The 140,019-nt window shown below is 37.7% G+C and overlaps 14 protein-coding genes, 1 long non-coding RNA gene and 3 pseudogenes across 24 annotated transcripts; 11 read left to right on the top strand and 7 right to left on the bottom strand.

The window, feature by feature from the left end:
* The first annotated feature begins 9,057 nt into the window (after positions 1-9,057).
* LOC137720767 (histone-lysine N-methyltransferase ATX3) lies at positions 9,058-17,472 on the top strand. The gene is made up of 23 exons (XM_068459883.1): positions 9,058-10,443; positions 10,811-10,866; positions 10,946-11,141; positions 11,576-11,683; positions 11,763-11,831; positions 11,937-12,005; positions 12,103-12,194; positions 12,320-12,484; positions 12,702-12,837; positions 13,060-13,132; positions 13,306-13,405; positions 13,544-13,668; positions 14,063-14,208; positions 14,448-14,552; positions 14,865-14,929; positions 15,078-15,297; positions 15,411-15,497; positions 15,684-15,740; positions 15,845-15,934; positions 16,196-16,282; positions 16,657-16,731; positions 16,891-16,991; positions 17,106-17,472. Exons 1-23 carry the CDS (start codon positions 9,526-9,528, stop codon positions 17,194-17,196), a joined length of 3,231 nt encoding a protein of 1,076 aa, XP_068315984.1. The 5' UTR covers positions 9,058-9,525; the 3' UTR covers positions 17,197-17,472.
* A 1,943-nt stretch (positions 17,473-19,415) lies between these two features.
* Positions 19,416-21,130, top strand: LOC137720769 (probable F-box protein At3g61730). The gene is made up of 6 exons (XM_068459884.1): positions 19,416-19,518; positions 19,887-20,051; positions 20,171-20,218; positions 20,374-20,544; positions 20,677-20,784; positions 20,897-21,130. Exons 1-6 carry the CDS (start codon positions 19,491-19,493, stop codon positions 20,977-20,979), a joined length of 603 nt encoding a protein of 200 aa, XP_068315985.1. The 5' UTR covers positions 19,416-19,490; the 3' UTR covers positions 20,980-21,130.
* A 199-nt stretch (positions 21,131-21,329) lies between these two features.
* LOC137719782 (putative RING-H2 finger protein ATL21A) lies at positions 21,330-22,326 on the top strand (annotated as a pseudogene).
* Positions 22,327-22,606: 280 nt separating this feature from the next.
* Positions 22,607-25,284, bottom strand: LOC137720346 (uncharacterized). The gene is made up of 3 exons (XM_068459406.1): positions 24,537-25,284; positions 23,329-23,953; positions 22,607-22,915 (listed from the first exon to the last, which is right to left on the bottom strand). Exons 1-3 carry the CDS (start codon positions 25,181-25,183, stop codon positions 22,769-22,771), a joined length of 1,419 nt encoding a protein of 472 aa, XP_068315507.1. The 5' UTR covers positions 25,184-25,284; the 3' UTR covers positions 22,607-22,768.
* Positions 25,285-26,901: 1,617 nt separating this feature from the next.
* On the top strand, positions 26,902-31,420 carry LOC137721196 (beclin-1-like protein; annotated as a pseudogene).
* Positions 31,421-32,052: 632 nt separating this feature from the next.
* LOC137719783 (non-specific lipid-transfer protein A-like) lies at positions 32,053-32,394 on the top strand. Its single transcript, XM_068458805.1, has one exon. It carries the CDS (start codon positions 32,053-32,055, stop codon positions 32,392-32,394), a length of 342 nt encoding a protein of 113 aa, XP_068314906.1.
* A 4,634-nt stretch (positions 32,395-37,028) lies between these two features.
* Positions 37,029-43,164, top strand: LOC137720211 (uncharacterized). Its single transcript, XR_011066470.1, has 3 exons — positions 37,029-37,162; positions 42,307-42,533; positions 42,644-43,164. It is a non-coding gene; the product is annotated as an uncharacterized lncRNA (long non-coding RNA).
* Positions 43,165-43,280: 116 nt separating this feature from the next.
* On the bottom strand, positions 43,281-47,861 carry LOC137720210 (cyclic nucleotide-gated ion channel 1-like). The gene is made up of 9 exons (XM_068459248.1): positions 47,562-47,861; positions 47,008-47,127; positions 46,067-46,640; positions 45,727-45,939; positions 45,326-45,627; positions 45,130-45,241; positions 44,807-45,043; positions 44,330-44,724; positions 43,281-44,166 (listed from the first exon to the last, which is right to left on the bottom strand). Exons 2-9 carry the CDS (start codon positions 47,034-47,036, stop codon positions 43,863-43,865), a joined length of 2,166 nt encoding a protein of 721 aa, XP_068315349.1. The 5' UTR covers positions 47,037-47,127; positions 47,562-47,861; the 3' UTR covers positions 43,281-43,862.
* A 3,700-nt stretch (positions 47,862-51,561) lies between these two features.
* Positions 51,562-56,242, bottom strand: LOC137720529 (uncharacterized). Of its 7 annotated transcripts, none has more exons than XM_068459616.1 (9): positions 55,793-56,242; positions 54,729-54,784; positions 54,473-54,628; positions 54,206-54,311; positions 53,734-53,919; positions 53,227-53,392; positions 52,632-52,960; positions 52,010-52,099; positions 51,562-51,898 (listed from the first exon to the last, which is right to left on the bottom strand). In XM_068459616.1, the coding sequence occupies exons 2-9, from the start codon at positions 54,741-54,743 to the stop codon at positions 51,831-51,833; spliced, it is 1,116 nt and encodes a 371-aa protein (XP_068315717.1). In that variant the 5' UTR covers positions 54,744-54,784; positions 55,793-56,242; the 3' UTR covers positions 51,562-51,830. The 7 variants fall into 7 exon arrangements, with proteins under 7 accessions (XP_068315717.1, XP_068315716.1, XP_068315713.1 ...); XM_068459615.1 differs by having other exon boundaries at positions 54,729-54,809; XM_068459612.1 differs by having other exon boundaries at positions 54,729-54,814.
* Positions 56,243-67,902: 11,660 nt separating this feature from the next.
* LOC137719992 (DEAD-box ATP-dependent RNA helicase 31-like) lies at positions 67,903-72,299 on the top strand. The gene is made up of 10 exons (XM_068458980.1): positions 67,903-69,075; positions 69,151-69,257; positions 69,511-69,566; positions 69,743-69,967; positions 70,346-70,552; positions 70,666-70,752; positions 70,858-70,953; positions 71,165-71,380; positions 71,615-71,797; positions 71,928-72,299. The coding sequence occupies exons 1-10, from the start codon at positions 68,018-68,020 to the stop codon at positions 72,153-72,155; spliced, it is 2,463 nt and encodes an 820-aa protein (XP_068315081.1). The 5' UTR covers positions 67,903-68,017; the 3' UTR covers positions 72,156-72,299.
* Positions 72,300-72,894: 595 nt separating this feature from the next.
* LOC137720396 (uncharacterized) lies at positions 72,895-80,404 on the bottom strand. Of its 3 annotated transcripts, none has more exons than XM_068459464.1 (9): positions 79,466-80,404; positions 78,700-78,888; positions 78,446-78,538; positions 78,168-78,350; positions 77,988-78,090; positions 77,700-77,885; positions 74,457-76,912; positions 73,653-74,239; positions 72,895-73,470 (listed from the first exon to the last, which is right to left on the bottom strand). In XM_068459464.1, exons 1-9 carry the CDS (start codon positions 79,697-79,699, stop codon positions 73,461-73,463), a joined length of 4,041 nt encoding a protein of 1,346 aa, XP_068315565.1. In that variant the 5' UTR covers positions 79,700-80,404; the 3' UTR covers positions 72,895-73,460. The 3 variants fall into 3 exon arrangements, with proteins under 3 accessions (XP_068315565.1, XP_068315564.1, XP_068315566.1); XM_068459463.1 differs by having other exon boundaries at positions 73,653-74,242; XM_068459465.1 differs by lacking the exon at positions 72,895-73,470 and having other exon boundaries at positions 74,052-74,239; positions 74,477-76,912.
* A 1,298-nt stretch (positions 80,405-81,702) lies between these two features.
* LOC137720312 (zinc finger CCCH domain-containing protein 1-like) lies at positions 81,703-84,458 on the top strand. 2 transcript variants are annotated; one of them, XM_068459364.1, is made up of 4 exons: positions 81,703-81,809; positions 82,895-83,084; positions 83,170-83,978; positions 84,149-84,458. In XM_068459364.1, exons 2-4 carry the CDS (start codon positions 83,048-83,050, stop codon positions 84,251-84,253), a joined length of 951 nt encoding a protein of 316 aa, XP_068315465.1. In that variant the 5' UTR covers positions 81,703-81,809; positions 82,895-83,047; the 3' UTR covers positions 84,254-84,458. The 2 variants fall into 2 exon arrangements, with proteins under 2 accessions (XP_068315465.1, XP_068315466.1); XM_068459365.1 differs by having other exon boundaries at positions 81,732-81,809; positions 82,892-83,084.
* Positions 84,459-84,740: 282 nt separating this feature from the next.
* On the bottom strand, positions 84,741-87,386 carry LOC137719784 (phospholipase A1 PLIP1, chloroplastic-like). Its single transcript, XM_068458806.1, has 5 exons — positions 86,727-87,386; positions 86,140-86,640; positions 85,893-85,952; positions 85,552-85,806; positions 84,741-85,160 (listed from the first exon to the last, which is right to left on the bottom strand). The coding sequence occupies exons 1-5, from the start codon at positions 87,384-87,386 to the stop codon at positions 84,741-84,743; spliced, it is 1,896 nt and encodes a 631-aa protein (XP_068314907.1).
* A 15,306-nt stretch (positions 87,387-102,692) lies between these two features.
* Positions 102,693-105,871, top strand: LOC137720136 (abscisic acid receptor PYL3-like). The gene is made up of 3 exons (XM_068459146.1): positions 102,693-103,136; positions 103,880-104,095; positions 105,073-105,871. The coding sequence occupies exons 1-3, from the start codon at positions 103,014-103,016 to the stop codon at positions 105,286-105,288; spliced, it is 555 nt and encodes a 184-aa protein (XP_068315247.1). The 5' UTR covers positions 102,693-103,013; the 3' UTR covers positions 105,289-105,871.
* A 141-nt stretch (positions 105,872-106,012) lies between these two features.
* On the bottom strand, positions 106,013-108,912 carry LOC137720135 (pentatricopeptide repeat-containing protein At4g01030, mitochondrial). Its single transcript, XM_068459144.1, has one exon. It carries the CDS (start codon positions 108,799-108,801, stop codon positions 106,066-106,068), a length of 2,736 nt encoding a protein of 911 aa, XP_068315245.1. The 5' UTR covers positions 108,802-108,912; the 3' UTR covers positions 106,013-106,065.
* A 797-nt stretch (positions 108,913-109,709) lies between these two features.
* LOC137719785 (histone H1-like) lies at positions 109,710-110,530 on the bottom strand (annotated as a pseudogene).
* An 11,049-nt stretch (positions 110,531-121,579) lies between these two features.
* LOC137719786 (uncharacterized) lies at positions 121,580-130,090 on the top strand. Its single transcript, XM_068458807.1, has 17 exons — positions 121,580-121,894; positions 122,038-122,111; positions 122,554-122,634; positions 123,057-123,141; positions 123,410-123,507; positions 123,710-123,797; positions 124,301-124,649; positions 125,002-125,251; positions 126,121-126,256; positions 126,651-127,282; positions 127,897-127,999; positions 128,090-128,176; positions 128,590-128,664; positions 128,768-128,842; positions 129,141-129,221; positions 129,316-129,549; positions 129,683-130,090. Exons 1-17 carry the CDS (start codon positions 121,580-121,582, stop codon positions 129,728-129,730), a joined length of 2,811 nt encoding a protein of 936 aa, XP_068314908.1. The 3' UTR covers positions 129,731-130,090.
* A 7,331-nt stretch (positions 130,091-137,421) lies between these two features.
* On the top strand, positions 137,422-139,589 carry LOC137719788 (histone H3-like centromeric protein CENH3). Its single transcript, XM_068458808.1, has 5 exons — positions 137,422-137,430; positions 137,485-137,589; positions 138,045-138,119; positions 138,645-138,720; positions 139,182-139,589. The coding sequence occupies exons 1-5, from the start codon at positions 137,422-137,424 to the stop codon at positions 139,235-139,237; spliced, it is 321 nt and encodes a 106-aa protein (XP_068314909.1). The 3' UTR covers positions 139,238-139,589.
* The last annotated feature ends 430 nt before the right edge of the window (positions 139,590-140,019 follow it).

A 140,019-nucleotide genomic window follows, 5' to 3' on the forward strand; every position in this document is an offset into this window, starting at 1 on the left:
CTGGATTTCTCCCCCTCGATGACCTTCCTTTCAACTAAAGATGACCCAAGCTTTGGAAACTCATATACGACGTTAGATTTCTCCCCTCCGACGACCCATTAGACAAGTCGTTGTTCTTTCCAACTGAAGACGACGAGCTGCTGCAAGATTCCTCTTGTTGAAGACAATGATCTTGACCAAATCCTTTATTCTTCGACGAGTCATAGATGGGGATGCAAGGCGTCCTGTGGATAAATTGGGTGATTAAGTTTTCTATGGGATGGGAAGTAGAGGTGAGGGAGAAAAGGATGGGAGAAGAAGATGAGGAGATAGAAAGGGAGAGAGAGAGTGGGCACAAGAGTTCTCTAGAGTGATGATGACTTTTAAGAAAATAAGATATTTATGATAATAATAAAATAATATTTTTTATTAATTTTTAGTTAAAAACGATTTTCAATACTAATTGACCAGGTGATTTATTTTTAGGGTTGGAGATGCCCTGAGGCGATTACTATTCAATAAGGCAATAATTGCAAATTGTCCAAAAATCCAGGCAATTATCGTCCAAAGGAGTGGAATTGCTCTTATTGTGGGCCTTAAAATAATTTTAGATTTTAGGCACATTGGGCTTGAACCCATTAAGTTTGTGACTTAAGCTATATGAAAACTTCAATCTAAAAACAGCGTAGTAGGCCCACTAATACTAAATGATCATATATGGGAAGGATTTTGTGGAAATTTCACACATGTGACTATAAAAGTAACTTTATCTCTCTCTCTCTCTCTCTCTCATTAGGGTTTTCTAATGAGCGAACAAACAAAGAGATAGACAATCGAGGTTGGTCGGCTAAATGAGATTTTGGTGGTACTAAATCCTCTATCAGATTTTCTCATCTTCATTCCATTATAAACAAGGAGTTTGCCAGTGAAGGCCTTTTCATCAAAGGTAACACTTTGATTATTGAATCAAAAATAGTCATCGAGGGTAATCTCTATCTCAATTCCTCATAATCTAAAGTTGATTTTTTTTTTTTTTATATATGCACATCGATTTTTTTATTTTTTATTTTTACAAACGATAGCGTTAGTCGGTGAAATTTAAATGTTTTGGGTGAGGAGGGGGGATTAGTGAGGGCACGAAGTCATACTAAGGTACATAGGCATTATTGATTTTCACCACTATGGTAAAGCATCATAGCTTGTTGTCTAAAATAAATCAAGACAAGATTTTTATACTTATTTTCCTTCACTTTGTAAGTGTTGGTGCGTCTTTTTGTTTGCATTAATTTTGTGTATTGGGCTTGTAAATTTGTTTCCTTTTGGCTTAATATTTTGGTATTTTAGTTGTTTGTTGAACTATTTTCTTATAAACATTATCTTTTAAGTGAAAAAAAAAAATACATTGTATATGTTATTTTGTTTGATTTGAAACACATCGTATGTGTATTGATGTTTTTATGTGCATTGCTTTTATTTGGCCTAGATTCATTTTTCTTTAATCTTTTATTTACCATTTTATGGAAAGCGTTTCCCATTGGATTTTATTCATTCAATATAACTTAGCTCAGAGAATTTAATTGGTCTCACAACTTATCACATTTGTGATTTTGGATTTTGGTGTACATTATAAAATTTTAAATGCCAACTAGTATTATGGTTTAGTGGTACTACTCTTTACTTTTATGTCAATGGTTTCAGGTTCGACTCACATAGAGGACGATAACATATTATATTTGTATTGAGTTTGATACCTAATTAGTGGTTGATCCCTTTGGAGCTAACCTAATCTCCTCCTCGTAGGATATAATACCATTTATCCCATTGAAGTAGAATATCGTTGAGTAAAAGAAAAATAATAATAAACTTGGTGGGAAATGAAAAATTATCAAGACGAAGCCATGATTTGAAATTCGTCTACGCTAAACATACCAAACTTACAATAAAAAAATATTTAGAAATCCATTGCCTAATTGCCGAAACACCTAAGGAGGTGAATATGTGTGATTATATCTAGAAGCCAAAAGATCTAGCAACAGCTAAGTGCCTCAGCATGACCGTTTCTGAAATTTCGGAGGACCGGTTCGAAATTCATAAAAGGGTATATTTTTAAGATATTTTTAAAAATGTAGGACAATGTATTGATGCTAGAAAACAATCACTTAAATCAAAATAAACTTTAGTACTCACTAATTGCAAATTTACAAATGTCAGTAATTATTAGTAAAAAGAGATACAAATATAACATTCACTAAATAATCAAAAACAGTACAATCTTGACAACCAAACTTGAAAAATAAACTTCCAGACTCTAATTTTAAAGTTTCACTTGAATATAACACATTATTATATAATAAAATCGAAAAAACGTTATTTTTTCAAGGTGTTATTATTGACCCTCAAAATTATCTCATTGTACTCTAAATTTTTATATTTAGAAAGGAAAATATTTTTTTGAGGGCCCCTTAAATTTTGGGGCCATGTGCGACTGCACATTTCGCTCCCCCTCCCTCCTAATGCCCCCACCGTGCCTTAGCATCATATTAAACCATGTTTCATTGTGGCATTTCATCAAACAATTGGTGCACACACAAGTGTGGTAACAAAACATGAATAAATGATTAAGTTTGTCAACCAATACGGACTAACAAAAGATGACACAGCTGTATCGTATGTGAATATCACATACACAATGAACAACCTAGGAACCCAAACTGATGCGTCAATGTAGGGCCCTGTGGTTTTAGCAACAACTATGTGTCAAGCAAGGCAACATGTCAACAAAGATTCATAATAGCTTTAATAAGTAATTCACGTGTCAACAAGTGAGAAACAACAAACAAGCACAATGTTTGTGCTGTAATCATCTTAAACAAAGACTGACTTGAGTATTAGACTGTTTTCTTATAGATACTGACTTATCCCTTATAGGTGACAAGAGGAGACGATGATTGGCTTCTCGATACTATTACAAGATTTACTTGTTGGAGGATTGGAGGACTCAAAATTTTCCACTCCAGTCTACTTTGGTTCCAACAAAACTCTAGATAAAGTTATCATATGAGTGAGCTATAGAACTCGATGCTTACCATCTAGATGAACACAACAAAATAGAGATAGAGCAATCTCTATTTTGATCTCTTGGTAGCTGCACTAAAGCTCCATATTTTTCAATGGCTTCCAAGTCACCAACTTTAAAAAATATCTAAAAGATGTGTTTGTAGGTGTAGAGATCTTAGGAGGAAAGAAGATTAGGTTAAGGGAGAGTGGGAGGTGAAACAAGTGGTATATGGAGATGTTTTGAAGACCCAAGTCATGATTCCAAGTGATGGAACACAAAAAGAATAAAAAGTGGGTGAAAAGTAAGTGAGAGAAGGGATCAAAACAAGTGGGCATAACCTATCTTCATGAACTAGTGACTGATTTTCAACTACATTACTCTCTGTTCAAGGATTCAGATATTGTCGACCAATCGCTAATAATGGCTAACCGATTGCTAATAATAATCGACCGGTTGCCTATAAAGGTTGACCGATTGCTAATAATGGCTGATTGGTCGGCACAATTGGAAGTTGGATATTTAGATCTAATCCTAAGTCTATAGTCTAATGCCACTAAAGGCACAACCGAAGGAGTATATTTCTAGGTAGTTTGTCATAAACTAAGAACGAATTACCTTTGTGGATGCGACTTTTTGCCATCTTCTCTTTTAATGAAAAATGCACCTGCAAAATAATCACACCTAAGATTAAGGCCAAAAGCCTCACACGCCCACGATGAATGGGTGCTTTGGCCAAAGAATATTTGATGCCAAATTTAGAATTCTAAAAAGAATATGCTTAGGAGTTTTGTGGGTAGCAAATGACTTAGCTTTCTTATGAGATAATATGGCTATTTATAGGGGAGTGGCAACCCTATTTGGAGAATAATGGCCAGCCATATATGGTGAAATTGTGTGAGTAATTGCAAGCAATTAATCCTAAATTAAATAGGAAATTTGGGAGTTACCTTTTGAATAAGGATTTGATGAGGAGTGATGAGAAGGATTTGAATAAATACCATTTTGATCACCTTTGACTTCCTTGATGGAGCCGTTATTGTCCGTTGCATGCGCTTGGGAATCCCGATGTGCCTCGAGGTAGTTTTGTCATTTTTATCCAAAAATCCACGTGTCACCTCCATAATTTTCTTGATTATTTTTTGCTCCACAAATGCCCTGACACATGTTGGGCTACTTGCAGGAAAGGGCAACAAGTATATAGTTTTCCTTTACTTTAGGAAAGATAAGATTGTTTCCTATTTTGATGTAGATTCCCACTTTGACTTGGAATTAGATTCTTATAGGAAAGGGAAGTAAATCACCGTCAAAGCATATTTAAGCCTACTTTAAGTAGGGGATTAAATCAACTTTGGAGGGCAATTATTTATCCTTACAAGAAAGATAGAAAGCTAAATGATATTTGTTCCCCCTCCCATAGCATTCTTCTTCGCTTGCCCGTGCAAAGAACCATCTTTCATTGATTTTTTTTGTCTTCTCCGCACCGCATCGTACCGAGGTAAGAAAAAATTAATTTTCCTTGTCTTCTTCTTGGATGGTGTTACCGCAGGACAACCATCGGGGTGGTACGGCACGTTGGCTAGCAGGGGCCACGAGTCGGCTCGACATGGGCTAATGAGGTAATGTGTAAGGACCACAGCTTAGCTAAAGCCAAGGGCAGCTATGCGACTAGGGCGGCAGTTTAAGGCATTTAGGGCGCAGTGCTGGGAAAGCCGCATGGCTCAAGCTTTATGGGCTATTAGACCTGATGCGGGCCAGGCTAGCGATTGAGAGAAATAAGGAGGTCCCGGGTTTTCTAGGTTGTTGGTATGAAGGAGAAGAATGAGGAAAAAGCTAGCATGGGTTGAGCTCCTCTACTATCTAGTTAAGCCAAGAAAGATAAATCGTAGGTCCTGGCTCGTGTGCAATCAAGGTTAATTTTTAGGCTGCCCTATGATTGTTGAGCTGCCCTATGATTGTTGAGCTGCCCTATAATTTGTTGATTGTCATTCTCTGTCTATGTAAATTTGAAATTTGGCTCAACTCCCAAGACTTCTCCAAATATGAAGAAGGTGCACATTACTTTAGGTATCCCTGTTGAGTACCGTGAATGACATTGTCTGCTTAGTCCTCTTCACCAGGAGAAAAGTGGGCTACCCCCGAGAAAAGAGATAAAGTGGATCAAGGCGAATACATTGGCTCGTTCGATCGTTGTCGTGAAGCCTGCTGAGAATGAAGGTAGAAGTAAGAGATCTTCCCTGCTTGTTAAAGAGATGTCAATTAAGAAAAAGCTGGAGGCTTTCTCCACTGCTTATGAGGGTTAGAAGCTAAGTTTGGTTCGCCTTTAGAGAAGCTTGCTACTATAAAGAGCAATAAGGTGGACTATATTGCTAAAGTGGCGCCAAGGCCTACTCCTCTTACTGCTGTGACTGATTCACCTGTTGAGGAATAGGAGACTGCTCGCATGCGCAGTTGCGAGAAATCCATCAAGTCTGTTTTTAGAGAGTTTGCTAAGATTTGTGTGCTTTTGAAGCCCGATATGCTTGAAGACATGGATGCATGTGTCAAACTTATTGATGGCGTCATAGGGGTTGTTTGCCTAAGTTCCTTTACGAAGCATACGACCCAGTATAAGAAGATTGCTCTACTTACCATGATGCAGAACGATGATTTTGGCAGCCCAGTCTATGCTCATTGGCCAAAAGGATATCAAGGCTGCCAAGGAGAGCAACGACTATGGCAGCTGAGGCTTACTCTTCTGCCGAGAAGATCAAAAGGTTGGAGTATGAGCTCGTCGTTTTGAAGAGGTCCAACATCTCTGCCCCCACTTCTCTGCAACTTGAGACCACCAGCTAAGAGATCGTTGACTTGAAGACTAGTCTTAATGTGATCTAAGCTAAGTATGAAAGTGTAGATAAAGAGATTGGCTTTTAATATCTTGAGTGTGCCGTTTCTGAGCTTCGTTCTGCTACTTATGTAAAGGATGAAGAGTTGATTGCTATTTATAATCAAGTGATCTACTTCAAAAAGATCGTCGATAGGCTTGAACCCCCAGTGTTGGAACTCTAAGGTGCGCTGAAAATCAACGAAAGTCTAAAGAAGGAAGTGGATGAGCTTCTGCGCATCCGTGTTAGTCTGCTCTAGGAGAACGAGCAGTTGAAGGGTAAGAAGGTTGGACTTGAGGCTTCGCTTGTTCAGAGTCAGGCTGATTTCTACAAGCTGGGTTATATAGATCTTCTCTTTGGTAGGTCATCTAACTTTGAGTTTGCCAGGAAAAACTTCGAAACCTTTTCTATTTCTCCAGAAGACTTGTTTGCCTTTACTTTTAAGGCTTCTATTAGTGATGTAGTTAGAAAAGTTGGTGCCTAAGCTAGGGTAGCAGAGGGTGAAGTGTTGGATAATGCTGCTGCTGAGAGTGTAGCGGCTACTAAAGGTGTGCTGATCGAGTAGTTGTGGGATATCCAAGCTGCTGAAGAGTAATCTTCTAGGTAGCCTTTAGAATTTTCTTTGTTTTCCCTGTTGCTTTTTTTCTTTGCTTGAACTCTATCGCCATTGCTATTTGTTTATCAATTTTGTTTGAGAATTTAATAAACTTGTTTCCTTCGTCTTTCTTCATCTTCGGTTCTTTTGTTTATACCCAACCTTTGACCTTTAGACCAGCGGCATGCGTGCTACTTTTTATAAGCAGACAAGCCCACGTAGTCTATGCAGCCGCAAGTTTTGGTGTAGAATATTTGCAAAGTTATTAGCCATAGGGTCGGCAGCCGGACACCTTACTTATAGAAGCAGACGAATCCACGTGACTACTTGGTTGTTAACTTTGGTTTTCTTCAACCTTTAAGCTGTGTGGCCTGCATCACAACATACTAAATATTTTTGGGACATGAAATCCACGAACCTTTCATATCAAAAGTACGCAGTTGTATGGAATTTCGTAGGCAAAGGTCCAAGATAACTCTTTGCTCTTTATGTAACCAATTACGTGGGTTGTATAACAAGTATCACAACACTTTAGGAATTAGTGTAGATCCGAACGATCATTATGTGCTTGACGAAGAAGCTTATCGACTACATAACATATCAGCAATGGATAAAGCTTCGTATATGCACGCTAACTGTTTAACCTTTCATAAAAATGTGTGGTTGTATGAGTTTAGCGTGGCTTATTGTTTGAAAGGCAAGCTGTATGTAGTCTTCTAGAAACTGTAGGTTACCTTAGTGCACTCGGTAGTAGCTTTAAGGTTCTAGGGATTTGAATAAATATCATTTTGGTCACCTTTGACTCTTCTTTGATTGAGTCGTTATTGTCTGTTGCATGTGTGTAGGAATCCTCATGTGTCTTGAGGGTAATTTTGCATTTTCACCTAAAATTCACGTGTCACCTCCATAATTTTCTTGATTATTTTTGGCTCCTCAAACTTCTAATCCTAAGAATAATAAACAAACAACTTAGGAGCTGGGAGGACAAAAATGTCCTTCAAGTGCTACATGCGTGGCCTCGATGGTATTGCCCGGCAAATGAGGCACCTTTGTCGAGCTCGCGTGTTGGACATGCATGATCCAACTAACGAGCCATTTATCTTATCAAAGTTACTGAGCCGATGTGGCTTAGCGAAGCCCAAACCCCTCCTAACCTAACAAGGCATGATGGAAAAATTAGATCAACATGGTCGGATAAGGACTGATCTTGCCAAAGATCACAGAGGGATAATAATCCCTACAATCGTGGTCCATTTGCTAACAACAAAATTCAATGTGGTTTCTTGCACAAAAAATATTCAACGTGGTTAAGAGATCTATTTAAATGAGATTCTTAATTCAGGCTGTTTGTCACATCTCTCAAAATCAAACAGTTAATGTCTTAATGGACAAAATGGCGATTTTGAATAAGCCAATCACAGGACGTTACACATGTCCTAATGTCTAACTTAAGCATAAAGAGTTAATTGTCCATATACCAAGAAACCAAAGCTTTTGTATCCTTTCAATTCACTAAAGTCTAATATAAGCATAAAAAAGACATTATCACACTATCATTTGTGGAGACCTCAAGTTTGCAAGCAAGTTAAATAACTTTGCTACTCCGAGCAATCACACTATCATTGCTTGTAATTTAAATGAAAATCTCAAAACATACACTATCACAACAACAATTTTAATATAATCTCAATCCATCTCTTAACCTATGCTCTTCAAATCTCAATCTCAGACAAAAAGAGTAAAGAAAAGTAGAAACTGCCTAATAAACAAGAAAATGATGGAATTGAAGGATGGAGAAGTTGAAAACGTCAAATGAGGTTGAGAAAGTGCCTTTAAGAGAATGGGAGGTGACTATATAATTCTTCACACACATGCACACTAAATAGTTTGGTTTAGTATGGATTGGTTTCATATTAACCAAATTACTGTGTGTCCGCTTTCTTACACTTGAGTTCGAGTCTCATTACTCATAAATTAGAGTATTTTAAAATATTGTATTGTAAACAAACAAAAATATCGGCCAAGCTAAATGAAACAAATTAACTATTTTTTAGTTCGAAATGGTCCAAGGAATTAATCTAGTGGAAAGCGAGAAAATATATGAATTCGACCACCTTATCTAATACTTAGGCTACATGAAGAGAAAAATTAGTCTGCCAACTACATCTTGTATTAAAAAAATAAATAGTCTGATCACTCGAATTGGTTGATTTAGCTCATATTTTATTAATTTGAGCGTCCAATGCTTTTGCGAGCGATGCAAACATTTACCAAAAAATCTAATAAAATTTCCATCGTTTGAATAAAAAGAAAAAGAAACAGACCCAGCACAGGTAGCACAGAAATTCCATGCTACTTCCCCAATACATTTCGGTTCGCGCTTTCACGCATCAAAAGTTTCCAACAACTGCCACTTTTCCCAATTTTGGAGCCAAATGGCCAAAACGACACGTCGCCCAATATCTAATACTAATTAGAATTTTAATTTTAAGATTAATTTTAATTCTAATTATCCTCTAAATAATAATAAATTATATAAGCAATTCGTCGTTGTGTGCGAAACTGAAAATTGTGGTTTAAGGCAAACGGAACCTCTGTGTGTGTATGTGTGACGAACACAGCTCGAAGTTTTCTCTCTGCTAATTTTCCGGGGAAGTTTTTGCTTGATTTTCCTGAGAAAATTGTTCTGATTCCGTCATTACGACTGCAAGGTCAAAATTCCGAGCTCTGTTCTGCATATTACTATATTGTTGTCTGTGTTTGGGCGAAGAGAAAGTTTCAAAATCGTTTCAAATTTCTTCCGATTCTACTTTTTTTTGCTTGAATTAGGGTTTTCTCTTCCGAATTGGGGGGTTTTCATCGATTCCAGAAGGAGTATACTGTTTCCGAGAACGGTCGCAGATTTTAAAGCCTTTTACAATTCGATTTATTGAGGTTTTTTGTTGAAGGTTTAAGATTGGGGGTTCAATGTGAAATTAGGGTGTGGTTTATTGAAATCGAAGGCTGAGCTCGTCGAATTGGATGATTAGAATATGATAATCAAACGTCCGGAGAAATTGGAAATGCCGAATCTGAAACGCTGCACGCTCGAAGATCCCGAACCTCAAGCCTTTGAGTTTTCCGATAATCCGAAGAAGCGGAAAACAACTGGCTACGATGGAGCGGGCAATGGCGAGGCGGAGGATTTCAGCAGCGGTTCGGGTTCTTCGCACAACGACGAGCCGTTTTGGCCCGCGAGGGAGGGACCGTCGAATTTAGAGCGGTTGATTAATCAACGAGCAGTTATGGCGAAAGAGAAGATGAATCAACGACAATCTTTGGCTAAAGAGAAAACGGAGAAACCGGCATTGAACCGGAGCTTCGGGACGGTACGGAGGTCGAAGCGGGGGCGCATTCAAATGCCTCCTTCGAGGTTTAGTGATTCAGTTTTTGGTGTAAATAACAGTAGCAAAACTAATTTTGACGAAAGGGCAACGACATTTGATGACGAAGGTTTTCATGAAGTTTTAGTAGAAGAAGAAGATACAGAGGGAATTGAGAAATTGGGTTTTGTGAAAAAGAGCAAGGAGGATATTAACCGGCAAAAGAATTCAAAATTTTCGAAGAAAAAGTCAAAGAAGTATGAATATGTTGGGAAGGAAGAACCAGAAGAAAATGAAGTGGATTGTATAGGGTTTAAGGATTTTGATTGTAGAGGTGATTTTAGTTCAGGGGGCATGGACAGACAGAAAAATGCCAATTGTGCAAAGAAGAAAGAAGTATATAAGCCGCAGGACTTTGCTTTGGGTGACGTTGTTTGGGCTAAGTCTGGGAAGAGCTACCCGGCATGGCCGGCTGTGGTTATCGATCCCATTTTGCAGGCTCCCAAATCAGTTCTGAGCTGCTGCGTTCCAGGTGCCATATGCGTGATGTTCTATGGGTTCTCAATGACGACAAATGGATCACAGAGGGTAAATTTTTGCTCTCAAACTTTATGTTTTAGCAAATGTCGGTTGGACTAGTTCTCCAAGGCAGTTTACCTCCCCCTGCACTCATTTTTGAATGGGCTGTGATATTCACACACTCCATTTTACTTCTCACACATCATTCTAATTTTCAACCGTCGGATCGGATGAATTAAAAAAAGATCAACAGACAAAAATTAATAAGGGATGTGTGAGAAGTAATTTGGAGTGTGTGGGTAGCACACCCTTTTTGAATCCCCCTCTCTGTAGGTTGGGTAGTTTATAATATCGGTGAAAAATCTCCATGCTTTATTTTTTGTGTGGTTCGTGTACATTTGTTCAGTGTGGAATTTAAATGAACGTTAATGTGCAGGATTATGGGTGGGTGAAGCAGGGAATGATATTCCCCTTTACGCAGTTCTTGGACAGGTCTGTAGATAGTCTTCTGAAGTTTGCTTATTTGTTTAGGGAAAATCTTTGGGCATTTTTATAATTTTTGTTTGTTCAGATTTCAGGGTCAGACCCAGTTGTACAAGAGCAAGCCTAGTGATTTTCAGATGGCTATAGAGGAGGCGTTGTTAGCAGAAAATGGATTTCTGGACACAAGCTTCGGGAGTTATACAACTGATCCAGAGGCAAATCCTGCCCAATTTCGAGAGGCTAATGGTTTTTATGAAGATCAGGAATATTACACTCAGAACCAGGCACCTTTTTCATCTCTTTGACTTTCATTTATTTCTTTTTCTGGGAATCCTTCTCACCATGATTTCTGTTCAGGGTACATGACTTGAATAATATAATTCGGACCTTTTATATTTTGTGAAGAATGCTACATGACGTTCCTGAAAGAAAATGGTTTGGCATTTTTATAAGAACTGAAAAGGATTACTCTTTATAACTGAATTACACAGATGAATTTTATAGCAAGGATCCAAAAAACTCTCCTTGCTTTGTTTTCAGTTTTCATTTTGGTTGGGATATTTGTCATGCAGAGATTTTGATTTTTAGCGTAGCTTTAGGTAATTTTATGTTTCTTCTCGCAAAGTTTTGTTTCCAGGTTATGACTTGTATTTTTTGTTAACTAGCAAGGTGTAATTGTCTCTGTAATAAAATTTCATCCATTGAATTTATTTTGCAGGAGGCATATCCTAAAGATGCAAAAGCTTGTGACTGTTGTGGTTTGGTTACTCCCTCTAAAGCTATGAGAAGAATGAAGGGCTCAAGTTTGTGCACACATTGTTTCAAGGTTCGAATTGCCTCATCTTGGAATTTTCATTTTTACATATTTCTTGGTTCCTAATGGTGCTTACATTCATCTTATGTAGTTAAAAAAATCAAAGCAATATTGTGGCATATGCCTGAAGATATGGCACCACTCTGATGGTGGGAGTTGGGTGAGTTATCTGCAATATTTTTATCATGATCACTATTCTCGTATCATTTGTTTCTTTACCTATGTGGTTGAGTGGTTTGAGAGATTGTTGGTATCTCTGTTTTAGGTATGCTGTGATGGTTGTGATGTATGGGTGCATGCCGAGTGTGACAAAATTTCCAGTAAAGTTTTAGAGGTGTAACTTTCATGCTTAATTTGAAATTTATTTTTTTCTCTCCTATGCTGTTTTTTCCCACTTTTGTTAACGAATGGAGGGTTATTAAATGGTTCAGGACCCAGAGCACACTGATTACTATTGCCCTGCTTGCAAAGCGAAGTCCAAGTGTTGTTCGTCAGGTTTGGTAAAACATCAGCAAAAATCCAGGTATATTAGAAATGCTTTTTTGTATCTCCATTTCATTTGGAGGCAATTGAATTTGTGTGTTTATAGATTGTTTTTTTATATTGTTCCCATTGAGTTAACTGAATGTATGAACATTTTTGAAACAGTTCTATGCCCAACTTTCAGAAATCTTCTAAGTCAAATGTCCAGAAATCTTCTACACCAAATGTTCAGAAATCTTTTGCGCCAAATGTCCAGAAATCTTTGATTCCTGAGGAGGTATCTGTGGTTTGTAATGGAATGGAAGGAACGTATAATCCAAAACTGCATATGTAAGCCCTTGTCTTTTGTAAAAGGAGAACTTATATTGCAATGAAAGTACTTCATGAATTTTTGTGCCTTTTCATTCACCATATTGTTTTTGCTGGGAATCTGCCAGTTTTAGTTCACCAATTTAAGGCTCTCAGTTTCAACTTTCAACTATATGATGAAGTAAATTTGTTTTTGGGAAGGATTTTTTGAGCTTCTTCTAATTATTTTATGTTGCAGCATTGTTTGTAAGTGTGGTTCATGTGGGTCAAGGATGCAGACACCTAGTGAATGGGAAAAGCACACAGGCTGCAGAGCCAAAAAATGGAAGCATAGTGTGAAAGTGAAGGCCACAATGCAACCACTGGAAAAATGGGTTTGTGCAATATCTATCATCTTGAAAAATTGATTAGATTTTCCATAGTTGATCTTATTACATTTATTGGCATAGTTATGTTCAGTGTAATTCTGATAAGACATCAACAGTCTCATTTTCATGACCGTAAAAGTTTAACACTTTTAACTCTTTTCTGTTTTGATCAGAATTATGCATTATATTGAGTCTATATAGTATATACTAATGTTGGATGTGTTCCAGATTGAAGACTATAATAAACATGGCTGGAATCCTGTCAAGTTAGTTAAGCAGCGACTAATTGCTTTATTGCAAGGTGAAATTTGTGCCACATGCTTCACATGTTGATGCTGATTTTCTGTATGTATGTTTGTGTCCGTGCGTGTTGGGAAGGAGAAGGGGGTTTCTCTTGTGCTTATGTCACAATTGAGGCGTTTGTGTGATGAATTTGTATGGTTAGGAGACTCATGCGTATCTTTGCTTCAACAGAAAAGTACGAGCCAGTTAATACAAAGTGGACAACGGAAAGATGTGCTGTTTGTAGATGGGTTGAAGATTGGGAGGATAATAAAATTATTATATGCAACAGGTGTCTGTCTCTATTTTTTGTGTTCCAAATTTTTGTATTTTAGATAAGTGACTTAGTCTTGTTTTTGGAACAAGTCGGGCCTTTTATGTAGCTCTAAGTCTACAAGAAGTTTTAAAAATAATTTTTGTTGATGTCCAGGTGTCAAATAGCTGTGCACCAAGAATGCTATGGAGCAAATGATGTGCAGGATTTTACATCATGGGTTTGTAGAGCATGTGAAACGCCCGATGTCATTAGACAGTGTTGCCTTTGTCCTGTAAGAGGTATGTTACCTATATCTAGTCTCTTGAGTAGATATTACTTATGGAGTTTCTAATGACACTACTATAAATTGATTTTTCATTGCTTATTTAATATTTGTCCATCACATTTATTATTTCCTACTTCAGGTGTTTACTTTTGTTCTCATTTGACTATTATTTTTCATGCTATATCTATATTTTTTTCAACCGTATTTTGGAAGCTTGGGTGGATAGTCATGAATAGTCATGCATATTTTTGAATAAGTTTAATGGTGTACACTAAGTTTTTGTTTTTAATTAATTAAACTTTTGATGCATGTTGAGTGTGAAATTTACAGGACTGCCTCTTTATATATGAAGTTGACTGTATTCCCATGTTTATTTTCTGCTACTGACTTTAAAATTGTTTTTTCAGGAGGTGCTTTGAAGCCTACTGATGTTGACACCTTGTGGGTTCATGTCACTTGTGCTTGGTTTTGTCCTGGAGTTGGTTTCTTGGAGCATGACAAAATGGAACCTGCAGTAGGAATCCTTAGAATCCTACCATCTACATTTTTGAAGGTAAGGTTATGTTCTGAGTGATATTGCAATTGGGTTTTTTTTATTTTTTTTTACTGAAAAGCGGTAAATTTTCTTTATTTTTTTTTTGGGGGTGGTGGGGGGGGGTGGTGTTTCTATCCTCCATGTTTACTCTTTAAGTTCTGAATAAACTTATAGCCTGTAATTGTTGTTGTGTGATAACATGATGATTCAAATTTACAATCTGTATATTTCAATTTACCTTATCTTCTGGAATGCAGCGCTGTACAATCTGTAAGCAGATTCATGGTTCCTGCACCAAGTGTCGCAAATGTGAAACTGGTTTTCATATAATGTGTGCATCAAGAGCAGGCTACAGCATGGAAGTAAGTTTAATTTCGTTGAATTACATTGTGTACACAGCCTCAGTCAGAATCTACAATTTATGTATTATTCATTTTGGCTAAAAAGGTCATCTCACTAGGGGTGATGATGATTGTCCATTGAATCATCGTAAAAAGGTCATCTCAATTGACCTAAAAAAGAGATCATCTCAATTTATGTAGACATTCCCTTGTCTTATCCTAATGTGGCGATAATTTTTCTTTAGTAGTTTGTATAATTGCACCTATCTTTTATGGTTAGAATAAAGTGAAAAAGGTTGGTAGTTGTGATTAAATCGTATCTTGAACTTTCAGGTGCACAGTCTAGAGAAGAATGGCATACCAATAACAAGAAAGTTGATATATTGCCCATTTCATAGGTTAGAAGTGTGCCATATTTTTCTTATGTTTAATGAAACTAGTTTTTTCTATTGCTCCACCAATGAGAGGTGGTGGTTGGCTTTAATTGTAAGTCATTGTGCGCCGGATCTATTGATTTCTATCTTGTTTACATTTGTCTTAATGCAGCCCCCCAAATCCAGATGCTGTTGTAGTTGTTCATACTAATTCAGGGGTTTTCGCTGCCAGAGGCTCGCTTCAAAATCAGAAGGGGTGCTTCAGAGTTGCAAGGGCAGTGCCATCAGAGAGCACTGAACTTCCAGAATCAGAACCTTCGACCTCAGAGACTAACGAGTTTGAACCGCTCTCTGCTGCAAGAGGCAGTGCTTTTAAAAGATCAAATTTTAAGGTAATTTTCTGCTATATGATTTTGCATCTCTTTGATCTCATCATTTTTCATAGAATTATTTATTGTTTCGGAGTTGAATTATGGATTATTTTCTGTTTGTTATTCTTAACCAGGGAGGCGAACGGCTGCCAGTATTCCACCGACCAATGGGGCCAACACGTCATTCCTTGGGCACAATAAATAGCTTGAGTACATTTGAAGTAATATTCTTGTCCTTGTTGATTTAAACTTTTCTTTTATGGGGTATGATTTAAACTTTTCATTGATGTCTAAATGTTAAAAGTATTTTTTTTTTTTTTTTTTTTTTTTTTCTGTAGACAATATATATTTTTTTCTTTCTTTAGTTGGTTGGTTGGACAGTAATTATATCTATTGCCTTTTATTAGGAAGCAGAAGATTCTAAAGTTTTTTCCTCCTTCAAGGATCGCCTTTTCTACTTACAGGTAAGTCAACTCTCTCATATGTTGTAGTTGCTTTACTTTATTGAGATGGACATTCTCGTTAACATTTCTTCTGCAGAATTGATTTACTGTTGTTTTTGTTTCAGAAAACTGAGAATCATCGTGTTTGTTTTGGTAAATCTGGAATACATGGATGGGGCCTATTTGCTCGTAGGAATTTTGAAGAAGGAGAAATGGTATTTAATGCCATAGTTCCCTTTGCACTTACGTATATGTATATGCATCTATTTATAGTAATATGGATGCGCATTGTGAGTTCATATAGATTATTTGTAATATTATAGCCACTTAAAGGTTACATTACTGATAGAAGTTGATAAACTTGTGAATTCTTTAATTCCTTATTTTTGAAAATACAGTTTGATGAGTGACTTCTAGGAATTGTATTCGAGTATATGGTTTGAGTTTGATTTAGGCAACCAAATGTTTATTTCCAGGTTGTTGAGTATCGCGGAGAGAAGGTGAGGCCGAGCGTTGCAGATATGAGAGAAGCACGATACAGACGTGAAGGCAAAGACTGCTATGTGAGTCGATTTATCAAGATACTCCTTTGTTTCCATCAGGGTGTCTCATTGTCTGGGCAGTAGAAAATTAACTTGTATGAGTTGTATCATCTGACAACCCTGACGGATGCAAGAATGCTTAATAAGTCAATTTTATGTGGGAAAAAATGCTGGGAACTTGTAATTTCAAAAAGTGATTAGTTTACGTAGTGTTTCAAAAATTGTTTCTCCACTTACAATGAGTAGGAATGGTATAAGCTAGACACAAATACGAAGATAGAAAAAAAGTTATGGTGGTCGGGTTGAAGAGCATTGTACCGCTAGAAGTTCATTCTCTCTCAAATTTAATTTGTCTGTGGGGTGTGATTCTGAAGTCTATGAACTATCTTTTGCAGCTCTTCAAGATCAGTGAGGAAGTAGTAATTGATGCTACAAGCAAGGGAAATATAGCACGCTTAATCAACCATTCGGTAAGTTCTATTTTCCCTAATCTCTCTCCAGTTTTCTAAAGATGTAGCTAATCACTTGGTGGTTTTTTGGTTGGGGTAATAGAGATGGCATTTTGTAGCACTGCATACATGTACATCTTTGCTTACCTTGAATGCTAAATTGAACCGCATTTGCTGCAGTGCATGCCCAACTGCTATGCAAGGATTATGAGTGTCGGTGATGAAGACAGCCGGATTGTTCTCATTGCTAAGACCAGTGTGGCCACCGGTGAAGAACTAACGTAAAATCCTCCACTCTCTAATTGTGCCTTAAATTTCCCTTTCAATTAGTTTAGATTGACCTGTATTCTGTTCAGAAAAGTAACGTTTCCCGCTTACTCGTCATTCCTTAACAGGTACGATTACTTGTTTGATCCGGATGAACTTGATGAGCTGAAAGTTCCGTGCCTCTGTAAAGCACCCAACTGTCGAAAATTTATGAATTAAACAACAGTTCATACATTTCTTGCTCCCAATTCATGTCTGCAGAGCTCGAACCCGTCTCCTAACCATTTAGGATACCATTTTTTTTCACCTGAGCTTGTAATTTTCGGTTTCTTTACTGCGATTCGTGTTGTAACCACAGAGTAACAGAATAAAACTGTAAATTCCCTTCTATGGCACAGATTTTATTCGAGAAATTTGTTGAGCTTTTGGTCCTCCTTCACACCAAAAGAAAAGAAAGGGAAATAAAAAAAAGAACTTTGCAAATTAAAGAATCAATATTGAAAGTGTTTATTGTTAATTGTCCTTACTCTAATTATTTTTATTAATCAAGTGTTGGGCATTTGAAATCAGGATTTCTTCCAACAAAGCGGAGATTAAATTCGGTTTTATGTATCCGATCTCGCCATTCAGGTTGTAAGGAAATTCTTAATGAAGCAAGATTCTACTCATTACCAATGCACAAGAAGATAAGTGAGATGCACGAATAGAGCTAGTTCCAAATTTTCTATCAACAAGGATACTAAGCAGTCAATAAATTGCGTAATCTTCGACTAAAAAAATTGTGTAATCTTTATTGTTTGTTTAGTGTCCCTTAGAAAGTTTATAATCGGTTTAGTCTTGCATATTTCCCGCAAAATAAAACACCTAATTTTCTTTTAAAATCTAGTTAATCTAGAAATTTTAGGGATAGTTTTGATAACTATTATGTTTTTAGTTTTTGGTTTTCAGTTTTTACATTTTTGAAAATTGAAAACCAAAGTTAAAACTCGGGCCAAATTTTAAAAACTCAAGAAAATAATTTTGAATTTGTATTTTTTTTTTTTGAAACTGAAAATAGTTATCAGGTAACATTTCAATTTTAATTTTTAAAAAGTGAGGAAAAACAAAAAGAATGAAAACCAGCCAGCCTAGTCCACGTGGCAAGCCCAACTCAGTTGAAAGAGCATCGATATGCGGCCCATTAAATTTGGCCCATTAAATTCAAATGTGATTCTGTTACCTTTTTGAATTGGAGGATTGGCGCGCCTATAAATAGCGAGGGCTTGAAGCTCAGCTCTGAAAGAGAGTGATCGGTTTACTTATTTGCGCAGAACAACCGATCACTCACGCACTCAGTGATAATGCCTCCGAAGCGGAAGAGAACCACCGTCGCTCTGCCACGGCCTCCGCCGATGCAAAAGCGCATGCGAAGAGCCAAGACGATTTGCTCTTGCAGCTCCCCTCGCTTCACTCGCAGCTCCGCTCGCTCTGCCTTCTGCTGGTCCTCTCTCTCTCTCCCTACATTTCATTTTTTTCTTCGAAATTTCGTCCGCGATTGGATTTGATTGTGTTTGTTTTGTTTGAGCTCATGAATCGTGAATTCGAATGGAAGTGATGACTTGTGATTGAATTATTTTCAATTCTAATTCCGTTTCTTTGTAATTGAGCTTATATCTGTACGATTACATGCACGCAGTTGAGATTCAGTAGCTCGGATTCAAATCGGAGCTGCGATTTTGAAATCGTTCTGTTTTGCTCGAAATTTGACTGCGTTGCATGTGACCTTACTTCTTCGAGCTCGATCTTGACTTCGATCATCGTAATTTATATTATATTTTAAAAAATAAAAGTTTCCGATACGATTGTAAACTACCGCGATTTGAATTTTCGTAAGCAAGTATGCAGTCGTCTGTTTGGCTGCCGAGAAAACAGATGAAACGAGAAAACTACATTTTCTTCTCTTTCCTCTTCGTACATTACGCATTTTTCTGTCTTAAATCTCCAGTTTGTAAATATTTTAGATGATCAAATTTTCCAATTCGGATTTTCACTGCGAAATCTGAGAATATTTCTCTGTTTAATTTGGAAAGTATTTCACCAGTAACCAAACAGAGCGTAACTACTTTTCAAATCGATCCTAACTATTTTTATAATTTTAATTAATTAATTTTATTTATGTGAGTTTATTATGCATCAAAAGCTACGAAGAGGACGTTTGGACAGAGATCGCCAATCATCTAGACGCCAAGTCACTGGTGATGCTCGCGACGACATGTCGTTGGTTCCGCGGTCTGATCATGGAAGAAGGGAGCATATGGAAGCACGTGTGCCTACGTGATCTTCAGGTTCCTGAGCCTCGTCACGTGGCACTCAATTGGAGGAAGCTCTACGTTTCAGCCTTTGGTAAGAATCTGAGAGCCACCAGAAGTCAATTAGCATAATAATATGGATCAGATTAGTTTTAAGACGTATTTATTATCGTAATTGTCTGATTAAGTGGGATTTGCGGTTTTGCAGATGGGAGTCACTCTTACATGTTTCGCCAGCAGGAGAAGCATATCGGTGAGTGTCCCATTTTACCCCCGTTGGATTGTTTTTGTGGTGAGAATTTACAGGTGCATTCATGTAATTATGCTCAAGAAATTTATATAGCCCTGTTTATAATGTTTGTAAGATTTATAGGAAATTTGTACGAGCCTTTTTATGCGTAAGAAAACTCATAAAGTCTCGTTCTCTCGATCACCTGGTGAACTTTTTTATATGTACACATTTCGTTATTTCTGACTTCGGAAAAAGTCAGTGACTTGTGACATTTTTCCATCTGTTTAATTTTCAGCTGGTTTCCTTGCTCTCATTTGTCTGATTGAGAGTGCAGTGAAATATTTGGCTATCATGATGGGATTTTTCACTAAATTTTGGATGAATCACAGACTGGATGCGCATCGGTGCATTTTCCGTTGAATCCTCAGAAGCATTCCTAACAGAAAAGCTGATCAAACCATCAAGGCTCCCAGAAGGAGATACCATACAGAAAATGTTGGAGTCGTGCGGCAGTTGTGTGTTGGATAAAGTTAAAACTGGGATATGGATTGCTGGTAATTACTTGAGCTGCACTCAGTCATCCTGGTGCTTTATTTTTGGACTAATGAAGATGAAATAGTGCTAATGTTCAATTTAGTTAACTTGTGTTTTCAACTGTGATGGTGTTCAACAGATCTCCAGCTTGTCCGATGCCCCGTCTGCGAACTCAATACCTGTGATGGTAAGGCAAAACAAACCCATCACTGCTCAATATGTGTGTTTGTGAAAATGCTACACATTATCAAACTCTTCAAAACGACCTTGCTTTCGCAGTCTGCTTATGTTTCATTGTTATATTCGTTAACAGCAACTGAGAATGTTTGCATATATACGCAGGAACGATGCAGACACTGGATGCAAGGCATATTGAGCTGTTCTTGAGCGAGGGGTACAAGAATGGAAGCTGGGAATACGAACTTATAGGTCGCCATGATGTCAACAAGCATGCCGATGGTGCTTGTGGGGCTATTTTCGATATGAAACACCTCAAGGAATCTTCAACATCTGGTAACTTCAGATACTCTTTTCCCCTTAGTCATCTGTGACACTGGTATTTGCTGTTTCAGCAACCATAATTTTGACTCCTCGCGTTTGTTGAAAGTGTAAAGTGATCTCATTTAATTTTGAATGGAACTGCAGCAGTGTTTAATCTCAAGTCATGGGTGGGAAAACCAACAGACTGGCAACCAAAGGCTGTCATTACTCTACATGCAGTTGCAGTCAACACAAATCTGCAGAAGAATGAAGGTACTAGTTAGTCGATTTGCCATAGACATAACCAAAACTCAGCTTAACTAAGAATCTGAGTGACAAAATCCGTTTCTAACTTCAACGTTTTGTTCGATTTTCTCGATGCCAGGACTTCAAGTGAAGTACCATGCCATGAGAGATGGACCTCAAGGAGAAGTAGTATCCATCAGAATCTCACAGCAGCTCCTGTAAAGTCACACACCTCAAAACTTCCTCACCAAGCTACACGAAACAGATTCCCGGAACTCCACAGATTATTGCTAGTTGCCAATCTCCGAAAGGCAACTCAATAAAACGCCCTTCGAATAATCAGATACATGAAAATATTTCCTGTTAGCTTAGAGATAGATCGGTCTTCCTTGTAGAAATGATAAATACATATGCTACTACAGATACATGTTACCTGCTCACACACATATTTGTGAATCAATGAACGGCTCAGATCAATTGTTCAAAACATCTTTGAAATTAAATTTTTATATAAGTGATATTCTATATTAAATTCATCAAAATTACGTCAAACTTGGGTGCAGAAGGGGATTCGAAGCTGACTTTCGGGTTGTTAACAAAGCTATTATAACACTATTCCACCTTTGTCATTCTGGTTTTTGTCCTGAGATAACATGGACGTCTTACTCCTCGTCTCTCTCCTCTTCCTTCTCTTCCCCCACGTCTCTGCACTCAATGATTGCTCAGCTTCCAACTGTGGTGAAACCAGCTTCCCAATCCGATTCCCTTTCTGGTTAGTACCCAACCAACCCGAAAACTGCGGTTTCCCGGGCTTCAACGTGGACCGCAACAGCCACGGGCTAAAAACGCTAAAACTTCCAAAACCCAGAGACATTTTCGTCCGAGGAATCAGCTATGTCACACAAGAAATCCAACTTTTCAACCCCGAAAACTGCCTCCCTCGAAATTTCCTTACTCTCAATCTCTCAGGATCTCCTTTTGTTGCTCCCATGCACTAAAACTACACCTTCCTCAGCAAGTCAAGGTTCCCTCCCATTGACTGCCTCAGCAACTCCACCACCTCGGTTCTGGCCACCCCTTCCACCAGCTTGACGGATTCGATGTGCACCACTTGCCGGATTGTTGCCATATTGGCTGTTCCGGTTTCTGGGCAGGTTCAGACGGGGATGGATTCTCAACCAACCTTGACTCGGATCTTTGTTTTGACTTGGTATAAGCCTGCTTGCAGTACTTGCGATGTGTAAGGTGGCATTTGTGGATTTCTCAGCAATGCCACCAAGAACTTGGTTCCACTTTCAATTCAACAGCAGGTAAATTTCCTGATTCATATATTTGCCTAATTGCCATTTCCAATGGTGAGAGTTCGTTAAGCGTTTCACACTACCGCTTTCTCCTTCTGCACCATTTCCCGCCCTGTGATTGCCTGTTCTGCTTGCATCGAAGACAGGGCTAATGCTGCACAGCGAAGGTCCACCGCTGTTGACCGCCACCGCAAGCCCCACCGTTGTAAAATTGTTTGGATCAGACAACCATAGAATCCTACCAGATGCTAGTTCTTGGGGAGAGTAGGCGCCTTCCAGGACACAACGATACCACCTGCGCTATATGCTTGTCGGAGTATCTCACCAAAGAGACGGTGAGATGATACCAGAATGCAAAAACTGCTTCCATGGAGATTGTGTTGATGGGTGGCTGAAACTGAACAGTTCCTGCCCAGGTTGCCGGAACATCCCGTCCCCAAGTCAAGCCAACTCAACACCCCCAGCTCATGTAAAATGCCTACAATCGAACATGTAGTTTCGTGGAAAAAAGAAAACTAAATTATGGATGCGTACTACAATAGTGAATTTCACAAAACGAAAATTGCACAATATTATTGCATCAGTCAAAGCATCATGGTATACAAGTACAAAACTAGTCCGACAACCGGGCAGAGATTGAAATATACACACCGAACCCCGAGGGATTTTTCTCTACAAAGTATCAAGGTTAAATGAAGCACATAATGTGCTTATTTCTTTGCAAGGAGCTTCTTTGGAATCTTCTCGATTGGGGTAGTTTTTAGCATGAAAAGCCTCGCAGCTTGCTCCTGTAGAGTACCCCCACATTTTAACCCACGAGTTTGCAGTTCAGACTTTAACCTTTCCCGGCCAAGAACCTACAATAGAGAGGTGGAAAATTACGTTAATGATGCTTCCTAACGATTTATAGTCAGAGCCCTCCCTAACTAAAATGACCATGGTGGGAGAGATGATGGTTAAAGCTGTGATAACAAAAGCAATGAGACGGGGACGTAATAATATGAGCTTTAATTTTGCTTTCAAAGTGGACATGCCTAGTCATGTTCACAAGGCGGACTATACTATACATAATCAACAAACAAGGGAAAGCGAAAAATTCAGCTCCAAAAACTTAGTGTGAGGAAGGTGCCCTTAATAGATTTAATTACAGCGCCGTAAAAAATTTAACTGGAAGAGCAATAGAAGCGCTAAAAACCCTAAATCGCTTTAGCAACAACATAAAATTTCAATAAAAAAGATTATAAATCTGATTAAATACTCAGAAGCTTACCTCCATTTCTGCTGCTGAATTATACTCATCAAAATTCAGTGGCTTTTCCATCACTGCAGTGTTTCCACTCGCAACTGTTTCCTCCCGAACTTCTGGATTGGACTCTGAAGAACCATTGGCTTCAGCAACAAGTGATGCACTTTCAATTTCTTGCCCATGCCCTGAACTAGAAACCTTCTCAGATTGACCAACTACTTTCTCCAAATTTCCCATCTCAGGTCCATTGCAACCTATCTTTCTATCTTGCTCTGCTTCAGCTCCCGAAACCACATCAGGATCTGAACAAGTAACACTTGCACTCCAAACTATCTTCTCTTCTGAAATCACTGGTCCAACCATCTCATTCTTCTCAATATCAAGAGATCCTTGACTAGGGCATCCACCAAAAGCTAGTGGTCCCTGCACAACCATCTCTTTCTCTTCCTCCGAACCACTCTCACTTGAGCCCCCACTTGAGATCTCACCATCTTGTTTCCTACCAGTTACAGAATCCAAACTTCTCCCAGTTTCTTTACTTGAATCTGAGTTATTCCCATTATTCAATACGATGGGTTTCTCCATTGTATCTTCATTATCACTGTCATCATCCTCTGAATCACTTTCACCCACTTTCCTCTTGCCCATCCTGACAAAAACAACAAATCGGATATCAACACCAATGACAATCATATTTTAAAACAATATTAAAGAGAAATGGTAGGAAGATACAGTGTATCTCCAAAAAGTTTCTGAAATAAAGAAAATGTAGCATTTCCGAAACAAGTTTCACCAGAAATCAAAATTATACAATAAAAAAGACATCTAAGCAACCTTCCAGCTTAACCAAGCCCAGTTTTCCTTTCCTAAATGAACTTGATGGGTTCCTTTCCTTCACTCTATAACTTACAATCCCGATCATCCCCCGTAAATCAAAAGCAAACTGTGAAAGCAAAGGACTTGGCTTTGTTAACCAAATTATTTATCATGTGAGTTTTCTACTTCAATAATCATATTAACCTCTATACCTATAACTAACACATGCCCAAATCCTAATATTCATTTCAAAACATAAGAAAAATACCATTTTTCTCAAACCATCATATCAATTCCCCATTGCATTTCTTTATCTATTCTTCTGAAAGGATTCCTTCAAATTCATAATTTCCAATTCCCTAGCACAAAATCAACACAGCTAACATTAAAATTTAAAACCCAACACAAATGCTTACCAAATTTTCAGCCTTTTTGAATCCTCCACGGCCTCCTTGGCCGGCCCCTTACGCTTCCCCTTCACCGCCTCCTTAACTGAATCCAAAACCTCCGAAATGCAGCGCTCCGACTGCTCCCTATACTTGGCCACATACTTCTCAGCCAAATCATCCCCAGTTCCCCTTTTGCCCTTCTTCGCCACACCCTTCAGATAATCCTCAGCCATCTTCTCAAGCATCCTCTCTTCTTCCTCAGCCCTCCACTCCTCCAGCTTCTTCTCCGCATTTACATGCCTCAACCGCCGACCACTCATGTCGCGACAAGCGTCGAAATTGCTCGTCTTCTTCTGCCCGGCCTTCGTCGCCGCCCCGCGGAGCAGCGACCCGAACCCGCCCTTTCCTCCGGCGAGACGGAGCAGAAGATGCACGGTTGGGAAGTCCGGCGCGTGGGAGGAGGAGCACGAGAGGACGGAATCATCCTCGAGCTGGCGAGTCCCGGTGACGAGGCGCTGGTGCTGGAGGGGTATTTTGGTGAATTTGTATAGGAGGTGCTTGAGGGAAGTGGCGGGGATCTCCGGGGTTGTGAATTTTAGGGTTAGGGTTTTGCCCTCCAAGAGGTTCACGAAGAGGTTGTATGTGTTGGATTTGGTGACGGTGGATTCCGCCATTGATGAAAATTGAAGAGGATTATTAGGGTTTCGAAGGACGAAAGATTTGATGGCGATCGAGTCCAGGGAGAGAGATGGAAAAGGCGGTCCGATTTTGGATTGGGTTTCTGTGACAGCTAATCTGGGTCGGGTATTTATTTATTTATTTATTTTTTTTTGTGGAAATTATTTTTCCTTTCCGAAACTAAATTATATAAATAAGATTTGATATTGTTTTATTAAAAAAAAAAAAGGGTAAATACAAAAAACTACCTCAACTATTAGGATCACGACAGTTTCATACCTCATCTTTTAAAATTGACAATGTCATACCACATCTTACGAATGTGTGACAATATCATACTTCCGTTAATTTTTCCATTAAATGCTGACGTGGCTTGATTCGGAACCTATTTTCTATTAAAAAATTATTAAAAACTAAAAAACAATTATTTAATATTTTTTAAATATTAAAATAATAATAAAAAGTAGGAAAAAAAAAAAAAACCCTTATTTCGTCCCTCCCCTCCGCCCTCCTCCCTCCTCTCCCCATCTTCATCTTCTTCCCCCACCTGCAAATCCCAACAAACATAAAAATAAAAAATAAAAAAAATCCAATTTGTCTTCCCCCATACCCACACTCAGTTTCCCCCCACCCACACCTTTCTCCCTCCTACAACCCAGAAAAAAAAAAAAAAAAAAAAAAAAAAAACCCAGATCCCGTTGGCGAGATCTTGGGTGCGCAGAGAAGGTGGAGGATGGGTGCGGAAGAGGATGTAGAGAATGGATGAGAGTGGTGGATTTGGGGTTTGATGGGTTTTCAAATTTTTTTTTTTTTTTTTCCTCTTCTTCTTCTTCCTCCTTCTCCTTCTTCTTCTTCCGCAGGGGAGTTAATGGTTTTTCTTCTTCTTCTTCTTCTTCTTCTTCTTCTCCGCGCCGACTTGGGGAGGGGGGGAATTTTTTTTTTTTCCTCTTCTTCTTCTTCTTCCTCCTCCTCCTCCTCCTTCTCCTTCTTGTTCTTCGGGCGGCGCCCCGGGGGGATTGTTGGGTTTTCAAATTTTTTTTTTTTTTTTTTTTGGGTTTGCAGATGGGGAGAAGAGAGAGGAGGGGGAGGGGAGGGACGAACTGATGGTTTTTTTTATTTTTTATTTTTTACTTTTTATTATTATTTTAATATTTAAATAATATTAAATAATTTTTTTTAGTTTTTAATAATATTTTAATGATTTTTTAATAAAAAGTGGATCCCGAATCAAGCCACGTCAGCATTTAACTGAAAAGTAAACGGCCAAGTAACGGAAGGTATAACATTGGACCAAATTCTAAAGATAAGGTATGACATTGTCAATTTTAAAAGATGAGGTATGAAAATATCGTGACATCAATAATTGAGGTAGTTTTTTGTACTTTACCCAAAAAAAAAGGCAAATGTGTTATAAATGTACACAAGCCAAAGATATAACATTTGATAGAGGCAAGAACAAGACGGCTATAACTATAACATAAAAGAATTATAGGTAAAGAAAGAAAGAAAATGATATTGATATAATTACTTTCACTCTTTTTATCTTTTTTTTTTTTTTTAATGAGTGTTGCAATCATACACTAAATACTCTTTAGTTTTTTTTTTTTTTTGTCAAAACTAAATACTCTTTATATAAAACTACATGCGTGAAAGAATTATAAAAATAAAATAAATGCATTTTAAAAAACATCATGCAACAATAACAATGCTAGTATTCGTCTTCCCCACTTTTCTTCATAAAAAATTTCTTCCCCACGATTGTAATTCTTTATTTAAGAAAAACAAACAAACCGGAAGTCTGATGACTTTTGTGATCTCTCTTCTGCCAAGAAACAGAGAAAAAACCAAGTAAAAAACTGTCTCCGGTAATAATACAAGAGCCTTCCACTTTCACAAGGATTTAATGGGCGAAAGGGGTCGGAGCTTTCAGGTGGATCCGAACGTCCCAAGATATGCATGTCAGAACTGCCGTAACTATCTCTGCGTCGTCGGCGCCGATTCCTACGCCGAACAATTCTTCCACGATTTCTCTCGCTCCGGTTCGTTTTCTCTAATCCCGCTATTAATTTAGCTTAATCCTTATTATGTGCGCATATAATCGCCCAAATTTGTGTTCTGGGAATCGGATATGGAGTCCCAATTAGTCTCTTGGGGGTTTCAATTGAAGTTTCAAACGGGTGCGATTGCAAAATGTTTATCGTTGAGGGGCAGATTTATAATTAAAATGAGCTGGGTTTTGATTTAGTTAAGCTAAAGTGTTGTTCTTTTGAACTTTTAAAGATTTTATCATGGCTCGAAAAACTTAATTATGCTGTTATAGGCGTTAAGTTTTGCCATGGAGTGTTAATTTGTTGAGTTAGAAATGGGACTTGTTGCTGGGTGCTCCTTGTTGTGAAGAGCTAAGTTGACTAATCGATCCAAATAAGCGTATGATTTGACTAGAATCGAATAGCGTGTACTAAATATACGATTTCTTGAGTTGGCTGTTTTTTGTGGACGTTTGAGTTCGTGATTTTACGTGGGGTTAAGGGTTTGTTGACGGCCCGGTGCAGTGATGTGTGCAAGAAATGGTTTATTTGGTTTGTAATCATGAGTGGTTTGGTGATGAACACATGCAGGCATGCAGGATGAGTCCTTTGTGGTTGTTTATAAATCTGAGTCCTCAGCGGATGGTGGTGGGGTCCATTTGCCGTTACCTGATGCAGGACCCAATGGTCCTTTGCAGCCTAACAATTCTGGGTTTCACTCTACTATAACTCTCCTGGATCGTGCATTTGAAATTGCCACCACCCAAACACTGGTATGCATCAAAATGCAAAACAACTGGACATTTTATATATCTTGGTGCCGGTTATTGTTTTTGAAAAGTAGGTTATAATCTGTAGCTTTCTGCTAACATTTCCAGGTTGAGCAACCTTTATGCATTGAATGCATGAGGGTATTGTTTGATAAACTTGACAAGGAGGTTGAAGATGTGAATAGGGACATTAAAGCATGCGAAGCCTGTCTTAAACGCTTGGAGGGTGAGACAAGGGAAGTGCTTGGTGAGACTGATTTTCTCAAGGGAAAACTGAAGGTGCTTATTTCAAATATTTTCTAATGCAATAATCTCTGTGTGATCTGTCTATGGATAGTAAAAAAGGGGTTGTTTTATTGCCATTATGCCTTCATTCTGAGGAACGACGTGAATGACAACTCCAAACGTCACACATCTGTATTAGAGATTGCATGACCAGCTGGATGCATTTGTCTGCATTAATATAAAATACATTTGAGCTCTGATCCTACATTCAAGTGTTATGTTCTTTTTCTTTGTTTACTTGGTCATAACTGAACCTCTTATCCTTATTGATTACCCTTTTTTGTGGGAAGTATTCTATGACATGCATAATAGTTTAAAAATTATTTAGTTTGCTGTTTAGAGCATGCAGTTTGATCCAAAAATGGCACGAATATATGGGAATAATCTTAGGCTTGCAATGGTTTACATTCATTGGAACTTAATATTTGTGAAGGTATTTTTTCTAAATAATTTAAGGCCAGGATATTAGTTTGCCTACAATCCTGCAGCAATTGACCGATACCAAAACTTTTGTTTAATAAACCTTAAAAAATATGTTTGTTTTCATATCAGCTTATTTTGTATCATAATTTTCCAAAGGAAAGTCCAAATGCTCACTGATCATCTTTGGATGCTATTTAAGATTGAGGAAGAGGAGAGAAAACTTGAAGCAGCAATTGAAGAGATGGAGAAACAGAATGCAGAAGTAAATAATGAACTCAAGGGACTTGAGTTAAAATCTAGCAGATTTAAGGAGTTGGAGGAGCGGTAAATTTCTTTTCCTCATGCTGTTTGTTGAATTTGTTGGTATACTTCCTGATAAAATATCAAGTGTGCATCAGTTCGTATCAGATTTCATCGCTTATTGTTGGAGGACCTGGGAACTACTAATTGTTGATTTTGCTTAACGTGTGTCAGGTACTGGCACGAGTTCAATATTTTTCAGTTTCAATTAATTTTGAATCAGGTGTGCCACTTCTTCTCAATTACTTCCTCTGCATCTTTAGCTTTTGCATTACAAGCTGCTAGGAAGTACATTTGCCCTGTATGTCTGACTTTGTGCTGATATGTCTGGCTGTTGGTTGGTGTAGTTTAATGTGGGTTCAAAGTTTCTTTGACATTGAATTATTATACAATGTTTGTCTTCGACTCTTTGTAATGTAGCTTATGTTAATTCTATAGAGATTCGTCGCCATTAGTGTTTGTCATCTTCATAAAAGAAAAGAGTTGCATAGTGCACGTGTGTTCTACTTAATATCTAACTTGTGAATAGATATGTTCATAGGAGTAAAACAATCCTTTATGAGTTGTCTGTTTCCCCACTTTATCTGGATTGATGATACCTCTTTTTATAAAGCTCTTGCAAAAACGTTTAAGCAAGTTAGAAGAAAACATTGTTCCTTTGGTGCCCTGTGGGTATTTTGTCGTTTGTGTCTAAGAAAAATATTTTTGGCTAACAGGAAAAAAGAGATGCAATTTTGGCCAAAATAGAAGTTTCACAAGCACACTTAGAGTTGTTGAAATGAACTAATGTGCTCAATGATGCCTTTCCCATCGGGCATGATGGAGAATTTGGTACCACTAACAATTTTCGACTTGGACGACTTCCAAAAATTCCGGTTAGAAAGCCAAGCATGCATTTCCTTCTCCTTTGAGTTTGTCTTAGGACCAGTTAATTGAATCTTTACTTCTACCTTGAGACAGAGAATAGGCTCTGATATTGATGGTTACCATGTGAAAACAATTAGGTTGAGTGGGATGAGATAAATGCTGCCTGGGGTCAAGCCTGCCTTCTTCTCCATACAATGTGTCAACATTTCCAGCCAAAGTTTCAGTATCGAATAAAAATACTTCCTATGGGCAGCTACCCTCGGATTATGGACAACAACAACAATATTTATGAGCTGTAAGTATAGACTATGCCTATAACTTTAATCACCATTTAACGCCCCTAAAAGTCATCGTGCATTCCAAACTTCTAATAAATTTAAGGGAGAAAAGTGCTTGGGAATTGCCCAATGACTTTTTTGGAGAGCTACCATATTTTGATTTCATCGAATCTCACTATTGTTAAAATACAACTTTAGTAGATAACCCCTGGTTTAGCAGCATATGGTGCATGAGTGGTGATTTCGATTTACTATTTAATTGGAATCACCCAAATGTTGAGTGCCTTGGTTTGATGAAAATAAATGTGTAATCTATGTATCTGTTTCTAATGTACAAATGTAGATGTATAGTGGGGGGAAGAATCTCTAGAATTACCTGTGTACTGAAATTTAGACTCTATCGAGTTTACGTTCATCATTTTGTTGGGTGTTTTAGTTAACTTGAGTGTTGATTAGGTTTGGTCCGGTGAACTTGTTCTGGAGTACTCGCTATGACAAAGCAATGACATTGTTCTTGACATGCCTCAAGGACTTTGCTGAATTTGCAAATTCCAAGGACGAAGAAAACAACATACCACTCAAAGAACGCTTTAAATTGCCCTACAAGTAAGTTATGCAATCTGTACCAATAGTATGTTATATCGTGTCCAAGCATTTTCCATCTCTCCTCCATATTATTTTTTCATAAATGATACAATATTTGCATCTACGAACGACCATAACTTTATCTTGTTTACCCTTTCAACTGATTTAAAGCATATGACGTATGCAACATTGACATAAATTTTAAATCATTTGACAAGTTTTTCTTCTGCATTGTTATCTCATTTCTATTGGGAAAAAGGAGAGTCTTCGGTCACGATACTCTCTCCCAACCGTTAACCGTGTTGGACATTTTCATGTGCAGGATTGAGAATGACAAAGTGGAAACGTGTTCGATCACTCAAAGCTTCGATAAGCAGGAGAATTGGACTAAAGCTCTCAAGTACACCCTCAACAATTTGAAATGGGCTCTGTATTGGTTTGTTGGGAATACAAACTTCCAGCCTCGTTCTCCAGCAGCGTCTTCTTCACATGCTGAAGTCTCAGGTGTAGGCTCTTTGTACTCGAGACGCAGTACCGACTCCAAGTCTGAGTTCCGAAACTAATCAAATCCACGACATAGATATCGAATACATATTATACCGACTTGTATATAGAAACACCGTGGTTTAGTCTTGTGCAGTTAAAAGCATGATTTGTAGTGTATTGTAATTCTGAACTGAAGTGTTCATAATATTAGAGCAAAGGATTGCTGTTTTTTTCTGCATTACTTGTCGAATTCCAGTCTTAAAAAAGAAAAATAAACAAAAAAAATTTTAATAAACGGGTACCCATAGTCGTAATTATCAAATTTATATGGGTGGATAATTTCGGGTTTTTGCCCATCCCTAGAATTAGGACTGGGACGCTGGAGATGGAGAAGGGTGTCATTTTGTCTCACCAAACATATGGAATACATGGCATCAATTTGCTAACACTAAAATGGACATTTCCTAAATTTTTGCTGATTCCTTGCATGGCTGTTTAACATGATAAGTCCTTCGTATCCAAGCTGGCTAGAGCAGCACGCTCTTTCTTTTTGCATCAAAGTTTGAAAGCTCCTCCTTGTAACTTAAATTATATTAGAATATTCCTACAATGAAAACGAAAACATGAAAAGTTCCTATTTTTAGTTGTTATGGAAATAAAACCTTGGATGGCATGAATCTTGCATGATCATAAAAACAGCTGAAGAACTTGAAGGTGCAAAATCTTACACTCAAGCATTCATGTATATATAGAATACCTTGGTGTGTTGCAAAGACACAGCTCTCAGCTACAATTAAGACTTTGAGAACTAGCTAAGTGATCATCTTAAGAGTAAGGAGCAGCCATGTCTCGCCTAATCGGATTCTTCGCTGTTCTCATACTCCTTTCGATAACTGCACACTCGGCGCCTTCATGCCCTACGGTGTCACAGGAGGTGGCTCCGTGCGTCCCTTTCGTGAAAGGTGGAGCCGGCGCCAAACCATCGGAAGCGTGTTGCAAGGGTGTCAAGAACCTGAGTGTGAATGCCAATAACAAGGCAGACAAGGAAGCTGTTTGCCTGTGCCTCAAGCAAGCGTTGTCTACCATTGGAACCTATAGTCCTTCTCAAGTCTCGGCTCTTCCCAAGAAATGTGGCATCTCCCTCGTCCTCCCTCCAATTGACAAAAACACGGATTGCTCAAAGTAATTGATACGCTCCAACCGCTTAAGGTATAACATTTTATGATCACGTTACGTTGATATTTACTTGTTACGTCAGTTATATATATATTAACACATTAACTATCACATCAACTAATGTAATCATTTGAGTCACTGAATTATCTCCATTCTTTTTTCATGCAGGGATTAATGTTTTACGTGCAAAGTGGTCTTATGAAAAATAAATTGTACCATTGTCGAATAATAATACCACTTTTATGTGAAAAACCTATTAAATTATAAATTATCGAATCATATATGTTCTTGTTTTATATTTTTATCATGCAAAGGACAAAAATGAAAATTTTATTAATTTCAGTTGCTGAAACGATCAAAATCAAATAACGACGACATTACCTCATAGATATTGACACAATTTTCCAAAAAGTCATAATTTCAGTAATTAAGATTTTTATTTCATCATTTCAGCTATTTCCTTATCTTTATATTTCTTAAAAAATAAAGGAAATGTCATTAGTACTCCAAAAATCTTATTCTACACTCCTCACAAGTGTATTTTTCTTTCCAAATATAGAAAATTTGGAGTGTATAATGAGATTTTTAGAATGCCAATAACAATTCTAAAAAATAAAACTAAAATAATTGTCTACATACGAAATGACGTTTAAAATACAACATGGTGCGCATAGTACGACGCTTACCGAGGCTTCAATTTTCATGATAAGGCGTTTAACATCATATTTTTCTCTCTTCTAGGATTCTCTTCTCTTTTAATTTTTTTTTCTCTTTTCATTCCCTCCTATTTAAATGATTACGGTTAAGTTACGTCAACGTTATGTATTAATTTTTTAATAGGAAGAAGAAGATAAAAAATAATTTATGAGAGGAGGGGAGGGAAGAGAATAGGAATAGGAGGGAAAATAATCATACTTCCCTTTCAAAATAATCATACTTCCCTTTCAAACCCGCTTTGCTGGAAATTCATGAAAAAAATGAAGCATTTCTGCTGCTGATGGAGTTTCTGTCTCCTCGCATCTAGAAGAGAACTAAGAAGATTCAGAAAGGTAATTGCCTTTCAATAGTTCTCTTTCTGTTTTCTTATTTTCTGTTTGGATTCTGAGAAAATATGGTACAGCAACGGAAAATCTAATACTTTGTTGATTGTAACAACTCCTCCTATGATACAGCCACTGCTTGTATTCTTTTCAGCTTTCGTGTAAATACGATCTGGGTTCTTCGAATTCAAGCCCCAAGAAACTATGGGATGCTTTAATTCATAATTTGAGCAGTCTGTATTGGGTTCTTTTCATTGGGTGCTTAGCTACTGATCACACGTGTGTGCATATATATATATATATATATATATATATGTATATGTATGTATATATATATATATATATGTATATGTATGTATGTATGTATATATGTGTGTATTAATATTTGTATATATGGAGCCTATGACAATGCTTGTTGAGTAGTTATTTAAATTGTTTGAGAAATAAAATGTGAGAAATGAGAAAAAAAGTTAAATATCAGAGTGCGCCACATACAAAACTACAAAATAGAATATTATTAAATAAGAATATCAAAATGGCTACAAAATTTCAAGAGACTACATTATGAATGACTTGTTATTCTATAGAGTTACAAAGTACTATATATATAGAAATGAGAAATTAGGTTCTCATCCTTATTTTTTCTACTTCATTGATTGAAACCTTTTTTTTTCTTCAAATTTTAATTAAGGTCTTTTGGTCTTAATAAGCACCAATTAATTATTAAAAAATAAACTCTAAGATGCTACATTATGAACGACTTGTTATTAATTATGGATGCATTCTAGATTTTTTTAAAAAAAGGATTTTTTTATTTATTTATTTTTTATAAAATGAGTACATTTATATAATAAAATTTGGCTATATTTTATATATAAAAAATTGGTATATTTACCTAAAAACGTGGGTACATTTTATATTTAAAAAACAAAAGCAATGCTACATTTTAGATTAAAAAATAAATAGATTTTACATTAAAAAATGGTACTTAAAAAAAATAGGAATACATTTTATAAAAGAAAAATTTGTCATATCCCAGCCCGGGGCGGATCACTTTCCGGGCCCGCTCCACCACCGTAGCACGATATTGTCCGCTTTGGGCTTACCATTCCCTCACGATTTTGTTTTTGGGAACTCACGAGCAACTTCCCAGTGGGTCATCCATCATGGAATTGCTCTAACCTCCTTCTCGCTTAACTTCAGAGTTCCTACGGAATCCGAAACCAGTGAGCTCCCAAAAGACTTCGTGCTAGGTAGGGATGAAAATATACATTTAAGGATCACTCCCCTGGGCGATGTGGGATGTCACAATCCACCCCCCTTAGGTGCCCGACGTCCTCGTCAGCACATTTCCACCCAGGGATTGGCTCTGATACCAATTTGTCACATCCCAACCCGGGGCGGATCACTTCCCAGGTTCGCTCCACCACCGTAGCACGATATTGTCCGCTTTGGGCTTACCATTCCCTCACGGTTTTGTTTTTGGGAACTCACGAGCAACTTCCCAATGGGTCACCCATCATGGGATTGCTCTAACCCCCTTCTCGCTTAACTTCGAAGTTCCTACGGAACCCGAAGTCAGTGAGCTCTCAAAAAGCCTTGTGCTAGGTACGGATAGGAATATACATTGAAGGATCATTCCCCTGGACGATGTGGGATGTCAATTAGTATCCGGTCCCTAGTTAGGGACTAGAGACTTGAATTAAAAATCTAAAATATATAAGGTTTGAGTCTATAACAATTAGGAACCAGGGACCGTAACTAAAATATCTCTAAATTCTAACTATTTTTAATGATTTAGAGCTTATATATGCCTAATTAATAAAAATATATCATTGTTTAAGTCCAAAATAAAAATATGTCATTGATATATGACTTTATTGTAAATTTTTTATTGACTTTTGGCTAAATTACCTTTAATATTTTAATCCCACAAATTATGGGTTTTTATTTAAAATCTCATTAATATAATTAACTATAATTTTTAATTTTTAATTAAAAAATATAGTAACATACATAGAAATAAAGTATCACATTAATTTCAAGGAGTTCGATTAAAAATTGAAAATTAACAAGGTTTCCGTCAATAATATTGATAAATAGGGACCGCATCCAAAGTCTCCATATCACTTAAATCATCTCCAAATGAGATATCAAATTTTAAACATAAAATTTGGATTTGATAACCTATGTGGCATTTTGACATCTTTCAAAATTTTACTCTCTACCCGGTATGTCAAATTAAATATTATTTTATTACACTATTTTCTTCTTTTTATTTTATTAAACTATTTTTTATGCCCCTTCTTTCTAAACTTCTCCTATCATCTTAGTTCTCTATTTTTTGAATCTTTGTTACCTGCTTCTCTTCTCCATCACCCTCTACCATCACATCAATATACTCAAACTCACCTGAAATCCAAAGGCCACAACCAAAATTTTTTTTAACCTTTTAATTTCAATTTTTTATAAAATCTGTTTGGATGATGAGAAAGTGTGGGATTTTAAATTACCGACAGGGAAAGACAACAACTTCTCCCGTTTCGATTTGCAGGTGGAGGAATTGTAGCCGAGGGATTGCAATCTATCGGCGATGATCTTCCTCGAATTGTAGCCAAGGCATTGCAGTGAGGATTCGAGAGCTCTTGTTTAAGCAACAGTGCGAAATAGAGTCTTACATTTGGGTTTTAGGTTGAGATCATGAGGTTAGTTTCTGGGTTTGGTTATGAGAAAAGGAAAGAAGAAGGACGAGCGACACTTATCAGGTTCGAGTGAGAAAGGAGAGTTGCAGATCTGATAAAAAAAATTAATAAAATAACATTTAAAAATTAATTAAAAAATCTTTGAAGCTACTGTCAAATTTAACAGTAAAGGGGAGAGCTGCTATTCCATGTCATGCCACATCAGATTTGGCTTCTCAGTTGGAAAATATTGCAGCTGTCTTTTTTTTATTGTTATTGCTGATTTGGACATTTTGACATCTCTTTTGGAGATGCTCTTATAGCTAATCACTTAAAACATCTCCAAAAGAGATGCCAAAATGTACACATCAACTATAACAGTAAAAAAAAGACCACACTAATATTCTCCAACCAAAGTGCCAAATCCTATGTGGCGATGACATGGATTGGCAGCAAAAGAGGTTGTTGTCAAATTTGATAACAGTTTCAAATGTTTTTTTTTATATTTTATTAATTTTTAATTAGTTTAATCATTTATTATAATTAATGTTGAGTTGATCGATGCAATTATCCTTCTTTTATCTTCTTTTCAATCAAGAAAGGTGAACAGATTACTGATTAAATTTTAAATGTTGTTTATTAAATTTTAATTAGTTTAATAATTTATTTTATAAAATAATAATTTAATTTGACATATCGGTTAGAGAACAAAACTTTAAAAGATATCAAAGTGCCACATAAGATGTGAAAATTTAAATTTTATGTTCAAAATTTGACATTTTCTTTGAAAATAGTCTTATAGCTAATCACGAATAAGTTAGACTGCCAGCTGGCGTTAGCAGAAGGCTTGAGTTGTATCTGAGGCACACGATGAGGTTGTGAACCAACGGTCATATTCAATAAACAATATTAATACAAAAAAAATACTCTCAGCTACTTCATCTTCTTCCTTGTGATTCCTCCATTAATCCATACAGTAGCAGGTTGAGATAGGGTATTGGATTCTGGCTCCTATCAAGGACGAGTGCGATGACTATCGGCCATTACAGCTTTGCAGGTACGATTTCTCCTTTTTCCTCTGCATTTTAATGTTCCCTCCTCGCAATCCATCGAATCCTTTTCTTCCAAATTTGTTCCACTCGTTCAATTTTTCAATGGTTTCTTTCTAGGGGGATTTTTTTTATATATTTTTTCTTTATTTGGTCTGAGTCTCGGTCTCACCGTCTCAAATCCTCACCTGAATTCGTACGACGAGACGCAGTGTTCATGGGGAGACCTCGTCGCACGCGGCCACCGAGGATTTCTATGGTTTGATTTCTACAACTTGAATTATTTTCCGTGATTGATTTTTAGGGTTTGTGAAAATTGGGTTTCTGCAATTTTGATTGTTCTAAAACTGGATTTGTCAATTTGAATAACTTGAATTTCTGAGCATGCATGTCATTCATGTCAAGTAATCTTGTCGGCGGAGGAAAGAAGCAACCTTATATGTATGAACCTCTCTGTGAAAGGTCTCTCTGAAAGGAGGGAACTCCCCTTGCTTCGAAGTTGATCTATTTCCCGAAGCGTAGCGAAAATTAGAATCCCAAATTCGGGAATACCAAAATTTCGGTTCGATTTCAGTTTTTGAAATCCCGTCTCGAAAGGGATCGGTTCGGGATCCCGACCTGAACCACCCTCACTACCACCATAGCCAATGCCACCCCTATAATTAGCAGCCCCGCCAGAATCATGCACCATCCATATTTCGAATGATCACTCGGGACAATGAGCGATACCACCATAGCCATATAGGCCAATGGATTTTTTCCACATTGTAAGACACATGTCAAGGTAATCTTTGTAGGTGATCTCATGTGGTATAAATACATCACGACTCATGTCAAACGAGATGATTGCTAACCTAATCTTTCCTTCATCATCATAACGAGTGTTATCGCAAGATATGAACTCCTTTTGTTGCTCGCTTCCTAACCAAAGAAAGTGGTATCTGTTTCTAAAGAATAGGTCTTGATCTCTCTCCAACAATCTGTTTCCAAGGTGTACACTTGTACTCAGAGAGGATTAACAATCAGATGTTCTTTCTCGCCGCACAATTTGAACCAGAAAATGCAATGCTAACAACTTTGTAACATTTAGATAAGGGATCATAGACAAATCCTAGAGGAAGTATGAGCCGGCCTGTTGCTGGAAGGTAGGGAGCTTCCACCGTGAGGGATCCAAATGGTGGGCTAGGCCAATTATTCTGAAGAAGTGGGGGAAGAAGCCTGAACTCCTGAATTGCCGGACTCCACAAAAACACCATAATAGAATTAGATAGGTCTAGACAAATGATCCCATTGACCTATAATACCAATTGATTCGTCCCCGACCTCTAGATTCATACAAAGAGGAACATGGATGTCCTCACCTTCAGAAATAAAGCTATAAGTCACCATAGTTGGTGTTGTCTGAGTCATCAACAACATCATTATTGTTGTCAAAATTTAGCATTGAGAATATGGATTGAATTTCATTACCATTACCCTTGGCCTTGGGGTCCTCCGACTCCCTAGTAGGGACTAGCATTTGCTTCAAAAGGACACGAGTGAATTGATTGATTTGCAAGGAATAGGAATTAGAGAGGTGCTTGTCAACGAAGCTGGGGTCATTGATGAAAGCATACCACCATTTAGTGACACACTTGAATTGCATCAGAGATTTCAGGAGTAGGGTTGAAAGAATTTTCACCAACAAATCTTGTCCAATTTTTCTTTTGCAAGACTTGTTTGTCATGATTTGTGCAATGTCAAGTGTCATGTTTCTCACTTAACATGCTCCAAGCAATATTATTTTAGTGCTGACAAAGAGGGCTCAGCCCAACCGTCTTATACTTTGCTCAATCCCATATGATTAAACCACTTGCATTTGCAGATGAGATAATGCAGCTTTCAGTAAAACGTTGAGTCTGGTAAAAGTTTCAGGCTGTCATGCTCAGAGGTTTTATAATTGAAAGCAACATTGCCAACAAAATCTGAGAAAAAGTTAAAATCACTTAACGTTCTAAAAATATGCATTATCACATTTAAGCATTGGATTAAAGTAACAAATCCCTGACTTCAATTCAGAGTACATTCACTAAATATTTACATACAAATTGAAGTTCACAATCTACAGGAAGAACTCATCTAATCCATATGCAAGGGAGAACAGGTTGGAGGGCAGCCAATAACATAAAAGCACCCGAAAAGACATGGGATTGAACAAAGAAAAAAACAAGATCATGCACATACCCTACCCCCAACTTACCAACTAACAAACCGAATTAGACAAAGAAAATGACAAGATCATACACATACCTACACCTAACCTACAAACCATTTAACCACCTTATCCTTGTCTTTAAAAAAACACCTTCTTCTGAATCTCTATGATAACCAAGACAAACAAAATGCATTGCTTCTTTAAGGTTTTTTTGTTTAACAATATAGTTGTTCTTAATGAAGCAACAACTCCTCATGAATTTTTTCCGTACGTACAACAATCATCGTTTGTATTCTGCAAATTTAAGTTCAATCTGGATGTGGAAATCAATTTGAACGTGCAACTTTCATCGCGCATGGTTTTTGGCCGAGTAGCGAATCCTTTCGCAACGCTCTTGTGCTCTCGCATAGCTTTCAACCCTTATGAGGTACATAATAACAAAAAAATAAAAGTTAAAATTAAAAATTAAGTTTTGTCTCTTCTTCCTTCACCCTTGCTCTTTTTATCTTGCTCCTTTTAGTTCCATATACAGTGAGTGCTTCTTTCATCTTCCATGATTCCATTTGGGCCCCACTTTTCTTTCCCAATCACCGAATCCCTGTTTCTCTACAACACCAACGACAAACATGTGTAGGTATACAGTTGGATGAAATCTCTTGGGCGAGTCCTCCCTTGGCATTTCTTTCTTCACATATATACTTATATCTTTGTTTGTCTTTTCTTTTTGTTCTTTTATTGTACCTTTTTCTTTTTTCCTGCGACTTTCTAATGTGATTTCTCGTCTTAGTTCACTCAAAATCATGAGATGTAAACAAACTTGTCAATATATTGGTCAAACCCGAATACAAGTAGCACGAATATGTTTTTTTGGCAAACAAAATATAATAAGCCTGGATTATGCTCTGAGGACACATTTTCCCCAACACAGTACTTTGAATGTGCTCATAGCTTATGGTCTGGTTATGATGTAGATATATTTTTTTTTCGAGCCATGGTTCTACCAGGCTCCCGATATCAGTTTAGCCAATTTGAACAAGCCATTCGTAGATCAACTTGAAGGACACCTACTCTATGTTGCCGAATGGACAACCACCATTTATTTCTACAGGAAGTTATTATTTGTTTTGACCACTATGCAACTGATTACTATCCATTTGGCAACGCAGAGTTGGTGTTTGTTCTTTTATTGATTTGCTAATGACTTGTTCAAGTTAGCTAAACTGATATTAGAAGCCTGGCAGAATTATCTCTTGAAACAACCGTATATCTGCATTATATGTGCTTGTTGAGAATAGTGTGTGTGAGAAAATATGTCATCGGAACATAATGCGTGCTTGTTATATCCTGGTTGCTAGAAATACATATCTGTGCTCCTCACATTCAGGTTTGGCCAAAATATTGACAAATTTCTTTCAGTTCATTATTTTGACTCATCTGAAACGATAATCACATTAAAATGTTGCTGAAAAAAATAAGAACAATAAAATGACAAAAGACAAACAAGACTAAAATCATATATATATATATATATATATATGTATGTATGTATGTATGTATGTATGTATGTATGTATGTATATAGATGTGTGTGTGGAGAGAAATGCCAAGAAGGACTTGCCCCAAAGCAGTTTTATCCGAACTCTGTACCTACGAGTGATGAGAGAAAGAAAAGTGTAGCCCAAATACATGGTAGAGAAACAAACACTCACTATATACGAAACAACAAAAAAGCAAGGGGAGGGAAGAATGGATAAAATTTAATTTTTAATTTCAACTTTTGTTTTATGTTACCTGTAAGGCTATAAGTGCTGAAAACTAGGCTAGTGCATATTAGCGGTGCGAAGGGGTTGGTTGTGTTACTCGGCCAAAGACCATGTGTGGTAGAAGTAGCGGGTTCAAATTGGTTTCCGCAAACCCAAGATTGAATGTGCAAAATACAAATGGTGATTGTTGTACGTATTGAAAGATTTCATGCGGCATTGGAAAAGCGTGATGAAGCAAGGCATTTTGTTTGTCCTAGGAAATTGGTTATCAGAGAGATTTAGAAGAAGTTGTTTTTGTTTTGAGACAAGATGCTTAAATACTGAGCTTTTTAGGTTTATTGGTTTGTAAGCCGGGTGTAGGTATATGCATGCTATTTTCATTTTCTTTGTTTAATTTGGTTGGTTGATTTGTAACTTTGGGGTAGAGTACGTGCATGATCCTGTATTTTTGTTTGTTTAATTCTATGTTTTTTTTGGGGCGCTGTTCCATTATTGACCGAACTCCTACCTATTCTCCCTTGCATATAAAAATATGGATTAGGTGAGTTCTTTCTGCAAATTGTCAACTCCAATTGTATGTAAATATTCTGTGACCACTCTGGAATTTGTATGTAATTTGGGATAGGTATGTCCAACTGCTTCCTAAACCCTCCTTATACTTGGCCACATACTTCCCAGCCCAGTTCCATCTTTGCCCTTCTTCGCCACATCTTTCAAATAATCCTCTGCCACATACTTCTCAATTATCGTCCCCAAATATGTCTGCCAGAAGTGTCGCAACTCTCTGGGGCTTTGAATTGAAGTTTCAAATGGGTGAGATTGCAAAATGTTTTTCCTTGAGGGGAAAATTTATAGTTAAAATGGGTTGGGTTTTGATTTAGTTAAGCCAAAGTGTTGTTCTCTTGAACTTTTAAAGTTTTGATTGTGGCTCGAAAACCTTAATTATGCTGTTATAGGCTTTAAGTTGTGCCATGAAGTGCTAATTTGTTGAGCAAATAGTTTGAGTTAGAAATGGGACTTGTTCCTGTGAAGAGCTAAGTTGACTAATCGATCCAAATAAGCGTATCATTTTACTAGACTCACATTGCGTGTACTAAATATACGATTTCTTGAGTTGGCTATTGTTTGTGGACATTGTTACTTGTTAGTGTTTATAGGATTGATTTACTGTAATTCTAGTTGGTTTCAATTTCTAGAAATCACAGAGAATGTGATGAGCTCATTTCAGAGAGCAGAGATGAAGAAGGAAGAAGAAGCAAAGTGTGAAACTTCAAGGAGAAATCTACGCTGGATTCTCTTGGATTCGGTTATGCCAAACATGCTGGAAGTGTGAGCAAAAATAGCTGTTGCTAGCTCACACCTCAACTAGTAGGTCATGTGAGTTGCATGCGAGCAACTTAAACGCTTATGTCAACTTGGACAGGTACAAAGCTTATACTTCAACAGACATTTGAGTTTGTGATTTTATGCAGGGTTAATGGTTTCTTGATGGCCCGGTGCAATAATGTGTGCGAGGGTTTATTCGGTTTGTAGTGCTGAAGCAGACAATCCAAGCCAGTCTGGAAAGGCAATGGATGAGTCCTTTTACAAGGAGATTGAAGATGTGAATAGGGACACTAAAGCATACGAAGCCTGTCTCAAATGCTTGGAGGGTGAGAGAAGGGAAGTGCTTGGTGAGACTGATTTTCTCAATGAAAAACTAAAGGTGCATATTTCAAATATTGTCTAATGCAATAATCTGTGTGTGATCTGTCTATGGATAGTGATAAAAGGGTTGTTTTATTGCCATTATGCCTTCATTCCGAGGAATGACGCAAATGACAACTCCAAACGTCACACCTCCGTTGCCTACCTACCATTTAGGTAGTACTTTTAGAGATTGTATGACCAGTAGGATGCATTTGTCTGCATTAATACAAAATACATTTGAGCTCTCATCCTACTGTGTCTCGGGTTGCCATATTCGTGTCTCTGTCTGTGCAACATAGATCCTATATTCAAGTGTTAGGTTCGTTTTCTTTGTTTTCTTGCTCATAACTGAACCGCTTATCCTTATTGATTACCATTTTTGTGGGAAGTATTCCATGACATGCAGAAGAGTTTAAAACTTACTTAGTTTTAATCACTCCTATATCCTTGGTTTGGATGAGTGGGAAACCGGGAAGGGTGGTTATATCTTGCTGACGGGATATTTACTTTGGATGAGTGGTCCTGAAGTAAAAAATTTCTAATTGAGGGTACATTTGTTATTTTGGTTCTTATTTAACATAGATTTTTCAAAAAATGACCAAAATAATTGACAGTAAACAAACTCAGGAACCACTTCTATTGATTTCAAATATCAAAGACCGAAGTGAGAAATTAAGCTAATCTTAGGGACTATTTTGGCTAAATCACCTAAATTTTGCACTCAACCAAAAACACTATTCATGAGTGCGTACAAGATGCGATCAAGAGGGTTTGCATATTTTTTTTCCAATTTTCACACTTGTAAATTAATTATTATAATAATAATAATAAAAAATTAATGTGCTTTAGTATTCTTAAATTACTTTGGTATTTTTAATGTGCTTTGGAATTTTTTGAAATGAGGGTTTAATTTATACATAGAAAACCATCCAGTGTGAATCTCATTTCACATATGGAGGTTGTAAATGGCTCGTAAAACAAGTGGAACCCTCAACGCATCAGAAAATCACTAAGAGCAATAAACTATACACAAAAATCTCTCTAAGAGTAAACTTGTATGTCTCTAGTGACGTTCTGCGGTAAAATCGGGCTCAGCGGGCTTCTGAGGCAGCAGAGGCAGCAATGTTGGTGACGGTCTAGTGTCGCGCTTACCCTTTTGTCGCAACCCTCGCAGCGCGTTGGCTGCAAACTTTGATGCATATACAGCGGCAAGGAGGCTAGGTGAGGTTCCTGCATCTCTTGTCAAAGCATCTTGCAATCTGTCCTCTTCTTCGCGTAATGACTTCTCGAGCTTTCTCTTCCAGTGCCGGCGCCATGCTGCTTGTATGAAACAGGCTGACCATGTTCTCCACTGCTGGGAGTAGAACCTGAGAAAGTAAAATTGTAGTTTACAGCATAAGAAAACTACATAACCGAAAACCAAAACTATAAACAAGAATACTAATCGCAATCCATATATCGGTTTAATGCTGCTTTTTCATAACACAAGTTTCCTTCAAGTCATTAGAATCACTGTAATCTGAAGCTTGCCTGAAAGTGTGTTGGAGCTGCTTGCTGTGCATGCGCCGAAACTGGGAGGCGACAAACTTCAAATCATCAGCCTTGAGTGCAAACGCTTCAACCTCGGTTTTAGCTTCCACTGTCCTAGTTGAGGTGGGGAGATTGGTGGAGGAGTTTGGATCCAAGGCCCATGTAAGAAGCTCTTCTCCACAGAAGTCACCAGCCTTAAGATCAGCAGTGTTAAAGAAGCCAGTTCTTCCACCATTTGTAGTCATGGTTGCTAAATTTCCCCGCATAATAAACAGCATCTCATCTACTGGATCACCTTCTCGGGTTATATAGCTCTTGTCCGTGTATAGAACTGGCTTGAGACGATCGCACATGGCGTCCATCAGTTGTTCATCCATTTTTTCGAAAATTGGCACCTACGACAAATTGAGCTGATTAACAAAACTGCTAATATTTGGAGAAAACGAGGATGCAGAAGTTATTAGTGAAAACACTCACTCTCTGGAGAAGACCCAAGCAAAGATGGCGCTTTATGTCCTTTCGTAGGTCCTTAGGAAGGTTACGAACTAGAGTATCTTCATCAACACCTCTTGTTTCTTGCCATTTGTACTGATCATACCGTCTAATCCTTTCCCTCAAGTTCTCCGGGAGCATTCGGTGTGCCATCCACTGTTCTGCATCGCGCCTTTTCACTCTCATTTCTTCAATTCTCACAGTTGTGGACTGCAGATATTTCTACAACATCACAAGAAACAAGGTCAGCATCTTAGACTTTTGCTCATTCAATCTAGGACAAAAGTAATTGCCGAATCAACTTTTACCTGCATATTGCCAATGAGCAACGAAAACAGAACTAATCCCAAAATCGATATGGTAACGGCAAAGATTATCTCCCAAACATATGTACTTGTTTTGAGGTTTTGGCCAAGTGAACTGCAAAACTTCAGAGTTTTAGCTGCTACACTTCACAATGCTGAGTGATTAAGAAAGGAGAGTTAAAGGATCACGATTACAAACCTAAGGTTGCGCAGTCCCCACCAGAAGCAGAACAAGAATTTCTTTGGAAAATCTCTTGTCTCCACCACACCAGACGCCAGAGCATCATAATATATCCCAAAGTTGAACACCGATGAATTTTTAATGTCGCCCGGGTCAATGAAAGGGCAAGAAGCGTTTTTATTTGCCACAAAGCTTGCAACAGTGTAATTGTTAGAATCACAGTACAGGGAACTCTTACAAGCATCGTCTCCATTGCACTGATCGCGCCAGCACCTATACTCCCGTTCCATGGAGAACAAATACCAAAAGGCTCCAACTATCTGGTATAACACATTCGCCACCGCATCAGAAATGCCACATCATTTTCTCAGATATTTCTGAGGACTTGCAAAACTATCAAAACATCAAATCAGACTTACATGACTGGCTAGCATGTAGAGCAGAAGATTGAAAGCAGCTCCGGCCCATGCTGTTTCGGTCAGGAAGCCAGAAGTTCTTGTTACTTCTTTGTAGAGCGGAAAGATCCTCCAAAATCTCGGCACATATTGCGCAACGATTACAAACTTCAGCAAGTCCTTTGTGAGCGGTGAAACCGGACGCGATATTGTAGGAATTACAATAAAAACTACAGCCTGAACAGATGTAGCAGAACCAGGAAAAACGTCAGTATTTGAGTTGCGGACATAAGTTCCAACGAGAGATATGGTTAACAGAAACCAATCCGTTATAATAAAATCCTGTGTAAACTCCTGACCATACCTGTGGCAATGGAAGAATGGCTAGAATGTCAATGATGAAGTACGAGGACAAGTATCTTTTCGCAATGGCCACAGGGTCATCAATTAGCTCACCCCTCCCAAATACGCGAGAAGATGGGGCAATAAACCCCGTGCGGAACTGAAAGATGATGTGAAGCACATGAAAGATGTCGGTAAATGATCGAAGAACACAAGCAATGATCTGCAATCTCTCGTCCATCTCGATGCATTTTTTTTTGCCATCAACCACCGGGGTATAAAGAAACAGCGGGTCCAAGGACACAGCAATGACACAAGAGAGCACAAATATCTTATTCCAATTCTGAAGAAATGACCCCTGAGGGTCAAGAATTTTCCTCCTCGAGCCTGACTCATTTGCTAGCCGGCTGCCTACGGAAGTGGAACTTAATGGTTTTTTCAAGCTTATAAACCTGTCGGAACCTCTATCTAGTCCTCTCCGAATACTCCTCAAAACTGCATTCACAGATGGTTTCGCTCTTCTTGGATTTTGTCCATCATCAGCAGAAGCTTCTCTTTCAGAACTTAGAGAACCCTCCGATTGCCAATCTTCAAACCTGGATAGAACAGCAAACATAGCAAGCAGCACCGAAGAAACTAGTTAGATAAGGCAGACAACGAAATCAAGGATCAACCGCATGGAAATGCTCCTAATTATGAATTCAGTGCTTGATTCAACATTAGTATCACAAGCACCGATCTTCTCTCAATTGAGTCAGTTACTGCATTTAAATGATAATATCTAAGTAAATGTAACTGTGTCGCTGCACCGGGGTTTCTACATATCTCAATCTGACTCCTACTACGTATGCTGATTGCTTTAGTCCCGTGAATTAGTAACATAACATAACGCAGGTGCACAAACAATTGCGTGAAAGTATATTAGATTCCGAAAGTACTAGCAGCAGCATTGAACAAACTAACCTTACAAATTTAAGCCTCTTGGAATTCATGCTTCTGATATTCAGATTCCCGTTGCTCACTGATCCTTGGTATTGAAATTTACTTATCTAGAGACTCGAAGAGGCGCACGATATAGTAGACCTAACAACAACAGCAATAGAGATAAATGTGATCAACCTCTAAAGCAAGAGTGATAAACATGGTCATAAATTTATAACAAAAATTTTCCAATGGAATCGTCAGTCTGAAAAATCGAAGTTTCCACACTCGAAAAAATCAACTATGCAGTGATCATTTTCTTCTAAGCTAATTAATCTAATCATTCCACATTCAAAGTAAAACATAGCATTGACTCAAAGTCCGAACAAAGATAGAATATTACCAAAAAAGGAGAAACAGGATGAAAACATGGCAATCGAGAATAATCCATAAACAAACATGGATTAGAAAAACCGTAACAAAATTCAGAAAAAATAAACTATATAACACCCTTTGTCTCCTCACACAAGTTATAACTTTCTGTTTGGTTGCTAAGAAAAGAAAGTTTCAACACCGCTGGACTTGTATTGTTATACCTTATTTTCCCACATCATGGAAACCCATGTCAGAAAAAGCTAGACTGATGTATCCGACCAAAACCCAACAAGGATGAAGCTTGTTATTGTTTCCTTCCTGATGTTCCCAAAGTTCTGAGTATTTTCTCTTCTTTTCCCACCTTTTTTCTCGGACCCCAAACAAAAAACCAAAGGCCAGAAAACTTTAGGACGAAGAAATCAAGGGAAAAAACAACTTGTAGGGAAATTTCGTTTCTGAATAAAGCAAAACAAGTTTTGCAGAGAGAGTCTACAAATGGCAGTTATATGTGTTCTTGTGTGAGTTAAGAGACAGAAATAATAAAGAGGGAGAGAAAAAAAACGCAAGGCACAGACGGAGTCCACGCTTGAGAAGAGTCCAAGTCAAGCCCAACGAAACTCCAAGGAAATTGAGGACGGCAAGACTAATTTCCTTGATTTTATTATTTTATATGTATTGTTGGGCTACTTGTCTCCAGTCATCAGTTTAGTTTGTATCGATCGTTTAATCGACTAATAATATAAATTTTTGAACACGTGGTAAGTATTTATTAGACGTTAATGATACTGAAGCTAAATTTTAATTGCGAAAAAATCTCTTATCTTTCATAACTTCATATGAATTAAAGCTCAGTTGATTAAAATCATTTGCTTTTGCACTTGAAATCCCATGTCCAAATCTCTCATCTTATGTCATTAGTTAAACATTTGACCTTGATATATTATTGATAGTAGCCCAAATGTGGCCAGGAAATTAAAGATTTGAATTATTTTTTTGTAATATGTGACAGTCTACCTTATTTAGTTATGGTTGCACTTAATATTTATTACTTAACATTTTTGGATTGAACAAATAATAAAAAAAATCCATTTAAATAAGAGTGGTTAAAAGACTTGGTCAAATCAAGCTCCACAAACATTTCAACCAAGTGTGCTTCTCCTCCTCCTTCCCCACGTTGATTAAAGAAATATATGTAGGGTGCGACTTCGACCAGTTTCTGAAATGTCAAAATTATATGAGTAAATTTTGGATGGTTCTATTTCATGCACTTTTGTTAATTTTTTTTACTTTAATCTTCGTCGATCCAACGATAAGAAATTGAGAAAAGTGTGTAAGGAGTAAAAATAGATGTGTGGATAGGCACTACCCTAAATTTTAGTAATCATGGTAGAAAAATTACTAATTGTAAAAAAGACGATTTAATGGTTCATTATTAATTACAAAAAAATTTTACGTAACTCAAAGTGAGATCGCTTAATACAAGTCATATTTGATTTGTAAATTTTTTGACATGTGATTTTTGTATTTTTAACACTAATTTGATCAAATACGGGGCGAAATCGAATTAGGGATCCAACACACGGGAATTTAGCTTGGAGCCACTCTAATGCGTTGAGTTTATTTAAACCTTGCCGTTGCACTCGAGTTGGCCGCCTAACTGGTCTAACTAGCCAATCTTGCACCTTAGGCAAATAGTTAGGAATTTTTATTAGCATTAAAAAATGGTAACATTACACTAGAAATGAATGTCGAATAACTATGTAAGAGTGTCAGTAGCAGTTCTCAGTATGGGCGGATTTATTTAGGACCTGGGTGATCTCAAAACCCTCTGAAGACCAAGGAAAAACGCATGTGAAGGTCCATCTGGAACTGTCCGAATATGATACTAAACTTTTTTCTGCCCATAAAGTGTTTGATAAAGGAACATCTCAGTAGCATACGACATTGAGTCTCCTCATCACTCGGCAGATTACTTTGGCATTTAATGTGATGCATACAAACGACGATTGACCCACTAAGTGCTCGACAAATTTCCTCACCAGCTTTGATGTTTTACCCAAGACCCCCTAAAATTAAAATCTTGAATCTGCCACTGGTTCTAGTAAATTGTCGAATTATGAATTACATTGTGTAGCATAATTATAAAAGAAAACTAACGAAAAGTCCAAACAAAACTTTAGTTTTAATGAAAAATGACAAATAAAGGTGTAATGAATAGTATCAGAGAAAAATAAAAATATAATTTTTTATTAAAAATAAACAGTACCGGAAATGTTTCGTTAAAACTTCCTAATTATAATTCAACAACTCTTAAGTAACATAGACATGACCTAATTGTGCATTATCATGTTTGGTCATTGGCACCATCCCAAGCACGACAAAAACGACTCTTGTCCTTCACACAAAGGGAGGGACCCCCAAATAAATGCCCCTTCAATCACTTCACAAGGAAATTTAATGTAACCTCATCCCCTCGCTTCACGTCTCAATAAATCCACAACCCCATCAATGTCATAGCCCATAGTGCAAAAACTTGTTGCATTTATGAAGTTTTGTTTTTCCATCCATACTAATACTCTCACGACGTGTACTTTTTTTTTTTTTTTAGTATATCGGTATTTTGACATTAAGGGGGAGTTCGGTTAAGTCACACAATAGATAATCTAATTTGGTATCAAATTCGCTATCCACAAGATTCGAACCTAAAACCTTTTATTTTCAAGTGAAAATGAATTTTATCAGACCGTAATACTAAGTGGCCTCACGACATATACTTTAGAGCTAACTATCTCGACTAAGCTATCTTATCTGTTAGGGGAGCTTAATCAAGAAAGTATTGCACCACAAAGTCATTTATATCTTCTCTACTAATTTCTTCGATTCGTCAAGAAATTTCGTTGAATGAGAATACAATGTTTGTGTTTTATTAAACACCGCTCAAATGGTATCTCCGATTGTCGAAAAAAATTAAAATTTAAGGATTGAGAGATCATTGATGACTTGAGAAAATTGAAGGATTAAGAAAAGATTAACGTTTTGATCCCACCAACCATCGTCTCAAAACAAAACCAAAAAACAGAAAAGGAGGCTACTTGTGGATAAGAAAAAGTACGTAGAAAAAGTACGGAGTGTGAATATAAAGACTTTTTATCATACGTGAATACAACATGGTTGTCCACATACGTAGAAAGGTCCATTACTTAATAAGTTGAAATTTGAATAGGTCTTCCTTGTGCACTGATTTAATTTAATAGGAAAATTAATAAAAATGATTTGAAAATTTTGAGTTTTAATGATAAAGGCAAAATAAAGGGTAAAGTGAATAGTATTATGATTGACTTTTTAGTATAAAAATGTGATTCTTCATTCAAACGAACAATACCAGAGCTTTTCCCTTAATTAATATCCAAATACGGTCTTTTTAGAATTAATTAGTCAATTAGCAATTTAGAAGCACTTCTGCAAGTTGGTTCAAGAATAACTACGGTTTCAATTGGAGAACTTAAAGAAAAAGTCAAGGAAATTGAATTAAGCGCGGAAAGGATTAAATGCGGTTGCTAGCATCAAAGAGAGCCGTCATTGACGATAAAGCAGAAGTTCGAACTTGGCAAATGAGCTCTTGCCACGCAAGAGAGGAAAGCAGGTCTGATCGCACCGTAGATCAAGTTGTAACCGAAGTAGACCAAGAAAGGAGTGGAAGCTTCGCACCTCACTCCGAGGTGCGTAGCTTGCTTGTTAAAGGGGGTGTTTGGATAGTTGTTCCCTAGACCACGGAAGTGGGTGGAAAAGTAAGTCAGGATTAAGCTAGTCAAGTTCGAGGACCTCCATTTTAGCGAAAAAAGTTACGAGTTCAAATAAAATCTCCCTCAAGTTCGAAACATCCTTCCGTAAGTTAGACTAGATTAGAATATTACTTGAACAAAAAGAATCTTGGTATAAATCCTGCATCCGGAAAGTCATGCACAAGGGCTCAACTGACCATGAGTTCGGCTTTGCCTTCCCATTAAATTGAAATCTGTAATGGTTACCAAACGGCCCAAAATTATATTCGAAAAGACTGGTTTAACTTCATCAATTTGCGGATAATATAAATAGCTCAAATATGTGGCAATTTATTTGCTGCGATTAACATGACAAGAAATGGAATTAGTCAACTTTCCTTGGGATCCTATTAAGCTCCCATGACAGCAAGATACGCAGAATTGGGGAAGAGGCAGATGATTACGAGTAAAAATGGCGATGATCATGCCGGTTTATCCAAATTACAGTACTGAACGTTCTCGGATAATTAAGTTTTTTGGGGAAAAGAAAATTACAATGCTAGACTAGCGAGTGATGTACCAAGTTTCCTATCCGTCTGCTAATACAGATCAAACTAGCTAACCAGAAATATTCAGTTCTGTTAACGATAAAATCCTGAAATGCCTACTAAATTTATTGTCCTTCCCTAACAATTTAAAGTGAAAAAAGGGGACTTTCCTCACCTTTGTCTAGGGTTTCTCCTCATCTGACTGAGAGCATGGCGGTCCGGGTACAGAATCAACAAAGAACTCCTCCACTGATGCAAGGAAAAGCTAGTAAGTTATATTTGAACCCGCCTGATCAATATTATTTTGTAAAAACTATATATAAAATAAAAAGGTAGAATAACTGATGCAACTCCAATTACCTATATCCTCTTGCTCTGGAGAATCGAGTAAAATTTCAGAATCAGACGGCAGAAAGGGTGAACCGGGGTAGTTTCCTAAGGCTCCTAAATCTGCACAGAAAATCAAGGCAGTGCAATTACGAAACCATGTGATATTATGCAAAAGCAGCTCTATTGCTCTGTTCATACTTGCATCCAACATTTTACCATATGTGCCTACTCATGTGATTCATTCAGAAGACTGTTGCTAACTTAAAAGCTATTAGGAAAAGGAAATGCTCAAAAATTTGTTTCGATGATTTTAGAATGTAACATTCCCGCTATACTTTTGGAGGAAGTAATGAAAAGCTTGTACCAGATATTGGGACTTAGCATGCATGCTTTTCTGCAATATTTTGGAGATAACTCCAGTGTGTCTGGATGGAAATTGTAACAACAGACACAACTCTACTTATGTATAGAAAATCTGACAAAGATTCCTATTACAACGGAAATGCTCTATACTAGTAAAAGGTAGCTCAAATGCTTTATGGCCATAACAGTCAAAAAGAAGAATGACACTTGATGACTGCTATAAGTGATTCAAATCAACTCAAAATTTAGACATATAATTGCGCAGAAATTACTCAAAACTATAAATTACCTCCCAAGTTTGATAAATCTGCTGTAAGATCTGATAAACTGAGATTCCACGGAATTGGAATTTGGTCCAGTGATCTGAGAGAATCCCGAGAATTTCCAGCTCCACCATCAGGTGCAAGTTGCAATCCAACAGAACTTGCCACATCAGATGTAAATGGAGTATCAAGTGCTGTGTCTACTCCCATTCCAGATATTTCTGAAGCAGAGAACGGGAAGTGACCACTCGATGCAACTGATGTAGGACTTACAGGCATCTCCGACATGGATGACATGGCACTGTTTGGTGGAATGACAGGAACCACATCAGCACCACTGCAGTCCATCATAATACTTCAAAAAGAATAGGAAAGCAAAATAAAAACTGCCATTAGAAAACTTTTATCGACCGAAACAGGAAACAGGTGCACAAGACAAGGGAATGTCATCCAATACATTAGTTCCATAGGGAAAAGAAAATGTTCAAACCTATGTAATTCCTAATAGAATGGGAAATGGGGTACAGAAGAACAAAAGCGTCTCTAAGGTTTCGGTAACAAATTAATTGGTATGTTGCATGACTAATCAAAGAGAGAATGAGGGAAAAGACAAATTCTCACTCATTCCCAGAATTCATCCGCATGGGATGAAAGTTGCTAGGTGCAGGTACCCCATTAACTACATGACAGTTGGATATTGCACATCCCATGGAATCGAGATGGGGTTGACCTGCTGCTGGCATCGGAGGTTGCTGAAGGACAGGGTATCCCATAGGTAAGTTGTTAACTGCACTGCAAACAAGTGGCAATGAATACTAACGAAAACTATCACATAAATATGTCATACTACAGATTGCCACAAACTGACGTGCATATAGAGATCCTTTAACGCCTTAGAACTTACAGAAATAATAATTCTTTAATTATCACTGTTGAGAATAACATTTGAACTCTTAAAGTCAAATGAGAGTTCATCCAAAGTTCTAAAGACGGAAGTATATCTCTGTTAGCATTGAGGAACCAAATTGTGATCCCTATGAATCCACCGAGAGAGATGAGGATAAAGTAGAGCTAATAGAATTAATTCATGCGTTTATACCATCATGTTACTGCAAGCTAAAAACTTACCAGGCATAGGATGGATCCCATTTTGTATAGGGGCCAAAGGAACCTTCAGAGGCATGGGATTATACTTCGAGAGATGATAGTGATGTTCCAGCAAATGATTGAAAAGGAGGATTTGTTTTTTCAATTTTAGCCTTATGTAATAGGCCCTGAAAAAGTCGGCATTTTCTTCTTCCAACTTCTGCCATACTGTATCAACAAATAAAAAAAAGAGTAAGCATTTTCTTCCAACTCATGATCAAAATTATAGGATAAACATGTAGCTTTTCGAGATTAGATGTTTTATTCATTAATTCCTCACTATACGAGAAGAGAAGAATTCAGGATTGTACTGTCAACAATAGCTATGGAAAACAACTACATCAGGATTCTCATTTCAGAATTAATCAAATTTATAGTATAAATACTTAAGTAAATGTAATGGCAGTACTGACAATACAAATACTTCAACATAAATAGGTTTCGAGTTGCCTACCCAAAGTTGTGAATCCAGGATCTATCCTTGCACGAGTCAAGAGGGTTTTAACTACCTCATCTCTATTCATATATAATTGTAAACACCGCTCTATAAGATTCTGGACCTAAAACATTTGTTGTACACAATATACCATCACGCAGATGAGAAACAGATTAGTCAAGCTTTTTCACAAACATTATTCAGAAAAGGAAACAAAGTAAGACGTAAAGAACAGAATAGAAAATGTAGAAAAGAAAAGAAAAGATTGCCGAAAAATGTCCTTACAAGTTCAATATCTTGGCGTGATACTTTCTTGTTATCATTGCCTGAATTAGATACTGAAGCTGAATCTGTTGCAGGAGGCTCATTACTTTGGTTTTTCACTTGGTCACCTTGTGAATCATGTAAAACTTGAGTTGATGATTGATTTTCTTGCGTGCTCTGTGAATCCAAAAATAGGAGTTTTCTCTTTAGTCAAAAGCGAAATGTGCAAACAACAAGATATGACATGCTAACAATGTGAAGAATTATGAAGTGGCACCTGTGAGTTCTTCATTTCATCTGAATGCAGGTGGACCGCATGTCTTCGGTATGGCCCTGGTATCCTCCAAGCAAAGGTCGTCTTTGCTGATATCAATACTTTTACACTTACATGGAATGAAAGACGAATGACAAAAAACATAAACCTATCCACTCAAATACTAGACCAAATAAGTCGTGAAAATTTCACGGTGAAAACACATAAACCCATCGCTAAAATAACACAGAAGCAAGATCTGTTTTATCAGTAAACAACACGTATTTCAAATTTTGAAGCATTTAGATTATAAGATTCTACGGGAATATATCGAACGAAGATGTACTTCTCATTTTTCATCTAATGTACCATAATGAGCTCAAAGAAAAGCATTAACAGTATAATTTAATAGTCATTATGTTATGCCCTATCTACTTTGGTCTGGAAAATTTGCCAGTATGAGATTTAAATACACAACAAGCACATGTAACAAATCGCGTTTAGAGCAAGCATACACCTAAAACAATTGCCTCATTACCATAACAAATGATGATTGCTTCCTCTATTCAAAGACGCTAGAACATAAATAACGAATAGATGTAATTCCAGTCCAGACAAGTTCCTTCCGAAATATTTGGAGTTTTCACTTTTGAGCAACAAAAGAGAATCTAAGGGTTACTGTATTTGCCATACTCTTTGGAGTAGCAAAGAATTGCAGCTTTGTTACCACACAATGCCTAATCTTGAATATTATGTAAGAATGTTAACACCCTAATAACTGACAAAATCTAGAAAATTCACAAATTATTGCAAATATGAAAATTAGGGTTCATCCTTCAAGATCTCAGAAATAAAAAGATTTTCAAAACCAATTAAGTTCAGTCAGATCTGAGTAAGTCCAAATATTTCAGCAAAGTTGCTGCCTTTACACTACATACAAGCTTAACCATTACAATCAACTAATTTTATCAAAGAATTCAACTTAATTAACCATTAAAAAATTAAAGACAGAAAGACATAGTTCTAAAAGAATCAATAGAAAAATGGAAAAAGAAGTGAAGATCTAGCAATAAAATAAAATATATTACCTTCAAATCCCAGGAACAAGAATCTCCAAGACAACAGAGCAGACACACTTTATTTCGACAAATTTGAGAAAACACAGTTCCAAAATCTCCCAGAAAACAGAAAGACACACGTTGTTTCGACGAATTAAGAAAACCCAGTTCCCCTTTTCAAGCTCAAGAGTCAGCAAAAATCCAACTGAGATCCCTCTCTCTCTCTCTCTCACTCTCTCTCTAGAAAAAGCTTCAGCATGTACCAAAAGAAACGGACTTGGCAGCTCAAATTATGGACTACGGCTTTTAATTAGCTGGTATTAGTTTAAGATTTACTTCCATTATATCTACATGGAAAAGAAGAAAACAAGAGGAAGGAGGAGTTGGGAGTTGAAAGGTTGCTGCTAGACAGCTATGGCATCAATGGAAGGTGAAGCATGAGAGAGACAATTGTAAAGAAACAAAAATCACGCCGGGTTTGAGATGATGTTTTCTTGAAAAATATGTACTTGACTTGACTTGGGCTTTCTATTTTCAAACTTAATTTTCCCGGAAAATTCAATTACGTGAGAAAGTGAAATTTTCTTGAAAAAGAAAATTTTTAAATGAATAAATATAAATTATCAAGCTATTTATTGGCTTGTTTATAAATGCTTTACAATGATTGAAAGCGTTTTGGTGAAAGTATTTTTGAAATCAATTTTTAGTAAAACGTTTGTGCTTCCTCCAGGAAAAACACTTATAAGAAGCACTTCAAATGCTTTTGAAACCTACAAATATTTTTTTCTAAAAACGATTTCAATCATTTTAAAAATATTTTCAAACGAGTCATATCATCTTGTAATGTTTTTGATGATCGGCATTGTCTAACTTCTTGATCATCTTAAAGATCAATTATGCAGAAAATCAATCAAATAAGAAATTGTGTAACCATTAGATTAGCGTTGTCAAAATTTCAATATTAATGTGAGAAAAATATTTTATCTATTTATTAAATAACTATTAGATTACTCAACAATTTCAAGTTTAGTTAATGTTTTTGCATATGTAATTTTTAAAAGGTTAATCAGAAAATAGACTATTTGAATCATTACAAAATATATCAACGATGAAGAATACCTGAAAATGTAAAACAAGAAAGTGCAAATAAGAAAGCTACTAGCATTTCTTTATTGTATTTAGGAGTTGATGGGCTTGGGCCATGGGCTCTTCGTGATTGCACGAACTTCATTTTGTATTATATTTTTTGGGAATTGCATTTTTACTTTAAAAATTTTATTTTGAATTTCATATTTTTAATAATTAGAGAAAAAAATATATATTTGTAAAGATCGTAGAATGAAATTTTTGAAATACTAAAAATAGTTTTTTTTTTTTTTTAATACAATGATATATGTATAATAAGGAGTAAGGATGATAAATTCCTACCGTAATAGACCTATTGTATATTCTCCCAATGATATTTGGTTGAAATTAAGTATAACATTACTAAATTCAATGTGAGACCTACTTACTTTTCAGTTCTTTGTTAGTAAACAAATGACATGTGAGGAATGAAAATGTTGCATAACTTTGCATACATATTTATGGTAAGTAAACATATCACTGTGCAAGCAGACTCTTAGGGTTTAGGAGATGGTGCACCACTCTAAGTACATCTCCTTAATTATTCACCATATTATGATTAATGAATAATCGTACACATGTCATTTTTGAAACCGTTCATTATTTTAATCACCATTTAAAGATTGAATCTACAAAAACCAATCAAATTATAAATCGTTTGGTCGCCTATTTATATCACGAGCATCTTAATTGTTACTAACCATCAATCTATTTGTACATTATCGATTACTAACTAGTCTCATTTGATTGATTTTTTTGCATAAATACATTTTAAATTGGAATTTAAGAGATGAACTCTTCAGTTACAAAATGTGTAGAGTGAAGATTTGTTAATCACAACTAAGGTGAAGGAATTGCATACTAGGGCACACGTTTATGAGTACCAAAATACATCCACTAACAACCCATTGGTAGAAAATTTAGCAGCCCTCAATCGCCTTTTCCAATGTTGCATCGTGATGATACAAGTCTTTTCAACCTTCACTGGTATGGATTGGAAAATGCGATCGACCAGATGTGATGTTGCGTTTAGAGCAATAAGTTAGTGGCAGGATTTCTTGAAGGCTTCTGGAACCACCAACTTTAATTGCTTATATAATAGGAGCCGTGGAGGTATCAGTGGATCGATCAAGTGGACCAAAACTCCTCCGGGAAAACTCAAAATAAATGTCGACGGGGCTTGAAGAGAGGTGGATAAAGTGGAAGGTGTTGGAGTTGTAGCTGCTGGAGTTCGAAGGTTCAAACATGTCTTCTCTTCCGCTCATATTGAAGCATCGGCAGCTAGGGAAGGAATAGCTTTGCCGGTCGAAAGGGTTTTTCAAAATTTAACAATTGAAGGAGATTCACTCCAAATTGCAACAGCGTAAAGGAGCGCACCAAAAACATGTCTCCTATTGGACACGTTGTGGAGGAGGCCAAAATTTATGTTGGTTGGGATTACTGGAGCATTATTTATCCATTGTGCGCCACCAAGCTAATGAGATTGCCGATCGTCTGGCTAGCCGAGCCTGTTCGGAGTATGTTGTCAAGTCATGGGTCGGAGCCACCGGATCTCATCATTGACCTTCTTCTGGAAGAGTGCTCTAGTGATTAGCCTGTTGTGGTTCTTTGTATGTCCTTGCTGTTTTCTTTGTAAGCTTGTCCTTTTAATCAATGAAACAGCTATGGTTGCTCTAAAAAAAAAAAAAAAATTCTTCTCTAATTTCCAATTTATAGTTACATTTTTCTAATAACAGAAGTGCACATGTAACAATATGATACAGACATGTGGCATGATATCATCACCGAAATCACACACACGTTACAGGTCAGAATTTGTTTTCATATCATTTTTTATGATCCGACCTCTCATTAAATAAGTTATTAGACTACTCACACATGTAACATGTTATACATTTCTTGAAAGTTACTATATGTTAGATTTAAGAGTTTATCATGTCTAGGATAGTTGTGTGTGCCACATAATTTTAGAACGAGGATTTGTAGACTTGAAACTCAAACTTGAATATCGAAGCAGAGACCAGAAACCCCTAGTTCTAAACCAAACAATAGAGAATTCATACTTGGATTCAACTTTCAACCAAACAATAGAGACTTGTTTTAAGGGTGGTGCTACATACATCATATTGTATACTAAATGATATGACACATTCTACAACATATCAATTTTTATTGCAATCATTAATCAAATTACTTGAATTAAAGCACAAATTGGATTGGTGCAACATCATTTAATGCACAAACTTAGTGCGTAAGTTTGATGTACCTAGCATTATTCTTGTTTCTAGTCCGTGGTTCATTGTTGTCGTTCTTCTAGTTCTATTCTAGTAATCAAATAACACATAGAAACTCATATACTCTTTCACGAGGGGTAAAGAAGAACTTCAATAAGCAAACCCGATACAACGTTCTGCATGCACAAGAGGTGGCTATAGAATTATATGGAAAAACTCCAAACAAGGAAAAAGAGCTACACATGCTATACTATATAAGTACATCATATTAATAATCAAATAATTGCACAATTCTTAGCTAATTAATGAACCATCAACCACGGAGAGGACCCGTATCCAACCATGCACATAGAGAAACCCGATCAAGCAAACCGACAGTAGACAGATTAAGAGATATCACAAAACCTACATTTATATATATTTGAACGGAAAAAACAACTTAAAATAAAATACATTCCAAAGAAAAGAACAAAAGTAGTAAGACATCGTGGGAGTGTGGCCATGAAGTGAACAAAAATTATGAGATTTGCGGTGTGGACTTATGGACGATCGATCTCCATAAGAAAAAAAAAGTGACCATCTTAATAATTAAAGAAGATATAAGAAAATGACAAGAGTGCTTGTAATAATGCATGCAAGAAAATCCAAGTTGTTTGTTTTTTGTTTCACTCATTTTTCTGAATACACATGCACTACACAGCATGGTGCATAATAATATCTAATTTGAACATATTTTTAAAGAGATAAATGCTAAGGAGACTCTCTTAAAGTAAGATTCTTTATGAACTCTTCGACACCTTATGTTTTAGCACAATGTTTTATAATGTTATTATGAAAATTATACAAAAAACATGAGGCGACAAAGAGTCTAAAAAGAGTTCCCCTTTTGAGAGAATAACATTTCTCTTTTAAATAAGCTCATATGGCAGTAGACGCTTTTGTGAACTTAGGACATAAGTATAATCATCCTTGTATTTCGTTATATATATATATATATATATATATATATATTAAAGAAACTATACATAGAATAAATTGTTTCTTTTTTTCAATATACCTAGAATAAGTTTTGATATGTACAGTTTATAAATTTGACGAGAATTTTCTTTGTAATTTTTTTAAGAAGGGGCCAATTATATCAGTGTGGTCCAACCATGGAAAAAATCTCATATCCCATCAGGCTGATTTTCCATTGTAATATGTAAAAATGTTTCAAGATATTATTCTTCAAAGAGACGATCGATCGACACAGGACCACCTTTGTAGTTTGTATACAATCATAGTGAAGTAGATCATGGTAGAAGACGACTTTGCCAGTTTGGTCGTATGTAGATTTCTGGATCCCAACTCGAGAAAGGCTACTCCAACACCTACTAATAATACTAATAAACATCATCAACAACAATTTATATATGAAAAAGTAAAACTCATGAGTTACTGCAAAACCCCGTTGGCTTGTTTTCTTTTTCTCACAATTATAGTTAATTTTCTCGTTAAGTCTTCAATTAGATTAGATGAAGCAAAATTATTTGCTTGGTATTTCCCAATATCAATATAACTAGGTTTTATCATGTGAATTTATTTACCCTTATGGATCCTGACATAATAATTGATGCTAGGGTTAGCTCAAGCTCAGAGAACTTCGATCATGCAAGCTTAACCTTAACACCAAAAAGAGAGAAGAAAGATGAGGAATTTTGATTCACAAAATTACACTAGAAAGAGAGAAAAATCATGAAGAGTTATTTTTAAAGTAGTTGTTATTAGAACTCTAAAAAACTCATATTGCACTCCAAATTTTCTATACTTAAAAAGAAAAATACACATGTAAACTAAGTTTTTAGAGTTCCAATAATATATATAGCATCCCTTTTTAATATGGATAAGTTATTTTTATGTATACCATCGCATAGTATCACTGTAAAAGCATCATATAGTGTTATTAATCCATACATATTATTAGACATGTTTTATTTGGAAGTGTTTTTAGAACATAGCAAAAACCGTTTTAAGGTAATCAAAAGCATATCTAGCTAATAACGGTTACTATAAAGTGTTAAAGGTGCTTATATGTAAAAAAAGTACCGGAAAGAGCATTATAGAAGAAACATCAAAATTTTGTATGTTCTTATTAATTAGATGTACATCGAAATATTTGATAAATTTTAAAATATTTGATAAATTTTCAATGTGCATCTATTAATAAGAACGTTTATACAAAAAGTGCTTATATGGGCATATATAAACGTTTTTTTTTTAAATATTTTCAAACTAGCCCTTAAAAATACAAAACTCTAAACTATATAAACTCCTCGTTTACTCAGAGATAAATCACACCACATGCACCCAAACTCATCAAAAAAATGAGATTCGAGTTAGAGTGAACACAATTGAATAAGTGTTCTACAACTAAACACGTATGTGAGTTAAGAGCTAGGGTTGTCGGCTTAGTCTCAAACTTTTAAATGAAAAGCATCCTAAGATACGTACGTAAGGCAGTTTGGTCTAAAACCATGTGAGTTTGAATGATGGTTACCTGGAAATCAGCTTTCTCAGGTAAATTCTGATCTTTATTTTCGCTCAAGTACTCATAAGCATACCGGGGCCATGCACCTCTCATCAACTTACAAATTGCCAACATTTCTATATGGCCGACCAACAAATATATGAACTCGATCCATCTACCTACCAAATCTAAACCGCATAAATCTAACAACGGCTCTAATTTGGTCGGGCAAGATAAAATTTCGCTACCCAACTGTATGGCGCCTGATAAAATTTCATCGGGCAAAATTCGTCGCATAAAGCTCATTGCACAAAGTTTTACCCAATGAAAAAAAAGAAATTGTCGGGCAAATATTCCAACAAAACATTCGTCTAGTAAAAATGAGTTGACCAACTTTGCTCGACCAACCTAACATGTCCGATCAAATAATTTTATAAAGCAAAGTGGTATTTTATGAAAATAAATAATAAAATTTATATAGGCCGACGAAATTTTCGTTGGCTAAGCTTTATAAAAAAATATTAAATACTTGTTCGACAACTTCTTTCGTCAGCCAAACTGTTTTAATTGTTTTAAGATAATATATAATATAGTGTAAATTAATTAATTTTTCTTATATTAATCTCAAAAGATATTACAATATAAAAAAAATTATAAGTTCTGAAAATAACGGCAGAGCCAGTGCCACTCGTCCATCCTATGCTCAAATTCTTGAGGTGGATGGGTCAAAGCTTCAAAAGTTCTGTAATGCCTACACAGGACGTGCACCCACTCCTTGAATTGCTAAGTCCACAACTAGGTTATGTAGTCGGACATGCCTGACTCTTCCAGGTCGATCTCGAAGAGTTCCGAATAATAAAAAATAAAAAAATAAAAAAAAAGAGCAAGTGTTGGTTTAAAAATACATTAAATAAGTAAAATTATTAAAAATAATAAAACTGAAAAAAAACACACTTAGTCATCGTTGCCCCCTTCACCTCAAGTGATATATTTTTCCATTTGGAGGCTTTCATCGGGCACCTCATGCGAATGACGACTCCCATCTCGCCAGCAACCGCATGTTGACTTCTGGTGTCCGCACACATATTTCGGGGGTTGTAAACAATTCTCATCGGACAGGGTATTTCGGGTATTGTAAACAATTCTCATCGGACAGGGAGCGATGACGACATCTATGGAAAAAAATTGTAAACAATTTCTAAAAATTTCAATATTTTGTAGAAGTTTTTAATATTTCCTACAAATTTATGATATATAATTTTTTTTATATTTCCTAAAACGTTATAATATATAAAAAAAATTCTAATATTTCCTATAAATTTATAATCTATCAAACATTCTAATTTTTCCTAAAATTTTCTTAAATTTATAACAAATTTCTAATATGTTTAAAAAAATTAGAATTATTTCCTAATAAGACTCGGATTAAATTAGGAAGACTCAAACTAAAATAGGAATGTAGAACTCACTGTGACATAAAATTCCGTTACAAAGCGGAATTTTTTTTTCACATAAATTAAAATATATACGTACATGTACAATACATAAATTATAAGCGAATTGATGAACTAGCTTGGGCATGGAAATAAGTTTAGATGTGTAGAAAATATGAAAGAGAATGCTTTGTGGAAAATATGGAAGAGAAGAGAATGCTTTGTGGAAAATATGGAAGAGAATGCTTTTTCTCATTAATTTTTCTCTACAAGATTACAAGGATATATATACATGATACAAATGTGTAGGTAGGACAAGGTAGACGTCCTAGTGTGTAGGTAGGACAACGTAGGACGGCTGTAGAGGACAAGGTAGCCGTCCTAGTGTGTAGGTAGGACAAGGTAGGACGGCTTGACGGCTGTAGGACGGCTAGTGTGTAGGTAGGATAAGGTAGGACGGCTGTAGGACGGCTTATTCTTCCAATAATAATATTATATACAATTACACAAGGACTCCAACCATATTCCTTATTTGTCTAACACTCCCTCTCAAGTTGGAGAGTGGATGTCAAGAACTCCCAACTTGCGTAACATACCCGAAAACTTTTCTTTCCCAAGAGGTTTGGTAAACAAGTCTACCAACTGTTGTGCCGTACCCACATGCTTGGTCTCTATTGTGCCATCTACAATCTTATCTCGTATAAAGTGACAATCCATCTTAATGTGACGAGTTCGTTCATGAAAAATAGGATTGGCAGCTATATGTAACGCTGCTTGATTATCACAAAATAAAATGGAAGGACCATCCAAAGGAATGTTCAAATCTTTCAACAAAAAACGAAGCCAAACTATCTCGCAACAAGCACATGCCATGGCCCTATATTCCGCCTCTGCTGAAGAGAGCGAAACGGTTTTCTGTCGTTTCGTCCGCTAAGAAATCAAAGAACCGCCCAAGAATACATAATACCCAGTAGTCGAACGGCGAGTGATAGGGCAACCTGCCCAATCAGAATCACAACACGCAGTTAACTTGGTCTGGTTGTCAGAACGAAATAATAAACCTTGACCTGGAATAGCCTTCAAATAACGAACAATACGAAGCGCAGCATCCATATGAGATATCCTTGGCTCGTGCATAAAACGGCTTAGAACATGCACAGAATAGGTGATATCCGGCCGAGTGATAGTGAGATATATTAACCGACCTACTAATCGTCGATACTTTTCAGGATCCTTGAGAAGTTCTCCTTTATCAGATAATTTTGTGTCATCCATAGGAAAAGCAATGGGTCGTGCTCCCAAAAAACCATAGTCCTTGAGAATCTCTAATGCATACTTGCGTTCAGAAATATAAATCCCTTGTTTGGAACGAGAAACCTCAATACCCAAAAAATATTTTAAATCACCAAGGTCTTTTATCCGAAAATGATCATGGAGAAAAGACTTCAGAGAATTAATGGCACTAGCATCATTGCCTGTAATCACAATATCATCCACATAAATGAGCAAAGTTGTGAAAGAAATACCAGACTTTTTAGTGAACAATGAATAGTCAGCTTTGGATTGTTGAAAACCGGCAGAAATGATGGCACTAGTGAATTTGGCAAACCATTGGCGAGAAGCCTGCTTAAGACCATAAAGTGACTTGTGAAGGCGACACACAAGATTCTCCCATGTCGCCGAAGACCAGGAGGAGGAGACATATAGATTTCTTCATGTAAGTCACCATGTAAGAAAGCATTATTAACATCAAGCTGATGAAGAGACCAAGACTGACTAGCAGCAAGAGCAAGAAGACAACGCACCGTAATCATCTTAGCAGTAGGAGAAAAAGTGTCATGATAATCAATACCTTCAGCCTGAGTGAAGCCTTTAGCAACCAAACGAGCTTTGTAGCGATCAATAGAGCCGTCGGAATTATGCTTGAGTTTGTACACCCACTTACAACCAATGGGAATTTTGTCAGGGGGTAAGGAAGTTAAAGTCCAAGTACCATTAGCATGTAAAGCTTGAAGCTCCTCAGTCATAGCACGTTGCCAATTAGGGTCAGTGGCAGCCTCGGCAAAGGAGGAAGGTTTCACAGTCCGACTGACAGAGTTAATGTAAGAAAAATGCCTGGGAGAGTAACGGTGATAAGAGAGAAAATTACAAAGTGGATATCGCGTACCTTGTGTAGAACCGGGTTGCGAAGTCGAAGATGGGTGGGATGGCAGAATCACCTGCGAGCAAACGTAGTCTTTTAAATAGGATGGAGGTTTATGGGCACGGGAAGAGGTAGGGAGACGATTGATGAGATAAGTAGCGGTAAGACGGGTAGGGAGACGATTGATGAGATAAGTAGCGGTAAGAACACATTCCCCCCAAAACTTGATAGGAAGATGAGATTGAAAACGAAGGGCGCGAGCGGTTTCAAGAAGATGACGATGTTTTCTTTCAACAACGCCATTTTGTTGGGGGGTATAAACACAAGAAGTTTGTAAAAGCACCCCATGATCAGAGAAAAAACTACGAAGAGATAAAAATTCACCACCATTGTCAGTACGAATGCATTGGATGGTAGTACGGAATTGGGTAGTGACATAAGCAAAAAAATCCTTAATTAATTGTTAAGTGTCGGATTTATGTTTCATGAGGAAGACCCACGTAAAGCGAGAAAAATCATCCACAATGGTTAGGAAATAATGAGCACCAGAAAGAGAAGATTGACGATTTGGGCCCCAAATATCACAATGAATTAAAGCAAAAGGGAAAGTTGATGAAATTGAACTCAAAAGAAAAGGTTGACGAGTTTGTTTTGCCAACGGACAAACATCACAAATATGACTAGAATCAAAAGTACAATTAAGAGAGCTAGATGCTAAAGCTTGCAAACGAGTGGAGGAGGGGTGACCAAGAAGCCTCTGCCAGAGGGAGGAGGGGATGGTAATGATGTTGCAGAGAGGTTGACGGGTGGGGAGAGAAGAGGTAAGGGCCACAAGGTAATACAGATCGCCACGTCGCTTACCCACACCAATCATCGCCTTCGAAACCAAGTCCTGCAAAACACACCAAGAAGGAAAGAAGGTTATGGAACACGATAATCCATTTGTAAGTTTACCAACCGATAAAAGGTCCACTCGGAAATTAGGGACACATAAAACATCCTTCAAAGTAACTGATGAATTTAAAGGAAGAGTGCCGGTAAAAGTAATGGGAGCGGAAGCACCACTAGGCAAAGAAACAGGCGGAAAATGTGAAGGAGAACGATTAACCAAACATGAAGCGGAAGAAGTAATATGATCCGTAGCACCACTGTCAAGAATCCATTGACCATGACGAGAGGTGACAGGTAACAAACCTTGGGCAAAATCAGTAGTGAGAACGGCATTGGCCTGAGGAGGGGTGGTGGTGTCACGTAGAGCAGCTAGAACACGGGAGTGCTGCTCGGCAGAGAGGTCAGGCATGGCAAGCTGTAAGTCATGCAAAGTGGGCTGGGCCCCGTGCACTTGGTGGGTCGCTGGAGTAGAAGAGGAGGCGGGGGCCTGGGTGAAATTATGGGGCCGGGAAGCAGAAAACCGTGGCTGCCGGGGAGGATTGGAAGGTGCATGGCTGCGGGAAGAACTGGAAGCAGTGGCATGGCACGGTGGTCGCCACAGTTGGCCATGGAGGGGATGGCCAACGGGATAGCCATGAAGTTTATGGCAGGTGTATCGGGTATGATAATCAAAATTGCAGTAGGTGCAGTGGAGGGGAGGACGATCAGAGGAGGGACGGGACGGGCCACGAACAGCCATGGGAACGGCAAAGAAAGCTGCAGAAAAAAAAATAGGGCTAGGGTTATAAACCTGCTCTGTATACCATGTAGAAAATATGGAAGAGAATGCTTTGTGAAAAATATGGAAGAGAAGAGAATGCTTTGTGGAAAATATGAAAGAGAATGCTTTTTCTCATTAATTTTTCTCTACAAGATTACAATGATATATATACATGATACAAATGTGTAGGTAGGACAAGGTAGTCGTCCTAGTGTGTAGGTAGGACAAGGTAGGACGGCTGTAGAGGACAAGGTAGCCGTCCTAGTGTGTAGGTAGGACAAGGTAGGACGGCTTATTCTTCCAATAATAATATTATATACAATTACACAAGGACTCCAACCATATTCCTTATTTGTCTAACAAGATGAGTCTTCAATCCAAAAATAAAAGTAAATTAAAAAAAAAAAAAAACAACTCGTACACATCGTGGATGAACTGTTTTGGTGTGTTTTACCCAAATATTCGGGGTCCCAAGGTTGTTCAAACCCATCAAGAGATTATTGGAGGGAAGGAAGTACCACTTCGATATTTCATCTTTCTTCACACTTTTGTGACGTTTGTCTATTCTTGGTAATTTTTTTAACCACTCAACGTTTTTTTAGCACAAGAAAAGGGAGCAAACCATAGTAATTTTGAAACAAGCTGAGTTAATCGTTATGAGACACACATTAATCAACGATTTTATAATTTCTTCTAATATTTCTCTATACAAGTTGTCATTTTTAGTAGGGGAATGATTGTCCCCGCCATATATCTCCGCTCCTAATTATGTTTTGTCCCTAATTGGTACCTTTTTGAATAATGATAAACTCTATAAAAAATACATCCCTTAAATATTATTAGATTTAGAGCTAGTTCGTATATGTTATTTTTTGTGAGCAAATAGTTTAATTTTTAATTTATGATAATATGAAATGCTTTGTCTCAAAAAGGGCAGCTGGCCCATGACCCAATTAGGCCCAAAAGAGAAAAGATCACCGGATGCTCTGCTGTGGGTTCATACACACTGCAAATCAGCTGAAACGGTGTCGTAGGCTTTGGAGCCCACACCACATCCTCTCTGAGAACTATAAAAACGAACGCTCACATTTCGTAAAACCCTAAACCCTAAATCCCCATTTCTGGGGACTCCTCGCACCTCTCCACCACACAAACCCACTTTCATGCCCGTCAGACTTGTACCCCAACTCCGACTCCTCAGCGCCTCTCTTCCGGCGGCCCGTTTCTCGCCCATGAAATTCGCGCCTTCCAGTTCCTCCTCTCGGGCTGTACCCATTTTGTCGCGGGTCTTCCCCGTAAGGCTCAGGTACCTAGGGTTTCGCCGTTCGCTGCAGACTGAGCGGGCATTCTCCACTCGGGCGTTCCGGGGATCCAGGACAGGGTCCGGGTCCGAGGTGCCACGTGGATACGAGAGAAGGGCGGGTGGAGCTTCGAAGAGTCTGCTTGAGGACGAGGCTGAGCTCAGTGACTGGGTCAGCGAGTTAAAGAGTGACTCGCGCGGCGAATCGGAGGGCTGTAGGGGGACGGTTAGAGAGAGGGGGACCGATGGGGAGTCTTATCCGATAAAGAGGAGCAGGAGAGATAGTGACTCTGGAGATTTTGGTGACTCGAGAAGGCGAGAGGTTCGGTCCCCGAATCAGTCCTCGTTTTCGAGAAATCCGGGGATGAGTAAGAGGTTCGATAATGATTCCGAGGGTGATTGGAAAGAGAGATCATTTCCACCCAGAAACAATCGTGGGAATTCGAATTCGAATGGCGATTTTGGAGATTCGAGTAGGCGAAGATTTCCGGCCCAAAATGACTTCTCGAGAAATGCAGGGGCAAGCAAGCGGTTTGATAACCAATTTCAGATTGATGACGACCAGGAAGGCAGATTTCCCCGTAGAAACAATCGTGGGGATTCGAAATCATTTTCAAAAGGGATTTCGAGTTCAACGGTGAAAGCAGAATCATTTACCAGGAATAGAGGTGGAAGAGATTCGGGTAAAGAATTGCGTGTAATGGATGATACTGAAGAGGAGGAGGTAAAACAGTTCAGTGTTATTGGGGATTTTCTTAGTGAGGGAGAGAGTGATACTGCTGCTTCTGATGATGATGGTTTTGGAGTATTAAGAGAAAAAAATGCAGCTTCTTTGTTTCGTGGTTCGGATGATGAGGCAAGCAAAAGGGTTCTGCCGAAAAGTTCAGCTGGAAGCTCCGACTCTTATTTGAGTGAATCACGGTATGTTTAACATCAACATTTTTCATAATGGATTGTTGACAAGTTTCTTGTTTAACTTATTTTGAATGTTTGCAGGTTTGATCAATGTTCCGTCTCTCCGCTGTCCTTGAAAGGAATCAAGGATGCAGGATATGAAAAGATGACTGTAGTACAAGAAGCTACTCTTCCAGTAATACTGAAAGGTTTATTTCTTTACGAATCATGCACTGACTTTAGGATACGGGGTGCCATCTTGTTGTAACCAATTCCTCATCACGAGGACACTGAAAGAAACAGAAACTTTGTTTAATCAGGATTGCCATAATATAAATAAGATCAAGTAACTACTATGTCCTCTTAAGGATGTCTGTTTTTGTTTTTCCTTCTAAAATTTGATCGATCTCCATTCGTGTCCATGAAATGGAAGTGCTTATTCTACTTAGTTTTGTTTTGTAGGCAAGGATGTCCTGGCCAAGGCTAAAACGGGCACTGGAAAAACTGTGGCGTTCTTGGTAAGATATTTCATTTGTTTCTCTATGCGTAATGTTCTCGTATTAAAAAAAGATGCAACATTTATGATAAATTCCATGCTGCTTTTGGTTTAATTGAGGCATTCCATCTGTATTCTCCATTTATGCAGTTACAGGAGATTTTTCATCTTACTTGACGTTGAGTTTCTTTGTTTCAGCTTCCATCAATTGAAGCTGTTGTAAATTCACCTCCTATCACCCATGATAATAAGCGACCCCCAATTTTTGTACTTGTTATATGCCCAACCCGGGAGTTGGCCAGTCAAGCTGCTACAGAAGCCAATAAGTTGTTGAAATATCATCCTTCTATTGGTGTCCAAGTTGTGATAGGTGGTACACGACTTGCTCTAGAACAAAAACGCATCCATGCCAACCCTTGCCAGGTAAGGTTTTCATCATTGCTGGAGAGCTTTGTCATTTACTGCATCGTCCTGTTTCATTAGCTTCACCAGCTAAATATAAACTGAGCTAATGATTTATCATGCATTGACATAGCACTAGAATTTCATGAGCTAGTCTAATGGGTGAACGGCTGAATCAAGCTAGTTGATAGGCTTTTATAAAGTTGACTTAAGGTTTAATGGGGAGTGAAGGTTCACATGTAGACCATTAGATTCCATCTACTTGAAACTGGCTCTTACTTTGTGTATGCTTTAGTACCGGTGCCAACTAAGGACAAAGAAGAAAATGCCTATCAACATAATTTGAGACATGTTTAAGAGGCCTGTTTATATGCGATGTAACACACTAAAAACATCCAGATTCTTGTCGCTACACCTGGAAGGCTCAAAGATCACATTGAGAATACCGCAGGTTTTGCAACTAAGCTGATGGGTGTCAAAGTCCTTATACTTGATGAAGCTGATCATTTACTGGATATGGGATTCCGTAAAGATATTGAAAGGATTATATCAGCTGTTCCCAAACAACGGCAGACACTTTTGTTTTCCGCCACTGTTCCTGAAGAGGTTTCTTTCACTACTTATTTTTGTGGTAATGTGTTTTTTTTTTTTTTTTGGAAAATGTGAAAAACCACACATTTAAATATTGTACATGAACAGCGGTTTCTTCCTGATTGTAGGTCCGTCAAATCTGTCATATTGCTTTGAAAAGAGATCACGAATATATCAATACGGTTGAAGAAGGCAGTGAAGAGACACATGCACAGGTTGGTTCTTTTATGACGTGTGTGTGTAGACGTATTGATATGACATATAATTTTGACAATTTGATGATTAATATCTATGTTTGAATTTTGTATGTATGATTTCAGGTTGCACAGGCGCATTTGGTCGCTCCATTGGACAGCCATTTTTCCATAGTATATAGTCTTCTTAAAAAGCATATTGCAGATGACGTTGACTATAAGGTAGGCATTGTATTACCCCAAAACCTTGGCTTGTTCAATTCATGCACCATGCTTTCAGGTGTTTTGTTAATATCTATTTAATACCATAGATATATTTCTTAGGAAGCATGGTTTATGTTGCCCACAATTATTGCGATTTTATATAACATATGTGAGCTGCATCACCTTTATTGCTATCTTATGTAGCACGTGATTCTTGTATTATGCACAGGTCCTTGTATTCTGCACTACCGCCATGGTCACACGACTGGTTGCGGACCTTCTTGGCGAGCTGAACTTGAATGTCAGAGAGATCCATTCTAGAAAGCCACAGAGTTATAGAACCAGGGTTTCTGATGAATTCCGGAAATCAAAGGGTCTTATCCTTGTGACTTCTGATGTATCTGCACGCGGCGTTGATTATCCAGATGTTTCCCTAGTCATACAGGCAATATGCAGGACTTAACTAGAAGTTCCTTTGCCATATATTCAGCATGCAATATTTAAATTGTGGCTTTCAGTTTCCCGAGTTCCATGGCTTTCAAAATCTTTTACCAAAGTTGCTTTACCTTGTTTAAGCATCATAAACAGCTTCAGTACATTCTTTCGCAACTTCAGCTGCTGTAGATTTGAACCTATAGTCCTCTTATTGTTGACACTCTCCCCTTTGTTGCAAACATAGGTGGGCGTGCCAGCTGATAGACAACAGTATATACATCGACTTGGAAGAACTGGTCGTAAAGGCAAAGTGGGGCAAGGAATATTGTTACTGGCTCCTTGGGAGGACTTCTTCGTGTCCAGTATTAAGGATTTGCCAATAACCAAGGCTTCTGTACCTTCAGTTGATCCAGATACTACGAAGAAGGTGGGTTTCCTCTCCCCCTTTATCTCCGTCACTTGTTTCTTCCCGGTTTTCCTTGAAGCATTTTGTTGGGTAATCCCTTGAAGCATATGCATATAGTTTGATGTTTTAATATTGGAAGTGTGTCTAACAGGTGGAACGAGCACTGTCCAAGGTGGAGATGAAGAACAAAGAAGCAGCATACCAAGCGTGGCTTGGGTATTACAATTCGAACAAGAAAGTGGGGCGCGATAAGCATAGGCTCGTGGAGCTTGCTAACGAATTTAGCCGAAGCATGGGGCTGGACAACCCTCCCGCCATTCCCAAGCTTGTTCTCGGGAAGATGGGGCTTAAGAATGTCCCTGGATTGCGTTCCAAGTAGCTCATGTAGCAGCTTAGTTGATTTGATTGTTTCGATTACTAGTTAACATCGGAAAAAACTAACCTCAAATCGAAGAGATTTCTGATATTTTACGTGTTGATTTAATACAAGTTATTCTGACACTGGCAACACTATTAAACACAAATTATTGTGGATGGGTTTAATATTCATGAAAAGCCGGGTTTGAAATGATCCATGTTACAGGAACCAAAACAACCTACTGAAAAAATGGGATTAAGGGCCTAAACAAATCCTAATCCATAGACATTTCATCTATATACACATTCCCTCGTTGTAAACACAATTATATCGTCGATTTCACCTGTCTGTTTTTGTCACAACCTTTCGTTAATTGGTCATTAATAATTTAATTATAAGTCGAGTGAGAAATAAAACATATGAATGAGCAGTAACCTAGAATTAAATGTCTCATTTTGGAAGCGCTATATTGAGGTTCAAAATTCAGAGCCCAATAAGCTTTGGACCGAAGCCCTACCCATTTCACGGTTTAGGGTTTGGGTCTATAACTTGCAATGCTTCGATGTCTAAGCATGGAGAATGTTTTCTAGGTTCTCGGAACACCAGCTCGTGTTGCCCGCCTGATTGTGTTCTGAGAAGCTGAACAAATTTCTCAAGCATGACATAAATCATCTACTTTGAACATGAAATGAATCTAAATGCACATCTGCTGTACCAGAAAAATGAAAAGGAACGAAAGAACTGTCAGCGAAACCGAAAATGTTTCAATTTCATCTATGGTGGTGTTATTGCTACACTGTAGAAAATCTTAGAGAGTACATCAAAGAGAAATGGTACACATATTCTTATCCAAAAACCCTAATACATTGTGTGCATGAGATTCCTGGTAGAACAGTTTCCTAACAGTAAAATCCTAAACTCTGAACCTAAACCCAAGTTTTCTACTTCAGTAGAGTTACAACGTGCCTAACCCTAAAACGGACATTAAAGCCGCAGAATCCCGCGGCCTCACCATCACATCACCATCATGTTACCACCGATCTTGTTCTTGACGAAAACAGAGTACGTAAATTACTATCTAGTGTACATAAGAACTCAAAGCAGGCATGATGTGATCAAGAAGATACCAAGAATCATGGAATGAAATAGTCTAATTCCTTCCCCTCCTAAGAATGGGGCAAGAGCAGGGAACGCTTGGTGCTGGGAGGGACTATCATTGTAGTTTCCACCGTCATCATTCCCCTCACTGTTCGGTTAATGCTAAAGGCGGAAACTCCTCATCTTTCATCTCATAATTCCCCCTGGGCCACTAATCTGGTAAAATGATCAAACTCCCCTGTAAAGATAATGGAAAGCATCACAATACAATCCCAGTGAAGTGATAGGTCGAGAATAACAAAATGAAAAGGAAATCGCTCCGAATAAAATCTTCAGAAAAGTTGGCCACGAGACACTGCCATGGTACCCTGAACAACCTCCTTCCCCAAACAGAAAAAGGGATAATCTTGAACCAACTACCTTTGGAGGTGGGGTGAAGAAGGCTGATCAGGTGAAGATCGTTGAGTAGAGCCACCATGAAACCTTTGCTCCTCAAATACCCCACTCATCCGGCTCCCTTCATTTAGCTGTGCTTCATTCAAACCGGAGAATCCCACTGGTCCAAGAGAACCAAACTCAAGTTGTTCTGCAGGTTGCCCGTAGCCAGCATTATGATCATAAGGATAAAGCATGACAACAGGTGGCATGGAAGGTCCATTTGAAGATCCCCCACCGGGGTTCATGGTTGGTACCGGATACATGCCATGTGCAACACTGGTCGAACCACTCTGTGTAGTGTTTGTGCGGATAGGACCATTTTGAGATTGATATGATGGGAATGAGTCCTGCCTATGTGAACTCCATGACCTTTCAGCTCGGCTCTCACTGGCTGCCAAACGGTCTACTCTGGAATTTGGCTTTTCAGCTTGACTGCGACTGTGGTTGCGCCCAGAAGCTCGTGACTTTGAATTGGCATTCCAGTTCCCTTCTCTGTCACCATGGTGGTCATTTCTATCATAATTGTAATTCCCCCTTCTTGTATTTGAAGGCCGGTCCCGTACAGCAACCTTCTAAAGTAATTAAAGGAGGTAAGAGAAATAATCTGACGGCAGGTTCTCAGTTATAATAAATCTAGGGAAAACAGATTCTATATCATGTTTAACCAAAGACTTAACTTTCTAGAAACCACATGGCCCAACAAACAAGATTGGTAGATGCAACATGCTTAACTAAAAAGAAATCTAAAATAATCATTAATAAAGGAACAAGTTTATATTATCTTACGGGATTTGGCAGGTATGTACCAGTCCCAGCACGATATCTTGGAATCTCCTCCGCAAAGCGTTGGTAAACACCGGCAGGCCTGTTAGGAACAGACTGAAGAGGAGCAACAGGAACCATTCTAGGTCCATAACCCATAAGCTGAGTGTAGAGATTCATGTTGGCTGAAAGAGGTCTCCCAGGACCATCCCAAGGAAATCTTCCTTGTAAGTAACCAGGGGGCACCATAACTGGTGAAGGATAAACCACAGGTGAAGGGTGCTGAGAAGTTTGGTAAAACCGTCCGCATTTCAAATTCTGCCAATGTCTAGGGAAGTCACTGTGAAGAATGTCAGACTTATGCTCTGATGGCTCAATAGGAGCAGCCCTTCCCATAGAGCTAGAAGTACTTAACACCTCAGGCTGATCAGCTCCCTCAGACGAATCAAAATTTTGACCAGAATCACTATTATCTGGTCCCTCTTCTCTGCTAAATTGGCTTGTTGATACATCTGAAGTTCCTGTTTCTGACGAGAAATAATTAAAAGGAAGCATTGTAACAAATGGAACTGGAGGCCCCGTAGGATAAAATGTAAACATTCCAGAATCATTTGTAGCTCTCTGTCGTGAGCCAGGACCTAAGAGCAATGGAGCAAAAGGTACCATTGAATCTGATCCACTCGTCTGAGTTTGTTCAAAACCGGCCATTTGATGCCCTGGAAAATGGAAGGGCGCAACAGGTTGAGGTCCTGTGCTTCTTTCTACCATTTCGGCACCTAAAGCTGTAGGTGAGGAATTCCAATCTCTGTTGTCATCATCTGCCTGAGTAGATGAATGTTCGGACACACTCTTACCTCTCCCATATGCAGCAGATGGCACTGCTGAAAGAGCATTTCGCCTACCATGTTTTTCCCTTGTTGACTTTGAGACCTTGGATGACCCTTCCCAAGAACTTTCAGAGGAGGTTTTACTTCTCACTGAACTTGCATGCGTGGCAGACCTAGAACTCACACTTCGATCTTCAAAGTAAACCTCATTACCTCTTTTATCTTGGTACTGAAAATTATCCACATGCTCTTCCCCTCTTGTTGACTCTTGATTTTCTTTGGTAGACTTCGGTTGAGCTCGCACAGAATTTCCTGAGGTGCCTACGCGAGATGATGGATGAAAGTTATAACCAGCTGAGGTTGACTGTTGCTTATCATCTTCCTGAAGCATTTCATAACTTCCATTATCAAGATCAAACCCACCAGTAGATCCCCTCTCTTGCTGATGCCAGAAATCATGCTCCGTTTCCTCTGAGTTCATTTCCACAGATCCAAAATTTTCATTACCAGGTTCCACTGAATCTTCGGGATTTGAGGTCAACCCCATGCCAGGGAAATAAGGGGCCAGTGACGGCGGAACAACACCTTGGGGAAATTGCATATTTGTGCCCCAAGGAGTCTCCATCAAGGGGAAATTCGTAGGAACCATTCCACCCATATTTCTCTGAGCATATCCCATAGAAGCAAGAATGGAATGTGGGACTGGAAGCGGTAGGTGACCAGAAGCCAAATTGAGTGGAAGATGAACCTGCCCATTAAAACCATGAGCTGCAGAAGATGCCATCATGTTAACAAGATCTTGCTCCTCCTGGTGCATCCCTTGTGTCCCCGAAACAGAAGCATAATCGTCAGCAACGACACTCATGCCTGACTCATCAAGGTAGTTATTTGAATCAACAGCAGCATCAAGGCTTTGGCGGGATGAGATGGATCTAGTAGATGAAGGATCATCAGTTGATCTATTTCTGTGGCTTGTCATACTATCAGAATCCAAGTTTTTCCTCCTGCTATTATCTAACCTTGCTGAAGTTTGGCCTTTCCCACTCTCTGGGGCTTTGCGCCTACTTTGAGTGGAAACTTCACCATATGTATCAGTAAGCTCAGGACTAGAGTGTGTCCTTGCAAATAGAAACCTCCCTCGTAAGTCATTCACCAAGTTATCAGGTTTAGCACTTCTCTGACCTTTATCAATGTGTGCACCCAAGTCGGAATTCGTTTCCTTTCTAATCATATCAGAGGATCTAGTGAGGTTTATGTTCCCATGAATCCTTTGAGTTTGAGGATGAGTTACTGTAGACACGCTACTGTTACTGGATGTGCTTTCTGAAGGATAACTAGCATGCTGGGAAGGAACATTAATGGAGCCATGCATTCTCTCACCTTGAGTATCCTGACCAGAGGAACTTTCCTTTTTTCGGTTGCTTGAAATATTCCTAAGATTCCCAGATCCATGTAATTGGTCTGGATTTGAAGGTCTCAAGTGCCTCAAATCATTTCGCGGTGCATCAGGTCGATGACCACTCCCATGTCTGTCCCAAGTGTTTAGAAAAAACTGATTTACTTCGGAAAATAGATCCTCTTTGGCACAATCCAGCAATCTGGCCAGCCTTTTAGCCCCAAACGCAAATGCACTGCGTATCCTAAAGAAATTACCTGGAAATATACGTAGACATATATGATTCCAGCAACCAACAATTTGAACGGATAGACAATCAAGCCACAAAGTTACACCTTACAGGCAGGAAAGACAAATGAAGTACATATGTATAGTTGTGTGCAAACAAAAAAAAGGATTCTTTCGGTCTCCCATGCAATAACCCCACTCTCTTAAATATAAGACATGTTTCTTCTATTTGAATGAGGCTATTTCCAAGTAAAAATTGCATATTGTTGTCTTCCACATATTATCATCCAAGTTCCACACAGCTGTTTTCAGCTATATGTTTTCATTTGCCAAAGGTTGCACTGGAGTTGAATGATTTACACCTCCAAATCTTTTGCAAATGTAAATGGACAGTTATCATTTATCAGATATAAAAGAGGCATAAACACAAAAGCGACAAGGCACATTGTACATTTTCAGTGACAAAAAGTGGAACCTATTGGGAGGTTAGCGGCACATACAAAAAGCCAACAGAAAAATCATGGTTTCATCATCTTCTGTTCTACTTCCAGTAAAGAGGAATCTAAATCAGGTTCTTAATTATTTGAAGTCCAACGTTTTTCAATTTGTAATACACATAGTTATCTCCCAAATAGGAAACACCTTGAAAATAAACTATTTGACACACTTGTAATGAGCGTGACCAATGAGTAAACAATTTATTTCTCATACCACAGCCCAATAAGATGTTGGCTAATTACAAAATAATAACTTTAGAAACATAAGTAAATCCATTAGAAAGAGCTATCCAAAAACATATATTTTGGAACAACATACCTTTACTAACACTACGTCCCAGGTTGTTGTTGATTCGCAAAGGGTCAATAACGTTAAAATGTTTGGAAACAAAAGGTTGGCCCTGATTTTCTTGACCATCAGGGAAGACGGCATACACTGAGCTACAGGCATCAAGAAACAATTTGCTCAGTAGTAACTCTCCACCATCTTTTCGAGGAGGTTCCGCTGCGACATGAACAATCACAAATTAACCCAGAAACGAAAAAAATGAGAAAATTGGGTTGAAGGTCAAAAGTTTACTACGAATTTTAAGCAAAAAATCAGTACCAGATACATCTGGAAGTGAACCAATGGGTACAGGACCCCATAGGCTAACACAAAAATTATCCCAGTCAAATTTACTGAAAAACTCCAGAAAACGATACAGGACCTGCACAAGCAAGGAAAACCATTCAGTGGATCCACAAAGAATAATGCCAACATAATAAACCAAGGTAACAAGATTACCTCAAGTGGTCCAGAAAAAGAGTTGTTGAAAACATGAAATATGTATAAAACCAAAGTTTCCAATGCGTAAGTTGAGATAAGTCCATGATGAGCGCCCAGTATTCGGCTCTCATAATAACACCAGGCCTTTATCAGTATGATACTGCGCTTGAACAAATGATTCTGATTTATCAAATGATCAACCTGCAGAAGTAGAGAATACAATTAGTCAAAGCATACAAATGCTATTGACTGAAAAGTATACACATGTTAACAAGGTTATCAAATGAACCATTTACCTCCTCAAGGAAACAAAGGGTGCACAAGCCCCCGAGCTGATCGAATGATATGTCTACAACAATGTTTTCCACAAGGCACTTGATTATCTTAACCTGTAGTACAAAAATAAGTACTAAGGTTAAATCTAGTATCAAAAAAGCAAATACAAGATATAAAAGGAGTCAAACATAATAACAATAAAGAAAAAAAATTAACGAACATTGCAAAGATAATTAAAAAGGTAAAAGTATTAGTGATGCTAGGAGGAACTTACTTCTGCCTGAATGTACTGAACCTCTTTCACGCGGAATTCAGCGTTCTCGTTCTTCTCCTCATTCTGAAGCATATCACGAACTTGATGGGCCCATGTGTCCTTCATATTTGGACTCTTACTGAAGGCTGTCAGGTCAATATCTCCATCAGGCAAATAAGTCTTGAGGGGTACAGACCCAAAAGTGAACACCTGCGCATATTTATAAACAAAAATAAATGCATCAATCATATGAAACAGAAATACTTATGCACCAGTAGAACAAGTTAACAAAAACTTTTCATAAACATAACCACGACCATTGGCCCAACTTTGTCACAACGAATGACATGCTGAAAAAAATCACTGGCATTATATATCATTTCCAAAGTCTCCAAAGTTTACACGGTGTGAGCTTCTACACACCACTCTGGCCATACATAATTCATCTACCTCTTGGTTCTCATAAGCTCAAGCTAAAAACTTGTGCTTTCTCCCTTCTCCTTTTAGAACCTTAAACTTCCAAAAAAATCCTCATCCCAAAGAATTTATTGGTCTTCGCACATTATGTCTTTCGAAACTCAAAATTATCTGAGATATACAATATACAAACAATACTAACTTAAAGTACTTAACTTACGCATACTCTTCAAACACAATATCATGACTATTTCTACCCTATAGAACTAAATGAGAATACTGCAGCAAAATTGTTACAGCACAAATTGAAACTAAAATTTAGTTACAGTTTTTGAAACAAACAAATATTATGTATACACGCAAGTCCCACCTGGCAGGGGAAGCACTTCATGATGAGCCGCTGCACATAATCGGCAACAGCATTTCGGCGCTCTTCGGATGGTGAATTGGGCTGAATGCAGGCAATAAGCTCTGCAGTTCTCTCCTCCGCCTTCAACCATCGCTCTGAGTCGAGCACTCGCATCACCGAGGCAGCTTCATCGGGCAATAGGCCATTCGGCAACAGCCCACTTGGTGGCTCTGCCCACCCCTCAAGTTCGCCCATGCAAGCCTAAGCTTTCCCTTCACTTCCACACCAAACAATAACCCTTCCTTGTACCCAAAAATCCCAAAACCACCAGAGAAAAAAGAGAGCTAACTTCTTTCCCAATCCCAAAAATCAATGGCAACAACTAAATTACAAAAACACAAAAAATGAAAATCTTTGCTCAAAGGTAAACCCTTTCTCCAAAAAATACAAACGAATACAACCCAGATAGGAATTTTTTATGTGCTGCAGAAACACTAAACAATTTGGTATTCAGGGAAGGAAGATCATAAATTAGAATCCTACCCAGTATAAAAACAAAAACCAAAACATAAAATATCAAATCCCAATCTGATGAACAAGGATGAAACCCTAGAAAAACTACGGGAGAATTGGGGGATTGGTATGAAAAAGATGGGATTTTGGTGACCTAGAGGAACTGAGGAAACCAACTATTGGCAGTGTCGGCCAATCAGAAAATGGGGGAGAAGTAGAAGCTCGGCGAAGCAGGAAAAGAAAAGCAACCCCAGAAAAAATGTGGGTAGAAAGGCAGGGATTAGATTGAATAGGGCTTTCAGGGTTTGATCAAAATTAGGTCTTTTTAATTTTTTCGGTTTTCAAAGACGGAGAAAATTTGGATTGGAGGTTGAGGTGCATTTGTGAGGGGTTTTTCAAATGAAATTTTATTGGAGAAGGAAGGGAGAGAGAAATTGAGGAGGAGAGAGACAGCATATAAAAAAAAATCAGAAAAAAAAAAGTTTTTATTATAAGTGAAATTAAAATAAAATAAAATAAGATTTGATAGGTTATATTTCAGGAGTTTTAACGAAAAGTTATCGATATTATTTATTTTAACGAAAAATTACATTTTTATATTAAAAAGTCAATCTTGTTACTATTTATTTTATCTTTTATTTTGTTCTTATCATTAAAACTCAAAATTTTCAAATCATTTTCATTAATTTTCCTTATAATGATTTAGAATTAGTGTGCTTCAATCCAGATGTGGTTTTAATTGGACTATGGCCTCCAAAGTGAGGGTGTTTTGCTATATACATCCAAAAAGCTCATCACCACTAACTCCATCTTTCATCTCAAAACAATAATAATTTTCTAATACTACCCTTTCTCTAGTAAAGATAAAAAATTAAAAAAAATAAAAATCCCGGCTTTGCAGATGCCAACCTACCTTCGTTTCAAATAAAGAGATAAAAAAACAACTCAACATGCATATCAAATATGGCTTAGTGTTTATTTCACATGAAGGCTAGCGTAGCCTCCATTTTTCCATGGGGGTCGGCGATATATCTTAACCAAACCCAGTCAGCCTCTGCCAAAAGACGGAAGCTATACCGATGGGGTTACTAAATTACTAGAGGTGATGATTGGCCTCCATAGACCATAAGTTTTAAATAAATTTTTGGATTACATAATAAAGATGAAAGCTATACCGATTGCGTTACTGAATTAGTATTGGTTTGGTACTGACATGCTTTTATAAAAATTGGATATAAAAAACAGCTAAGCTCAAAAGGATGTTTGATAAATACTTAAAAACAACTTATTTTCACAGCTTTGGATGAAAAAAACTGAAACGTGAAGCAATAAAAATCAGCTTATTCTCATAGCACAATAGAAACAGTTTTTTTTCAAAGCACATCAATACTAAACCAACCCTTACTCGAGGGGCCCCCACAAGTTTTAAATAAATTATGGGAATTACATAATTAACTGGTACTCTGCACATCAAACCCTTCCTGGGGCAAGTTTTAAATAAATTATGGGAATTACATAATTAACTGGTAATCTGCACATCAAGCCCTTCCTTTAATACAAATAGGCAAAGTGTAAAATTAGGAAGTTGGGGAAAAGTTTTCAGAGTTTTGGGGTGTAAATACCAATTTCTAAGCCGTATCCAAAAATACAGGACAAAAAACTAGGAGTCCAGCAAGCCCATGGTGACCAAAATAGTCCATCCCCAAAAAGCCCAGCCCAGTTACAAGGTCAGCAGAGCGGTACCCATTCTTCTCTTCTTCTTCTTCTTCTTCAAACCCCTTCTTGTCTGTGGGGGACTCCAAAAGCAAATTCTGGGTGCTTCAGGCAGAGACTGCAGCGTCACGCCCAAAAGGTTTGAACTTTATTATGCGATTCAGAAGCAAATTCTTAGTGTTTAATCAAGTTTTAAATTTTGATTAGGGTCCCTCTAATTAATTTCAAATTGCATATTTATACTCCAAATAAATTCTGGGTTTATTGTCTTAAACATAAATCTCATACCCCACAAACTCAAATCTCCATCTATGTACTGAAATATTTTTACTTCTGTTGTTATTAATTCAACATTTGCTACCACCGGCAAAATGGTTATGGTAATTACTTTGGGAGGATTAAGGATGATTTCTGGGAGGATTAAGAGTAAATCATTCATGTTCCTTATGGTAGAGCAAGTGGTTGTGAAACTTTGGAAACTTTTAGATGTTTGTCAGCTTAATAATTGGGATTATTCGAACCTCGAAAAAGTGCGAAGAATATTTAGGAGCTAGGGATGCATAAGCAAGAAGAAGGCAAAACCAAAATGTTAACTTGGGAGACTTTTAGATTCTTGTCAGCTGGATTCGCAGCATTAGGGTATATAGACTAAGACCGTTTATAAAGCGCATGAACCCAGTTATATGAACTCCTTTCGGTTTTAGCAGGAAAGAAAAGGATCAATTAGTTAAAAGAGAAGCCAAGCTTGATGTGTATTCAACAGTTAGCTTTAGTATCCTATGTTCAACAGGTCTGTATTGGGAAATGCCAAAAACAAAATCGGCACATATTTGCCACTCAATACACGGATCTTCAATATACATATATATTTGGTTTGGAATGGGCTCAAGGATTCATGCGTCTTCCCTTCTATTTCATATGTTTCCCAGGAAAAAAAACAGTAATTTTGCAGGACTTTTTCACCAAAATGGTTAGGGTTTACTGATTTAGTATTGAGAAACCACATGATGCAATGAATTGTGAAACCTTCAAATTTCTTTCTTGTTTTCTTCGATAAAGTTTAAATTTTCACTTTGTATTGGTTGATCCACTTTCTTTTGAGTTGAACTTTGTTTTCCACTTTTTATTATTGTTGGTTGATTTCCATGCATGAACTTATGACTTTTCTCTATTTTCTGGAGTTTTTTTTGGTTAATTTATAAAGTGAACTTTGTTTTCCAGCAGCAGCCATAAAACGAGGAATTCAGAGCTAACTCTCAAATCCTTAGTTTGGCCACTCAGCTCCAATAGGCTCAAGTAGCGGCAATTGACCTAGGCCTTGGAACTGTACTTTGTTCTAAGTCCTTTGGTTGCCTGCATTTCTTTTCTTGCGTCTACATGGCGGATTCGGGTGAAAATAAAGAGCCTGGAGAAGGTAGTTTTTGTTCTTGATGAGTTTTATTTATATGCTTACGTTGCATATGCTATATACACTGTTCATAGCTTTTTTGCATTTACAGTTTGCAACTTCTTCCGGAAGCCATCAAGGAGGCAGAACATTAGAAAGCGAAGGACTGATGAAGATGACGAGGAGGACGATTCAAAGTCTGGGACATCCTTATCAAACCAAAGAAAAGCCCAAAAGTCTGATGGCAAGCTGTTTTTTTCTACCGGACCCTCCAAGACCTTTGTATCTGATGACAGAGCAGTCTTTGAGTTTGAGTCTTCAAAAGAAATCCAAGTTGAAAATGATAGCAGAGCAACAGCGACTATGGAGACTGAGACTGAGTTCTCTAGAGATGCACGAGCAGTTCGCGAGAGAGTTCTCAAGCAGGCAGAGGAGGCTTTGAAGGGAAAGGGCAAAAGTACTGGCAATGAAAAGTTGTATAAAGGGATCCATGGATATACTGATTACAAGGCTGGGTTCCGAAGAGAGCTAACAGTGGCCAGTGAGAAAGCAGGAGGTGCACATGGGCCTCTCAGGGCTTCTGCTCACATCAGGACTTCCACGAGATTTGATTATCAGCCAGACATCTGTAAGGATTACAAAGAGACTGGTTACTGTGGGTATGGAGATTCCTGCAAGTTTATGCACGATCGTGGGGACTACAAGTCGGGCTGGCAGATGGAAAAAGAGTGGGATGAAGCAGAGAAAGCAAGGAAGAGAAAATTAGCTATGGGTGAGGATGATGTCGACGAGACTGAGGAAGATGACGACGACGAAGATGATGGTGGGTTGCCCTTTGCATGTTTCATCTGCAGGCAACCTTTTGTTGATCCTGTAGTAACTAAGTGCAATCATTACTTCTGTGAGCATTGTGCACTAAAGGTGACCTCTCTTTCTTAACGTGTCCATCTGCATTCTCGTTGTTGCAGTAACTTTACGACATTCAGTTATGGTTTTTGATTTATGAATCAAGTGTATCAAGTATAACAGGCTCTTTCTGTTTCCATGTGTTTCTTTCAAGTATTTTCTAACCATATGCTTTTCATTCACAGCATCATTCGAAGAACAAGAAATGCTTTGTCTGCGACAAGCCTACACTTGGCATATTCAACACAGCTCATGAGATACGGAAAAGAATGGCTGCAGAGGGTAAATAGCTGCTACTACTTATTGCTTTCTTTGCTTTGAAGTCATGTGGCAGCATTAATTCTTCGCCTCTACCTCCTTTGTTTAAGCGTTGAAGTGAGAGTTCACTTTTCATTGTATGATAAAATTTAGAAATGCATAACAATTGTGGCAAAGCTAGTGGAAAACTTTATTACTCGCCTTTGCTAATTGGAATTAATAGTCAGCTTTATTTGATTTGGTGGTGGTGTTGTAATTCATGCTTGTGCTTATTTACTCCTCCTTGTTTAGTATTAAAGAAAATTACAATTCTGTACTCCCAGTTGTAGTACCCTTTTAACTGACCCTTTACAGGGACTGGAAAATTTACATTTTATTCAGGGCGAGTCAAGGATGAGTTCATAGATACAGAGACGGTTAGGATGTAAGAGATGTACACGAAACAGAGAGAATGAACTAAGTCCTCTACTTATTTTCTTATGAACATCCTCTATATGCACCACACACAAAACAATGGTTTTAAACTCCTGTGAGTATCTCCTTAGTTGCCAACCCGCTGCTCTCCAGATTACTTTCATGGTTCCAGGAGTGTGGAGATGGTGAAGTAAGTAGCGGCCACAATAGATTCTTTTCTTTTCTCACTTTCCGAACAGCTGTCCTTGTGTGTTTCCTTAGGACTTCATTCACAGCCTTTAGATAGTTGCTTGAGTCATGGTCTCTTAGAATTGTACCGTCTGAACCATAAGCTGTAGGATCACTTAGGGTTTCTAGTGGATGTGGAGAGTTCAAGAAAGTCGTAAGGACACTTGAAGAGAATCCACGTTGGGTCTTGTCCAAAGCATAGAGGGCACTCCCCGGAGGAAGTAGAGGGTGTGGAGGAGATTCATTCTCATCAGGTTGGAGAATAAATAGTTTGCCCATCGGAGAATATAATATTTTCTGCATTGAAACACACACAATAAGAAGTGAATTAGAAAACTTGCCCTAAGTAAAAGTTCAGTAGATAAGTTATCGATATCAAGTTATAGGTTTTCATATAACATTTTACTGCATAGTTAAAGCCTTCTGCGCACGAATAATATTCTCCGAGGTTAAAGTGGTAAGTTGCAGATGAGTTTAAAGCCGTAACCCATAATTTGTGATGGTATGATTTAATGATGGTGATACTTACATTTTTTATTAGACAAGGGTGTGACCGAAATGAATTTAAACGCTTGAGAAGTGTGGCCACATAGTTAGGGTAGTTGCAGGAGAAGGCTCTAGGGACGATATCTCTATGCATCATCACGGAATGGATTTGACCCTCATCCACTCCTAGTCTGTCGAGTACTTTCTGGCCTCCACAGAACACAAATGGTGAGCCAAATGTGACAACTGGCCGAAGAGTAGAGGGTTTTACACACTTCCTACTCAGCAGCATCAAGTGGACTAAGAGAGAAAGGCTTCCTCCAAGAGAGTGGCCTGTAAACTGAAGCTTCGCTCGCTCACCATGTCTATTCAAGTGTTCAGTTATTTCTGGAATAAATCGCTCGTACATTCCCTTCGCTGCTTCATAGATTCCTCTGTGAACAAGCACATCTGTCCCCTGTACAAGAATATGAAGATGTTATGACTAATCATTTTCCTTCCTTCTGAGACAGTAGCAAGGGTGGTATCTGTATCTATGCTTACCTCGAATTTGGTAGGTTCGAAGAACAGGTTTGCCTGCCAGGATGCGAGGGAGTCGGAACCCTGCAGGGAAGAACAATTTGCATGTCAAAGCATTTACAAATATGTTATTCGGTATCTCTTTCTTTCAGAAATCAGAATGATTTTGCCACATGAAATCTGTCTATTTAATCCCACATTTGGATTTGAAAGGCTGTTGGAGAGCTATTATCAAACACAGATCCAGAGGGATGAAGGGGTAAAAGTTTACCTGAATCACGAAACAACGAGTATACGTACTGGAATCATCACAGACAAACCATTCACAAGGTGAGGACTGGAGTGACCGAAGGTCCTTTGCTGTTTCTTGTTTCTCCTTTTCCCCTGCTGCAACCACTGCTGTCATTGTTGACGCTGCCATGGAAACTGCCACCTCTGGCTTATAGCTTCGAGGTGAGTACCCTCCTTCCTCTCGTGAATTTTCGCCATCGCCCTCCTGCTGCGATTTGGGCCCGAGTGAGAAGCTGTCCTGATTGCGTGACCGCACATAAGATGCAGCTGAGGCAGCAATATTGTAAGCAACAGCAGGACGGCATTGACGCTTGTGCCCAGCTTCTACAGCTTTCTCCGAACTGGATTCACTAGCTACTTCGGCAGCTTCAGGTACACGATTCGAGTCGTTATCTAGTTTTGCTTTGATTTCATCTTCGGCCTTCTTCTTTAGTGAAGTTGTTACTAATCGTAGGCCATAATATCTCTTTATATAATTTTCCTGCACATGAATTAGAAGTATGAATTTATTTATCGTGCTTGAAATATCGAAACTCAGTTCGTGCGTTATGCTGAACAAACACATACCTTCATTTGTGGCATCGCATAGGCCAAGTTGCACAAGAAGGATAGCTTCGAAAACAGCTTGGTATCAGACCATGGAACTCGAACCAAAAACCTCCGGAAAAATTCAGGACTGGTTTCTCCCCCATCGTCTTCTTCCGTATAATCCACCGCACAACCACCCTCATCTCTGCCACATTCACAATCACTATTTTCACCCGCTTCACAGACGCTGTCTTCATCCGCATCGTCCTTTTTCTGCATATCCCTCCATTTACTTCTGATTTCCACAAGTCGCTCCACCCAATTGGCTCTTTTGCTCTCCTCCTCACTGACGCTCTCCCCAGAGGTCTCCTTACTCATGTCCTTCGCCTTTATGCTTGTATGATTACTCGTGTCTGGATCAAACGAGAATGATCTCACCGAGTTTGGGAGAATGGAACTCGAAAACTGAAACGAGAAAATCCCCGAACGGCTGTTCTTTAGTTTTGGTTCTGTTGCTGCTGCGTGGATACGACTGATGCGGTAACAAAGATGGTTGTCCGAATAAGACCTCCGCATAGTAGCACGACGGTGAAGGTCTTGGTTGGAGTTGGACCGGCGGAGACCGTTGTGCTCTTGGAAAACGTCTACCGTCGTGGCGGAAGCCGGAGAGGTAGGAATAACTAGTGAACTGCATGGCATGATTGCACCAAAAACGCAAGTAATGAAGAATTTTCCTGAAAAATATTCAAACTTCCTGTTAACCAACGATGTGCAACTCTATCGCATAAGAAGCTTTGAGGGTTCAGAACTCAGAATTTTTTTTTATTTTTTGGCTGAGTTCTTGAAAGCAAATCTGCTTATGGTAATGGACTTTTATAATCACACACTAATCAGCTCCAACTCCTCGTTAACAACGGATACACTGCGGAATTACGTTTTTGTGCACAAGGATAATTCCCAGTCTTTGAATAATGCATTTTATGGTAAGGGTTTTGAAGTCATTTGACTTGCTACTTAGACAAAATGTAGCTTTAATCTTGACAAAAAAGACTGAAATTCGAGGAACATAATAAATCCATAAATTGTATATGTTTAGCATTTTAAGTATGATGTTATTGTAAACATCGAACGCAGCATATGTATTATAAGTTGGACCAAATAAGCATATAATTAAGGTAAAAACCACATGCCTAGGGACAATAATATCGGGAAAAACCATGCAACTTTTTTATGCCTAAAATGAGATTGCATTGGAGCAAATAACGGCCCGGTAACGTCTTGTAAAACAATTTTTGAAGAACTGTTTTATAAAAACGAAAACGACAATTTTTTTCTTTCTTTCTATGATTTGAGAATACACATAGTTTAATTCGAGAATGATTGCTGAAAAAAAAAACATAGAAAACGTGTATGGCACTAATATCTAAAATTTCAAAATAAATATAAATTCGTGTATGGTAGCAGTGGTGCGGTGGTGGCAGCAATGATGGTTGGAGTGGCGGTAGTAGTGAGGGCAATAGGGTGGAGATGGGGGAGGTGGTGATGGCCATGGTAAGGGTAATGAGGTGAAGATGTGGTGATGGTGGTGGAGGGTGGTGCTGGTGGCTGCAACGATAAGATGATGGAGGTGGTCATGGCCATGGTGGCGAGAATGATGGCGGTGGATCATCTGGTGGTGGTGGTGGCAGCAGAGGTGCATGTGGTGGTGGTCATTGTGAGACAGCGACGGTAGTGTTGGTTGTGGAAATAGTGTGACAGTGAAGGCGGTGGTGCCCATGGTGGCAAGGGTGATGGCGGTGTAGGATATGGTGGTGGCTGTGATGGTGGTGGGAGGTGGTAATGACAAAGATGGTGGTGGCGGTGGTGATGATGGTGAGACGGTGTACAATGTTGTGGTCATGGTGGCTACAGTGATGGTGACATACATGATTTTATCTTTTATGAAATAATTTTTTTTTTTTTATAAATGTATAAATATTTTCTTTTCTATTATTTTGAAAATTGTCCTTGAAAAATAGAGAAACATCAATTTGATGTTCTACAAAATTTAAGCTAAATATTGTTTTCTGCATTTTTCTTTTTCTGAATTTATTTTTAGAAAACAGTTTGTCAAACACATTTTTTACCCATTTTTGTATCTAAAAACAAAAAATTATTTCGGAAAACGTTAACGAACGAGCATCTTGAGGATCATAAATTCTAAGTTCCGTGAGTATATTACAAACCATCTTGAGGATGAACTCCTCCCCATCCATTGAGGAGCCAATTCCTTTTAAAATTCAGTCTCTAACATGCCCAAAAATTTAGATTCTGATTATCCCTATAAAACACTAATTTCGAGATTACTATTATTTTCAAAATTTGCTATAAAACGCTAACGTCAAGATTCAAAATAGTCAACTAGGTTTTATTACTATTACTTTTATTGTTCTTGCCACCACATACACGGTTTGTTTTGTTCAAATCCAAAAAATTTAAAGTTTGTTTGGCAACCATTGCGTTTTTTTAATTTTTTAATTTTTATGCTTGAACTACAATGGAATATATGAGACAAAAAAAAAGGATGAAGAGAGTAGAGAGAGAGGAATAAAAGTAACAAAGAAAAAAGTAAAAACAAAATCTCAAAAGTAAAAAAAAAAAAAACACCGCTTTTTGGTTTTCATTGTCTTTTATTGAACATGCATTCTTCTATAACTCTCTTACCATTCTTCATGTGTTCTTCTTCATTCTTAATTTATCCTAATTCCTCATTTATCCTATATATATTTTTTTTATCAGACTCTTGCTAACACAAAATATAACAAAAAGACGAAATGATTATCAAACGAACTTTTACTTTCTCATTTCTTAAACCCCTCAAGACCAAACGAACCATTGTTGAACATCTAGTAAGTTCTGCAAATCTCACGTGTCCTCACTTTATGGAGATGAAACCAAAACACAACAACCATGATGTCTGTCTTTGTAGTTTGTACTTGGAACCAAAAACGGTTTTTGGTACTTCAATCGGATGTTGATTTCAATGGTTTTACCTTGGCTCACCCGATTGACAGATTATCACCAAACCCTAGCTTTAACCCATCCGCCATGCTCTGATCTGTTTAGGAATCGCACCTAAATTATTTTTCTAATCACTTTTCCCCTTAACATCTTCAGCCAAAACAAACTTGTAAATCTTTGTTTTGCGTTTGGAATTCTAGGACATATCTTCTAACTACTTTTCCTCTCTATATTATCGTAATTAATTAGTTAATTAACAGAAGCTTAGAGCCGACAGTGTTATTAAAAACAAGCTCATAGACTCAAAACTCTAATTAGTTAATAAATCACAAATTACTAGAACTAGCTAGAGTCATCATAATTTTTCTCAGATTAATCAACGATCGATGTGAGACAAATGACTTGACCCTAATTAAAATGATGTCTTTACAAAACAACAGTTCTCGGTCATAACAAACATCCGATCATGTCAAATATAACGATTTTTGAAAGACATGTTTCTGGTTAATGTAATAAAATCGAACAAAAGTAGCCAATTTAACAAGAAGTCAAGAAAAATGAAAAAGGTCATTCTTCGAAAAGAGATTACAGAATCGAAAATAGAGTGGTCTCGTTAAAACCTTGCCGGAAAAAACCCTAGCGGAGGAAAATCCAAACAAAGAAAACGAAGGTCCCGAACACTCTTTATGTAATAAAAAGAAAAGGGTTCCCAAAATTCTTTATGTACTAAAAGAAAAAGGGTTTCCCCCCCCCCCCCCCCCCCCCTCCCTTTTTTTTTTTTGTTCTTCTCCTTGAAAAATGTGGGGAGGAATGAAGCCAATGCACTTATAATTAACAAAATGTAGAAGAACCCAGAAAAGATTAGAGATTAATTACCTCAAACAATTAACCCTAGCCTTCAAATGTCCTCCATAGCATCCACATTGTGAGGGAGATAGAGGACTGAAAGAAGCTCTAACAATGGAGGAGGATCGCCATATGTTTTCAGCCAGCCAACTGGAAATACCTGAAAATTTTCTGCAGTGAAGAAGTGCAGTACTGTATATCAAAACGGAATCTGGACTGGGACAATATTATAAATAATCGGGTTTTTGGGACTAAATTTTTTCATGTTGCCCTTGAATTTGAATGTGGACTTGTTCTTCCTTGTGGGTTCTTAATGTTTCTGCAGAGAGAGAGTAAGATCTGGCTTTTACTATAATTGGAGGTTCCGGTTTTAATGTGTTTAGGGTAGGGCGGTCCGGAGATTTTTTAGGCCCAGGGCAATACCAAAAAATGTGCCCTAACTTCATATAAGAAAAATATTTATTTTCATATGTAAGACATTGATAAAATTATATTTAGAAAAGCAGTTCAAACACAATAATTTAGAAACACATAAAGACTAATTTATTTTATATCCAGAGAAGGAAACAAAAAAACTCCGAGATTACATGTAGATAGACGATGAGTTTTGTTTTCCATCTGAACTGTTAAAGTGTTTTTGTATAAATCGTGATGTGTTTTTTCTTATTTACCAACCTTGTCAATATGAGACTAAAAAAATAATAATGTTTTCGAGTCTTTAATTAATATGTATAAGTAATAAATGTGCACTAAATTAAACCTTTTGATGATACGTCATATGATTTGCAAATTTGCTCTAAGAATTTGGTCTACGTATTACTCTTTGTAGAAAATTAGACTTGAATTTCAAACGAATATTTAAAAATAGTAACCCACATAGCTTGTCACATCCCGCCTGGGCTAGTCACGCCTGGATTTAGGTCGGGGCGTGTCATAGCTACTAGCTAGTAACTAAAAATAAATTAATAACCAAACAGATATTCGTAAAAATTGAAAAGAATAAACAAGCATATAGCATTTCGAACTTAGAAAATCTTGTTAATTTTACAACAAAAACCATTGCTTCTAATTAAACTTTTTGATCATTTAACCAAATTTTATAAATTTATACTCTTATGAAAAGAAATTTGTAAAAATTGAAAAGTAAATAAGCACAATTATTGTTTTGAACCCAAGACCTCTTCATTATTTTCAAATGACAAAACCACCACTTTCAGCTTTCTTTATCATCAAACCAAATTTTATAAGTTTATACTCTTGTGAAAATATGTATAAATATATCATCGTAATAATTTGAGTGCTTCAAATTTTTTTAGACTCTAGACGGTCGCTCTGCCCGCGCGAGATCTGGGCTGGCCCTGTTACAGAAACAGCCATGAAGAATCTGTTCACGTGGAATTGTGGAATTCAGAAGCTGACACCTTCGAACCAACTTTTTTATGGTCCAAAATACCCTTGATTCTTTTTTTTTTTTTTTTTTCATGTTCGTTCATGGTCCCTCTAAGAGTTGGGGTTTCCAGAACTTTTTTCTCAATAAGTTTTACTTCTAAACACAGTGGCGAAGCTATGGGGAATTTTTTTTTTTTTTTTTTTTTTGTCAAACAATAAATTTATTAAATTAAATTTTAGATTAATTAACAGACGAAGTTTGAATCATTGTCATTGTACAAAGATAACATTTATTTTTAATACTGTGGTAGATAACCATTAGCTAAAAATAATAATAATAATAATAAAGTTGGTTCGGGTCACCTCAATGGCTCGGCTTTGACTTTCACCAATCTTGTTCAACGTTCAGTTTTGACCACAGTATTTAATATCTTAAAATATTTGATAGAATGCATTTAAGAGCATCAAAGTTGAAGGAAAAAATTAAAGAACCGTTTGATAATTATTTCGTCTTTTGTTTTCAATTTTTGGTTTTTACATTTTTGAAATTTAAAAATAAAAATCTTGTTTAGTACCTACTTTTAATTTTCATTTCTTTTGTTTTTTGAAAGTTAAAAATTAAAAATAATTACTAAACAAGATTTCTCATTTTAATTTTATTTTTTAAAAGTGAAAATAAAAAACTACAAATAAAAAACGAAATAGCCCCAAAGAAATTAGGCATATTAATTGAAGGTCGTGAGGTTTGAAGCTTATCGTACTTCCATTGTGACAAAGTTATGGCTCCGTCCTATCTAAACAAATGCATTTTTGTGAACACTAACCTATACTAATGCAAGGCCCCTACAAAATGCACATAAGTTATAATCAATTTCATGTCTCTTTTATATGAAAACTCTAAAATGTGATTAGAAAATATGATACAAACCATGACATTGTCTACCATATTTTTCTGCTTTTTTTTTAAAAAAAAATTGTGAAGCCAAGAAAACAAGAACAATGTGTTTAGTAATTAGGGGTATTTTTTGTCAATTTAGACCCATAGATTCCTTTTTCACCTGGGAGTTGGGAGAAGTGAATCTGGATCCTCTTTGTGAAGATCTTGGGTATTCGTAAATTATGTTCATTTATTGTACATTATGCGGTAAGTTTTCATCAGGTACTGTTTGTGTTCAATTTAAAATAATTTCTAATCATATGATGTACGATGAACGAACACGACTCACGGATCCCCGAAATCTTCACAAAGAGGATTCGAATTCGGGAGAAGCATTGTGAGTATAAGAAGATTGTAAGTTACTCATTTTCATAAAAAGAGAAATACTAAGAAGACTTTGAGATTTTTTACGGACTCTCTGTCACCTTAGACCATCTTTAAAGAAGATGTCAAATTTTAAACGTAAAATTTAAATTTGAAGGCTTAGAGCATCTCCAAATGAGCTGTTAAATTCAAAACATCAAATTTAAATTTGATGGCCGACTTGACAATTTAACATATTGTTAATATTTTCCTTCCACCTGGTTGTCAAAATTTATTGCTTCATTTATGTTTTTTGTGAACAAAAATAATAAAAGTTGGGTTGTTATTAGTAAAAAAAAATAAAATAATACTTAAATATGCTAGCATTTAAGATAAGGCAAGTGGAATGCCTTTAGAAACAACAAAAATCAAAATTTGAAGGCAGCTTCAAATTTGACATCTCTTTGTCCATGTCAACTTAGTCTTATTTTCCATGTCATCTTTGACATCTCGGTTGAAGTAAATAGTACGTCATTTGTTACTGTCATACGTCTATGTGGCATTTTCGACATTTCCTTTGGAGATAATCTTATGTGACATATTGATTTTTTTTTTTAAATTCTATTCTCCACCTGATATGTCAAATTAAATTATTATTTATTATATTATTTACTTTTCATAAATGTAATTAATATTTTAAAATCAAGGGATAATAATAAAAAATTATACTCAAAATATGAGATGGTATAAAATACATAGGGTCTCTTCTAAGAGAATCTCTTTAACATTTCTCTTGATAGGTTTTGTCCCAGCTCCCACGTACAAACAAACCGTTGAGGAACAATGTATGTCGCAGGGACAACTGTGCGGCTGCATGCAGCACCCAGTCCCGGCGGCTTACACATTTCGTCCACCGCTAGTATACTGTGCTTCACCCAGTTTTCCCTACAAATTCCAGTGGCGCGACGTGGATACTCCATATATTTTTCCATCCTTGTAAAGCCCACCGAGGTTTAACAAAAAGCCCATCTCACAACCAAAACAAAGTCGGTTTTACCTGTTTTCGGCCTCAATATTTGGACTAGAGCCCATTTTGTTGGGTTCTACTTGGGCTCTAACTTCTTGCCAGACACAAACGATTGTGTTGGATAGGGATCCATTTGGGAAGCCCGATCAAAAAAATTTGTGGACTATATTTGGGTATTGTGGGAAATTCACTCAACCCACTCTCTTGTCATTTTTGTCGTTCAAGCGTTGTTAAACTATAGAAATGAAAATTCGAACTTGGATTCAGAAGAAAAATTACGTAATTTTAGGTCAACTTGATCATGTCCAATTTTTAAACTACGAGTGTTGGATAATTGCTCAGGTGGTGTATTGTGTTGTGATTGGTAGTTGACTCACGGGCAAAGATGTCGATGCAACTCATTGTGCAAGTTATGAATTCAAGGTAGAGGGGTTGCTTGATTCACGGTTCACCGGCTTTCCTCCAAACTACAGTTGAGTATAAAGTTTTAACTTAGTACATACGGATAAATTGAGGTGATTTCAACTATGTGTCCTTCCTCGCTGGTGATGGTCCCTCTCATGACAGAATACCTTATTCTTTAGTTTTTAAATTTTTGAAGGGGGTGTTTCCTCTTCTCCCCTCATTTTTTTGGTATGCCTTTAGGGTATTTTGGTGGTGTTTGCCTCTTCTTTCTAGGTTCTTTGATACTCTTTGTGTGATTAGGTAACACTTTTCTCTCCGTTGTGGGACTGGGAGTCGTAGTGTGACCTCTGCTTGTATTTCTCTTTGCTTCAATATATTGATATCTATCATACAAAAATAATAATAATAAATCTTTTTTTTTTTTTGCCACTTTGTACTACGGTAGTATTACTTTTTATTTAGGTTCAATTCTCGCCAAAGATGAGTTTGAACCATATTATTGTTAGCATATTATGAGGCTAAACCCACATCCTCTCCCCTAGTGTAGTTAATAAGCATGCCAATTCAACGCACATATAATATCCCAAGTTAGCTTGAATATCTCCTCGAATTGTTTTTAATATTTCCTTCTTCTTTTTGTATACGAAGGAGGGTCAAAGAAACAAGGTGGGATGTGGAAACGTCGATACAAACAAGATGATGAGATTGCGAGATGCTTTTGGTTTGATCTTCAGATTCTAAATGCATATTCTTCTACTTTTGGTGGTGTTTTAATTTACGTAATTCAAACCCCCCCAAAACCTTATCCACGACTAGCGAACAAATTAACAACAGCCAAAATTAAGTAGCAAGAAAGAACCAACTCTCTCAAAAATATCCGATCTCCTTGGAAAGCAAAGCTATTAATATGTACCTGAAACTGTGAAAACTACTCTTTGAAGAGAAAAACGGAAAGGAAAAAAAGAAGAAGAAAAGCTTTCTCTTCCAGAAATTAGGGTTTGCTATTTTGTGGTAGTGCGACTGTGTGCGTATATAATAATTGACAGCAACTTTGCATGCGACCCAACCCTAATACGACACGTCGGTCCTCACATGCACGCCTTGACGTTACGTTCAACTTTGGACCTATTTATTAATTTAGTTATATATTCCATTGAAGTTAGGTTAGGTTAAATGGAGTGGTGGTGGTCCAAATACTGTAGGATTATTTGTTGTATTTATTTCAGATTAGCTTCATGAAACTTATCATAATTTTTCACTTGTAGAGAGCACATACTTTGGGTATGTGACCAATTTTCTCTTAATAAGTGCATATTTTTTTTAATATTATATAATTATTGTTTTGTCCTCCTTATATAAATATTGTGTATCAAAAGTGAGGATAAAATTGAAAAAATAAGTATATGATTGTCATTTTCTAAAAAAAAGAGGGTAAAATAAGAAAAAAAATAGGAATATGATTGTTATTTTGTCAAAATGTACAAAATTACTATTTTGCCCTCTTTTTTGTCAATAATGTGTATCAAAAGTGAGAGCAAAATAGGAAAAAAAAAGGGGAAAAACGTTGACAAGGAGGGTTCTCTTGATAGAATAGAATAGATAGATAGATTTTCTACAACAGTCTGTCCTTGTTCAGTTCTCTTCGTAAGCTATTGGCTCTTTTCCTTTTTGTTCATTAACCAATACCCTAAAGCGACGCTGAATATCTGATATTATCAAGAGGTTTATCCAAAACGTAAACTGGATATATATCCGCTAACAAGTCTCTGTTCTCTATACAAGTCAAAGAACGAACAAAAACCATTGGATTTTTCAACATTAATGACCGATATTCGTCATAATTTCTCCTTTGATCATTTGAAACCAAGCTATTAATTAAAGTTCCAATTCAAACTTTCAAAGAAGTTCCGTTGCCGTCTCAATTAATGTCAAGGAAATGAAATACCAGAAAATACCATTTGTATGACGAAGTTTTGCCCAACAAACGACAGGTCGTTGGGCAAATAATCTTTACGCAACAACGTTTTGGTTTCTTCAGAAGTTTTTGCCCGACGAAAGTTACTCGGCGGTACTTTTGTTAGGCAAAGCTTTAGTCGTCCGGTAAAGTTTCCACGTCAAGGGAAAACCTTAGCGCGAATAATGGCTCCGAATCCAGCCCAAAAATCTCCGAGCCCAAACCTAGAAACCGGGCCCAACTCTTTAACCTGGGCCTAACCCATTACCTAGGCCCAACCTTGCAACCCAGAACCCATAACTGAACCGGATCCGAGTTGACCAACCGGATCCTAGTTTCCAGCTAGCGCGTGGAGTACATGCGCCTCCACTAGAGGTATTGTGCTCTGCCACCATTCGCCGTGGTGCCGACGACTTTTTCGGCCAACTATCCAGCCACCCAACTCGACGCCTGCGGCGGCGCATGGGGACACCCGAGGTCCTCTTAAGTTTTTTCGATGTCCTTCCGTTTATGATGTTCATTTTCCCAAATTCAATTGTTATAGTATAGTTTTGTTAATTGGTCCCTTTATGTGCTTAGGTGCGTTTGTTAGTGGTGTTTCCGTCTTCTCTTGTTTGCATTGCTCTTTGACAATGGAGTAAAGTGAGTGGACCCCATCCAAAATGCTTATTTTTATTACTAGAAATGCATACACGACAAACATGATCTTATGACTATGTTTTATGAAACGTTTATGAGTAAATTGGATTTATGCTTTATGAAATATCATGTTTTACTGGACTTATATTTACTGAGACATTTATGAATATGATTGAACATATGATGTTTGAGCTATTGAGCTCCATTGAGGTATATACATATATTTTGGAAATATTATGTTTATGATTTTCTATGCTTATATATATGCCTACAAGCGAATGATATCTATATATGGCTTCGGTCGGGGTAATGTAGGGGCCTACAGGCAAATGATATCTATACATGGCTTCGGTCGGGTGATGTAGGGGCCTACGATGATATCTATATATGGCTTCGGTCGAGTGATGTAGGGGCCTACGGGCGAATGAAGATTTATATATGCTTACGGGCGCGTGGTGATGCCTACTGGCACGTGACGAAGGGCCTTCGGGCGAATGAAGAATTATATATGCCTACAGGCGGGTGATGAAGTGCCTTCAGGCGAATGAAGATTTATATATACATATGCCTTTATGATGCTACTATGCACACTATATATGATATATGTTTTAAGAAAGTTTTATGGCATGCTAGGGTTTTTGGAAAACCTACTACATATTATGCTATTGAGTTTTCATAAACTTTAGGTGTTAGTACGTTGATGAATAACCGTTTTAGTATTACTATATATATAAACTTGGTCCACTCATGTTTTGTTTTGCGCCCCCTCAGGACTTAGAATTGAGGCATACAATCCCGGCGTCAAGGCACTCTCACATCAGCATCTTCGAGTCCTCTCGGTGTAGGACCCACTCCCTTGTCTGTACATCTTTATATTATTCCTTTTACAATATTCTGGATTAGTTGTATGCTCTGAACACATTCCCTAATTGCATATTCATTATAGTTAAATTTACAAGTTTTATTTATGTTTGTTCTTTCTTCATAGTTTTCATGCATGTTAGTATGGCTTCGTCATCTTTGAGTGTCGGCCAGCACGTGCCTATCCTGGTACTTGAAGGATATCGGGGTTAGGCGTGTCACCTTTATAGTTCGATTCCATCAAAATTATTTTTAAAAACTCATGCGTGCCCATATTCAATTCTCTTCCCTCATGATAGTTTGTCATTAATTATCCATCTCTTAAGATAAATATATAGTTGTATCAAAATAAATTATTTATTAAGAACAAGTAATTGGTTAAATACATTTGAAAAAGAAATGAGATTTAAAAAATGATGGCCAAAAACAGTTTACCTCCCCATCTTTTGGTTGGGTCTGGAGTCACTTTACCTACTCTGAGAAAAAATGAAGAAGAAAGAAAAATACATGCCGGGACATTTACCAAGACGTTCACAGTGACCATCCTTAACTATGAATAAAATTGCTTTATCTTGATCACTTTTCTGTTTTAAATTTTGTTCGGAAGTACGAAGTATCTTTATGGCTTTTTAATATAAATTTTGTGAAATTGCTTTCTTGAAGAGAAACAAAGATTAGGTCGAATCTGAGTGACCGAGTCAACTAGTGGTGACAAAGACCTCAAAAGAAAGAAAGGAAAAAACATTATTATTAACGCCTCATAATTATAGGATACGTATTCAGAGGTGCGTTGTATTCAGACCAATCGACTATGCAATCATATTCACACGTACGTGAGATTTTTCTATTTCAATCCTATCTATTAAAACTAGCACAATCTAATTGTCTCTAGTGTCGTATGCAAACTGTCAAATATAAGTAAGATAATCTCCCAAAAATAGACCCGCCTTAAGACTTGTGTTCAAGAAATTGGACTATCATTTTTTTTCTTCTTTAGTTTGCGGTATCATTGAGATTCACCGTATATGCTCAAGCAGCGCAACTGTTCTAGTTCTAAATATACATATGCACACAACACGTGAAGACTTACCAAACCTTCTCTTTTTCTTGCATGTAAAGTAAAGTGATCTGTGCAAGTTGGCGGGTAGTCACTCAAACCCTATCCACGATACATTCAATTTGGATTCCTACCGTTCGAGAAAATTGAAACTTCAAATCTCCTCTTAGAGAAAAATATGTTTTTAAACTTTGAAAGAGTTTTCAAGTTTTAGTTCCTAAATGTAGAAAGAAAAATGTCACTAAACAAAATCTAGCTTGTGAGTCCTCTTACAAGCTTATACCTTTGGATTAATACATTGAGCACACAAAGTGACAAAACAAAACTGTCCAAGAATACAAATGAGTATTGTTTTATATGAAGTTATAATTAAAGGGTTAGAATAGGGGGGACACACAGTTTTTTGACACATATTTTGTTGCGTCCACTTCGTAATGTATTTTAACGATCCGAAATGTCTATATTTCAGTACACAACACTTTGTAGCACCCACTTCATAATGGGTGTCAAAAAACGTGTGCCTCCGATCTTAACTCATAAACAGATAAATGTAAATTACATAATAAGTCTAAAGTCTTTGTTTTCTTTTAAAAAAACACAAGATTAAATATCTAAAGTCTAACATATATAAATTATATATCTTTTTTTTGTGTGTGTGAACAATGTAAATTATACATCCATATAGTCAAATATAACATCAAAAGTTAATTATTTAGATGTCACCAGTATTGTGTCTAGTGACATTTTTCATCACTTACAATAAAGAAACATAAACAAGTGTTTTAACCAGTTCAATACTATACTATTTTAACGGTCCATTATGGTAATTAGCCCAAATTTTCTGCTTTTAGTATAAAAGAAAGTTGTAGAAAAAGGAAAAAGAGATTACATATAGATAGGAGAGAAGTGAGGATTCTGGGGAAGAAGGTCCTAACCTAATGATAGGGGGCATTTTAGTTTGTTAATGTCGACCAAAGTAATATTCACAAAGAAGAACAAAGTTGCAATTGGAGGTAGGGTCCTAAATATATGGCTTTGCATAAATAAGAGAATAATATATTTTTTATTTTTGGTTTAATAATGAGAGAATAAGTCTGAAAGTGAGCAGAGAAAAAAAATATTAGGTTTAAAAAAAAAGTAGAAAATGACAAATGATGGACCAGAAAAGGAAAAAATAAAAAACAGAAACTGGCCACTTGGCTTCTGTTTCTTAGTACCAAACGGTGTCAGCGCTCTTGTCTTGTGTGGATTTCACATGGAAAGTGTGAAGAACTCGAAAGCAAGTGGCAAACATAACACAAACAAAAGCTAAAGCCACTTCAACCGAAAATGCTAAATATGGTCCCGTTTAGAATTATAACCCTGCAATAAAAATATTTTTTAATGAAACAGCGTCAGACCATGCTCAAGTATCATCTTCAACCGAATGGGCCAAACATAACCATCTTAATAATCTATTAGTTTGGTTTATACTTTAAATTTCTTAGTTAATTTAGTTAAACTAATGTCGAATTTTTCAAATATAGCCGTTGAATTTGAATTAATAATTGCAATTGAGGAGTTGGGTCCGAAATAAGAGACTAAGATGGGCTTACATTTGGCATGCCTTTTTGGTCAAATAATAGCATGGTAGGCTCTACAGAATTGTACCCTAACCATCGGTTGAAGATATTTTTTTGATAAATCAGATTATTTTTTTAGCTTTTAGACATTTAGTCCTTTCCATTAAAAATGATGCAACACAACTTGGACCACTAGCTGGGAATATGACCAAGGGAGATGGCTCTGTTGCCATGGAAGGATTTCAAAAGGTTCACGCTTGTATTCATCACATTCCATTTGTAGGTAAACAGTAAAACCCTAGATGATAGTAATTCCATGACTTGAGGGATTGGACTACTACTCTAATCATTATTCCTTATCTTTATTCCAACTCATTGATATTATCCTTTGATGTTGGTGGAACGAAGATTATATTCATTTATTTTCTAATTCAATCTTTGATTCGAATGCTGACGCAGTTATCATAACTCCCCCTTCGGTTGGTCATTTAATTGTGTAAAATGTTTGTCATTATCGATTAATCGACACAAGTTTTTTATTTAGATTTTAAATTTAAATGTTGAAATTTGGGTCCAATTCGAGAGTTGGAATTTCTATGTAAGCTCTTAAGTTTATTCTATTCCTTAAAAACAAGAGTAACTCAGCTAAGGGTCGGCAAACAAACCGATTCATGTTATAAAATCGAACCAAACCGAAAAAATTAGTTTCGTATGCAATTTCTCTCTCCTCCTAGCTAAATTTAGTTAGTCATTGTTTAAAAAGTTATGATAGCCAGGTATTTAGCTAATTTATTAGAGCATCTTCAAATGAAATATCAAAATTTTTAAACATAAAATATAAATTAGATAACCCATGCGACACTTTGTCATTTTAACAACTTTTAAAGTTTTGCGCTCTATCCGATATGTCAAATAGTTGTTTTAAGACATCTCACAAATTATTAACTACACCCCATATACTGAAATCACCCAACATTTACTTTTTAAATGAGAAAATATCTTAATACATCCATTTTAACTTTCCAAAAAACCCTCGCACCCCTCGCTTCCAAAATAAGGCACTCTTCATTGCTTAAAAAAAAAAAAAATCTGGTTCATGGATAACTATTATTTTTTATTAGAACATATTTTGATAGCAATTTTGACAGCAAGAATGAGGGCTGATAATTCATGTTTTGTCTCATCATATTTGAATTTTTTATTAGAAAATATTACGGCTGTTTTTCTTACCACTAGTACTAATTGAGACATTTTGACATTGATTTGGACGGAGATGCCCGAGTTTTTTTTATTGCATTTATTTATTTATTAAAGTAACAAAACAAATCTCATTTGGCTTGCGTTAAAGATGCTCTAACGCAGGCAAGTGGGCATCATCCCCAACCCCACTCCTTCAAATCTTGACTTTAAAAAACATCCACTTGCAAAGTGGCTAATAAAACAAAGCCAGCGGAATCCATACCTACTAAACCCATAAAGCTTACCCAATGAATGGCATCCCCACTTGACCCCCCAACAAACCAACCCACATAGTGGTCTGTCACCGCACAATTCATCACCACTGTGCCATCCTAGACAAAATTTTGTGGGAAAATATTTCCTATTATTTTACTGGTAAAAAAAAAAAAATGCAGATAAACTGTACAAAGGCATAAAGCACTTTTTTAATACAGGACAACAAATGGGGCCGAAGGAAGCTCGTTTTCGGTTAAATGGGCTAAAATTCTCCAACCCGAATTTGAATATCGCTTTTATAGTACACAAAGTAATTGATGTGTCCTAATTACATTGAAAGTGTAGTGTCTAATAATGATATGACAAGACATCTAAGTTTATATTCACATAAAATGTTACGTGACAGTGTACGCATATTATTTTATTTTATTTTATTTTGTCAAGTGTACACATATTTTATAAATGTACATATAATTTAAATAAATTAATTGTAATAATCTTATTATTTGTAAATTAGTATAAATGGACCCAATGGAAAAAGTGAAGGCTTTGGGGATAAATTTTGGAATTAAAAAATTAAATTGTCGGTGGGGAAGAGTGGACTCTCCTCCTCCTCTCATAGGTTTTTTGATAACCCGCCAAGCTAGCTAAGGCTCGCCTCTTTTCACACCGAAAGCCTGTCTCTCGTCCTCCTTCTCTCTCTCTCTCTCTCTCTCTCTCTCTCTCTCTCTCTCTCTCTCTTCAAGAAATAAAGAAAAGCATCTCTCTCTCTCTCTCTCTGTGTGGAAGCGTCCGTCTTGTATTGCCTTCTTCCTCATTTGTTTGTAGAGAAAAAGAAGGAAACGGTGTGAGGGATTGTGAGATTGAAAGGGAACAAAACTTTATCCGAAAATGAGCATCGGCGGCGGCGACTCGGTGGAGGCGGAGTACATAAGGAGGCACCACAGGCACGAGCCCAGAGAGAACCAGTGCACTTCGGCTCTGGTCAGGCACATCAAAGCCCCTGTGCATCTCGTAAGCCTCTCGCTCTTTCCCTCTCTCCTTATCTCTCTCTGAACCCTCTGACCGAGCTCTGAATTGTGGTTCTTTTGATTTGGGTGGTGTTGATTTGTTTGACTCTTTGTTAAAGATTGGATTTTTTTTAGTGGGTTTGACTTTTTTTGGGTTTTGGAGATCTGGGAAATTGGGGACGATGGGAAGTTTTTCTGGGTTCTTTCTTATGTTATTTCTTCGGGGGTTTTTATTACTTTGTTCAATTGGGTCGGATGTGTGTTGAGAAATTGTTATTAGCTTTTTGGTCTTTGTAATATTCGAGTTTGTTTGTTATTTTCACCTACTTTATGGTTGCTAAAAGTAATTTTGGTGTTGAGGATGGTGATTTGTGCAGTAATCAGGTTTATATATATGATGATTTAGTAAAATTGAATTTTGTATGGTTGGGCTTAATTTCAGTTTGTTGTACTTATTTTATTAGGTATAATCCATTTGGTTGTTGAAAAATTGTAAGATAATGTAAAAGAACTATGAAAATTTGAAGGGTGTTTCTTTTTCTTTTGCCATTTTTTTCTTTAATTTAGCTTGCACGCAAAGAAAATGCTTCCTGTTTTTTAGCACTTTCTCGGTAGCCAAACAAATTGTTAGTTTTTTAATGGCAAATATCTAGTGGAAGTTTGACGCTTTCCTTATGGGTTCACTGTTGTTTTGTTTTTGATAAGATGTTGATTTAATAGTGTGATCAAGTTGGTGTCTTTTATCAGGTCTGGTCATTGGTGAGGAGATTTGATCAACCCCAGAAGTACAAGCCGTTTGTTAGTCGGTGCACCATGAAGGGGGACCTTGGCATTGGGAGCCTTAGAGAAGTGAATGTTAAATCTGGTCTTCCTGCAACGACAAGCACTGAGAGGCTGGAGCTTCTTGATGATGATGAGCACATTCTTGGCATCAGGATTGTTGGCGGTGATCATAGGCTAAGGGTAAGAAGCTTTCTTTTTCTTTTTGCCTACTGGCGTGTTCTTGCTTTTCTCCAGCTGATTGTCAAACAGGAAGTACCCTTGTGTCTGGTGCTTTGTAGCCCTTGTGTTTTAATGCCACGCGTATGCGGCACATTCCACAATTCCACACTTTACAAATAACTGGTGCCATCACCATAGATGGCTATGTTAGTTTCAGGTTAACCCAAGTAAAACTTTTCCGGTACACATGGCAGTAAAAGTAAAAAAAGTAAAAAAAACTACCGTATTGATTTCTAGTTTGGGACTGTTGCATCTGCGTGCCTGAGGGTTTCTTATATGTTAATTTGTGACTGCTCTTTAATCACCAGCATATATTTTAGGGTTCCCTGTCTGTGAATACATCACGAGTGACCGTTTAGCTTGGATTTCAATGCTTTTGACAATGTTTTTTTCCTTTTAATATCTTAATTTTCCAAATCGTGTTGCAAATAATTGATTTGTTTTGCTTTCTATTTATAGATAGAGTGGATAGAGTTTGTGTTTGACTGCTAGCAATAGCTGCTTGTTTGTGATAGCCATAGGCACTCGGTCGTGGATTGGGCCATGTGTATGTCTAGGTCCCGTCGAATTATCTCACATGCTACATATGCATGGTATGAGGAATGCATGTAACATGTGCCTGCAGATATTGTTCCTTGGTGATTGCCCTTAGCAATATTCTCGACTTGTCTCAAGACTTAATCTTAGAACATGTAATATTGATAATGGCAATTTTTGTCGGGCTTTTAGTTTGTTGGAATTTTGTTTTAGGCAGATGACGCTGCCAGGATCTGGCCATCACATGCATGAAATATGTATATTTTGTTAATTTATCATGCTCAATTTAGTTTTCTATTTTTTCCGTTAATATTTGGATCATATTGTTTGCACTTCGGTATTATTATGTGGTACGAGAATGCTTTCCCAACCTCATTTCTATATGTTCTTTGGATTTGCAGAACTACGCTTCAATTATTACCGTCCACCGTGAGGTTATTGAAGGAAGACCAGGGACACTCGTTATTGAATCCTTTGTAGTGGATGTGCCTGATGGGAATACCAAGGATGAGACATGCTACTTTGTTGAGGCTCTGATCCGGTGCAACCTCAAGTCTTTGGCTGATGTCTCAGAGAGGATGGCTGTCCAGGACCGAACCGAACCTATCAATCAATAGTGGATTTGGGGGATGGTACAGGAGTACGATGGACTATAGCTATACCAACCATGTGGTTTTTTTGTCTCAGATGCTGTGTAGAGATAGTACGAACTTTCCTCCCATTCACAGAAGCTTTGGGAACATTGCTGCTTTTAGCATTTCCGACTGATGAACGTCCTTCCTACTCTCTTTCCAATTGGTCTCGCATCGTCTCTTCTCACTCTGGTAACGATGATGGGGTTTCTTGTATTTGTTTTTCAAGGACGAGCTTTCTCGGTTTTTATAAGCTCTCCATGAAGGGAAAGGGAAAGCAACTGTGAGTTTTATTGTTCCTGGGTTTCGTGCATGGTGATACCGATGTTAGTACGACTCTGATCTGTATATATTTGTCTTGGAAAGAGATGGTATCTATGGAATTGGGGTTTTCATCTCGTAGTACAGGGAGGATTCAGGGCGTCGAGCCGCTGTTCCGTTGTTGTTTGTGTGTATATACTTTATGTATTTGCATTCTTAATAAGTTATTGTAATCGCGTTACTTCCGTTTTTTCTTGTTGGATGATATGTCGAAACTTCAATAAAAATGGCCTATTCTTTCTTATGATATCTCTGTAAAAACTTAAGAACATGTACATCTCGGGGGCTTTCCTAGTAACCCAAGTTCTATTAATCTTAACCGGCCGGCGCTTGAAAAACCGGCTTCGGTAATCCTCGCAGAGCTCTGTGCATTGTACAGAGCATTCACCAAAAACTTGACCAATTTGGGCGAAGTTCTCACCCCATCTGCCTTGATCTTCCTCACCAGCAGTCATTGCAGGTACACTCTCCTTCCCTAAAACGGTGAAACCGGACACCATCCTTGAGTAAAATCTCGCGTTTACGTGCTAACGACATGTATTTTGCTGCTGTATGGCAATCGGAACAAACTCGTGTGTTCTTAATCACCCTGATAGGTTCTCCAATTTTCGTATTCATCAGTCCGTAAGTAATGGCCAGTTTCTCTGTGTGACTTAGCAGCACCTTCTTCTTCTCCTCCTCGTCAATATTCTGATGTACACTGCTAACGTCAGGCTCATACCCGAATTTCTTCATCTCATGAACCAGATGATACAGTTCAAAATATATTTCTCCTGCATCGGTATGAGGTTTCCCTTCGGCAGAGAACATATGAATTGTCTGATCAATTTGTATCCAGCTCCACACAGGCCCATTTTTCACCCCGGCATTCTTCATCAAATCTTTAAGACGCTCTACATCCTCCCATCTATTTGACATTGAATATAAGTTCATCATCGAGACATAATTGGCTGGATTATGAGGTTCCAACTCAAAGAGATTCTTTGCTGCAATCTCTGCAAACCTCAAGTTTTTGTGGATTCGACAGGATGTGAGGAAAGCACCCCATATAGTTGCATCCGGCTTCAATGGCATCGTTTGTATAAAATCCCAAGCTTCGTCAAGATAACTAGCTCTCCCGAGAAGATCTACCATGCAAGAGAAATGCTCAATTGTCGGAGATAAGTTATAATCGGTTGTCATACTATCAAACAAGTTCCATCCTTCATCAACTAAGATCGAGTTCTTGCAACCAGAGAGCAGAGCTGTAAAGGTTATAGCATCTGGCTGCACACCTACTCCTCGCATTTCTTCAAAAAGAGAAATAGCCTCTTTCCCAAAGCCATAAATGGCAAACCCCATAATCATGCAGTTCCAAGAAGCTAAGGTCTTGTTCTTAGTCTTCCTAAAAACCTCATGGGCACTTCTGAAATCACCTGCCTTACAGTACATGTCGATAAGTCCTGTGGCTACATATACATCCTCAACGAAACCTTTTCGTATACTGAGACAATGTATCTCTTCACCCTTGTGCAACAATGATAGGCCTGCACAAGCTTTAAGTAGGATGGATATGGTGGCAGAGTTTGCCCTGATACCTTCTTTTTGCATTTGGATGAAAAACTTGAGTGAGCCTGCGTAATTCTCATTGTTCGAGCAGCCTGATATAAGAGCAGTCCATGAAACCACATTAGGAGTTAACCCTGAACTTTTAATCCGATGAATCACAGCCAAAGCTTCCTTATGGTGGCCCCTCATTGCATACCCCGAAACCAGACCATTCCATGTAACTAAGTCGGGCTTGATTCCTTCCTGACTCATGTTATGTAATAGTCTTTCAGCATCTTTGAAAATACCCTTGAAGGAATACCCTGAGATCAATGAATTCCAAGCAAAAATGTTCTTGTTCTTCATATTATCAAAAACATTTTGAGCACTGGACAAACAATCATTCTTCACATACATGTCTACCAACGAAGTTCCTACGTAAACATCATACTCATCAAGCCCATTTCTTATCACGAAACCATGAACTTCTTTCCCATGTTTCAAGACACATAACTCAGTAACCGCCTGAAGAACACTAGTGATAGAGCTTGAATTTGGCTTAAAGCCCGCTTTTTGCATTCGCTGCAAAACCACCAGGACAGCTTCATATGAGCCATGGTTAAAATGTCCTGACAAAAGGCAATTCCAAGTCACAATGTCTGGCTTCACATAAGACAATTCCATTTCATGGAAAAGAATCCAAGCATCATTCAAACAACCAAGTGAAGCATAAGAAGAAATAATCGAGTTCCATGTCGATAAGTTACGATCTTTCATTGAATTAAAAACTTTCCTAGCTGATTCTAATCTGTCATTTCTTGAATACATGCTAATAAGTGAATTGCATATTGACAAATCTGAATCCAATGCCCATCTTAAAACATACCCATGAATCTGCTTTCCTGCATTGAGAGCTCTAACTTTTCCACAAGCTTGTAGTTCTTTGACAATTGTAGAACTGTTTGCTTCAGCACGTGAAAACTGCATACTTCTGAACAATTCCAATGCCTTCACCCATCTCCCATTCTTCAAGTTGAGCTTGATCACCTCATTCCACAACATGTCTTCCTTCTCAGGCATTTCATCAAACATTTGGTTGGCACTTTCTATGCCCCAACAACTCCCATAAAAATTGATCAATGCACACTTCAAATACACATCAAATTCAAAACCCCTTTTGATCAAATACCCATGAATTTCCACCCCAAGCCACAACTTCTTCAAACTTGCACAGATTTCCAAAACAACACAAACAACTTTGCTATCCAACATCACTCCACCTCCATGAAACTCACAAAAAAGCTCAAGAATTTGTGGGTCCCCCCCAAATCTTCTTAGTTCATGCAGGCAAGAACTCCATGAGTGATAGTTTTGTGCAGAACTGGCAAACAAAGCCATTGCAGCAGACCTACAATCACCAAATTCCAAGTAATATGTGACCAAATTATTTCCCTTGGCATCCATGTTACTCTTGTTAGACAATTTTATCATCTGGGCATGCATTGCTTTCACTAAATTCAGAGTTTTGACCTGACCCAAGTCATCCAGTAAGGTAAAGCCTGGAGCTTTTTGGGTTCTTGGGGGGTTGAAGATTGTCGGGTTTTGGAGGAAAGGTGTGGAGAGATGGTGAAATGGAGCTAGTTTGTCCATGGAGGTTTGGTAGTTAATGAGGAAAGCCAAGGTAGTTTGGCTGTGAAGAAATGGCAGTCATGAGAATATTGGGGAGCTTTCATATTTGCAATTGGAAATTGGGAAAGTATTTGGATTTTTGGATTCTTTTGGATAAGGTTGATCCTCTTACGTAATGCTTTTTGAACGGGCCGGTTCAGTCAGAATGATTGCTATTGGATCCGGCCGGAGTTCTAAGCTGGTTGAACCCGGTTAAAACACTTTTTGTATGCCATTATAAAAGTGGCAAACAATTTAGTTGGTGGAGTTTTGACACTTTACGTGTGTTAATTACTATATGTGATGTGGGTCAGAATTGGTGTTGTTATTATGTTGGTTAGAATATCTCCACCCGTTTTAAGAAGGCAAGGACAAGAACTGTAAAATTGCTTTCTATTCATTGAATATGAATTGTCTCTGTGCAAGTTCACTTTTGTAAGACGAGGAAGAGTAAGAGCAAATACTATTTACAATTTGTTTTTTTTCTTTTTTTTATATGCCTTGAAAGTGTGTACTATGTAAGTTTGTTTTTTGAAAACAATTTCTTTTTGTTTTAACTCCGATAATTTAATTTTAAATATAAAACAAACATGCCTTACAATTTACAAACAAGCATGATTAATTAAAAAATTAATTAATTTATTTAGGGATTAATCGGGACGGTGATCAATTGCCTAGTGTCTAGATACGACCTAGGCTATTGAGAATAAGTCCCGCATTGATGGAAGGAAGGACCTTGCATGGACTTATAAGAGGTTGGGTAATGTCCCCAAAAAAAAAAAATAGCAATATGAGAAGTAGCCCAACTTACTCAGAAGCCTATGCAAGGTCCTTCCTCTCATCAATGTGAGATTCCTTCTCAACACACTCTCTCGCATGTGGTGAATTTTCTAGCTTAACACATGGATATCACAACGGGTGACGTGGAACACGTGTGACCATTTGACTTCACACGTCCATTTGACTTCACACGTGGGATAATCTACTCTGATACTATGAAGAAGTTGAGGTTCTACCATAAAACCAATTAGCTTTGGCTTCGGAGCAGCCATCTTGGGCTTAGCAGCAACATCATTTGGCTTGGCAGTGTGGGCTTTAGGCTTAGCAGCAGGCTTAGGCTTTGTTGGAGCAGTAGCTTTGGGCGTCAGAGCAGTAGCTTTTGGCTTAGTTGCGGGTTTTGCCTTCGATTTCGCCTTAGGCTTGGCCTGACCTTTGGCAGCTGGCTTTTTCCCTCCCTTAGGCTTCGCACAACAACTTTTGCCTTCAGTTTAGCGGCAACCATCAGCTTCTTCTTCACCGGAGAAGCAAGCTTCGGCCCCGAGGACCTCACATGCAAGAGCTTGAAGGAGTTTTTGACCTTGACGATCTTATTAGAACTCACAAGCTTCTTCAAATGGAAGAGCAAAAGCTTCTTGAAGTTGGGCAGCATCTGCTTGTGTGTCTCCCCGATGAACTTAGTGATCGCGTATAGGCTCGAACCAATCATTTCCTTCAATGTAACAATCGCGTTCTTAACCATCTCTTCGTACGGAGGGTGAACTGGAGCACTTCTAGGCTTCCTCGGAGCGGGTGCCTTTTTCGCCTTAGGCTTCTTGGCCTTGCCGACCTTTGCCGCCGGTTTGTCATCCGCGGTATCGGTGGTAACCGGCTCAGGAGGAGGATTCTCAACCACCTCGGTCACGACGACCACGAAGGCTTCTTTGGTCGCCATAGGATAATTTGAATTTTAGGGTTAGGGTATGGAAATTAAGGGGAAATAGAGGACTGAAATTTGAAAGAGGGGAGAGAGATTTGGATCGACCAGCATGTACGTGTGTGAAGCCTAACTTTTTTCATATGATCAAAGCAGGATGGTTCACGCGTAAAGCCTAATGGCCACACGTGCTTCATGTCATCCAATTTGTGTTGTCCACATGTTTGGCTTGAAAATTCACCACACATGAGGCGGCGTGTGAGAATGTGACAATAAAAGAGTCCCACATTGGTGAAAGGAGAAACCTTGCAAGGGGCTTATAAGAGGTTAGGCTACTTCCCATATTGTCAATTGGTTTTATAGAGGAACCTCAACTGCTTCAACCAATTAGTTTTATGGTGGAACCCCAACTTTTTTCATAGGCGGCGCTAGGCAGTGGATTTTAGAATAGTGCCTCACAGTTATCGTGAATTTCTGTGCGCACATTATAAAACATTGTGCTAAAAATATAAGATGGTAAAGAGTCCATAAAGAATCTCACTTTGAATCTCCTTAACATTTCTCTTGTGCCGCATCTCACCCCTAAGGTTCACTTCAAAGTTCAGACCAGCTTAATATATAGTTAGTTAATTGATTAATAAGAGCAAGAACTATTAGTGGAGGTTTCACAAGAATAAAATTAATGACCAATTGTATCTGTCCACCTCATTCTCTTGTTGAATTCGAATATTCGTACCATCTCTTTAGATTATTGGTAATTTTTTTGGCGTTTCCCTACCTGCTTAAATCGATTACCTCACCAGATCCATCTATTCACTTCAAGACAAGTGGCGAGTATAAAGTATAATCTACTTAAATGACTTATCTTTTTGTTTCATTTGGAAGCCACCCGTCAAGGATGAAACCCTTAACCCATTCCTTTTTCACCTGTGCATTCTACATATTTAGTTGCACCTCGTAGCGGGCACATGCACAGAAATTTACATCTCAATATGACGTAGGACTGGAAGAGCAGTTCAGATAGGCGACTTTCAGCGTGAATAGTGATTTTCGTATGAATATTGTTGTCTGCGGTGAATAGTATTGTTGAAGTTTATACCAGTCTCAAGATACATTCCGAAAACAGAACAACGTGATGAAATGCATCAAACTCGTCCCTATTCCAGATGGATTTAAGGAGTTTAATGACGCCCGTTCACAAACTCTGTGTTGCAGGAATATTATTATGGGCGACGATCAAATGACCCCTTTGCAAAATGTAAATTTCTATAATAACCTAAATCAATTAGTGAAACCAATTAATTTGATTAGTTTCCATTTTAGTTTTATTAGTAAAGTAGTATTATTGTTAATTGGCAATATGAAGAGTAATCCAACTTACTTATAAGCTTATACAATGTCTCTTCTCTCATCAATATGGGTGCCTCGTCACGTGTGAGGAATTTTCAAGCCAAATACATATTTTCAAGCCAGATACGGGGACGACACAATTGGACTGACGTCGAGTACGAGTGACCATTGGACTTCATACATTGGATAACTTGCTTTGATACCATGAAGTTGAGGTTTTACATAAAACTAATTGACAATGTAAAGAATAACTCAACTTACTTATAAGCTCATATAAAATTTCTTGTCATCGTATAAGATTCATCTCAACAATATCATCATCGAGTCACCGACTATGGAGCATCCATTAATTAATTGTTGAGGGTAACAAATGAACATGGACCCCAATATCTTTTTTTTTTTTGGTACAGCATGAACCCCAATACTAATCATGAAGCCTAGTGAGATACAGATCCTGTGTGCGAGGACGGGCATCGGACGATGATGACCTACAGCTTCGATAAGCTATGGCTCAAAATTACAGCTCCGACGAGTAGAAAGAAACCAAATTCGAGAAAGAAGCAAACTCATCTTTCAAGGGTATCCCACGAGTACTAGAGTAGGTTGGCCCACATGTGAAGCTGAACAGTTACACTGCTTTACGTCACCCAATTCGTATTGTCCACGTTTTTTTACTTGAAAATTCGCCATACATGAGGAGTGGGTGAGGATGTGAAGGTAAAAGAGTCTCACATCAGTAACAGTATAAACATTATGTAAAGTCTTATAAAAGATTGAGTTACTTCTCATATTGTCAATTGATTTTATAATGGAACCTTAGCTTCCTTCAACTTCAGCTTTGGCGAGTTTTTTTTTTATTCTTCTACGTCTGTAATTCCTTTACTTATACTCTAAAACTTTGTTGCTCGATATCACATTGTATATATAAAAGGTGTTAACCCTGTCAATGAAATCCATCCAATTATATCAAATCCCTATATGGTATTAATAGTATTGATGGTCCGGATTCTTTTGTCCATTTGCGCTGTACACAGAGATTCAGAGGATCTAAATTCGTAGTTAAGGTTTATTTTTCTTGTGAGCCGCTCACACTCTCCTTTCTAGACCCTAGCTCGCTTTCGGCCACCATCTCTCTCCTTTTGACGTCAAAATTACACATCCTCAAAACACTTGATTTCAAGCCCTTCAAAATAATTAACTTCCTCCAATTGGTGTACAGAAATGTACTGCTAAATAGAGACGAAATAGGTTGGAGAATTACAGTAGAAAAAATCAAAATTGGAATGAAAGTTCAAGGACTAGAAAACAACTAAAACGAAAATTGAGCCACTTTTAAATCAGAGGTTCTCCCTATCATATATATCCTAACGATATTTTGTACCAAATTGTGCGCCATCGTTTGTACTATTGTTCACTAACGTGCTGGTTTCTCTCAAATTGTTCAAAAACAACAATTATATAAATTGGAGCATTTTGTTTGATCAACGACTGTCTTATAGCTTTACAAAATTAAACATGATTTGAATACAATGTTTCTTTGAAAACTGCATTTACTCACCAATAATACAAGAACAAACATAGATTAAAGGGCCTTTTCGTGCCATTTAACTTTCTCCTCTTTACTTTTAATTTCACCAATTTAGTACTATTACCTTCCAAAATTCGCTCAATTAGGTGCAGTCATACGTTGCCTAATTGGTAACTTTTCTAACAGTATTAGTTACTTCAGCATGCATGTCGTCAATGCTGAAAATATAGTGCAGATGTTCTAAAGAGTTTATGCAACAAAGAACGTCTGGTATGAACCATAAGGTCCTATACATCTCAAGTTTTCTTTTATATTTTTTACTATTTTTCCATCGATCTTAAGGAAACATGCTTACAGCTTAAGAAATTTTGGTAAAAGATAAAAGACCAATGGGCAGCGACTGAAGAAGTATAATTATTGGAGAGTGGGAATTGAGAAGCTCTTACATGAAAGCAGGAACTGCTGTTCACTCTCCCTAGAGACTTCGACCGTTTGACAAATTATTGTCAAGTGGATGCAAGATCTCGTGACGGAGTCTGTCCACAGTCGGATCAAGCAACAACGGACCATATGTGGAAGCAAGGCACGTCTTGTTCCATACCCCGACAATGGCCTCCGACTATCTCTCAGTATCATGGTAGAGACGTTGAGATGGCAAAAGCCGGAAGCCCTTGAAAGGGAGGGAACAACCAGTGCCTTGAAGCTTAATGTATAAAGTGCCCTGCAAATACTTCTTGTCTTTATGAATTTTGAGCTACGGCATGCATATTTATAGGTTGTAGTATTGTAGATTTGTAATATTGTATGTGCCGATTATATATAATTTTTCTTGAACAGAACGCGTGGAGGACACATATCCTACATGTTATGGGAAACATATTAAATATAATCGGCACATACAATAATTCTTCATGCGATAGAAAAGAGATGAAGTTGTACATAGACTATGGAGCAATGTGGGATTGGGACATGCGCTGACTTGAAATGTGTGGCAGAACAAGAGATTCTCAGTGATTCCCATGAAGGGTTGGACTTTTGCTGCACTTGATATGAGTGGCATAACAAGAGATCCTCAGGGATTCCCACGAAGGTCTCCGAAAAAGTGGCTCTTAAGAGCCAATGCAAATGATCAATCACCATAAGCTGAGAACTGAAGAATAATAAAGCAGTGGTTTTCTGCATTATTAGGTCGCGATCTCCTACCATAAAAAAAATATATTTATTATTCCTCATCCTCCCCATACATATTCAACACTAAATCAACAAACGAATATAAAAGTTAGATGTTTCTTCATCCAATATTTTGAAGTTGTAAGTTTCTTCATCCAATCACAAAGGTTTGAAAACATGATTCTTAGATCTTCACCCAAAAGACTATTATTAGATTCCCTTATCACATATCATCTCATAGCCAGCTTCCAAATCCTCTTGAATCCTTTGCTGGTCAATGCCAAATGACATGTTTAGAAGCTTGCACTTTGTGCCGCATCTCACCCCTAAGCTTCACTTGAAAGTTCAGACCGGCTAACTATAGTTAATGAATTGACTAACAAGAGCAAGAACTATTAGTGGAGGATTACATAAGAATAAAAGGACCAATTGTATCTCTCCACCTCATTATCTCTTTGTTTCATTCGGATTGTATTATCTGCTTAGATTATTATTATTTTTGCTGGTGTTTCCCTACCTGCTTGGATCGATTACTTCACCATCCATCTATTCACCTCAAAACAAGTGAAGAGGATAAATATAATATCTACTTGGACTAATTATTATTTTGTTATGTTCGGATTGTACTTCACCAGGAAACCCTACCCTTTTTTTGGTCGAGAACATGAAACCCTACCTACAAGGGCGGATCCACATAGAGACTTGGGAGGTCCTAGGATCCGTTAGCGATCCTAAATCCCTGCTATAAATTTTCCGGGGACTCCTCGTACTCGAGCATGAGGTTTGTGCAGGTTGTAGGTTGCAAGTTGCAGTGTCTGTCTTCTTCTCGGAGAAGATGACCGCACACGAAGAAGAAAGAAAATAGGAACCCTTCCTGCTTGTCTCCTCCTTGCTTCTGCCATGGTCTCATCCGTCGGTGCCAGCCACTTCTCCTCCAACCTTTCTCTGTCGTTTGGTGGGGGTAGTACACAAGCCCAAATTTTCCCAAATTATTTCAACCATCTTAGTAATTTTTCTTATGGGTGAAATTTCCTTTATAATGTTAGTAAGATGGATATGATTTGTAATGGGTTGGTGAAATTTGGGGGTGAAGCTGCCATGGCTTCGGGAAAATGGGGAGGGAGGCGGTTGGTGGAGGTATGGCAACTTTGTTCTTAGTAAGAGAGAAGGTGAATGTTTGGAAACTAGTAAAAGAGAAAAATGGTGTGTTTGGTTAGAAAGATAGTGGGAGTTTGGGGAGAGTTTTAATTGACTGGTGTTTTAAATTTAGTGGTTCATATTAGATAATCAATAACTTAGGTACTCCCTAGTAACTTATGAAACCTCGTAATGGACGCTGGAATTATAATTTTATAATTTGTAATAATGCTTTGCATATGATTTTTGAATGAAATGTATTATATTTAAATTTTCAATGTTATTTTTGTCTATAAATTTTTTAACGTTTATAATTGGGAACCACACCCCACCTTCCCCCCCCTGTGCGCCCCCGCGAGTTTAAAATCTTGGATCCGCCATTACCTACCTACTATCCTCCATCTATGCATTTGACGACCTCGTAGTCGTACCGTGCATAAGAATTTACATACCAATTGACCAATAAATGTGTGTTTATTATTTTTTTGATTCATCTGAAAATGTTAAATGATTCATTTGTTTGAACTGAAAATATGACAAAAATTGGGTCTAAATGGTTCATCTGAAAATGTTAAATGATTCATTTGTTCGGATTGCTATGTCCACACATGCATTTTCTCACACACTCCTTTCAAATTTTGACCGTTGGATTGTGTGAATGGAAGAAGATTAATGGACAAAAATTAACAAGGATGTATAGAAAGTAAAATGAAGTGTGTGAATAGCATTACCCTTGTTTTAAGTGGGAGTTGATCATATTTGGGTTGTAGCCTTATGGGTTAAAGTGTGATTATGGGCAAACTGTTTGTGTGGTGAAAATTATGTGATTGTGAGGCATTCTTGGTAGTAGACTTCATATGAATATATTTTGATGAGGAGAAGTGACAGCTAGGGTTTGATGGAGCACTATGCATAGAGCAAGTGGAAAGAAGGGGACACACAAACAATATTTCTCAAATTCAAGCTTTCTAGCAAAATTATCGCCATTTCCATCACACACACACAAACACCGTCTACTATAGCGGCAATTAGTAGTGGCACACTTGAAATTATTAAATTCATGTTCATGTAAATTTTTAGCCTACGTATAAGGCCTGTGGGAAATTTTAGGAGCGAACATTTTGACACGTCTGGTAGAATACTTATAAGCAAAATTAAATCATGAACAATCCTAGTGTTTATCAACATACTGTCCATAATTATATGATGATAAGGGCAAGTGCTACTTTCTTGAGTAACTAATTTATATCTGGATGATTATCCAGTATTTCATTCTTTTTGTCACCAGCGAAGGGAACTGCTTAATTAACTCTGTAAGGTGGGCATAAAGCCGAGGTGGTTTTTTTTTTTTTTTTTTTTTTTTTTTTTAAAGAACAAACGACATTATCTACATTAAGGAAAGAGAGGGGGGGGGGGGCGGGTGGGCTTAGCCTCACAATGGTTTAGCAATAAAGTGGTTTAAATTCGCCTTTGGAGAAAATCGAACTTGTTTGTACCATACCTTTTTTTTTTTTTTTTGGAGTATATTTTTACACTAAGGGGAGGGGGAGTTCGGCAAAGCCACACAATGAGCAGCCTAATTTGGTATTAAATTCGTCATCTACAAGATTCAAACTTAAAACCTCTCACTTCCAAGTAAAGAGGAATATCACCAGACCGTAGTACTGAGTGGTTGTTTGTACCATACTTGACCAATCCTGAAACTACAAAGTACCAGTCAACTTCATACCTTCAAGGACCCATTGAGGGGGCTCATGCTAAGGCACCCTTGCAGAAGTACAAGAGTTTCCCTCCACCCAGGAGACCAATCACAACACGACACGTGTCAACATCAGAAAAAAAACTCCTAGAATCTCACATCGACCACGGATAAAAGATGAAGACTCTCCTCAACTTTAAAAGAAGACCATTCTCCTACAATTAATAACTAATGCCATTATTGTACATAAACTCGTCATCAGAACCCACTAATGATGATTATGCTTGAACCTATATATTGTGTAAACCCTTCATTATTAATGAGGACTGCTCTACCCCGTGGATGTAGCCAAACTTAAGGTGAACCACATACATCTTGTGTTTGCTTCCCTTTCTCTATCTCTTTACATTTCATCCTCAATAGGTGACTGGAGTAACCATGGGAATGTCACAAACTCAACACTTTACATTTGTTCCAAAGTCTCATCGATTTTGTGCATCAACAGAACTTAAGACCTCTCATTTACAAGTGAAGAGGAATACTACTAGACTGTAATACTAAGTGGCGGATCTCAAAGGTTAAAATGGCAAGAGATGCTTGATATGAAGAACAATTTTCTCAACCAACCCTACTTTTGGTATTCGACTTATATTCAGTAGCTTTTATTAGTTGGGAATGCACAGATGATAAATTTTTATTGTGTATTTTACAATTTTCTCATTTGCCAAACAGAAAAGTTTATGATCTTGTAGTGTTTTTATTGATAATGTGTTTTGATAAATTCACGACAATGCTAGGGTTTCAGAAAATTCAAGTGGCAGGCACTTTGCATATCCTGTATTGGCCATTCCTCCATGATATGTGTAATTTTCTCTTAAAAATTAAAAGTTAGGCGTTCAAATTCCATTATCTAACTCACTGTTTAGATAGGTACCACTATACATGAGAATGTCAGTTAACATTTGAGGATTTATTTGGTAACCGGACGCACTCGGAATCACAGTAAAGAATGCAGTAGAGTTTGAACAAGTTCATTGGTGTTTCTTGGTAGAAAGTGTTGGTCTTTTGGTCCAACATAGCTTGGTCGATCTAATATGATTATGCATTCAAGATTTACAAAGCTAAAGTTGAAAAGAAATTGGATTTGAAAATTAAAGTGGTGATGTCTGATAAGGGGAGAATACTATGGCAGATACACTGAAAGTGGTAGGAATTTAGGACCATTTTGCATCGTTTTCTAGACAAGAAGGTATCATTGCCCAATACACCAATCTTGATACACCACAACAAAATGATGTTTCAGAGAGAAGAAATCGAATTTTAATTGAAATGGCACGAAGTATGATGAGTACATGAGAGAACCAATGGTTTCAAGTTTTACTGCCCAAATCACACTACTGGATTCATTGAGATTGGAAACCCAAGGTTCTTAGAAGATGATTTTGAATCAACAGAAGAAAACAACAATTGTGTCATTGTCAACAAGAACCTCACCATAGAAACTGTTACTTGCATTGCAAGGAACAAGGAAGAACGCTATTCTAAAAATCTCCGCCTAAAGTCGCCTAGGTGTTATGCCGGCCTAGCCACCTCACCCTAGGTGTTTGAAAATTAAGAATGGGTGCATAGACTTGCCTAGGCACCCCTAGACTTACCTAGGCACCCGTCTAGGTCGCGACTCTCATTTAGACAAACAATAAATAACTTTCATTTTGCATTTTATTTTTTCTAGAAATTGTAAGAGATTTGTTGAATACTTGGATGAACATTCATTATATGCTTGCTCCTATGTTTTCAATATGTTCTATTATTTTATAACATATATGTCACTATATTTTGGAATTGATATATCCCAATACAATTATGTATTACTTTAAATATAAGTAGATATTTATATGTTATATAAATAAATTTAATTAAAACTAAAAAAAACACCTAGGCCTCTGCCTATACGCCTAGGCGCTAGGCCCTTACCCGCCGCCTAACTAGAGCCTGGCACCTTTTAGAACCTTGATGAGGAATAGACTCAAACACATGATCAAATGGACTCAAATAATGAAGATTGGTTGAAGACAATGAAGTCTGAATTGCAATCTATAAGTGATAATGGAGTGTGGGAGCTAGTTGAATTGCATGCAAGATGTAAACCAATTGGTTGTAAGTGGGTTTGTGAAACTAAAAGAAAGGCAGATCGTGAGATAGAGAGATATAAAGCTCGTTTGGTTGCAAATGGCTTCACTCGAAAGGAAGGAAAAGACTACAACGAGACATTCTCACTTGTCTCAACAAGTGATTCTTTTAGAGTCATTATGGCACTTGTTGCTCACTTTAATTTGCTTTTACATCCAATGGATGTGAATGTTGCGTTTTTAATGGTGATTTGGTTGGAGAATTTACATGAATCAACTTGAGTGTTTTGTGCAAGAAGGATAGGAAAGTTGGTCTATAAATTGAAAAAAATCAATTTATAGTTTGAAACAAGCTTCAAGGCAATGGCATTGAAGTCGATCAAGTGATATAGTCTTATGGTTTTACAAAAAATCTGCTAGATGAGTGTATATATCTTAAATTCAGAGGAAGAAACTTTGTTATCCTCATGCTTTATGTAGATGACATACTTTTGGCTGAGAGTAATTTAGCAATGATATGTGAGAACAACTTGTTTTTGTCAAAATATTTTGTAATGTGTAATAACCCATCCTTAATTTTAAAAGTGTGAATCTACAAAAATGCCCTTAGAGGCGAGGATGTTGATTTTCGTTGACCATCTTATCGTGCGATGTATGACTCATTATGTTAGTATATCCTTGTAGTGCTCGACGTTACGAACGCGTAAGTACAAGTGGAATCAATTTCGAAATTATGACGGACACTTTATGGAACTACGAATCCAAAAGATACCTTTGAAAATTACTATTTTAGATATTGTAATATTATCTTATTATTTTAAATAATTATGTTTTATTATATATTATTATTATAAACTTTGATCCACTCATCTTTTTGTTTTGCGTCCCTTTTAGGATTTAGAATTGAGGCGTAAAATCCCGATGTCAGGGCATTTCAGCATCGGTATCTTCCAGCCCTCTCGGTGTAGGACCCATTTTCTATTTTCTTTGTAATCTCATTTATTTCGTAATATTCCTTTCACACTTTTCTTAATTAGTTGTATACTCTAAACACGTTCCTGCATCCGCACATTTTCCTTATATTTAAATTCACTTATTTTATTTACGTTAGTTCTTTCTTCATAACTTGCACGCATGTTAAAATAGCTTCATCATTTTTGGGTGTTGGCCAGCACGTGTCCATTCTGATCTTTGGAGGATATCGAGATCGGGATATGTCATAATATCTGACATGACAGAAGCTAAGTGTGTGTTTGGTATTACGATCAGTTGTGACAAAGATAGAGGATTGTTAGGTTTGTCACAAAGAGGGTAATAGAGATTAGAGAAGGTTCTCGAATGTTTTAACATGGATAAGGGTGCGGAAAGCATTTTCTTAAATTTATGGGAACTTTAACGAAAAGTACCCGGTACTGTTCAATTTAACGAAAAACCATATTTTTACACTAAAAAGTCAATCCTAGTACTATTCACTTGACCCTTTATTTTGTTGTTTTCGTTAAAACTCAAAGTTTTCAAGCTATTTTCATTAATTTTCCTTAAATTTAATGCCTAAAATTAATTTTCGTACCACTAATATCGCCTAATTTAATAACTTACATAACTATCATCCTCACACATTTTACAAGATCAAATATCAACTTGGGATGAAAAGAAGTTGAGTACCAAACTGAATCCAACTTTTTTTATTTTATTTTTATTTTTATTTTTTATATTTTACATTAAGGGGAATAGTTCGATTAAATCACACAATAGACAACCTAATTTGTATCGAATTTGTCATTTATGAGATTCGAACATAAGACCACTCACTTTTAAATGAAGAAAAATAACATTAGACCGTAGTACTAAATGACTAATCTATTGAAGGGATCAAAATTTCAATTAACTCAAACTTGAAATACAAGCCACTAACGGGGAGGAATTAAAATCCAACGACATGACGTTTTCTTGAACCTACACGACCGCGTGAACAACGACATGTCATTTAACGTCAATCTTTCTCGTTTGTCTGTAAAAGTCCGTTAAACATTCCCCCGCCTTTCGACATAAAAATGGCCAAGAAAAGAGAGCGCCGAGTCGCCCCGAGTGCGAAACGCGGCTACGATCGAGTCGAACCGCCGGACCAGTTCTGCAGCGCAATCCGGAAGCACACAATCACCGCATTTCTCTTCTTCTGCGTCGCTGTAGCGACCGGCGTGCTCGCGTACCGCATCAAATATGCTCCGACGGCGAACCTGGCGGATTCCTACCCCGTCCACGAGCGAGGAATCGTGAAGCGTGATGTGAATTTCCAAGAGATCCTCACTGCAAGTACCCTCCATACTGATTCTTTAACCAGATTATTTATTGTGTTCTGCATTTGGCCTGTTTGGTTGCCGGGAAAATGCGGGGAAATTAAGACAAATTGAAGTTATAGCGAAATGCACGAAATGATAAGAAACTTTAGTGTTTATACCAATTTTATGATCTTACTGTGTTTTTATTGATGATGTGTTTTGAAAAAATTCAGGAAAATGGAAAGGTTTCCGAAAATACGAGTAGGAGGCACTTTGAATATCCTGTATTGGCCTACATTACTCCATGGTATGTCATGTCTTACGATCTTTTTCGATATAAATAAACTATGGGATTGTATTAGTTTCTAATACACTGTCTGGATTTGAACGAAATACAACGAGAATTATAGTTAATGTTTCGAATATGAGAAAAAAATGACTTGGCATCGAAGTACATGTAAAATTTGGGGGATTCATTTCGCAACGGAATTATAGTAAAGAATGTAGTGGAGTCTGAACCGATCCATTAGTCAGTCTTCGGTACAAAGTGCTGGTCTTTTGGTTTAACATAGCTTGGTGGATCTAATATGATTATGTAATGTTTTTCGTTTTAAAGTTTGGTGTTGTATAATAACCAAGTATTTGGTTAGTAATTTATTTAGCTTGGTTGCTCATATAATCATATTTAGACGTATTTGCATTACTTAGCTTGAAATTTTTGTGAACTCCTCATATTTCAAATTATACAGGAATTCCAAGGGCTATGATATGGCAAAAAGGTTCAACTCCAAGTTTACTCATTTATCTCCAATTTGGTATGACTTAAAGAGGTATGCTCCCTGTTTTCGTTGTTTGACAAAGTGATATGAGTAGTTGGGGTTCTGTTTTGCACCATGTTTTTAAAGAGTTATCACTGCCCAAATAAGCAGATGGTAACTGTCAAAACTCTGCTTAGTTATTTGCTTATAGACGTGACCATTGAGGTGTCTTTTTTCAAAACTCTAGATTAGAACTGTCTGCTAAATAAATTTGGAGCCGAATCAAACTTACCGTTATGATTACTTTTTTATTGTGGGGGGTTGGGGGGATGGTAATTGATGCTCTCATTTATGACCTTCAACCTCAAGAAGTAGTAGGAATATCTATTAAGATTAAGTAAGATGTAGATTTATGAAAATTAAGCGATAATTAAGAATTGTGCTGCCATTTTATTTGTGGATAAGTTTTCAGTATTTCACTCATTTGTCAACAGCCAAGGCAATAGCTTAATTCTGGAAGGTAGGCATAATGCTGATACGGGATGGATCTCAGAGATTAGGATGGCAGGCGATGCTAGGGTATGAAGAAGAACTCTTTAATCCCCTTCTCACTACTTTTCGCATTTGATTAATATTGAACAGCTGTGACATCAAATGTTCACAATCGAATCTGGGAAGTCATGGAATAAAATATGAGAGGTCTTTTCAACACTTTGTCAACTTAGAAACAATTTAAATTCTTTTTGATAAGTTGTAGATAAATTTCCTGTGCTTTTATATGCAGTTGAGGCACGCTTTTGATCTGGATTGATAGTAGTCTCACCTGTAGCACACCTCTATAATGTAGGTATTGCCTAGAGTCGTTCTGGAAGCATTTCCAGCAGAGCTGCTTACAAAGAAGAAGCAGAGGAGTAAAGCTATTAATCTTATAGTGAACGAGTGCAAGTAGGCCTCCGATCTTGACTACTTTTTGTTTGTTTGTCTGTTTGTTCTAATAAGATATTATGTATCTACCCATTTGGCTTCTGATCTTGTTGGACTTGTTTACTATTTAATGATTTATGCATTCTGTACCAAAACTTTGGTCATTATAAATCTAATGCAGATAAAGTACTAATTTTGTGGGGGGTGCTTTTTCTTTGATCAGGGAGATGGGATATGATGGTATTGTGCTGGAATCTTGGTCAAGGTGGGCAGCGTTCAGAATTTTGCATGATCCAAGCATGCGGAATATGGTAATGTACTAATTTTGCATGATCCAACTAGGCAAATGATGACAATACTAACTCTCATGCGGAATTTGGGAAAACTTCTGTTTGTTGTCTGTTCAAAATACTTTTCTACCTTTCACAAGTTAAGTATATAATTTTCACCTATTTTGAAGTGTCAGGACTTCGAACAACTGTAACTGCAATATTCCAAATTCGAACGTCATTTGCTATTTTGAGAAGCAACTGTTTATTATATTTGCCTCAATACAAAGAAGAAGGATATACAAAATTGTATTAGCTTGCTTATGAAATCTTTGAATCGGAGTCACTTTGTTACCAAATACAGCAAGCACTTGCCTTCTTCATACCTAAATCCAAGTTTGCTGAAAGTCATTATTGTTCGGAGGTGTAGATGTTTCCTATTGAACTTAGTTTGTGGCCATTCAATGGTGCTGTTTCCTAGAAAGTGATACCATACTTCTCAAATTATATAACATCTCTGGATCTTTGTTGTTCTGCCCGTGCAGGCATTGCAGTTTATTAAAGAGCTTGGAGATGCACTACATGGTGTGAGCTTAGAGAAGAATGATAAGCAACGGTTGCAATTAGTCTATGTTATAGGTCCACCACAATCAGAGAAGCTCCAACCGCATGATTTTGGACCAAAAGATCTTCGGAGCTTGGATGATGCTGTGGATGGGTTCTCACTTATGACGTATGATTTCTCTGGGCCCCATAATCCAGGTCCCAATGCACCTTTGAAGTGGATTCATTCCACCCTGTGGCTGCTCCTTGGTACCGATGAAGATTGTGCTCGAGCTCGCAGAATATTTCTTGGCATCAATTTCTACGGCAATGATTTCCTCCTCAAAGGAGGTATTTTTCTGGTTCTTCCTATTTGTACAATTTTCGCTGTTGATTGCCGTTGGAAAATCTCCACTGATTTATGATTTCTTGTTCGTTATAACCCATGGGGAGTGAACTTAGGTGAGTAAATAAACTTACCAATTCTTGTATGACTACTTTACGCGGTCTGGATTGATCATCTTAACATTGTACATTTGAGTAGTTTATCAAGTATCTGTCCGTTATTGTCTCCGACGTTCCAAATCCTTGTTAATTCATTTAGGAGGACATCTCTTGGAGTTTTTTTATATCTTGAACGTGAATGAATTCTCTAGCAGTTCCTCAACTTACGGAGAGTGCTTTAATGTTATCGAAAATGCAGGTCCGGGTGGTGGTGCTATCACTGGAAGGGATTACCTGTCCTTGTTGGAGAAGCACAAGCCCCAGTTGCAATGGGAAAAGAACAGTGCAGAACATTTGTTCTATTACTCCGACGATGAAAATAACTACCACGCCGTGTTCTATCCGTCACCGATGTCAATTTCCGTGCGGCTAGAGGTAGGTCGCTACTGGGGATGCGGCATCTCGATATGGGAAATTGGGCAAGGTCTGGATTTCTTTTTCGATCTTCTGTAAACCAGTCCTCATTTGATCTTCTACCTGCAACCAATTTTTTTTTTCAATTTGAGCATGTGCTCATTCTAACAAAGTTTTTGTTAGGGGTGACAATAATTTGAAGAATTCGTCTATAACGGGTCCTACATCTCAAGAAATATAACACATTTCAAGAATTCGATCTATCATTTATGTTTCGTTCTTGATATATATGCCGGGACGGGGAGGGAACGCGGTGGCGTTATTTGAAAGAAAAAGAAAAAATGTTCATTCCATGAACCAAACCGAACTGCCCGAATATTTTAGAAGCTACATCTAATAGATCGAGCTTGGTTTTTTCCTTTCTTTTTTGGCGCCATTGGTTGGTTGGATGATTTAAGTTTATAGATCAAAAGGATAGTGATTTTCACTTTTAATTTAAAGTGTCGGCAGTTAAAACCGATTGGCAAACTTGTCATGTGTTTTAATTTTGGTTTATTTGTCGATTTGCTCTCCAAACTTGTATAGAGGTGAACTTTAATTTTAACCATCTTCCACAACTTTTACAATTAGCGGATTTTTCTCTTGAACTTTAATTTTAGCCGATTATCTCTCTAAACTTTTATAAATAGGCAATTCTCCTCCTAATGCTAGATTTTAAAAAATTTCATCTAATTTTCCATCCATTTTGGTCGAACAAGCAACACATAACAAGTGTATGGGGGCAAAAAGAATGGAAAATTAGATGGATTAAATGAATGAAAATTAGATGAAATTTTTTAAAACTTAACGTTGTGGGAGAAATTAGCTATTTATAAAAATTTACGGGATTGTCGGTTAAAGATAAAGTTCAATGAGAGAAATTAGTCAATTATAAAAGGTTATATGTAATCGGCTAAAATCACAGTTCAAGAGAAAAATTGACAGTTGTATACAAATTTGGAGGGCAAATCAATAAATACCTCAATTTTTTCAATGCCACTACAGTTCCGTCTAAGTTGTATGAAAGTTGTTCGGAAATCCTCCAACGGCCACCATGTACTGTAGTCTGTACTGCACCCGCAAAGTTTCTCAGTACTTCTACCGACTCTTTTCTCAGCCACACATTAATTGCAACCCCAAGTCATCATCCCAGCAATCAAACAACATAAAGAGATCAACAACCTTGCAATCCATATTCGCCACGTGTCAATCCCTCAATGGGCAACATCTCATCCTGCATGACACGTCAGCGCCACCCTGCACCCAAAAGGCACCGGCCAAATTGCACCCACTGAAGCTAAGGCTTGTAAAGCCCTGCATCATCCTTAGAAGAAACAAAAAAATCCTGCACAAAAAACTTCAATCCTCTCATTGTGGCTCACGATTTTCCATCAATATTCTGAGAGCCCCAAAAGAGTCTTTTTCTCTGTTTCTCTCACTAGAATCCCCCTCTAGAATTATGCCATGGAGGCCCTCCATGCAGCAAGCTTGACCCCCATAAGATCACTTCTTGGTGACAGAAAAAAAATCCCATCACTGCCCTCCATTTCCGTTCCCAAATTCTCAAATCCCACAAGTTTGAGAGCTTCACAAGAGTCTTCATCTCGGAGTTTCCATTGCGGTTTGCTGCTCTTATCTTCGGTTTTCAATGCCGGGTTTGCCAAGGCTTTGACATATGAGGAAGCATTGGGGCAGTCTGTGAGTGGTGGAGGTGGAGACTTGGAAGTAGGTGGTGGGGTTCTTGACAATGTTATCAGTTTTGTGACCGATAATCCTGCAGTTATAGCTGGTGGTTTTGCGGTTTTGGCGGTTCCATTGGTTCTGTCTCAGGTTCTGAAGCCTCCTAAGCCGTTTGGTGTTGACTCTGCAAGAAGTGCTTATGCAAAATTGGGTGAGGATGCCAATGCTCAGTTGCTTGATATAAGACCTCCCGCGGAGTTTAGGCAGGTTGGTACTCCGGATGTCAAGGGTTTGGGGAAGAAGGCGGTGTCCATTGTTTACAAACGTGAAGATAAGCCGGGGTTCTTGAAGAAGCTTTCTTTGAAGTTCAAGGAGCCAGAAAATACCACATTGTTCATCCTAGATAAGTAAATTGTTAACCCAATTCTTTAGTTTTCATTTCCTCATTGTTTTATGAATAATGAGTCGTCACTTTCTGAGCTTATTTCGAAGCAGTTGTTGATAATCACGAGCTGCTATCAAGTGCGTAGAATTGAGATCACCTTAGAGTGTGTACATTGTGCAATTGGTTTATGTAGGGATCACTATTTCCACGGCGAAAGTAAATTTCAATTCACATTACCATTTAGTTTGGAGAAGAAACAATGGAGTAGATAATCCACACGATAGAACTCAGTTAATACTTCAAAGACGTTGGTTTTCATATAATTTCATACAAATTGTGATATGTTAGTTCAAAAATATAGAAGACAATGCTTGTAATCGGTGCTGTGAAAGGGGCGGAAGCAAGCTTAATTGAGTACCTTCATATAGAAGATAAATGAGACAGGAAAATAAGCTTGTTGCTATTTCCATTTATAGTTTACCGTAAAGTGGATTCCGATTTAATGTCCTTTCCTTGACATTCATTTTTCACAATGCTTGTGATTTTGTGACAAACCTGGTAATATGGGACTGGATTTGTGTTATTCCAAAAGCCAACATGTGAAGCTAATCCTGCAAACTTTCTGATGGAAGCCAGATTTGATGGGAACTCTGAGCTGGTTGCAGAATTAGTCGCTGTAAATGGGTTCAAAGCTGCTTATGCTATTAAAGATGGTGCGGAAGGACCACGAGGATGGGTGGTTAGTCCCATTTCTCCTTCCACGGCTAGTCTTTGTTTCCATAAAAGTCTTGCCGAGCTTTAATACTTGACGTGGATTATCATTTTGCAGAACAGCGGTCTTCCTTGGACACCACCACCGAAAGCACTGAGTCTTGATTTTGGAAATTTAGCAGATGCTCTTAGTGGTGCAGTTGGAGTAATTTTCTTCACTTTCATTTGTTGATTATTATTCACATGTGAAAAATTATTTTCTTGTTGAACGATAGAGTGCTATTTGGTTCGTACATTTCAAGAGGGATGTTATATTGCTGTTTATGTATTGAACACAAATATAAGACGTTGGATAGTCTACAAAGTTTAGTAGAAATGTTAGATGGATGAATGGCAAGGTTAGTGAACATGGGTGGAAGTCATAGACCAAAAGTTTAGTACATCTCGCTACCATAATTCATAATTCTTCAAGATGGGATAAGAAAGCTGTTGGTGTGTACTACGGTGGAAATCTGTTAATTATCAGTTTTCGGTGATTGATTCTCTCGTTTATGATTCTCTTCGAAGATTTTTGATTTTAGGACGGTTCTTAAAGAGCTATGTGGTACTTATGTACAGGAGGGATCGGGTGCCTTGTCTCTTTCCCTTGGGGTTGCTGCAGCAACCGGATTGGGTTTCTTGGCTTATACTGAGGTAAAGTCCGTTGCATTGTGATCTATCTTTTGTTTTCCTTTTGGTGTAACATGTATCCTTCTTGTAGATCTTTCGAACTGACTGTTGCACTCTATATTTTCAGGTAGAAACAATCCTCCAGTTTTTAGGCTCGGTTGCACTAGTTCAGTTTGTGAGCACGAAACTCCTTTTTGCCGAGGTGTGTCTCACATTCTTTTTTATACTTCAAAGTAGTTATTTTGATGGAATGTTTATCAGGGTTAATATCGTTCGTCTCTTAAATAATGCGCAGTGGCCAAAAGTTAATAGCATGCGGTTATATTATGGCATTTTCCCTCTTCGTTATTCCTGTGAAACATGTCTAACTCGTCATAAATATGGAGGTCTACTCATCATAAACATTCTTAATCTTCGCGGCCTTGAAAACTTGCTCCATTCTCAACCCGTGGATTAGCATTTAACTTCATTCACGTAACCTAAGTAACTTTTTATGACAGGATCGAAAAGAAACTGTACAACAAGTTGATAAGTTCTTGACCACGGAGGTTGCCCCAAAGGACCTCGTCGATGACATAAAGGTATAAGACTACAAATGTGTTAAAGCATTTTGAACGGATTCCCACATCGCTACATCAGACTAGTTATTTTAACCTCGACCGCCTTGAATTTCAGCAAATCGGGACAGCTTTTCTGCCAGTAACTGTTAGCAAGGTTCTTCCTGCACCTGCAGAACCAATTCCAGAGCCTACTGCTGCTAGTGATACCGTACAGAAAGCAGAAGCTGTGGTCGAACCAAAAGTAGAAGCAGCTGCAGAAGCCACACAGGAACCAAATTCAGTACCAAAACCAGAAGTTAAAGCGGAATCACTTCCCGGGATTTCGAAACCACTTTCCCCATTCCCCTATGTAAATCCTCACTTTACTTTCTGCTCGAATTTTGTGTGTGTACAATGTATATATATCATCACCCTCACGATTAATTAGTTTGTGCAAGAACTTACCAAATCTTGCTTTCTTTCATGTTTTTTAATGGTTGCAGTATCCGGATTTCAAGCCTCCGGCATCCCCCAGACCATCGCAGCCCTAGAGACGTATCTTAAAGCTCATTCCTTCGACAGCAAGCAATCAAGGATTCTTCAGAGCCATACTCTTAGCTATGCTCCTGTTAGTGTGATACAAGAAGTTTTGGAGGCTACATTTTATATGAAGATGATTCAGTGTCATGAGTTGGATAAAATAGTTTTCCATAAGTAGCCCTCTTGTTTTTTACTTTTTACTGCTTAAATTCAAATCCTAAAATTAGTTTTCTTTGGACTTACTATATAAATTCTCTCTCTCTAGGGCTTTTCGAGTGTATATGTGTGTTTGATTAGAAGATGGAATAGTCATGAACTAAGCTTATTATTTTCAATCTTTACTGGAAGGGATGCGTTTACTTACTGGCTAATTTACTTTTACCTTCAACTAATACAATATTTAGAAGTTATTCTTTCTATTAAATTTGAATTGTTCACTGAATAGTTTATTCTCTCATAGTTCATTCATACAAGGATACAAGCTTTATACAATCAGATGCAGCCTATTCTAGGAAATAAATCTCTAATTACAAGTTGATTGCAATCTGGTCCTAAGATAGATTTAACCAGATCATTGACTATTTACATTCCCTACAATCATGTTTAACCAAATATACTTTCCTTTAACACTCCCCCTCAAGTTGGAGCGTGGATGTCAAGAACGCCTAACTTGCGGAGAAGCAAATGGAAAGCAGGTGTTCGCAGTGGCTTAGTAAACATGTCAGCCACTTGTTCCCCAGTGTGCACATAGGCTGTCTTGATTTCTCCTCTTTGAATCCTTTCACGAATGGTGTGACAATCAAGCTCAATATGTTTGGTGCGTTCGTGAAACACAGGATTCACTGCAATGTGTAACGCAGCTTGATTATCACAAAACAGCTTCGCCGGACTAGGATGGGCTATTTGCAAATCCTTCAATAAGTATCTCAACCACGTGAGTTCACAAGTTGCTGCAGCCATGGAACGGTATTCTGCTTCGGCAGATGATCGTGCTACCGTGACCTGTTTCTTGCTCTTCCAGGATATGAGTGAGTCACCTAGAAAAATGCAATAACCTGTAATTGAACGGTGAGTAGTCGGACACTGTGCCCAATCCGCATCACAATAGCCAATCAAGCTCAGCTTACTTTGAGAAGGAAATAGCAAACCTTGTCCAGGAGCATTTTTAAGGTATCGAAGAAGTCTATGTGCTGCGTCAAGGTGATGTCGTCTAGGTTCCTGCATGAATTGACTCAAGGTGTTGACGGCATATGTGATCTCTGGCCTTGTAATTGTCAAGTATATTAATTTCCCAATCATTCGTCGGTATTGCGTAGGATCTTTGAGAGGGTCACCACCAGTGGGTAGTAGCACTAAATCAGGTTCCATTGGCACCTTGGATGGCTTCGCACCAAGTAAACCCGCCTCTTCCAGTATGTCAAGTGTGTACTTGCGTTGACTGATGGTAATTCCAGCTTTAGACCGTGCAACTTCAACTCCGAGAAAGTACTTTAGGGGTCCAAGGTCTTTAATTCGGAAGCAGCGGCTAAGGAATTACTTGAGATCATTGATTGCTCCATCATTATTTCCTGTAATAACCATGTCATCAACATATAATAAAACAATGGTAATGGAGCTGCCAGAGACCTTGGTAAACAAGGAATAATCCGCCCGAGATTGTGTGAATCCAATGTCGTGGATGGCTGAGGAAAATTTCTGAAACCAACTGCGGGATGCTTGCTTAAGTCCGTACAAAGATTTGTGAAGTCGACATACAACGCGCTCCCCCTGTCGACGATAACCAGGTGGAGGAACCATATACACTTCTTCGTGAAGTTCACCGTGAAGGAAAGCATTCTGTACATCCATCTGATGTAAGGGCCACTGACGGACAGCAGCAACAGTCAATAAGCATCGCACAGTGATCAGCTTAGCAACGGGGGCAAAAGTTTCTTTATAATCGATGCCTTCTTGTTGAGTAAAGCCCTTGGCAACGAGCCGGGCTTTGTACCGCTCAACTGTACCATCTGAATTGTATTTTATTTTGAAAACCCACTTGCATCCAATGGCACGATGACCGGCAGGCAGGGAAACCATGCTCCATGTCTGATTTGCTTCGAGAGCTCGGAGTTCAGTGTGCATGGAAGCGACCCAATGAGGGTCATGGCAAGCTTGTTCATAGGATGTGGGTTCCATATGAGAAGAAACATTATGAATGAATGTCTGATGAGCAGGAGATAAGGAGGCATAAGAGACATACCGGTGGAGGGGATGGCGGGTGCTGGACACGGAGGAAGAGGCGAGGGCAGGTGCAAGCAAACCAGCATGATGGGCCACATAATCGTTGAGATACGCAGGGGGTCGTGTCAACCGGGAGGAGTGTCGAATGGGGAGGTGTGGAGATGGTGTAGGTGGGGGGACATGGGGGGATAAGGTGGGGACGGTGTCGGGTAGAGATGAGGAAGGTGTGGGATCTTGGGAAACTGGAGCTGGGAAAGTGGGATGTTGGGGAGTGGGGTGGGCCAAGATATCAGGATGTGGACTAGGAGGAAGTGGGCCGAGAGTGAGTGGACTGGGTAAAGGGGGTGACGAGTCCGGAGAGATAATGGGAAGAACAAGGGAGTCAGCCTCATGTTCAGGTGGTGAGTGGGAAAAAGGAAAAATGGTTTCATGGAAGTGGACATCGCGGGAAGTAGAGATTTGATGCGTGTCGAGGTCATAAACCCGATAACCTTTCTGACCATGGGGATATCCAAGGAAAAGACAACGGCGAGCACGAGGGTCAAACTTGTGTTTGGGGTGAAGGTTGGTGACATAACAAAGACAACCGAAGACGCGAAGGTGAGAGTAATGTGGCAAGTGACCATGTAAAAGTTCGTAGGGAGATTTATGGAGTAATAAGGGTGTGGGAATGCGATTGATAAGATAGCATGCGGTTTGAACACTATCTCCCCAAAATTTTAGTGGTAAATTGGCTTGAAACCGAAGTGCACGCCCAATGTTCAAAAGATGGCGATGTTTACGTTCAACAACCCCATTTTGTTGAGGGGTGTGAACGCATGAATGCTGAAAAATAGTGCCATAGGTGTCTAAGAAGGTGCGCATGGAGAGAAACTCTCCACCATTGTCAGCGCGTAGGATTTTGATGTTTTTGTGGAATTGAGTCTTAACCCAAAAGAAGAATGATTTCAATAGTGTTTGTGTATCGGATTTAAAACGCATAAGGTGCACCCATGTAAAACAAGAAAAATCATCCACGATGGTGAGAAAATAACGTGTCCCGGAATATGTGGGAACTTTGTGAGGCCCCCAAATGTCACAATGAATTAAGTCAAAGGGTGCAGTGGATTGAATTGAACTAGAATTAAAAGACAATCGAGTTTGTTTGGCCAAAGGACAAACTTCACAAACATGTTTGGAATCGAACATAATCTCCGGGATTGTTTTTGACAAAAAATGTAAAGGATGTGTAGAGGGGTGACCCAAGCGTTGATGCCAGAGACTGGTGGTGCGGCTAACATGGTTGGTAAGATGGGGATTTTGACTTGGCGTAAGATAATAGAGCCCATTAAATTGCTTGCCCAGGCCAATCGTCCTCTTCGTATCCATGTCCTGTATGACACAAAAATCCGCAAAAAATATTACGATACAATGGAGAGCCCGTGTGAGTTTACCCACAGACAATAAATTGACACGAAATTTTGGAACATGAAGAACTCCATCAAGTAATAACTCATGTGATAGTTGTACGGAACCAATACTCTTAATGTCTGCCGTGCCCCCATTTGGTAATCCCACAAAATCATTCTTAGCATCAATCTGATTATGTGTTAAGGGTGAATGTGATATGTGATCAGAGGCCCCGCTATCTATAATCCAGTAAAGATTTGAATGCAAGTCATGTTCCGTCATATTACATGTGGGTGTGATAATACCTGTTGCATTCGCAAGTGGATGAGTTTTACCAGTTCCAGATCGAAGCAAGGCAAGAAGTTGATGGTACTCTTCAGTTGTGAATGTTGGCCCGTTGAAGGATGGAGCCTTGGGTGCGTCGGTATGAATGGCCGGTGACTGGGACGCTTCGACATTGTGGGCTGTTGGATTGGGGCGTTTGTTTCTGGGCAGCACCTGTTTCCCATGCCATTTATGACCTTCAGGAAACCCAATGAGGAAATAGCAGCACTCGACGGAATGTGAGCCATCATAGTAGCTACATTTGGACGATTTGCGGGAACTGGAACTCCCAGGTGCAAACCATCCCTTCGGCGTGGTGGACCGATGTGTTTGCATTGCATGCGCACCAGGTTCACGATGATTTGCCACATCCATTTGGCGTTCGTGTTGCAGAACCAACCCGTGGACACGTCGAGTATCAGGGAGCGGATTCATCATTAAGATGGAGCCGCGTATGGTTGAGTAAGTCTCGTTCAAACCCATTAAAAATTGCATGACTTTCTCTTTTTCTTTCCTTTCTACACGAGTCTTGGATCCCTCACAATCACAAGCAATTGGATCATAATACGAAGCCAATTCATCCCAGAGAGCCTTTAAATGGGTGTAATAGTCTGAAACAGATAGTTGTCCTTGTCGGTGTTCGACGATTTCTTGTCGAATTTGGTAGATCCTGGAATCGTTTCCTTGTGAGAATCGATCCTCAAGATCCTTCCATGCTGCGGATGCAGTTTTGCAGTAGAGTACGCTGCATGCAATGTTGCTTTGCACAGACTGCCAAATCCATGACAACACCATGTCGTTGCATCGCTGCCAAGTTGAAAATTTGGAGTCCGTAGTTGCAGGGCACTTGATGGATCCATCAATGAATCCAAGTTTGTTCTTGGCATTGAGGGCGATGCGCATAGATCGACTCCATTGTCCGTAGTTGTGTCCGTTGAGGAGTTGTGAAACCAAGACGAGACTGGGTGAATCTGAATGGTGTAGGATGAGGGGGTCTGATGCATGTGGCACCATCTCGGCTGATTTTTCATCGCCCATGTTGGTTGTGTATGCTGGAAAAAATTTGGGTTTTGTTTGTAGCGGAAGTGGAATGGACGCCTAGAGTCACCAGGATCGGTGCTCTGATGCCATATTAAATTTGAATTGTTCACTGAATAGTTTATTCTCTCATAGTTCATTCATACAAGGATACAAGCTTTATACAATCAGATGCAGCCTATTCTAGGAAATAAATCTCTAATTACAAGTTGATTGCAATCTGGTCCTAAGATAGATTTAACCAGATCATTGACTATTTACATTCCCTACAATCATGTTTAACCAAATATACTTTCCTTTAACACTTTCAGTCAATTAGTGGCGGTTGCATTGAGAGGCAAAGTGGGGTTAGCTGACCTCTCGAACTTCGATGAACGTCTATTAATACCTTAGGTGCTGACCCTCCGAACTTCGGTAAATGTTTATGGTTACCTTCGGTGTTGCTCTTTTGAAGATTAGAGTTGGTTTCATACATGCCCTCCAACTAACTTCAGGCCTACCAAGACTTGGTGAATGTCCATGGATACCTTGAGTGATGCCCCTTGCATACATTAACAGGTGTGCAATATGCATTTCCAAATGACTTTAGGCCTACCAAAACTAGATGAAATGGCGATATGCATACTATTTCTAGTAAAAAAAAAATTTGCGCCCTGCGTGCGCTATTCTTATTGACCCCCCTAATATTATTTCCTGGATCCACCACTTCAATCAATACAAAATGAATCTAGTGAATTGTCCATTTCAATTAAATAATTGTCACCAAACAAGGCCTTGGTACTTTGCAAAAAGAAATCAGTTAATGTTAATCAAATGTTAGCAATTCAGACTGTAAATTCAGAGAAGTCTCGCGTGAGACTAAAAGATTTTGAACAACCGTCAGCATAATTTTACTAATTCACATATTATAATATGGATGGATAAACTATACACTCATTAGACTTCTAATATAATATTTAATTAATAAATGTACGTGTTACAACATTAATAAATTAATAACCCCGTGACTCAAAAATTTATACCGATAAAAGCTTACCACTCCTCTTTTAATTATGGTTATGTAAACAAACCATAAAAGTCGATCCGTTCTATGTCAACCTTAAAAAAACTTGCCGTTGTCGCATTCGAAAAACAGTAATGCTAGAAAGACGAATATATATATATATATATATATATTTTTTTTGGGTGAAGAGGAAGACCAAATTTTTAAACCAAATGATGTAGATGTTGATGTTTGAATTATTATTTAAGTATTGATTAACGTGCTTATTTCATTTCATGTCGTTTCTTACAACCTCTAAGGATGTGTTTACGTATCCGTAATCGGAATGAAAATGTGGAATTGAATTCCAATTACAGAGTACTCCAATGTTTACTAAACACAGAGGAATCAAAAAAGCAGTGGGGTCCACACAAATTTTGGAATTCAATTCCTTATATTGGTGGAATTGGATTCCCTAGTTATAGGTGGTAATCTAATTCCTGCTTGTTTGGGCAATCGGAATGACACTTTTGTTCCCTTTATGCCCTTACTTACTTTTTTTTTATTTCCAAGACTATTCTTTATAAACCCATCAAAGTATATAAAATATTTGATTTGGGACAAGGACATTTTAGTAATCGGCTTATATTCCAATTCTGCTAAATTAGTAAACAGTTTTATGGAATTCTATTTCGATTCCAGAATATTTAAGTAAACAGCTTCAACAGGAACCCGATTCTGACTTCTCCTCATTCTAACTCCTCATCAATTCAATTCCTCTTATTTTCATTACCGTTACATAAATGCGCCATAAATGTTACCCGTTGGAGACGATTTTGCCTCTTAAATTAGTGCTCCACAAATAGTTTGTCCGGCGCCGTTTTATTTCTCACCGGCTACGAAACGACAGAGTTTTGAGCGGGAGTTTTTCACTTTAAATTTAAGTAACTGAAATTAGTGGTCGGAGACCCACGACGGCTCACCGAATCTGTAACAGTTTGAAACAACCAGCAAAACCAAACGACGTCGCTTCCCACAGCAGCGAAGAAGCTCCCTCTTCCTCCTTCTCTCTCGAACTTCAATGGCGAGAATCAAACACACCGCCGGAAGAAAAGTGAAGAAATCTACTCCCGCGCAAGCTGGTATCTCTCTCTCTCTCTCTCTCTCTCTCTCTCTCTCTCAAAATGGATGTATGTGTATTTTGCTGAGGATTGTGATTTTTGCGTCTTAAAAAACCCTAATTTTCTCTGTCTTCAGCTGCAGGAGGAAGCTCGACGGCCTCACCTGGAAATCAACCGGTACTCTCTCTCTTTATCGCACTTCAATTTCTCATTAGTTTCGGATTTTGCTTGTCCTGTGTTTGGTTCCCGAGAAAATGCGGGAATGTGAGGAGGGGAATTGGGGGAAATTTTATTTGGAAAGTTATTAGTTTTTTTTTTTTTTTTTTTTTTTTTTTTTTTTTTTTTTTTGCGTAATTTTCTCATTTGCCAAACGGAGCTTTAACCTTGTCGTTATTTTGTTGCGTTGTTCAATTTCTTGGAAATAGTAGGAAACCATTAAACTTGTCACTCATCTGCAATCTGGTGAAGAAAATTCATATCTTCAAATCTGACATTCCTAAATCCTAATGTGTTTTTTTTACCTTTTTTTGTTTCAATAAACTGAAGGAATCTTCTGGAGGAACGAGGAGGCCCGAGGTGAATCCGACAGGTAAATAAGTTTTCTTCATTGGTGGTGGTGGTGATGATGATGGTGGAAGTAAGATGATTTTGAATGATTATAGTTGTTATGCCTATAGGTCCAGGAACGTAGCGGAAGAAGCGGCGTTACAGGCCTGGAACAGTTGCTCTTCGGGAGATTCGTGGCCTCCAGAAGACAGTTAAGATGATTATCCCAGCTGCTCCATTCATCAGGACTGTGAGTTCTTATCTCCCTGTTTGTTATACATACGGATTACAGAGTTGCACCCACAAATGCATGTGCACTCAGAAACATGTGGGCGCGCACTGAAGGATGTCAACAAACAGAAATCAAAAAGCTGGGTATTGTTATTGCTAGTGTTGGAATTTTCTGTTCTCACAATCAAGAAATTTTTTTTTTTGGTGGCATGGAAACTCAAAATTGCACTTCCAATTTATTGATGTCGAGTTGATTTACTCATTTCGTATTGTATAAACAAGTTGACCTTTACATCTTTGCAATCTTAGAGTTAAGTAGGCTTTTGTTAGTTAGACTAGCATTGAATTTTGAAAAAGAATATGCTTTGTTTTTGCTTGATTTGCGTACGGTGATAATATTTATTTGGTTTTTTGCACTAGTTGTGCTATTGAGGTTTGATCACACAATGCTGACAATCTTTTCGTTCCTTGTAGGTAAGAGAGATCACCAACTCTGTGTCTAGAGAGCCTAAGCATTGGACGCCTGATGCTTTACTAGCAATTCAAGAGGTGGATAAATATGGCAAGTGAATTTAGTGGTATGTAACAGATTAACCATGCAAATGCTACTTTTCTTCCTCCACGTCATTTTCAATCTGTTTGATAAACTAGTGAATTTGTGCATTCCAATTTCAGAGAGTTGCAGTGTAATCTTTGCTTATCCATCTGTTCAAATATGTCGGTTGGAAACTTGGATGAGTGATGCCAATGCCATAGGTATCCTCATCATCATCTGTGGAAGTGCATTGGATGCTTCATGTATGCTTTGATTAAACAATGGCACTGCTGTGCCAACCCAAGATCCATGATGATTTTCCCATTACCACTACTGTTCTAACTTCTACCTATTACCCAATCAACTCAACAAATAAAGCCTATTGAACAAACTGGTTGGATTTGGATGCAGGAACTTTGTCTTATTATCCCAAACCACACACATCATCTAACCATAATATAGAAATCCTCTAAATTTCAGTAAATTGAAGTAGGTACTATGAATTATTTGAGACAAATTGGTAGTTTGTTCTTTTGCAGGCAGCAGAGGAGTATGTAATTCAGTTGTTTGAAGATTCCAACCTCTGTGCAATTCATGCAAAGCGAGTCACTCTTAGTAAGTAAACTTGAGATCCAATATCTGCTTAATTAATTGTTATTTCTCCCTAATGCTATGTAAATTTACAAGCTGTGACTGAGATGCTTGTAGTGAGATAAGATAACACCTAAACCATGAAAAAAATTGCATCTTTTAGATTATTCTGTTTGCTTTTCAAAAATATAGATTATATCCAATCCAATAAATCTTTGGTACTAGAGGAACTTAAATTGTGGGTAGTGGATTTCGACGAACTCAAAAGGGTTGTCCTTAGATGCATTACTACATTTTCTGTGTCCTTGGATTAACCGTCTGTTAAGACATTATGATTGTCCTAAAACATGTCAACTCTTTCTGCGTTTCATCTAACTGTTTCATCTTATACTTACTTCAAGTGTCAGTTAGTCTTTGATAGTTTGTACCATTATTGTACAATATAATTGTTAACAAACCTGTTTCATTTATTTTTGTATCCTCAGTGAAGAAGGATTTTGAGTTGGCTCGTCGGATTGGAGGGAAGGGCAGTATCTGGTGAGAGCGTGACAACAGTAACCGACTCCATACTCACTCATAGTAACAATTTTAAAAACAGTCAGCATTTTCTGTAATCACCTGTATACCAACTGCCTGTGATTCTGGATTCCCATGTCAGATTTCAATGATAGACGTATTATTGCAATTGTCGGGTTCGATCATTCATCGTTTTGGGATTCTGAGTGTGATTTAAGTTAGCCTATAAAGACGATCCAAAGTCTAGAAAGAGAAGACATCCTCCAATTATCCATAGCAAAGTTTTTGCTATTATTTTCTTATAAATCAATATTCTAAACTATTATTACGCGGAGGGAGAGTCGAACTTGGGTGCAAAGATGCAAGCACATTACTTAACTGACACACGTCTGCACCATCTTCAAAGTTTTAGGATTGGAATTTGTTAGACTTTTATGTTCTTTTTTTTTTTTTTTTTTTTTTTTCCTCCTGATGGGAAACTTGTTATGATTTGATTTGGTATATCTTAGCTCATTGTTTTTAAGTTTGTTTCGATTAATCCTGCATTATTTTTTGTCGTCAAATCGATTGATCATATATAGGTATGAGATTGTTGGATAATCACTTGTTTGTTTTCTCTACCTTGAGCGGTTTGAGGGGTGCTTAAGTTAGTTTGAAGTTATTAAGTCGGGATGAAAACTTTAATAATGTGCGAGATCGGTTCTGCATCTGCAAAGTCTGCAGCGTTAAGTGTGGCTTAGCGGGATAAGGTAGAGTTTCGATTGAACATTGATGATTAGCAAATTCGTTCATGTTTTATTGTACTGT

The sequence above is a fragment of the Pyrus communis genome, chromosome 16 (assembly GCF_963583255.1).
Source record: "Pyrus communis chromosome 16, drPyrComm1.1, whole genome shotgun sequence".
Taxonomy (NCBI): Eukaryota; Viridiplantae; Streptophyta; class Magnoliopsida; order Rosales; family Rosaceae; genus Pyrus; species Pyrus communis.

What these genes read in the sequence shown, in the direction of transcription:
- LOC137720396 (XM_068459463.1), bottom strand. Translation starts at nt 79,699, where the DNA reads ATGGGCGAACTTGAGGGGTGGGCAGAGCCACCAAGTGGGCTGTTGCCG. An exon ending in TTCAGTACATTCAGGCAGAA is followed by an intron (nt 78,539 to 78,699) that starts GTAAGTTCCTCC and finishes TTTGTACTACAG; the next exon opens with GTTAAGATAATCAAGTGCCT. An exon ending in GTACATACCTGCCAAATCCC is followed by an intron (nt 74,243 to 74,456) that starts GTAAGATAATAT and finishes TAATTACTTTAG; the next exon opens with AAGGTTGCTGTACGGGACCG.
- LOC137719783 (XM_068458805.1), top strand. Translation starts at nt 32,053, where the DNA reads ATGTCTCGCCTAATCGGATTCTTCGCTGTTCTCATACTCCTTTCGATA.
- LOC137720529 (XM_068459610.1), bottom strand. Translation starts at nt 54,869, where the DNA reads ATGTTTTTTGTCATTCGTCTTTCATTCCATGTAAGTGTAAAAGTATTG. An exon ending in TGGGATCCATCCTATGCCTG is followed by an intron (nt 53,393 to 53,733) that starts GTAAGTTTTTAG and finishes TTTGCAGTGCAG; the next exon opens with TTAACAACTTACCTATGGGA. An exon ending in TCCAGAGCAAGAGGATATAG is followed by an intron (nt 51,899 to 52,009) that starts GTAATTGGAGTT and finishes TCCTTGCATCAG; the next exon opens with TGGAGGAGTTCTTTGTTGAT.
- LOC137720210 (XM_068459248.1), bottom strand. Translation starts at nt 47,036, where the DNA reads ATGAATTCCAAGAGGCTTAAATTTGTAAG. An exon ending in CCATTCTTCCATTGCCACAG is followed by an intron (nt 45,940 to 46,066) that starts GTATGGTCAGGA and finishes ACATCTGTTCAG; the next exon opens with GCTGTAGTTTTTATTGTAAT. An exon ending in TGCTCATTGGCAATATGCAG is followed by an intron (nt 45,044 to 45,129) that starts GTAAAAGTTGAT and finishes GTGATGTTGTAG; the next exon opens with AAATATCTGCAGTCCACAAC.
- LOC137720767 (XM_068459883.1), top strand. Translation starts at nt 9,526, where the DNA reads ATGATAATCAAACGTCCGGAGAAATTGGAAATGCCGAATCTGAAACGC. An exon ending in TGTGCACACATTGTTTCAAG is followed by an intron (nt 11,684 to 11,762) that starts GTTCGAATTGCC and finishes CATCTTATGTAG; the next exon opens with TTAAAAAAATCAAAGCAATA. An exon ending in TACCATCTACATTTTTGAAG is followed by an intron (nt 14,209 to 14,447) that starts GTAAGGTTATGT and finishes TCTGGAATGCAG; the next exon opens with CGCTGTACAATCTGTAAGCA.
- LOC137719786 (XM_068458807.1), top strand. Translation starts at nt 121,580, where the DNA reads ATGGCCAAGAAAAGAGAGCGCCGAGTCGCCCCGAGTGCGAAACGCGGC. An exon ending in ATTTGGTATGACTTAAAGAG is followed by an intron (nt 122,635 to 123,056) that starts GTATGCTCCCTG and finishes ATTTGTCAACAG; the next exon opens with CCAAGGCAATAGCTTAATTC. An exon ending in GGATGGCAGGCGATGCTAGG is followed by an intron (nt 123,142 to 123,409) that starts GTATGAAGAAGA and finishes TCTATAATGTAG; the next exon opens with GTATTGCCTAGAGTCGTTCT.
- LOC137720135 (XM_068459144.1), bottom strand. Translation starts at nt 108,801, where the DNA reads ATGGACAAACTAGCTCCATTTCACCATCTCTCCACACCTTTCCTCCAA.
- LOC137719992 (XM_068458980.1), top strand. Translation starts at nt 68,018, where the DNA reads ATGCCCGTCAGACTTGTACCCCAACTCCGACTCCTCAGCGCCTCTCTT. An exon ending in TCTTATTTGAGTGAATCACG is followed by an intron (nt 69,076 to 69,150) that starts GTATGTTTAACA and finishes GAATGTTTGCAG; the next exon opens with GTTTGATCAATGTTCCGTCT. An exon ending in ATCCAGATACTACGAAGAAG is followed by an intron (nt 71,798 to 71,927) that starts GTGGGTTTCCTC and finishes TGTGTCTAACAG; the next exon opens with GTGGAACGAGCACTGTCCAA.
- LOC137720346 (XM_068459406.1), bottom strand. Translation starts at nt 25,183, where the DNA reads ATGGCGGAATCCACCGTCACCAAATCCAACACATACAACCTCTTCGTG. An exon ending in TCAAAAAGGCTGAAAATTTG is followed by an intron (nt 23,954 to 24,536) that starts GTAAGCATTTGT and finishes TGTTTTTGTCAG; the next exon opens with GATGGGCAAGAGGAAAGTGG. An exon ending in ATTCAGCAGCAGAAATGGAG is followed by an intron (nt 22,916 to 23,328) that starts GTAAGCTTCTGA and finishes TCTCTATTGTAG; the next exon opens with GTTCTTGGCCGGGAAAGGTT.
- LOC137720769 (XM_068459884.1), top strand. Translation starts at nt 19,491, where the DNA reads ATGTTTCGCCAGCAGGAGAAGCATATCG. An exon ending in AACTGGGATATGGATTGCTG is followed by an intron (nt 20,052 to 20,170) that starts GTAATTACTTGA and finishes GGTGTTCAACAG; the next exon opens with ATCTCCAGCTTGTCCGATGC. An exon ending in CGAACTCAATACCTGTGATG is followed by an intron (nt 20,219 to 20,373) that starts GTAAGGCAAAAC and finishes ATATATACGCAG; the next exon opens with GAACGATGCAGACACTGGAT.
- LOC137719788 (XM_068458808.1), top strand. An exon ending in CTGCTCCATTCATCAGGACT is followed by an intron (nt 137,590 to 138,044) that starts GTGAGTTCTTAT and finishes CGTTCCTTGTAG; the next exon opens with GTAAGAGAGATCACCAACTC. An exon ending in TGCAAAGCGAGTCACTCTTA is followed by an intron (nt 138,721 to 139,181) that starts GTAAGTAAACTT and finishes TTGTATCCTCAG; the next exon opens with TGAAGAAGGATTTTGAGTTG.
- LOC137719784 (XM_068458806.1), bottom strand. Translation starts at nt 87,386, where the DNA reads ATGCCATGCAGTTCACTAGTTATTCCTACCTCTCCGGCTTCCGCCACG. An exon ending in ATGCGATGCCACAAATGAAG is followed by an intron (nt 86,641 to 86,726) that starts GTATGTGTTTGT and finishes ATTCATGTGCAG; the next exon opens with GAAAATTATATAAAGAGATA. An exon ending in TGTTCTGTGGAGGCCAGAAA is followed by an intron (nt 85,161 to 85,551) that starts GTACTCGACAGA and finishes GTTTCAATGCAG; the next exon opens with AAAATATTATATTCTCCGAT.
- LOC137720136 (XM_068459146.1), top strand. Translation starts at nt 103,014, where the DNA reads ATGAGCATCGGCGGCGGCGACTCGGTGGAGGCGGAGTACATAAGGAGG. An exon ending in TCAAAGCCCCTGTGCATCTC is followed by an intron (nt 103,137 to 103,879) that starts GTAAGCCTCTCG and finishes GTCTTTTATCAG; the next exon opens with GTCTGGTCATTGGTGAGGAG. An exon ending in GCGGTGATCATAGGCTAAGG is followed by an intron (nt 104,096 to 105,072) that starts GTAAGAAGCTTT and finishes TTGGATTTGCAG; the next exon opens with AACTACGCTTCAATTATTAC.
- LOC137720312 (XM_068459364.1), top strand. Translation starts at nt 83,048, where the DNA reads ATGGCGGATTCGGGTGAAAATAAAGAGCCTGGAGAAG. An exon ending in AAATAAAGAGCCTGGAGAAG is followed by an intron (nt 83,085 to 83,169) that starts GTAGTTTTTGTT and finishes TTGCATTTACAG; the next exon opens with TTTGCAACTTCTTCCGGAAG. An exon ending in GTGAGCATTGTGCACTAAAG is followed by an intron (nt 83,979 to 84,148) that starts GTGACCTCTCTT and finishes TTTCATTCACAG; the next exon opens with CATCATTCGAAGAACAAGAA.